General features: G+C 52.0%; 3 protein-coding genes across 7 annotated transcripts; 2 read left to right on the forward strand and 1 right to left on the reverse strand.

The window, feature by feature from the left end:
- Window positions 1–25,174: 25,174 nt before the first annotated feature.
- Window positions 25,175–94,168, forward strand: TRIM9 (tripartite motif containing 9). 5 transcript variants are annotated; one of them, XM_059474958.1, is made up of 13 exons: window positions 25,175–25,990; window positions 61,467–61,562; window positions 62,447–62,569; window positions 71,766–71,876; window positions 73,227–73,380; window positions 76,577–76,734; window positions 79,508–79,646; window positions 84,641–84,829; window positions 87,500–87,541; window positions 88,579–88,602; window positions 89,641–89,944; window positions 91,007–91,169; window positions 93,312–94,168. In XM_059474958.1, the coding sequence occupies exons 1-13, from the start codon at window positions 25,175–25,177 to the stop codon at window positions 93,372–93,374; spliced, it is 2,382 nt and encodes a 793-aa protein (XP_059330941.1). In that variant the 3' UTR covers window positions 93,375–94,168. The 5 variants fall into 5 exon arrangements, with proteins under 5 accessions (XP_059330941.1, XP_059330942.1, XP_059330943.1 ...); XM_059474959.1 differs by having other exon boundaries at window positions 76,589–76,734; XM_059474960.1 differs by lacking the exon at window positions 84,641–84,829.
- Window positions 94,169–96,337: 2,169 nt separating this feature from the next.
- PYGL (glycogen phosphorylase L) lies at window positions 96,338–111,001 on the forward strand. Its single transcript, XM_059474826.1, has 21 exons — window positions 96,338–96,446; window positions 97,369–97,621; window positions 99,027–99,128; window positions 100,405–100,483; window positions 100,723–100,826; window positions 101,372–101,503; window positions 102,680–102,791; window positions 102,868–102,950; window positions 104,209–104,352; window positions 104,477–104,569; window positions 104,788–104,934; window positions 105,508–105,671; window positions 105,773–105,887; window positions 106,547–106,648; window positions 106,727–106,874; window positions 106,969–107,027; window positions 107,678–107,819; window positions 107,946–108,153; window positions 108,231–108,365; window positions 109,579–109,645; window positions 110,201–111,001. Exons 2-21 carry the CDS (start codon window positions 97,379–97,381, stop codon window positions 110,387–110,389), a joined length of 2,568 nt encoding a protein of 855 aa, XP_059330809.1. The 5' UTR covers window positions 96,338–96,446; window positions 97,369–97,378; the 3' UTR covers window positions 110,390–111,001.
- ABHD12B (abhydrolase domain containing 12B) lies at window positions 110,818–117,185 on the reverse strand. The gene is made up of 13 exons (XM_059474827.1): window positions 117,060–117,185; window positions 114,241–114,368; window positions 113,709–113,811; window positions 113,500–113,619; window positions 113,184–113,214; window positions 112,982–113,027; window positions 112,764–112,893; window positions 112,517–112,557; window positions 112,254–112,333; window positions 112,050–112,132; window positions 111,515–111,593; window positions 111,261–111,385; window positions 110,818–110,962 (listed from the first exon to the last, which is right to left on the reverse strand). Exons 1-13 carry the CDS (start codon window positions 117,152–117,154, stop codon window positions 110,941–110,943), a joined length of 1,083 nt encoding a protein of 360 aa, XP_059330810.1. The 5' UTR covers window positions 117,155–117,185; the 3' UTR covers window positions 110,818–110,940.
- Between the last annotated feature and the right edge of the window lie 12,878 nt (window positions 117,186–130,063).

Raw genomic sequence — 130,063 nt, forward strand, 5'->3', positions numbered from 1 at the left:
GAAGTGCCCAAGGCCAGGTTGGACAGGGCTTGGAGCATCCTGGGATGGTGGAAGGTGTCCCTGCCATGGCAGGGGTGGCACTGGATGAGTTTTAAGATCCCTTCCAACCCAAACCACTCTGGAATTCTGTGGTTCTCTGGAATCTTAAGCAGGCATCTGCAGACATGAATCGCCAGTGTGGCCTTTCCCTGATCTTATCCAAATGTGGCTTTGAGATCTGCCTGAAAATTCAGGGGAAAAGAGAAGTTTAATATCCCCATTATCCAACAATGCAGAGGCAATGCAGCCCTGCTGTGCCGTTCCCAGGGGGGAGAGGTGAGTGCTGGAGCCTTTTTGATCTAATGAAAACAGTGCATAATGATCCCAACGGCAAGGAGCTCCAGCCAGAGAAAAATTCCAGCTGGAAATTGTTGGTTTTCTCAGCTTTTACAGAGATGGGGCAACTCAGAGGCGTTTTAAAAGATTTTATTTCATTATCAGTCTTGATGAATAGTGAGACACAAGAGATGTAAAACTCAGTGTCATTCTATCAGAAGCCAACCCATTTCCTGGTCACAATGCTTTATAAATGTTTTTCAGCCTATTAGCTTTTGCCACACAGTGCTGCTATTACTTCTAACACCAATCACCTGTATTTTTTCCCCCACATGGTCCTACTACAATGCATCTTTTACAGCTCTAATTCTCTAAAATATCTGGTCTTTTTGCAAAACCACCTTTGAAACTTGTTGGAATTTGTTTCTAGTTCAGTCTCTGTCTCAGCAATGTCATCTCTACTCCACGGCCTTCCTAAGGCTTATCAGAGCCTTATCTCAGAGTTTGCATACAGATGGACAAGGCTGTGTGAGCTTTCTGTCAGGTTCTGAGAATAATCCTCTACAAACACATTTCCCACAGAAATGAGATGCACATTTTTAAGGGAAGGGGATGAATCCCTGGAGCAGCCTGCCCTGGGATGAGATGAAGGCTCTGGCACATGGAGCCTTGCAGCCGCAGCTGGATCTGGGAGGGAGAGTCTGTGTGGAGCCACCAGCTGTGGTCATACACATCAAAACTGCTGCCCTGAGACCTGGGATGTGTGTTTGCCATGGGAAAGAATCCTACATAGGATCACACGTTTGGGATGGAAGGGATCTTAAAGCTCATCCCAGTGGAAGGGACACCTTCCACTATCCCAGGCTCCCAGTGCCCAGCCTGGCCTTGGGCACTGCCAGGGATCCAGGGGCAGCCACAGCTGCTCTGGCAATTCCAGCCCAGCCAGGAATTCCCAGTTCCCAATCTCCCACCCATCCCTGCCCTCTGGCACTGGCAGCCATTCCCTGGCTCCTGTCCCTCCATGCCTTGTCCCCAGTCCCTCTGCAGCTCTCCTGGAGCCCCTTCAGGCCCTGCCAGGGGCTCTGAGCTCTCCCTGGAGCCTTCTCCTCTCCAGGGGAGCACCCCCAGCTCTCCCAGCCTGGCTCCAGCCCTTGGAACATCTAAGGAACAAATCTACACAACCATTTATTTTCCCATACTCTATTTCCATACTCCATTTCCCTAACACTTCTCCTGGCCCCCCACAGCAGACACCAGGATGTCACCCCACACTTTGACCCATGGGTTTCTAAGAAGGGGCTGTGTCCCCCCAGCTGGGGTTCCATTGATCACTGAGCCACATCTCTGTTTGCCCAGTGACCCAAAATACCAAATGATCACATCTTAATCCAGCAGCACAGGGGCCCAGGGAATACATTTGTAACACTTTCACTTAATTTATTCACACAATCAGATTAGTACATGAATGTGTGCTGAGCCCTGTCTCTGTTGCTGTCCAGGGATATTTCTCCCTGCATCTGGATGTCTGACAGTTTGTTTACATTATCACAGACATGAATAACTTAAATTATTTGGCTTAGCATCCTGAACAGCCTCTATTTCAGTCGCCTGCAGTGGCAGCTCCCAGTGAATTTTAATAAGCCATTAACAATGTGTGCAGGATTTGTTGTTGTCAGCAGAAGGATGGGGGCACAGATATTTCCTGAGGGCTACAAAAGGATTAATAATTTTTTTTTCTGTAGAGCTGAGCTGCCTGGCAAGGTGGGGCATCCCCAGAGCACAGACCTTTCCCTGACTCCTGAGGGAATGGCTGGGCCAGGGAAAGTTTGGGTTGGATTTCAGGAAAGGATTTCAGAAAATTTCCACTATTCCAGAGGCTGCTGGCACTGCCCAGGGTCCCCAGGGAATGGTGACATTCCCAAGGCTTCCAGAGCTCCAGGAGCGTTTGGACACCACTCCCAGGGATGCCCAGGATGCGATTTCAGGTGTCTATGCAGGGCCAGGAGCTGATCAATGATCCCTGTGTGTCCCTCAGGATTTTCCCTCAGAATATCTCAGGGTGTTCAGTGGTTCCATGACCACCCCGGCAGGAGCTGTGCTGTCACGTCTCAGCTTATTCTCTTCAAGGAAACTCTTTAAAAAGAAAAGGGATCATGGTTGTGAGGAATGAAATCCTGGAGATGAGAGCTCTTTTTCAGGGTAGTAACTGGTAGTTGATGTTAATGACGTTTGATAGGGTCTTAATTTGAAGTGTTGGTCTGTTGTTAAACATTGAATGTTAGAGTTCTAGGACTTGCCTTTAGTTGCCGCTGCTAGATGTTACTATTTTACTCTGTATTTGTATCTCTCCCTGTCATACTCTGTATTTGTTCCCCTTTCCGTCTCACCCCGGATTTGTATCCATTCCCCTCAGGAACCACTTCCCTGCTCCCCTGCTCCCAGGAGGCCTTGCACCCGGACTGAATTCAAATGAGAGGCTGTCAGAACTACATGAACCCTCCCAAAACAACAAACCAGCGCATAAACTTTGACTTTAACCCAGCAGAACCACACTAAACAACAACATTGCCTTCCTAAGGACTCTCGTGAGGGAGGGAAGCCCCAGCTCTGCCGAGAGACAAAGCCGCACTCTTCCTCCTCCTCAGCGTGGTCCTGTGGGAGCAGCGGCGGTGAGCGCAACCCCTCAGGTTCCCCACCCAGAACTGTCTTTAATAAAGGCCTTTTAAGGAAGCTGCTCTCCTGGCCCTGTTTATTACAATGGTCACTGCCCAGTTCTTTCCCATCCTCCTGGCAGGTTCCTCCCCAGCCCTGCTCTTGTTGCCCACAGTCAGCTGTCTGGAATTCCCTGCTTTGGAGCTGAAGCATCCAAGCCATCGGATGAGTGCCACTGGGGCTCTGCCATGACTGCGTTTCCAGCAGCGCTGGGGCTCCTCAGGGCCCTGCTGCAGCCTTGGGAGCAGCTGTGCCCCAAACCCCTCAGTGCAGGAGGCTTTGTGGCCATGGGGAGCCCACCCGTGCTGGTGGCTGAGTGCCCTGAGGAGTTACCTGCTCAAAAAGAGAGAAAAGCAACTCCAGGTGTGTCACAGACATCTTTTCATTAAAAATCCTTTCCTTGGGATTTTTCCTCCTGAGAAGCTGAGAGGCTTCGGGAACAAAATGTAAACATTGATTATCTGCTGCTGTGAAATGCAGCAGGTGCATCTGTGATTGGCCTCATGTGGTTGTTTGGAATTAATGGCCAGTCACAGTCAGCTCGCTCTCTCTGTCGGAGCCACAAACCTTTGTTGATTCATTCTATTCTATTCTTATCTTAGCTAACCTTCTGATGAGAACTTTTTCTTCTATTCTTTTTAGTATAGTTTTAATGTAATATATATCATAAAATAATAAATCAGCCTTCTGAAACATGGAGTCAGATCTACATCTCTTCCCTCATCCTAAAACCTCTGTGACCACCATCACACACGTGCTCAGGGCTGGCTTGGGACCAGGTTTGTGCTGGTCCCAAATGAGGGAGAGGCATCAGGAGCACATCCCTGTGCTCAGGATGGAGAACTCCCCCTTCCCAGGCAGCTGCCTCTCCCCCAAAAGCAAAAATCTCCTCCCAAAAGCAGAAATCATGGGGGGCTCCCACATCCTGCAGATCCTGGGACATCCAGCAGCCCCCAAATCTAAACAGGAGCCCAGCACCAGTGACAGGACAGCCAAAATCCCTCCTGCTCCCTTCTCTGCTCTGCTCTGTGTAATCAGGATGGAAATGGTTCCAGGGTGCTCCCAGGGGGACACTGCCTTCACACAGCCCTGGGAGCTGCAGGGAATACTGGCAGAGCAGGTTAATGAGGAGTGACAGAGCATGTGGGGGTGGTGGGGAGGTGTTTGGGAGTTTGGGTTCTTCATCCCATCTGATGGGCTCCAGGAGAGGCCACAAAAATCATCAGAGGGCCAGAGATGCTCTGCTCTGGAGCCAGGCTGGGAATGTTCATCTGGAGAGAAGGATCCAGGGAGAGCTCAGAGTCTCTTGCAGCATTCCATGTTCCTGGGAAACTGGGAAAGCCTCAGGCACTGGGAATATTGCTGGAAAGAGGGGAAAATCCCCACTGTGGATGAGGAGGGTGAGGAGGTGGCACCAGCCTTCACCAGGGGCAGCTGCCCTGGCAGAGCACAGGAGTCCTGGCAGCTCCAGGGAGGGATGCTGCAGCTCTTTCCTCACATACAGAGACAAAAATTGGAGACTTTGTGATTTTTTCAGTTTTATTTGTTGGGGATTTTTGGTCTGAGGATGATGAGCCAAGCAGCTGGTGTTGGGGTAAGCCCTGGGGAGCTCCAGGCTCTCCAGAGCACCACGGGGCTGGAGAGAGCCCTGAATTCCTGCTCTGACAGCCCCAACCCTTCCTTTCTTCAAGGCAGCATCTTCCTAATCACTGGTGCCATAAAACAACCTGCTCCAAGTGTGTGCTGAGGGTCTGTGGAAATCTGGGGTGTGGGATGTGCTGCCACATCCAATGGGAGGATTTGGGGTGTAAATGGGAGAATTTTGGGGTGTAAATGGGAGGATTTTGGGGTGTAAATGGATTTAAACTGCCAGAGGGCAGGGATGGATGGGATATTGGGAAGGAATTCCTGGCTGTGAGGGTGGGCAGGCCCTGGCACAGGGTGCCCATAGAAGCTGTGGCTGCCCCTGGATCCCTGGAAGCATCCAAGACCAGGTTGGACAGGGCTTGGAGCCACCTGGGACAGTGGAAGGTGCCCTGCCCATGGCAGGGGTGGCACTGGATGAGTTTTGAGGTCTCTTCCAACCCAAACCATTCCATGATTCCACAGGCTGGGATGGCAGAATTTGTCTCATGGCTAGATCAGAGAGCAGCAGACCTGGAAGATGGCATTTCAAACAGAAAGGCATTTTTTAAAAAGGGATTTTATTAGAACATTTCACAAGGAAAGTTTTCACCAGAGCCAGAGGACTGTGACCAGCACGTGCAGAAATGACCCATCCAGCTCTCCCCAAGCCCAGCAGCTCCTAAAAAACCTTTTACAATCAAATCCTGAACTCAAGCAAGGCCACATCTTAACCTCACTCCTCCCACCACCCCGCTGAGCCCAGAGCAGCATCCCAGCAGGAGCAGCACCCACCTGGGCACAGGTGACACCCAAGGGACACATCCCCCATGCCAGGGGTGTGAGACACAGCCCCCCGAGGCTGTGCCAGGCTGGAGGAGAGGCAGGAGGCTCGGAGGGAGCAGCTAAAACGGGATTTGCGCACTCTCTCCTATTTTTGCAGAGCTTTAGTCACAGCACCACGTCCTCCCTGGATATTTTTATCTGTTGCAGTTGGGGAGAGCATCCTCGGGAATGCGGCTCCTTACGCAACAGCCCCTGCACGCTGCTGGCCCCAGCCCCTGCTGCTCTCACTCCCCAGGTGCAGCTTTTCTGCTTTTCAGGTGCTGTGCTGCTTCAGTGCGTGGGGCTGGGGGGACATCAGGGGATGGTGAGCTCTGTGCACAGAGCAGGGAGACAAAACAATTCCTGCTCTAGTTGGGACCGAGGACAAATTGTTGGGTTGTGATTTCAGGGTTTACCTCAGAACCTTGAGTTTTCCCCTGATAATTCCCTCCCAGGTGTGTCAGTCACCTCTCCTTTCCCCTCCCAGCACTGCCTGTCAGTCCTGCAATTCCAGAAGGGCATGGAGTGATTGCCAAATTCAAAGGATGGGGGCATTGGGCCATCCAGGTGTCCTTTGTCCCTTGTACCTGCTTGGTGGCTCCCTACCCCTTCCCTGCCCCTCTCCCCAGGTTCAAAGGAGCAGCAACCACGGGCTCAGGGAGTTCTGTTGGAGCTGGTGCTGCATTCAGAGGCCTGTGGGCCAGAATAAAGCTCTGCATCCAAACCCTCCATCAGAACCAACTCCTTTCCTTCACCATCGCCTTAAAGCTTCTCTGCCAGAGGGAAACCTGAGCTCCTGCAAGCCTGGAATTGTCTCCAAGCTTCCACCTGCAGCATCCAGCTAGCCAAAGGTGTCTCTGGGGTGAAAACACCACAGTCACTGCTATTTGGTTCAGCTCCAAGGGCCAGACAAACTCAGGCACGTCCTGTCCAGCTATATTGGTAATATTCCAGTAATACTGGTAATATTTGTTATGAATATATACCAATATATTGGTAATAGTCATTACAAATGATCCAGGCCCAAGAGCACAAACACCTTTGGCTGGAGAGAGAAAAACAAGCAGGGTGGGACTGCCTGGGCTAAAGCTGGAATGGGAAAACTGTGGTTATTAATTGTTGTGGGGGTCCCCAGGATGAGGTGAGAGATGAGAGTTGACTCCGAGGTCTCAGAAGGCTGATATATTATATTATATTATATTATATTATATTATATTATATTATATTATATTATATTATATTATATTATATTATATTATATTATATTACATTTCATCATGTCATATTATACTATATTATACTATATCATATCATATTATAATGATTTACTAAAACTACACTAAAGAAAGAGAAAAGAGACATCAGAAGGCTAAACAAGAATGATAACAAAAACCCTATGACTGGCCAGAGTCCTGACACAGCTGGACTGGGATTGGGCATTAACTAAAAACAATTCACATGGATTCAATCAAAGATGCACCTGTTGGTGAGCAACCTCCAAACCATATTCCAAGCAATCAGATAATTATTGTTTGCATTTCTTTTCTGAGGTCTCTTATTACAGCGACCTGAGTGGGCCGCTGCTGGTGAGAGAGAGACGGTGAATCTTGTATCTTGATCAGAAGGCTTGATTTATTAATATATGATATTATACATTATAGTTATACTAAATAGAATATAGAGAGAGGTTTGCAGAGCTGCTAGCTAAGCTAAGAATAGATAGAAAAGACCCCACAACAAAGTTGTGTCCAGGGACTCAGTCCCCTAGCTGGCACTGATGATTGGCCCTTAATTATAAACATAGAAAATGAGCCAATCAAGGTGAATCCTATTGCATTCCACAGCAGCTGATAACAATTGTTTACCTTCTCTTCTGAGGCCTCTGCCTTCCAGAAGACACAGAAATCTGAAAGGAAGGATTTCTGTGGAGAAATGTCTGTGACAGTCTCTCAGGAGAAAAATCCTGACAAAAGAATTTTTCATAAAACACGTCAGTGACAGACAATGAACTGCAAGGTGCAAATGGAGCAGAACTGATCCCAGGGACAGAGCCCGTGCCCGGCCGTGCATTTTGGGGCCATTTTGGTTCGTCTTGGGTGCAGCCCTGGCTGGGCTCTGGTGCTGCCCAAGGTGGATCCATGGAGGAGATGCTTTGAATGAATCCCTGCTTTATTCTGGAGCTCCATCCAGCCTCTGCTCTGGGGCAGCCTTCCCTCCGTGTCCTGGGAGGGGATGTGGGAGCTCAGGCAGAGCCTGGGGAGATCCAGGAGCATTTTGTGGCCTCGCTGCTCTGGGTCAGAGGAAGGAAACACCTTCCTGGTGTTTGTGACCTTTGGAATTTGAGCTCTGCAGGGGCAGAGTTGATTTTGGAAGGGAGCTTGGCAGGAATCGTCTCTCACATGGATGGAGAAGGAGCCGCTGCTCCCTGAGAGTTTCCCTTCATTTATAAAATTCCTGGGAATGCTTGCAGAGCCATCTGTGACTTCAGCCTAACTTTGCCTTCCCCTCCTGCCCTTCCAGAGCATCCCTGGAGGTGGCACCTCCTGCTGGGTCCCTTCCCTTTCCCTGTCACCACATTTAAAAGCTTTGCTGGGAAGGGATCAGCTGAGCTGCCTCCAAGGCAGGCTCAGGTTGGCAGCCCCTGGAAGTGCAAAATGTGATTTTTTAAGAATTAAAACTATCACCAGTGGGGCCTCTGACTTATTCCTCTGCCTGGAGATTAAAGCTTCCTGGGGCTTCTTGAAATTTTGCCATGAAAAGTAATTTCTCCTATAAATACAATGAGTCAGTGATGCCTGGGAATTGTTGTGTGCAAGAGCTTTCTTCCAGAGTCATCCTCTTTTAAAAAGGCAAATGTCTTGTTTATTCCTTACTTGGATAAAGGTTTTTCTTCACCATTTATTATTTCCTGTGAGTCAGGGCACCTTGTAAGGTTGTCTCATTCTCCAACTGGTTATTTATATATACAAGGGGTAGATAATGACAACCATTAATTGGGAATTAAGGAATTGTATTCAGTCCGTTCTTGCTGCACAAAGGAAGAAGCACAGCTGTAATGAGCACCAGGAGAGGAGTTCCTCACCAGGGCTATTCAGGGCTAAATAAACATCCTTAAAAATTGAATTAATGGCTTGTTTTGAAAGCCAGTGTAAAGGTGATTGAAGCCATTTCAGGCAGAGCTCGCTGCCACAGAGACCCTTTCAGACCTTGGAAAATATTTTCAAAATACAGATTAAAGAGAGTAAATTATAAAGTATTTTCAAAACCAGTAATCCTTTGCATGAAGCATGAGATGTAACAAACATTGTCCAGAGAAGCTGTGGCTGCTCCTGGATCCCTGGAAGTGTCCAGGGCCAGGCTGGATGGGGATGGAGCCACCTGGGACAGTGGAAGGTGTCCCTGCCATGACAGGGGATGGGACTGTGTGGGTTTTAAGGTCCCTTCCAAACCACTTTGAAAGCTTTTCCATTTTTGTTCTGTTTAGATAAACAGTGAGGCTCCCCTTAGCTTGTGGGAATTTTTTCCACAGCTAGGCAGCATTTGCAGTGTGGGGACATCTGTCAAAAATGATTCATTCCTTCCCCTCCTCTCTCAGCTGGTATTTTCCTCCCAGCCATAATAATAATCATAATTTTTCTCTCTTGTTCTTCCTCACACTTCAGTGTTTGGGGTGTTCCTTGCCCCAGGGGGGGATTGGTGAGGAGAGAGAGGGGTGGGACAGAGACCGGGAGCATGGCATGGGGACATGCCTGACAGCCACCTCCTCTGCAGGGCACAGAGCCATGGAAGCAGGGAATGGTTTGGGCTGGAAGGGACTTAAATCCCATCCCACACCACCAGTGGGAGGGCCACCTTCCACCATCCCTGCCTGCTCCCAGCCCTGTCCAGCCTGGCCTTGGGCACTGCCAGGGATCCAGGGGCAGCCACAGCTGCTCTGGGCACCTGTGCCAGTGAGCTGACACAGCCAGCCTGGCACTGCCTCCAGCTCCCTGTGACCAGGCTGGATGTCCCCAAACCAGCACAGGACCAGCACAGAGCTCCTCTGTTATTATCACTTGGACATTTACACAAAAATGCTCTGAAAGCTGGATTTCCTCTGCTCTGGAGCCAGGCTGGGAGAGCTGGGGGTGCTCACCTGGAGAGGAGAAGGCTCCAGGGAGAGCTCAGAGCCCTGGCAGGGCCTGAAGGGGCTCCAGGAGAGCTGCAGAGGGACTGGGGACAAGGGATGGAGGGACAGGAGCCAGGGAATGGCTCCCAGTGCCAGAGGGCAGGGATGGATGGGAGATTGGGAATTGGGAATTCCTGGCTGGGATGGACTTCCCAGAGCAGCTGTGGCTGCCCCTGGATCCCTGGCAGTGCCCAAGGCCAGGCTGGACAGGGCTTGGAGCAGCCTGGGATAGTGGGAGGTGTCCCTACCATGGCAGGAGGTGGAATGGGATGGACTTTAAGGTCCTTTTCCAATCCCAACCACTCCAGGACTCTCTGATATTTAACTCCTCTCAGTCCAGCTGTGGAATGCCCATCCCCAGAGCCCCCCAGCCCATGGAGGGCTCAGGCAGCAGCTGCTGAGCAGATATAAATAGGGAGCTTTTGGCTCCTGTTTCCAAGTGCAGCCGGCAGAGCCGGCTCTGCTCCGCTCGGGCGGTGCTAAATATTCCCGAGCTCAGTGACAGAGAAGACAATGGGGAAGATCTCAGGCGTTGGGATCCTGTTCTCTGCTCATTCCCTGTGCCCACCTCCTGCTCCTCCCACCCCTAGGCACAGATGGAGCTGCAGCATCCTCCAAGGGTTGGGAGGGAAAGGCAGCTGGGGATCCACTTCTCCTGCCTGCACGGCCCTCTCGGACAGGGCATGCTCCTGTGAGAAATAGCAACTCACTTTTGTGAAAAATGCGTATTTTATGATTGGCTTTTCACAAATACTCAAATGAATATTATATGTGTTGTGTTAGAAAGTGATGATGTGTTAATTCTCTTAAGTAGTGTGCTAAATATAGTTTAGATTATAACATAATGTTGAAATAGAAACGATGCTATGTAAGATACTTTTTATAAAGAAAGGACTCGCACTGAGATAGCAACCACAGGACACCTGAATCTTTCAGAGAAAGAGAATTTATTGCTCCATTATCAGGAGAAATGAACTTCTTCCTGCCTCACTCGGGCAGGATGACACCAACAGGATTCAGAGGAAGAAGCTGACACTGCCCAGCCAGAATCCTGTGTTTGAATGGAATTTATGCATCATGGATATGTGAATATGTAACTGGCTGTTGCTTTTAAGGGTTAATTCTCTGTTAATGTGGGGCCTTTTTCGGGCTTATTTTGCCCAGAAAAGGTATCCAGATTTCTGTAACTCTTTGTTTCTATTGTCTCATATTGTCCTAATTGAAATTGTCCAAATTATTATTACTGTAATTATATTACTATTTTTATAACCATTTTATCACTATTAAACTTCTGAAATTTTAAAAACAAGAGACTGGCGTTTTTTCACAGGATCCATTGGGGCCATCGCTGCTGAGCAGCCCCAGCACCAGCACTGCTCCATCCTCATTGGGAACGCTCCTGTGTCACAGACTTATTTTATGGAAAATCCTTTCACTAGGATCTTTTCTCCTGAGAAGCTGGGAAGCTTCAGCTTCTCCATGTTTTGGTGCTTTGGAATGTGATTTGGAGAATTGTTTACCCAGCATGTGAAATTGTTTTCACTTGATGACCAATGACAGCCACCTGTGTCAAGGCTGTGAGAAGTCACAAGGTTTTATTGTCACTCCTTTCTTTTCTATTCCTTGCTAGCCTTCTGATGAAATCCTTTCTTCTATTCTTTTAGTATAGTTTTAATATATCCTTTTGTTTTAATATAATATATATAATACAATAATAAATCAGCCTTCTGAAACATGGAGTCAAGATTCTCATCTCTTCCCTTGTTGGGGTTGCTTGCAAACTCAACACTCCTGCTTGCCCCAGGCTGCCTTGCTTTAAGCCTTTATTTTTTTATAATAAATACTGAAATCAGTATTTATTATAAAATAATATCACTTTAGTACCAGGAGCCAGCTCTCATTTGTAACAAATCCAATCCCTGAGCCACCAGAGGTCACTGACTTGGAAAAGGGTCCATGTCACTGTAGGACACAAAATAACATGAGGGCACTGCTGTTCTCAAGGTGGAAAAAGGAAGTTTATTTTCTGACTCTAACATTTATAGATTTCCAAAAGTGACAGTGGATTGGAGGGTGAAAGTGCCACCTCTCCAGTGACGCTGGACAAACCAACAGTCCATCAAATTTCTCCTTCTCTATAAAAGAATGCAAAACAAGAAGTTATTTACAGAAAGTGTGTGAGAAAGTTCATTACAAGAATGTAAACATCAGAAGGCTTAGAAAAATCTTAAAAAATCAGAGCGACAGGTCCCTCATTCCCTTTGTGTTTACTGCTGGAGACACTCCTGGGCCATGGTCCACTGTCAGAACCTTACAGAGAATTACATTCCTCTGGCTGCCCTGGAGGACTCAAACCCCTGCCTGGGGGCCTCAGAGACCCTGGCAAGGAGCCCAAGGCTCCTGTGCCTTTGATTTAGCCCTTGGAAAAAACAATTACCAACCTTTATATGAAGAATTACAAGTCAAGAGAGTTTGAGTAGAATGATAGTTTGTTTATCACAGGGTGAAAAATAGATTTTTGGGGTTTTAAGAATGGGGGTTCAGGAGGCAAGATGGAGGAATCTGGGCGTGTCCAGCCTTTCCCCTTCTTCCTTTTCTTCTTGGTCTCCATCTTCTGCTGTGATGGTGGGGGTTTTGGATTGATTTAAGGTAGAAGCTCACTGTCTAACATAGGTGACAGGTATTGGGAAGTTATGGTAAATAATGTACAGGTAGTTTTTAGTATAAAAAGAGAACACCACCCCAAGGGTGCTCAGTGTGCCTCAACCCAACCTGCTGGACAGATCTCAGCAGGCTGGAGAAAGAATGATCGAGATGAGAAATAATAAACAACCTTGAGAATGATAACAGAAGAATCCTGACTCCCTCTTCAACTGCTGGGCTGGGAAAAGAGACTTTTACACATCTGAGAGTCACTGTGAGCAGCAGAGATTCTGAGTCCACCACCCCTCCATTCTTAAATGGACACTGCTGCCATTCCAGAGCATCCTTCCCCAAATCCCTTCCCTTCTCCAGCCTCCCATCAGCAGCTGCTGCTCGCTTTGGTGCCCACTGCAGATGGGATCATTTGATCTCCAGATTTCTCAGCGCAGCCAAGTCGGAGCTTGCAATTTCCTTTCAGCTGCATTAAGTTCCTGCATGATTTTCAATTCACTCCTCCTTTGTGGGGGATGAATAGAGAAGGGTGTTCTCTGTCAAAGAAGGTTTATTAAAATGCAAATAAACTTCAAGATGAAGGTCCATTTCCACTGAAAATCACTTACATCAACAGGGAATATTAAATTTGGTCACAAGAACTGGGAAGCAGAATAAGGAGGGAACAAAGCATCTCTGCCACAAAGAGATGCTTTGGGTTAAGGTATCACCCCAAGCTCCAGGCAGGCAGAGCTGCCATTTCCCATGCCAGGTGTCCCGCCTGCCTTCCTGGAAAAGTTCAGGCCAGGTCAGCCCCTTTTGAGGAAGAAATAAAAGCTGCAGGGGAGGGTGGATGAGTCCATGGTGAGGACTCCGGGGAGAATTGCTAAATTCAAGCAGTGGCACCTTCTCCATCCATGGCTGAAGCTGCCCAGAACTGGCAGGGTGGGAATGGCCATGGATTGCCCTCCAGGGAGACTGGAGGGAGTTGCTGGGGAGGAGGAGGAGGGAATGAGGGAGGAAGTCACCTGTGAGCTCAGAGGGGAGCAGTCTGCAGATTTCCAGCTTTTCTCCTCCATCCAAGTGCAGCAGCACCTCTGGCTGAGGTCACATCTCAGCAGGGACCACCAGGGATGCTCCTGGAGCAGCTCCCACCAAAGTGCCTGAAAAGGGGCTGGGGACAAGGGATGGAGGGACAGGAGCCAGGGAATGGCTCCCAGTGCCAGAGGGCAGGGATGGGTGGGAGATTGGGAATTGGGAATTCCTGGCTGGGATGGAATTGCCAGAGCAGCTGTGGCTGCCCCTGGATCCCTGGTTGGACATGGTTTGGAGCACCCTGGGACAGTGGGAGGTGTCCCTGCCATGGCAGGGGTGGCACTGGATGAGCTTTAAGGTCTCTTCCAACCCAAACCACTCCATGACTTTATGCTTCTATGAACCATGGCACACAGACCCAATTCCTGCCATCCCAGTGGGCACTGCCCAAAATAACCCCCTCAAATCTCCCCAGCACCCAGTCCTGGAGGATCCACAGGGAGGAGAGAGAAGGGAGCCCATCCTGGGGGGATGAGGGAGGATCCAGCACAATCCCTGCCTGCAGGGCATTCCCAGCCCTGCCAGACCCCAGGGAGCTCTGGCACTCGGTGATTGATGTCCCTGTGGCCATCTGCAGCCAGGGAGGCCAAAGCCGTGACCAGAATCCATCCAGGTTGCCATGGCAGCAGGAAGAAAAAATTTAAGGAAAAAATGAAAACAGGAAAGGAGAAAAAAAAAAAACACGTCGTAGGTAAGGGAGAAGGAATCTCCAGCAAAATAAAAAGCCAAGATGATCTCAGTGCCAGCACAGACCTGGTGGAAGCTCCTGTGGGAAGAATGAGGTGTGGTGGCACAGGGATGGATGATGGATGGATGCAGAGCAGTCGTGGGAGGAGGAGGAGGAGGAGGAGGAGGAGGAAGAAGGAGGGTGCAGCATTACCAGTTTGTCACTCTCCTTCAGGGAGGAAAAAAAAAAAAGCCCTTTAGAGCTTTATGGGATGTCTGGATCAGGTTCCACAGCCCAGACACTCCAAAAAATTCCCTTTTTTACAGACAGAAATGCTGCAGTGTTTCCCTTGTTCTTTCCCAATTGCTCGTGCCTCACCCTGGCTCTGGGCATCCAGTGATTGAAACATCCCATCAAAGCAGATTTGTTCCTTACCTGGGCTTCTCCAAGGTCTAAAAGGACTGGACTGACTCATTTTCATTCCCTCCATTTTCTTTTTTTGGTTCATTTTTCCAGTCCTGTTCCCCACACCCTCTCTGCTCCCAGCAGTTCTGCACTGAGACACAAAATCATGGAATTACAGGGAATGGTTTGGGTTGGAAGGGACCTTAAAGTCCATCCCATTCCAACCCCCTGCCATGGCAGAGACACCTCCCACTGTCCCAGGCTGCTCCAAGCCCTGTCCAACCTGGCCTGGGACATTTCCAGGGATCCAGGGGCAGCCACAGCTGCTCTGGGCAAAGAAGTGCACAGACCTTTCATTTTCCTGGCATTTTAGCAGCCTTTTCACATGGACTGGTTGGGGGTGAAGTCTCCACACAAATTATGTCCTTTCTGCTTTGCTAGAAAGAGCCTTTGGAGCTTCTTTCCAAAACACACAAAGCCAAAAGCAGGGAGGAAGAATAAAAATCTTCAAAAAATTGTCCAGCAAATCCCACGGAGCACTGATTTCCTGATGTCCACATTTTCCTTTTGCCATGGTCCAGACCTTGCTTTTCCCTCATCTCCTTTGTGCTGGAGAGCTGCCTCAGCTCCAGCACAGCAAAGGCAGCCAGGAGAAAAAGGGAAAGGTTTTTCTTGGAGTGGGTTTTGTCCCTGCATCCGGTGCCATTCCCTTGGCAGGATCCCAAGGCCTGGAGTCACACAGGCAAGGAGCTCTTCTGTCCCCAAATCCTGCTGGATCCACCCTGCCAGAGAGGTGCAGTGAGGACACTCCAGGTGCAGGCAGGTGATCACACAAAATGACCCAGAGGATGGATCCTTCATCCTTCCCACATCCCTTCCTCTTCACCTGCTCCAACATTGTGACCGTGTTCACAGGGGTCTCAGGTTGAGGGAAGAGACGAGGATCTGACTCCATGTTTCAGAGGGCCTGATTTATTATTTTATTATATATATCACAATAAAACTATACTAAAAGAATAGAAGAAAAGGTTTCATCTCAGAAGGCTAGGTAAGAGTAGAATAGGAAGAAATGAATAACAAAGATTTGTGGCTTGGACAGAGTCTGAGCCAGCTGACTGTGATTGGCCATTAATTAGAAACAACCACATGAGACCAATCCCAGATGCACCTGTTGCATTCCACAGCAGCAGATAACCATTGTTTACATTTTGTTCCTGAGGCCTCCAGCTTCTCAGGAGGAGAAATCCTAAGGAAAGTATTTTCCATAAAAGATGTCTGCAACACAACATGTCCTTTCCCCATGTCTGACGCAGATGGGATGCACCTCTTCCATCCCTGAGCCCAGGCTGGATGCTTCAGGGCTAGACCCCCTGAATTTGCAAGGAACGTGCCTGTGCATGGCAGGAACACCCCCAAAGAAGGATTTCCCACTTTTTTGGAATTAACCTTGGCATTGGAACAGCAGGAGGTAGCAGTGGTGTGTGGGAGGAGTAACCTTGGCTATCCATGGTTGGACAATGGATTCATCCCAGGATGTTTCCACTGCCACCTGGGATGAGATCAAATCACAAAACCCTGAAATATCTCAATGTGCCAGTTTCTGTCTGTTTTGCCCTTTTATTGAGATTTAAAACTCTGGTGTGCCAGCCAGAGGTGAGTGTGCATGAGGAGTGGGCAGCGAGGAATGGGAACAAGCCTGGTTTGCTTCTCTCACATCTCCTCAGCTCTTCCACCACCACCCCCTGGATTCATCAGAGCATGTCACTGCAGGCAGCTGGGAACACCCACGCCAGGGATCCGTGCTGGGAACGGGGGGGGGACACCTTGGGAAGCAGAGATTCCTCTGGGAAGGGCCAGGGACAGCCAGGCCTGGAGCATGGGATCCACCACCCCACCCTGAGGGGCAGCTGAAGGATTTGGGAAGGGTGTCCCTGCTGCTGGGCTTCCCACAGCCTTCAGGGTAGGAGCTTTTACCCAAATCTCAAGCTGCACCAAGGGAAATACAGGTTAGATAGCAGGAAAAAGATTTTACAGAAAGGGTGATAAAGGACATCCAGCAGGAAACGCAGGCCAGGCCTAGAGCAACCTGGGCCAGTGGAAGGGCAGTGGGTTGGGACTGGATGGTCTTGAAGGTTCTTTCCAACCCAAAGCATTCCAGGATTCCATGAAGCTCACCGTGAGGAATGGTGGCACCTTCTGCTGACCTTGGCAGGACATTGCCAGCCTCTGGTGAAGGCTCTGCAGCAGAGGAGTGTCCTGGAGCCTGGGCATCTCCTGAAGGCCACTTGGAGCAACTTGAGAAAAACTCATCCCATGGGAATCATCCCATCCATCTCATCCCAGGCCATCATGAAGACACCCACACCTGGGCAAGTCTCCCAGGCTCCCTTCCCAAGGCCCTATCACAGAATCACAGAATCAAAGAATCAATCACAGAATCCCAGAATTCACAGAATCCCAGAATCTCAGAATCCCAGAATCCCAGAATCTCAGAATCACAGAATCACAGAACCACAGAATCACAGAGTCACAGAATCCCAGAATGATGAGGTTGGAAGAGACCTCTGAGACCATCGAGTCCAACCTGTGCCCTCACACCTCACCCAGACTACAGCACCAAGTGCCATGTCCAGTCTTTTTTTAAACACATCCAGAGATGGTGATTGCACCAGCTCCCTGGGAAGAACATTCCAGTACTTTATTATTCTTCTGGTGAAAAATTTCTTTCTGATATCCAACTTGTACCTTCCCGGTCACAGCTGGATTCTGTGTCCTCTGGTTCTGTCAGAGAACGACCCCAGCTGTCTGCACCTCCCTGCAGGAAGGTGTAGAGATCAATAAGGGCACCCCTGAGCCTCCTTCTCTCCAGGCTGAGCACCCCCAGCTCCTTCAAATGTTCCTCACAGGGTTTGTGTTCTCAGCCCCTCTCCAGCCTTGTTGCCTCCTCTGGATCATCTCAACGTCCTTCCCAACCTGAGGGGTCAGAGCTGGGCACAGCACTCAGGGCTTGGCCTCACCAATGCCCAGTACAGGGGCAGAATGACCTCCCTGTCCTGCTGGCCACACCATTCCTGATCCAGGCCAGGAGCCATCGGCCTTCTTGGCCACCAGGGCACTCTGCTGGCTCATGGTCACGTTGCTGGCTCATGTCCAGCCTGCTGTCGACCCCCAGGTCCCTTTGTGCCTGGGCACTGTCCAGCCACACTGTCCCCAGCTTGTAACCTTGTAGGGGATTTTTGTGCCCAAAACATAGAACTCAGCACTTAGACTTATTAAATTTCATCCTGTTCGACCCTGCACCTCCATCCCTGCCTGATTTCAGCTCTCTGATTTAGGAAGAGATGCTGGAGCCCTTGGGCAGAGGCACCACTCTGGGAGGGAGCCCCAAAAACACTCCTGGGGTGTCCTCCCTGCAGGCTGGCTCTCCAAGCTCCCCCAGAGCTGCCACCTGCATGGGCAGCTTTTCCAGAAGCCCAGATTTCATGGATTTAGTGGTTTATTTTGTGGTTATTTCGAGCAGATGGACACTGGCACCGGTTTCATGAGTGTCCCCTCACACGTAACCACAGCAGGTGCTGAGCAGCTGCTCTGAGCACCTCCAGCCCATCCCCAACACAAACCCCAAAGAACACAGGGGAGGCAGGTTGGCTCCCAAAGTTATGCAAAGCATCTAACCTGGAGATAATTTTCCCCTGTAATTAGAGGAATGTTAAACACCGTTACATAATGGCTGCAGATTCCAGGTCAGATCCTCCATACGTCACGGAAGCATGGAGTGTTTTGACATTTATGGGAATGCTTCTTATTTTTAGTTAGTTTGGTTGCCATGGCAGCGAGGAGAAATCTGCACCAGACTCAGCCATACATTAGATTTGAGCCTCCCACTTGATACATCCAAAAAAGTTTTCAGCTGCTCTCCTCCAAAGTTCTCAGCCACAAGCTGGGAGGAGTGGAAGGAGGCTTGGAAAGAAAATATCCCATTCCATCCACTAATGGGAAAGCTGCTCCTGAAGGCCTCTCTAACACCTGGGTGACTCATCAGCAGATCCACTTTAATTGTTCTATTTAGATATAATTTAGGGTTTAGAATTTAAAACTTTGTAATTTAGATTTTATTTTAAGAGATGTCTGTACTGCAGAGGTTAGGAGATCATTTTGAATGAGCAGCTTTCTGCTCAAAAGAAGCAGAAATTGTCTGAAAATGGGAATATCAGAGAATCCCGGAATGGTTTGGGTTGGAAGGACCTTCAAGTTCATCTCATTCCACCCCTGCCATGGCAGGGACACCTTCCACTATCCCACGTTTCTCCAAACCCTGTCTAACCTGGCCTTGGACACTTCCAGGGCAGATCAAACAAGCCTTGAGTTGTTTGTGAAGCCAATAAATTTTGGACAAAGCTTCTTTTTCAGTGCTGAAGGCACAGGGAATGTCCCACCTGCAGCACATCTGAAGCACCAAGTGTTCCAGCTGAGCCTTTGGGCAGCAGGGAGAGGAGGATGGAGACAAACTGGCTGTGGGAGGAAGGACAGATTTTTCTGGTGGGATGAATTTAATGTTGCTGTTCTCCAAAATGAGTCACAAGCTGGAGAAGTGGGGCATTAATCCCAGAGGGGATGAGTAAGTGGGCAGGCTGGTCAAAGGAGCATCACAATTTAGACTTGAAGCTCTGCTCTTCCCCTGTATTAGCAATGGGTTCTGCTCGATTTTGATAAAAATCAGAAATTTTCCACCAGCTCCTGGGAGTAAGAAAAAATAATGACTTAAAAATAAATGATGTCACCCTTGAAAGTAAGCAGCACATTGAGATGTACAGATTTTTTTTCAGAACATCTCACTCTGAGGCATCATTTGAGCTTGAACTTCTCCAGTCAGACATGCCCAGATCCTGGCACCTCGCCAGGCTGGCTCATATTGATGGAGCAATTTTGCCACCTTATTTTCAGAAGTGATTTCCAGAGATGTTTTTGGGCAGCATTATCCCTGCCAATGCCCACGGTCATAGCTGGAATTCCTCAGGGAAAAACAATCTCCTCTGGCACTGGGGGTTTATCCCTACCCTGTGCTACCAATTAAATGCTGGGTTTAATCAGCAGAGTTTGTGCTTGATGCCTTGTGCAGGCTGCCCCAGAGCAGAGGCTGGATGGAGCTCCAGAATAAAGCAGGGATTCATTCAAAGCATCTCCTCCATGGATCCACCTTGGGCAGCACCAGAACCCAGCCAGGGCTGCACCCAAGATCAACCAAAATGGCCCCAAAATGCACGGCCGGGCACGGGCTCTGTCCCTGGGATCAGTTCTGCTCCATTTGCACCTTGCAGTTCATTGTCCCATTCCAGCTTTAGCCCTGCAGTCCCACCCTGCTTGTTTTTCTCTCTCCAGCCCACGGGGTTTGTGCTCCTGGGCTGAGATTTGGGTCATTTGTCCTTGGTGCCCATCTGGAGCAGGAATTGTTTTGTCTCCCTGCTCTGAGTTCAGAGCTCACCATCCCTGAATATGAAGCCCAGACCCTCACACTAAAGCAGCACAGAATGTGAAAAAATAGAAAAGCTAAACCTGAGGCATCATGATCAGCAATTGTAATTAAAGTCTGACAGAGGATAAAACCATTAAATCAGTTCCACAGTTAATGTTGCCATTAGAGCTTCTCAGGACCCTGTGCCAGAGCAAGGAGCAGCCTTGGACACCTCCACAGCTCCTTGGGAAGGGTTGGAGCAGTCATGAACCAGGGGTTGTTTCACACCCACTCCGTGTGGGTGGTGATGAACAACTCTGCTGGTGTTGCTCATCAGCCAAACCAGCCCTGAGTGTTTGGGGAGAGAGAGGGGGAAGCAGAGAAATCCCTGAATCATGGAATGGTTTGGGTTGGAAGGGACCTTCAGGATCATCCAGTGCCACCCCTGCCATGGCAGGGACACCTTCCACCATCCCAGGCTGCTCCAAGCCCTGTCCAACCTGGCCTTGGGCACTGCCAGGGATCCAGGGGCAGCCACAGCTGCTCTGGCAATCCCAGCCCAGCCAGGAATTCCCAGTTCCCAATCTCCCACCCATCCCTGCCCTCTGGCACTGGGAGCCATTCTCTGGCTCCTGTCCCTCCATCCCTTGTCCCCAGTCCCTCTGCAGCTCTCCTGGAGCCCCTTCAGGCCCTGCCAGAGGCTCTGAGCTCTCCCTGGAGCCTTCTCCTCTCCAGGTGAGCACCTCCAGCTCTCCCAGCCTGGCTCCAGCCCTGGAGCAGCTCTGTGGCTCCTCTGAACTCTCTCCAGCAGCTCCACATCCTCCTTGTGCTGAGCCTCTTTGTCTGCCTCCTACACAACAGGAAAAATTCTGAGTGTTTTGCCATTGGGAAGCTTTCCTTTAACTTCCACAATCCATCCAACCCCAGGAAACCTCAGCAGCTCCTTGCCAGCAGTGAGGCAGCAGAGCTGGCATTGCCCTCAGCCTGCAGCAGCCCAGAATGGTGGGAAGGAACCTGTCCTGGGTGAAGGGAAGGTGATTCTGGAGAAATGGGCATCAAAATGGTCAAAATGCCCAAAACCTGCAAGGTCTGGCTACAGGCACAAAGCCTTTCCTGGATCCTTCATGTTTGTGATATTGGACAAAGATGCCACCTGTATTCAATGGATTCAATCATCCACAAAAATCTGGCATCTAAGGAGACTTTAGAAACAAATGGGAAAGGTTTCCAGCTTTCTGAGCTCCTGAAATGGTGCTCAGAGCAAATGATGTCACCAGCAGAAGCTCTGGAGGTTGTTCTGGGAGGCAGCTCCTGCCAGAACTCTGGGAGCCCTGGAACCTTTCCAGGCACGGTGCCAGCATTCCTGACCATGCTCCTGGCACCAGAGAGCAGAGTGACCTCAGCTGCTGTCCTGCTGCCAGGAGCTGTCCCCAGGACAGGGAAATCAGGATGTGGGTTAGCTGAGGGAGCAGGATGAGCTCAGGGATGCTGATTTCAAGGTCGTGCACACAGGGACTCACAAACGAGGATTGCTCCTGTCAGCCAAGAGCTCATCCTCTCAAAAGGATGGAGGAGGAGGAGGGCGTATTGGTTGGTGACAGGATGAATTATGAGCTGCCAATGTCTTGGAGTCATGAAAAGGCAGCTCCAAGCTCTGGCTGCATCTGCTGAGGGCACAGGGAGAGGTTTCCAGCACAAGGGGTTCTACAGGAGCAGCAGAGATCCTGTGTGGGGACCAGGCTGTCACAGACATCTTTTATGGAAAATCCTTTCCTTAGGATTTCTCCTCCTGAGAAGCTGGAGGCCTCAGGAACAAAATATAAACATTGATTATCTGCTGCTGTGGAATGCAACAGGTGCATCTGTGATTGGTCTCATGTGGTTGTTTCTAATTAATGGCCAATCACAGTCAGCTGACTCAGACTCTGTCCAAGAGAGAAGCCTTTGTTATCATTCTTTCCTTTCTATTCTTAGCCAGCCTTCTGATGAAATCCTTTCTTCTATTATATTAGTATAGTTTTAATGTAACATATATGATAAAATAATAAATCAGCCCTCTGAAACATGGAGTCAGATCCTCATCTCTTCCCTCATCCTCAGACCCCTGTGAACACCGTCACACCACACACCGCGTGTGGGACCTCCAGGGACAAGAGGAGACACATTCCCAGAGCCTGGAGCAGGTTTCCCTCATGGCAGTGGAAGATCTGCTTGCATCAGACACCTGAGGCCTCTCTGGAAAGGTTCTGGCACTCCCAGTTCTCTCCTCTGAGGAGCTCTGAGCCTTTGTCTATTCTCTGATTTATCTGCTCAAGGTGTTCTGGGCATGGGATGAATAAAGAGACTGCAGAGTTGTTGTCTTGGTTCATTCCTCTTTTATTTATGAGCTCTAGCCCGGCTCAGATATTTATTACCATTCACCAAGAGGATCCAACAGCACTTATAGAGTCTAAATGACTTTAATTTATCTCAGCCCAGAGGTGGCTTCCACACTCTCCAGGCCAGAGCCTGGTTACAACAGGAGATGCACCAACAGCAGGAGATGGAGGAGCTTCTACAGCAGGAAAATCCAATAATTTTCATCATGGAAAGGGGGGTCAAGCATTAGAAGGGACCCCTGGGGTGGTTTGGAGTCCCCGTCCCTGGAGGTGTCCAGGGAATCACTGGGGGTGGCACATTGTTATTGTGGGGACCCAGATGAAGGAAGGAATGATGAATCTGACTCCATGTTCTCAAAAGGATAATTATTATTTTATAATACTATATTATATAAAATAATACTATATTAAACTGTACTAAAGAATACAGAAAGGATACTTACAGAAGGCTAAAAAGATAATAATGAAAACTCATGACTCTTTTTAGAGTCTTGACCCCAATTGGTCAATAAGTCAAAACAATTCCCAGAAAACCAATGGAACAATCACCTCTTGGGAAACAATCTCCAAACACATTCCACATGTGAGCACAACACAGGAGAAGCAAATGAGATAAAAATTTGTTTTCCTTTTTCTCTGAGGCTTCTTATATTCCCAGGAGAAATCCTGGGCAAGGGGATTTTTCCAGAAAATGAGATTGCCACGGTGGCACTGAGTGCTCTGGGCTGGGGACAAGGTGGGGATCAAGGCTGGACTCGATGATCCCAGAGATCTTTTCCAACCTCACAGATTCCATGGCTCTGTGTGAAGGTGAGAGCCACAGGAGAACAGCAGGAGCCAGATGAGAACAAGACAATTTCTCCACCCTCTAACTGACCCCAGCCACGTCAGACAAACCAATACTGAAGCTGGGTCAAGTAATTATTGAGAGCTGTGCAGCTCTCAGGGCAGGGACAAGTGTGACAGGGGCTGTGTGACAGCTGTAAATAAAGCTCAGCCAGAGTGCGAGCAGACTCAAGCTGCAGTGCCAAGCAGAAATCAGCTCCATGTTCATGACCAAGGGCTGCTTCCAAAGGCACTGGCTGTGCTCCTCTCTCTGCCCATTTCCATGAGCAGCAGCATCACTCCAGCAGGAACGGCAATCCCAGACCTGCCAGGGTGAAAAATGGCCACAGGAAACAAGAGGCAAACGAGGAATGATGGTTTTATTTCAGCAAAAGGGCAGCTCGAGGAGGGAGAGCAGGGGAAAAAAATGAGCAGCTCTGAGCAGAGACACCATCAGGGAGCAAATGAGGAATGTTCAGCAGAGTCCAGGGGAAGCCACGGCCAATACAGAGCCTGAGGAAACAGAAAGGGAAGAACAAAGCACACTGGAATGGAAAAAGGAAGCTCTCAGGAAATCCTTTTCTCCTTATCACTTGTCCTTCCTTGTCAGGCTGAGAAATGGTGGTGCCTTCCTTGGGCATCTGGGCTTTTGGGCTTCCCCCCTGCCTGAATATCAGTGCTGGGAATTGCAGCTGCTCCCTGAATGCCAGGACCTGCCTGGCCCCACGGCAGAGGGGAAGGAGCCTCTCAGTGGGTCCTGGCAAGCAGGGGACTCACAGCCCTGGGTGCCAACCTGGCCTTGGGCACTGCCAGGGATCCAGGGGCAGCCACAGCTGCTCTGGCAATTCCAGCCCAGCCAGTAATTCCCAATTCCCAATCTCCCATCCATTCCTGCCCTCTGGCACTGGGAGCCATTCCCTGTGTCCTGTCCCTCCATCCCTTGTCCCCAGTCCCTCTGCAGCTCTCCTGGAGCCCCTTCAGGCCCTGCCAGGGGCTCTGAGCTCTCCCTGGAGCCTTCTCCTCTCCAGGGAACATTCCCAGCTCTCCCAACCTGGCTCCAGCCCTTGGAGCATCTCCATGGGCTCCTCTGGACTCACTTCAGCAGCTCCAGCTCCTTCTGATGTTGGGTCCCAGAGCTGGACAAAACCCAAAGCCATCACAGGGGGCACAGAGCATCTGCACCAACGGGCAGCCCCAGATTTGTGCACAGAGAGAGGGAAATAGGAGATAACACAGCGGCATCCCGAGCAATCCCATTTTTCCATTGGCTGAGCAGGACCCGCTGTGCCGCTCTGTTGGCAGGAGGGTTTAAGACCTCAGCCGACCTTGGCAGCGAGCAGGGCTGAGAGGCAAAGCCGCGGGAGCCCCTCGGCGCCGCTGTCCCCGCTCTCCAGTGGCGGAGCGCGTCCCCACGGGGGCGTCCCAGCCTCAGCGACCGCGTCCCGCTGCCCACGCCGGGATCACCGCAGGGCACCGGGCACCGCTCCGCTGCCATCCCCGGAGAGCCGCGGCACCGCCAGCACCACACGCGTGCGGTCACGCCAGTCGCTACAATTACTCCCTCACGACCGCATCCGTCAGCGGGTCCCTTGCACTGCCTAAGTCACCTCGTGAGGGCAGAGGGGAAAGCGCAGGAGCGCTCCTGGATCCCGGGGAGGGGATGCTGCGGGCACCGCGGGGCTGTGGTGTCGGTTCCCGGGAGCCGGGGAAGGGAAAATGAGCGAGAAGATGAGAGGGAAGAGCAGCGGGAAGAGCGGCGGCATGCCCGGGACCGCCGCTCGCCCTCGCGGACCCCGCAGCGGCGCCGCAGCCCCGAGCGCAGCCCCCGCAGCTGCGCCGCGGGGCGGGCCCGCGAGTTGACGGACGGGCGTATCAGCCAATCGCACCGCGCAGCGCACCCCCGCGCCGGCGGGCGGGCCAATGGCGGGGCGGGGGGGCGGGGCCCGGCGGCGCGCGCGGCGGCGGGCGGCGAGCGGGCGGCAGTCGGCGCCGAGGCGCGGTGCGGTGCGGGTCGCTCCTCGGGCTCCTGCCGCGGCCGCCGGAGCCGCGCCGCCGCCCTCCTCCTTCCCTCCCCTATGGAAGAGATGGAAGAGGAGCTGAAATGCCCGGTGTGCGGCTCCTTTTACCGGGAGCCCATCATCCTGCCCTGCTCGCACAACCTGTGCCAGGCGTGCGCCCGCAACATCCTGGTGCAGACGCCCGACTCGGAGTCTCCGCAGAGCCGCCGCGCCTCGGGCTCGGCCGTCTCCGACTATGACTACCTGGACCTGGACAAGATGAGCCTGTACAGCGAGGCGGACAGCGGCTACGGCTCGTACGGGGGCTTCGCCAGCGCTCCCACCACACCGTGCCAGAAGTCCCCGAACGGGGTCCGCGTGTTCCCGCCGGCCGCGCCGCCTCCTCCCGCCGCGCTGGCGCCGCCGCCGCCGCCGCGCAACGCGTGCCTGACGTGCCCGCAGTGCCACCGCAGCCTGGTGCTGGACGAGCGCGGGCTGCGGGGCTTCCCCCGCAACCGCCTGCTCGAGGGCGTCATCGACCGCTACCAGCAGGGCAGGGCGGCGGCCCTGCGCTGCCAGCTCTGCGAGAAGGCGCCCAAGGAGGCGGCCGTGATGTGCGAGCAGTGCGACGTGTTCTACTGCGACCCGTGCCGCCTGCGGTGCCACCCGCCGCGGGGACCGCTGGCCAAGCACCGCCTGGTGCCGCCGGCCCAGGGCCGCGTCAGCCGCCGGCTCAGCCCCCGCAAGATCTCCACCTGCACCGACCACGAGCTGGAGAACCACAGCATGTACTGCGTGCAGTGCAAGAGCCCCGTGTGCTACCAGTGCCTGGAGGAGGGCAAGCACTCCAGCCACGAGGTCAAGGCGCTGGGAGCCATGTGGAAGCTGCACAAGGTGAGCCCCGGCTTGTGCCAGCAGCCCCAGCAGAGCCGCCTTGCGCCCACAGGTTCCATCTTCTCCGGCTGGCAGTGTGGGAGCATCTCCAGCCTCGGTCATCCTCATCCCTGGCCATCCCATCCTTGGTCATCGCATCCTCTCCTGTCCCATACTCGGCCATCCCATCCTCAGCCCATCCCATCCTCGGCCATCCCCATCCCCGGCCATCCTCATCCTCGGCCATTCCCATCCCCAGCTGTCCCATCCTCTCCCGTCCCATCCTCGGCCATCCTCATCCTCAGCCATTCCCATCCCCGGCCATTCCTCATCCTCAGCCATCCTCATCCTCTCCCGTCCCGTGTTGTCCCCTCGGCGTGGAGACCTTGGCATCGTGCAGATGATGCTCCCTGATGTGGGTCCCCAAAGGAGCTGGCAGGGTCCACGGGGGTTGCTCGGGGACATCCGCGCCGCAGGGCTGGGAAAGCAACAGGAGCGATGGTTTGGGGAGGAGGAGGAGGAGGGAGGCGTGAATGCACCGTGGGAGCCGCGGGGAGCCACCTCCTGCCGCACTCGGAGTCACCGGGAGGAGGAGGAGGAGGAGGCAGCGGGCAGCCGGGAGCTGTCCGTGAATACTGATCAGCTGCACTCGCTCCCCACGCGTCCGTGCTGGAGCTTGAGGCAGGGATGTGGCCATCATCATCATCTTCAACTCCTCCATCCTCTGCCTCCTCGCAGCAGGGGCCGAGGGAACTGGGGCAGAAGTGAGCGGGACACGGGCGGACAGGGATGGGCGTCATTCCCTGCATGAACATCGCCCTAATTGGCCCCGCTCCAGCAGATGGGAGCAGGTGGGGGAGACCTGTGACAAGGGGTTGGGGAGGGTGTGACCTCCCGGTGGGAGGGACCGGGCTGGGATTGCTTTCCAGGAATAATTCGGGATGCTCTGGCTGGATGCAGATCTCTGGGATGGAGCTCTGCACCCCAGTTGGGTCAGTGGGTGCATGCAGGGACAGGCTGTCACTGTCACAGTGCCCCAAAAAGGGGGTAAGCACGTTATGCTGTGGGGAGAAGGTTTGGTGGCGCTTTGGAAGGGTTTGATGGTGCTTTCCCGACCACCTTGTGCTGCGAGGAGAAGGTTTGGTGGTGCTTTGGAAGGGTTTGATGGTGCTTTCCCAACCACCCTGTGCTGCAAGGAGAAGGTTTGGTGGTGCTTTGGAAGGGGCTTTTCCTGACCCCTTTGCTGGGAGCAAACAGGAGCAGCTCCTCTCTAGGTTTTCAGAGCTCTTGTGGAGGTGTGCCAGACCAGAGCAGTTTGGTGCCCTTGTCCCCATCCATGGGGTGCAATCCCTGATCCCAGAGTGCTGGCACTGGTGTGGGATGACCCTGGGTGTTTCCTGACCCAGGGTCAGGGTGGCACAGGTGACAGGGGAGCTGCTGGCAGGAGGCAGAGGATGGAGCCAGGATCCTGTGGAGTGGTGCAGAGGGATGAGAAGCAACAGCTAGAGTTTGGAACACAGGAAATTCCACCTGGAGAGCTTTACTCTCATTGGAAAGGGCTTGGAGCAGCCTGGTCTGCCCTGGTGGGAGGTGTCTGCCCATGGCAGAGAGGTTGGAATGAAATGAGCTTTAGCTTTTCCTTCCAAATCCCTTTTCCCAGGGGAGAGCTTTAGCCAAGTGCTGTTTCATTGATGTAGCTGACAGATGAGGATAATGTAACATTATTTCAAATGATGATCTTGGACAGTGGAGCCTCATCTGTCTTGAGAGAGCTGTGGTTCTGCAGGGGTTCACTGGTATTACCTGGTGCTAGTTTGCTTTTTTGGGGAGGGGAGGAGTCTATGGAATTAAATGGGTGTTAAGGAGCAATTGAAGGAGTGATTTCAGGGCTAGAACTCAGATTGTTACTTGAGATGCCATCTAACAAAATCAGGGGGCAAGCTTATTTACCTTAATTTTTGTTGCGCACACACACACAAAAAAAAAGAAAAAAAAAAAAAAAAGCCACCAAAAAACCAAAACAACCAACCAACCAAGGGAAAAAACAAAACAAACAAACAAAAACCCCAGAACCAATACCCACGATTTCCAAGTTTGATCCTGGTTGGGACTGGGCATTAGGAACCAAAGCACCTGTGGGCTGGAGTGGTGATCCTCTTGCAGAAGTGTCTGGTGGTGTCATTTTTTGAGAGCACAGTCCCTTGGCAGTGGGACAGATTTGCTGAAGGGGTGACTGTCTCTTTTTGCCTGATCTTTTCTCTGTGATGAGCAGTGTAATGATACCTGCAGCTCACAGGAGGGAATTATGGAATGGTTTGGGTTGGAAGGGACCTTTAATCCCATCCTGTTCCATCCCCTGCCATTCACAGGGACACTTGCACTATGCCAGTTTGCTCCAAGCCCTGTCCAGCCTGGCCTTGGACACTTCCAGGGATCCAGGGGCAGCCACAGCTTCTCTGGGCACCCTGTGCCAACCTCTCACCACCCTTCCAAACAATAATTCTTTCCCAATATCCCACCTAAACCAACTCTCTTTTAATTAACACCCATCAGGCAGCTCCTGAATTCTCTTGCGCCATTCCAGCACCTCTTGGTGTGAATGTTCTTTGGGATGCTCTTCCCTTGTGGCCCAGGGGGGCTGGGATTGTCCCCGGAGCCTGGCTAAGCTGTGGTTCCTGAAGGCAGCTCTGTTCATGCCCCAGTAGGTGATTGCCAGAGCCAGGGCGATCAATCCCTGCTAATTGCACCGTGCTCCCCTTGGAACCAAATCCAAAGGGTTTTTCACAGCCCTCTCTGGGAGCTGCCCCAATTTCCCCTCTCCTCCCTGAAGGTTCTCTGGGATGATCATTGGAAATAATCTCTGCTGAGACACAATCAGTTGTCATTCAGGGAGCTGGGCTTTCTAAGCTGGACACAGATTGTGGCAAATCCTCTCTGCCCCCGTCTTCCTCTCACTTGTTGGGAGCAGGGTGAATATTCAGAGAAGCACAGAGGGAAATGGGTTTTTAATCTGAATTGTCCCAGTTTTGCACAGATATTGCAGCTGTCTGGGTTTTTATCCTGACGAGCTGGAATGCTGCTTGGCATGCCAGGAGCAGGAGCACAAGATGGAGCTGAATCATTTATTCCTCACACATCTGAGTCCCTCTTCTGCTGGAAATGTGTGCAGAGTGCAGGCTCAGCAGCTGGATGGTGTTTTCATGGATGGATGGATGGGTGCATGGATGGATGCTTGTGTACAAATACAAACAGGCTGGGAGGGATCTCACTGATGCCTTGTGCAGGCTGCCCCAGAGCAGAGGCTGGATGGAGCTCCAGAATAAAGCAGGGATTTATTCAAAGCATCTCCTCCATGCATCCACCTTGGGCAGCACCAGAGCCCAGCCAGGGCTGCACCCAAGATGAACCAAAATGGCCCCAAAATGCACGGCCGGGCACGGGCTCTGTCCCTGGGATCAGTTCTGCTCCATTTGCACCTTGCAGTTCATTGTCCCATTCCAGCTTTAGCCCAGGCAGTCCCTCATTGTCACAGGTGTCACCTCACTGTCACAGGTGACACCTCATTGGCACAGGTGTCACCTCACTGTCACAGGTGACACCTCATTGGCACAGGTGTCATCTGGGCTCAGCCCCAGCACAGGTGCAATGAGGGATGTAGGTGATTCCTATTAAGAGCCAAAAATCCCACACTGGGACTTAATCCTGGCTGGCTTGGACGTCTGGGGAGAATCAGGGATGGGAAGCACTGCATGGGTCCCTCAGTTTGTGCCCAGGGGTCACCAGAGCCAGGACAGGGATGAGCAGAGAGGATTTTTCCTGTTTTCACTTGCCAGGGCTCTGTGTTGGCTGCCAGAGGAGCTTTGGAGGGGAGATTTGGACACTGAGAATGTGCTGCTCTGGTGTCCATGGCAATTCCTGCTCCCACAGCACTTGGGGAAGTATCCAGGGAGTTGCTGTATGACCAAGATCTGTTTGCACTTGCAAAGTAAAATATTTGCTGTTTAAAGAGAAGCAAGGAGAATCCTTAATGCTTCCCAAGCCTTTGTGTGATGGCCTGAATCCCACTACCCTTTTTCCATCTGCAGCAGCAGGATCCATCCTCCAAATGCCCTCCCCACCTCCTCCATCCCTCTCTGGCCAAATCCAGAGGGTGCCAAACGGCCTGAGAGGCTTTGAAGTCACAAAAAGCCAAGAAATGTCAGGATCTGGAGCAGAAATGTGATGAGTAGAGGCTGAGAGAGCTGGGCAGGGGCTGCAGAATCCCTGAGGGAGCTGGGCAGGGGCTGCAGAATCCCTGAGGAGCTGGGCAGGGGCTCAGCCTGGAGCAAAGGAGGCTCAGGGGACCCTTGTGGCTCTGCACAAGGAGGGGACAGCCGGGGGGGGTTGGGCTCTGCTCCAGGGAACGGGGACAGGACAACAGAAACTGTCACAGACACATTTTCTGAAAAATCCTTTCATTAGGATCTTTTCTCCTGAGAAGCTTGGAAGCTTCAGCTTCTCCATGTTTTGCTGCTTTGAAATGTGATTTGAAGAATTGTTTACCCAGTATGTGAATTGTTTTTACTTGATGACCAATGACAGCCACCTGTGTCAAGGCTGTGAGCAGCCACAAGATTTTATTATTCTTTTTTTTTTTTGCTAGCCTTCTGATGAAATCCTTTCTCTATTCTTTAATATAGTTTTAATAAATAATTTTATCATTTTCTTTTGATATATATCATAAAATAACAAATCAGCCTTCTGAAACATGGAGTCAAGATTCTCATCTCTTCCTATGTTGAAGTTGCCTGCAAATTCCACAGGAAACCATCTCAGGCTGCTCCAGGGTAGGTTCAGGTTGGATATTTGGGAACATTTCCTCATGGAAAGGGTGGTTAGGCACTGGATAAAGCATCCCAAGGCAGTGCTGGAGTCCCCATCCCTGGAGGGATTTAAAAGCTGTGTGGGTGTGACACTTGGGGACATGGGGATTTAAATGACTTAAAAGCCTTTTCCAGCCTGAATGATGCTGTGATTTCCACCAGCCTGTGCCTGCCCAGCATCCAGAGGTGGTGCTGCTGATCCTGTTCATTTATTTGGATAAAAGTTTTCTGTCAGGTGGCTCTTTGCTTTGCACTCCCTGCAGTTGATGGAGTAAGGAGCAGCCCCAAACCCCCTGTAAATCAAAGGTGGTGTGGTACAGCAAGTTCTCCAGGGGTTTGTGGAGCCCAGGGGGCAGGGGGTGACCTCTGGGTTATCTGCAGATGGAAATGGGCCCAGGGTCATCTCAGAGTGAGTGGAAATCACTGCAGATTTTATTCCATTCCAGTGGGAAGGTTAGATTAGAGATGAGGAACAAATTCGTCCCCTGGCACAGGGTGCCCAGAGCAGCTGTGGCTGCCCCTGGATTCCTGGAGGTGCCCAAGGCCAGGCTGGAGCTCCCTGGGACAGTGGGAGGTGTCCCTGCCATGGCAGGGGTGGAATGAGTTGAGCTTTGAGTTTCCTTCCGACCCAAACCTCTCCATGGTTCTGTGTCCAAAAATACACAGATCTGACAGAGCAGAGCTCTGTTCCACCATCTGCCTCAGGCTCTCCACAGGCTCCACAAGCAGATTGAGCTCTGGTGGGGTCCTTCTTCATCTGTAAATATCAAACCCTTTCCTTTCTCTCCCCTATCTTCTCTTCTCTTGGCCAATTTCAAGGAAATTTCTGCAGTATCCATACCCAGAAATTCCCCTGTTAAGGTTTTTATTGACTCAGAGGTGGTGTTTTAAAAACGTTTATTCTATTTTCAGTCTCATGTGAAGGGTGAGGCAATCCAGATGTTATAATTGACACCATTATAATTAGAAGCTATTTTCTAATTACAATGCATTAAAAGTGGTTTTTAGCTTACATTACTTGAGAATTAAAATATATGAGAAAACTTTTACCAGAAAGTAGCTAAACAAGAACAAGTTTGTATACACTTACTATGTGAGCCTCCTATCAAGCTTTAAGAATTCTCTACAGATTCATTTCCCACAACCATATCCCTAGCCTGGAAAAACAGGAGAATGAGGAAGAGCAAACACTGTGCCTGGTGTTAAATAAATTACTTGAGAGTGTGGAAAGGCTTTGCTGTTCATTAGGCAGGTTTCACAGGATGCTTTCCAGGAGCTGACATTGCTACAGGGTGGATCTTTGTTGGGAAAATGTTCTCAGGAGGCTTTGGGGCTGCTCTGCATTGCTGATTCCTGTTCCTCTAAGTAATCCAGCACCCAGAAGTTTTGGCTTTTAAGGGGAAAACTTTACTTGGTGTCACAGAACCCCAAAATGGGTTGGGTTGGAAGGGACTTTCAGGATCATCTCATCTCAAACTCTGCCATGGCAGGGACGCCTTCCACTGTCCCAGGCTGCTCCAAGCCCTGTCCAGCCTGGCCTTGGACAGAATTCCTTCCCAATATCCCATCTAAATTTTTCCTGTTTTTTCTTCTTGCCAGCACCCTTTCCCCTATGACCACAAATTCCTTTTTGGAGTCCTGCTGTGCACTTTCTAGCAATCCAGCACATAGCACTGGGAGATATTTCCCTTCCCTGGACTTGGAAGGAACTTCCAGCAGCCTTTGATTAACTCGTGTAACTCACACAAATTCATTTAGTTCAGAGTGCCTTCAAATTGCATTGCTCTTCCCAGCTGTATGAAAGAGTAATTAAAGAAAAATGTGCCTGAAACATAACAACTCTCAAAGCTGCTCTTTTGTCAGCCTTGGTCTTTGTTTTGTTTGTTCTTGGGACGAGGCATTTTACACTGGTAAATTGGCTTATAAATAAGCCAGCTCCTTCCCTGTTCATTCAGCTCATCCTGCAGGGATGAATTGGATAAATTTCTATTTAGAGCAGGCCCATGAGGCACAGAGAGCTGGGGGGATAAATCTCTGGTGACCCTGGCTCAGGTAAAGTCCTGGAAGAGATGGAATTACTGTGAGGAGTAAAATCTCAGGGTGAGTTTCTCAAATCCAGTTGTAGCTGGGAAGAGCAGGGATGGTTTGGGGTCTGGGATCATAAATGGGAAATGTATAAAACTCTTCAACAGGGAGACAAATAAATAGAAATGAAGCCCAGCTCTCACCCATTCCAGTGGCAGCTCCCTGATTAATGCAGGAAGGAGAGCAGAGCTGAGAGCAGCAGGGCAGAGAATTCACCTTGCCTCTGTTGGAAGGAAAATTTTGTTTGCAGCCTGAACCAGCTCATATTTTGCCTTCAGAATTGGATTCAGCTTTGGGGGCAGCCTGACCTGGAGCTGGCTGGAAAAGCTCAGCAGAGGCTCTGATCAGGGCAGAATTTCTGGGTGGAAAGAACAAGACAGAAGTTGAGTTTGCAATTTTCTTGAGCAGCAGAGGGGTGACTGTGAGGGTGATGCCAGCCTCAAACATCATATGCACAGCATGGATTGAGGTTAGGGCCACGTTTTTGTATTTAATTAGCCATTAAATTCCCCGTGTCACAGAAATAGAGGGCTGTTAATAGGAGCCTGCTCAGTTCTGTAGCAGCAGAAATTGCCCTGGGAGGGATCTGGCAGTTGAGGGATTTCCCATCAGTGTTAATTACCCTTTGCCCTTTACTACCCTTATAGGAATTGATGGGTTTAGGATAAAAAAAGCTGCAATTGGATGTGAATAAGGCATGCATGGATGCTGCCTGGAGGCTGAGAGTGGAGCCACAGTTGCCATTCCCAAGGGGAGTGGGCTGGATCTGCAGCTGGGGTGGATGAAGGGAGCTCAGATCCATGGAAGCAGCTGCAGCAGCCACTGGCGTGGAAGATCACATTTGTGACTTCCAATGCCTCCTGAAAATCCCAGGAGATCTGTGGAGATGCCAGCCTGGCTGCCCACACTGGGGCTGCTGCTTCCTGCTTGGTGTAAAGCCAAAATACGTGGGAAATATCAGTTAAATTATTTGCACCACCCCCAAAAATGTGAAATATCTTTCAACCAGTGATCCTTTTTATTTCTTTTTGGTCTCCAAATGTACAAATTTAATTTGTATTAAATTCTGTCATTTTTCCCTTGCTCCTGGCCTCTCTGGATTTGCATGGTCAGTTCAGTTCCCTTCTTGTTGCAGTTCCCTGTGGCAGGATTGGGGTTTTTGTGTGTGAATTAATGATGGGTTATGGCCTTGCCTTCAGCTCAGTGCTGCATCCATGGCATCACTCCTGACAGCCTGTGCTGTGGAGCTGCTTTCCACCTGCAGCTCTTGGGGTTTTCTCTGGTGAAATCCCTCTGTTTTCCCAGATAATCAGTGTCAAGATGTATTAATTCACTGCTTCTGTTAACTCCACCATTTTCCTTCTCCCTCCTTCCTTTCCATGAGAGTATTTCAGGCCAGGCTGGACAGGGCTTGGAGCAGCCTGGGACAGTGGAAGGTGTCCTTGCCCATGGCGGGAGGTGGAACAAGATGGGATTTAAGGTCCCTTCCAACACAAACAATCCTGGATTCTGTGATTCCCAGGGTCTCTGCTGTGCCTGTGGGATTCCTGCTTGGGCAGGACCTTTCTGCCTGCAGTGGCAAACTCAGAGGTCTGAATGTGATCCTCCTTTCAAAACAGATTTCTGTGACTCTGTGCCTTGGTCTCTCTGGCAGACTCAGAGGTCTGAATGGGATCCCCCTTTCAGAGCAGAATTCTGTGATTCTGTGCTTTGCTTTCTCTGTCAGGGGATGTAAAGCTGGCAGAAGGGGGGGTTGTGTCAAGCTTTGAAATGGATTTTTCCTAACAAGGCACATTTATTGATTTCCAGACACAGACTGCTTTGGGGGCAGAGTTCCCTCCCTTCCCTCTGTTCTCTCCCTGTTTCACCCACATCACCCAGGGATCCAGGCTGGAGCAGGGGTGGACTGGCAGGGAATTGGGGCAGCATTTCCCTGAGGATGCTGGAAAAAGGGAAGGGCTGGGCTGGAGATCTCCCTGGCAAGGATTTGCTTCATCCTGCTGGGCAAATAATTGCACAAAGCCCCTGTGTGTCCTCTCCCAGGAAATGTGTGTTTAGCACCAGTGCCCTTCCTCCAATTATGGTGGGAATTCATAACAGAACACGTGGAGATGAAGTGGGAATTTCCAAACTTGTGAGAGCTGGGTGAAATCCCATCAAGGACACAACGGGAGCATCAGCCTCCCTCCCTCCCTGGGAAAGCAGTTCCAGCCTTGCTCAGACAAGGATTGAAGTCACAGAGATTTGAGGGCATGACTGAAATGCTTTCTCACGTTGGAACATCGGAGATGATAAATTGGGAGAGCCCTGGATGTGCAAGCAATGCTGGATTAACGAGGTGCTGGGTGAGGCTGGTGCTGTCCCTTGGCTCGGTGACAAGTGCCACCATTCCCTGGGTGGCACAGCACTCATTCTTTGGCAGGGTACAATGTTATCATAGGGATTTGTACTGAGTAAAAGAATTTACTCCTTTTCTAGAAAAGGAGGGACGGAGACATGGGGTTAGGAATTAACTTGGGGTAGAAATCAATTTGGGATTTACATGAGGTGTGCTGGTTTGACTTGTTTAGTCTCTGGCTTGCTCACATTGATGCCTTGTGCAGGCTGCCCCAGAGCAGAGGCTGGATGGAGCTCCAGAATAAAGCAGGGATTTATTCAAAGCATCTCCTCCATGGATCCACCTTGGGCAGCACCAGAGCCCAGCCAGGGCTGCACCCAAGATCAACCAAAATGGCCCCAAAATGCACGGCCGGGCACGGGCTCTGTCCCTGGGATCAGTTCTGCTCCATTTGCACCTTGCAGTTCATTGTCCCATTCCAGCTTTAGCCCCTGCAGTCCCACCCTGCTTGTTTTTCTCTCTCCAGCCCACGGGGTTTGTGCTCCTGGGCTGAGATTTGGGTCATTTGTCCTTGGTGCCCAGCTGGAGCAGGAATTGTTTTGTCTCCCTGCTCTGTGCACAGAGCTCAGAACTGCACCTCATCAGAACCATCCCCTGATATGGAGCCCAGACCCTCCCACTAAAGCAGCACAGAATGTGAAAAATAGAAAAGCTGAACCCGAGACATCAGCACAGATGAAGTGTGCTGTGTGTTTAACTTTAGTCTGTGAGCTTGCTGTGCAGAAGGCAGAGGTGTAGAACAAGCTTCAACCTCCTCAGCAAACGCTCTGCAGCTCAGCCCTGCTGTGTGAGGGAGCAGTGACAGCACCTCTGATTGTCCCCACGTCCCTTCCCTGCTGCTCCTTTGTAGCTCAGCCAGCTCTCTGTTTCTTGTGCCATTTCTGTTCTTTGTGGGGCTGTTCCCTCAGAGGAGCAGCAGTGCTGTGTTACTGTCATTTTTTGAAAAACTTCTTCACTAGGATTTTTTCTCTTGGGAAGCTGAGAAGCTTTAGAGAAAAATGAAAACAAGATTTGGAGTTTTTTGTGTTTTGTTTTTTTGGGAATGTAATTTGGACATTGTTTACCAACTGGTCATTGTTCCATGTAAATTGTTTTAACTTAATGACCAATCACAGTTCAGCTGTGTCAGGAGTCACGAGTTTCATTATCTTTGTAGCCTTCTGTCTGTATCCTTTCTCTATTCTTTAGTACAGATATAAATAATATAACATAACATAACATAATCCTTTTAAGAACATGAAGTCAGATTCATCTTTCCTTCCAATGACAGAAACCCCAGAAAACACCCCAATGGAGGCTCCTGTCACGCTGTCACACCAAACCCACACAGCCCAGGCGTGGCTTAGCCTGTGCTGCCTCCATCCTGCACCAACACCTCTCCCATCCTGACGTTCTGTTCCCAGGAAATGAGGACCTCAGAGGGCATTTGCTGAGGTCTGTGCTGCCAGCAGCCCACACCTTGGTGAATCAGAGAGCTTAGACACCGTTTCTCACCTCTGAGATGATTTCTCACCTCCCACAGAGCACAGCAGTTAAAATTCGTGAATATATGAATTTTTATTTTTTTCATTTATCTTGATTTGGAAAGCCAGGTCTTTGCTAAGCAAGGCAGGAGCCTCCCCTGTAATGGAGAATGTAAACCCCTTCCCTCTGAATTGCTATAAATGTTAAATTAAGGGGCTCTCAGGCAAAAAATATGGGAGCAGGAATAACAGTTCTTTATTAGAGAAGAAAATAAAGGATAAAATAAACAATGCAGTACACTAAACCAACCCTGACAGAGTCAGAACCCAACCTGACACCCTGTGGGTCAGGCTGTTGGCAGCAGTCCCATTGGAATTGTGGCTCAGCCCTCCTGCAGGGTCAGGGCTGGTTCTGCTGGAGCAGGGATCCTGGAGAAGGGTGCAGTCTTCCTCTGGAGATCCAGGGGAAGAGGGAAATCCTCTGGGAAATCCAGTGGAGAAGCCGTGCTGGTGTTCCAGAATCTCCAGATTATATCCAGGCAGGAATGCTTGGTTGGTGTTCCAGAATCTCCAGATCATATCCAGGCAGGAATGCTTGGCTGGTGTTCCAGAATCTCCAGATCATATCCAGGCAGGAATGCTTGGCTGGTGTTCCAGAATCTCCAGATTATATCCAGGTAGGAATGCTTGGCTGGTGTTCCAGAATCTCCAGATTATATCTGGGCAGGAATGCCTGGCTGGTGTTCCAGAATCTCCAGATTATATCCAGGCAGGAATGCTTGGCTGGTGTTCCAGAATCTCCAGATTATATCCAGGTAGGAATGCTTGGCTGGTGTTCCAGAATCTCCAGATTATATCCAGGTAGGAATGCTTGGCTCCTCCCTCTGGGCTCACATCTCCCAATGGGATGCTGTAGTTCTTATCAGCCATGCAGTGACATTCAATAGCTGTTATCAGCAGGTGTCTCCCTAAGGGAGGAATGGGTTTAAAAGAGATAAGGAAAACTGCCCGCTGAACAGAAGACAACTGCCATAAAGATGGCAAATAGAATAAAATTCGCTTGACAATCCAGGACATATTTTTAAATAAAAATTAAATAATTTTTTTTAAATAAATAATTTTTTAAATAAAAAATAAATAATTTTTGCCCCCTGGCAGTGGATGCTGCACCTTCCCTCTGCCCTAAGGACAGATGGAGGGATGGAAGGTCAGGGAGGATGGACAGCCCTGATGGAGGGGCACGGAGGTCACATCTGCTGGGCTTGGTGCTGGGAGCCTTGCTGTGCCCCTGGAGCTGCGGCCAGATGATCCATCTGTGGCTTGGGCTCTGCACTGACCTCCTGCCATGGTGCCAGGCTGTCAGATGGACAAGGACAGGCCACAGGCAGCTTCAGGAGGATCTTGGCTCCATTCCTGCCTGGCAGGTGCTTTGCCCATGTCTCTGCCAAGCTGCCAGCTGAGCACTGCCTGTTGCAGGTTTCTGGCTCCTCTTGCCATGCTGTGCTGTTTGATGGTGGCTGGGTGGCCTGGGATGGGATTCCTGCATGAGCTGGAAGGGGTAGGAAGGGGCCAGAGGAGCAAAGGAGGCTCAGGGTGGACCTTGTGGCTCTGCACAGCTACTGACAGGAGGGGACAGGGACAGGAGGAGAGGGAACGGCCTCAGGCTGGGCCAGGGGAGGTTTAACTTGGATATTTGGGGAAATTTCTTCATGGAAAGGGTGGTCAGGTGTGAGAAACACTCACATCAGATATTGAAAGGAGCTGCCTGGAGAGGTTTGGAGTGCCCACCCCTGGAGGTGTCCCAGGAATTCCTGGAGGTGGCACTCAGAGCTCTAGGCTGGGGACAAGGTGGAGATCTGCTTGGACTCCATGGGCTAGGAAGTCTTCTCCAACCTCAGGGATTCTCTGGGATGTCTCATGATGGTGGGAAGCCTGAAGGAACTGCAAGGTGGAAAGGTGGAAGAAGGAAAGGGGAAAGGAAATGGGATCCCACCCCATTCTCCATCCCCACCCCGCAGGGCTCCAGCACCTGCAGAGGCTTCAGGGGCAGAGATTCTGCTCAGTTTGTTCCAAACTGGGCTGAACTGGGCTTGGGGCAACCTGCTCTGGTGGATGGTGGCCTCAGACATGAGCTCTGAGCTGGGGAACACCTCCTGCCATTGTGGGATGGTTCTGCAGCTAAGGGGGAAAACTGGGATTGCTTTTATGGTGTGGTGGTGTTTGCAGGAGTCCCAGGATGAGGCAAGAGATGAGAATCTTGACTCCATGTTTTAGAAGGCTGATTTATTATTTTATGATATATATTACATTAAAACTACACTAAAGAATAGAAGAAAGGATTTCATCAGAAGGTTAGAAGTGAAAGGAATGGAATGATAAAATAAAAAATCATTAAAAAATGATAAAATCTTGGGACTGACCAGAGTCTCAACACAACTGGACTGTGATTGGTCACCAAGTAGAAACAACTCACATGGACTAATCAAAGATGCACCTGTTGCATTCTACAGCAGCAGATAATCATTGTTTTTCTTTTCCTCTGAGGCTTCTCAGGAGAAAAAATCTTGTCCAAAAGATTTTTCATAAAATATGTCTGTAACATTATTGTTTTTCTTTTCCTCTGAGGCTTCTCAGCTTCTCAGGAGAAAAAAATCTTGTCCAAAAAAGTTTTAATAGAATATATCTGTAACTTTATGGAGCTGCTGCAGTTCCTGGGATGGTCTGGGGTCTGACAGAGGCAGCCACAGGAGGGTGGTGCTGCACAAGGTCATTAGTGGCAATTAGCACAGATTGTCTCCCAGAGACCTTGTGCCCTCAGCATTTGGCACCTGGGTTCATCTCCTGCTGCATCCAAAGGAGAGGCAAGGAGGAATAATTGATGGCAGGGCTGTGTGTGGTGGGATAAAACCCTTCCTGCCATATGCCAGGTTTGGCTTCAGCCAGGCTGGAACTGGGGAATTCTCATGGATCACAGCAGGTTCCAGAGCTTTGGGTTTCACCAGCCTGACAGTGAGCCTGGCAGGGAGGGACAGACTTTGTGACAGGGCCTGTTGTGATGGTTTTAAACTAAAAAAGGATGGATCCAACTTAATTTAAGGACAAAATTATTTATTGTGAGGGTGGTGAGGCACTGGAGCAGAGCAGCTGTGGCTGCCCCTGGATCCCTGGCAGTGCCCAAGGCCAGGTTGGATGGGCTTGGAGCAATCTGGGATGGTGGGAAGTGTCCCTGCCATAGCAGGGTGGGATGGGATGAGCTTCAAAGCCCCTTCCAGCCCAAACCAGTCTGGGATTTATTCAGAGTTAACATCAGGTAGGTCATGGCTCAGTTCCCTCCCAGCGAATGTGTTACAAACAAGAAAATAAGTCTAAGTTAAACCAGCCAGTGGGGTTTGTGTTTATGCAGCCCTTCCTGAAGGGGCCACATCCCAGCAGGGCTACTGATCCCAGGAAAAATACACTTTCTTTGTACATGCCCCAGAATACAGCTATTTTAAATAAAATATATTATTCTATTAAATTATTGTAATTAATTATATCTATTATTATTATATAAGCAATATTATATAATATATAATAATATAAATATATAATTATATTTAAATATATTATATGTTATATATTATATAATACATATATTATATAATATTCATTATATGTTATGTGATAATTATAGAATAATAAATATTTCATAATATAGAATGTAACATAATTTAAATATATAATAATATTTAATATCATTAATATTTATAATATATTACACATTATATGTTGTATAATTATAAAATATTTTTATATTGTATTAAAATTATTCTATAATAATTGTGTAATTATTATATTGTTTATATTATATTTTTAATTTTATATTTTTAATTTTTTAATTATTATATTTTTTAAATTATAAATTAAATATAACAAAGCTTATGGAGCCAACACCATCACATGCTGCATGTGGAGTTTAGGGGGGCTGTGCTGGTTTAGCCTGATTCAAACTCCACTATAAATCATGACCTGTTCCTAAATGTGCTTCACAGGGATCCAGAGCAGGGTTTTGTGCCTAATCTCCATCTCTGGGAAAAGCTTTTAACCTTGGTAAAACATTGATGAAATCAGTAATTATTATTTTATTGCAGCCATTTGATTTAAGCAGATTGCGTGGTTTGGGGTCTCCAGGTTGATTTGCAGTTACAATTTGAAGGAGCCAGGAGATCTCTGAGTACAAATAATGTCACAAATGTCACAAATGGGTGTCCAGGGTGGGATTTAAGGCCTGATTCTGCCTCCTGCATTTCTCCTGGCTGTCAGGAATATCTGTGGTAACTTGCAGTGATTGATTCCTTCAGCATGAGGTTGGTGGAGTTGGACTCTGAGCATTTCTGTGGGGTTGGGAGGTAATTTATGTAACATTTTATGTAACAGCTTGCTGCCTTCACCGCTTTGCATGTGCACAAATCCATCAGCCGAGCTCTTCCTGGAGCAGAATATTTTAAAATCAGGTGGTCTTGGTGGCTGCACAGCCCTGCAGCAAAAAATAGGTGTTTATTCTGAGGCTGGGGTGATGTAGAGATGCTGATTTTGGATGCCTGTTCCCAGATATTATGATCTGCAGTTAAATAAATGAGACATTGCTGGCCCTTGAGGGGATATGGAGATAATCCAAGGCTGGGACAGCTGGGAATGTTCTCCTGCAGAGGAGAAGGCTCCAGGGAGACCTCAGAGAGCCTAAAGGGGCTCCAGGAGAGCTGGAAAGGTATGGTATTTTCAGGGTCACCAGGGTGAAGGAGGAATTGAGAATCTGACTCCAATGTTCTCAGAAGGCTAATTTATTTTATTATAATATTACATAACATTTTATTACATATTATATTACATTTATATTATAGAATGCTATACTAAAGCTATACTAAAGAATAGAGAAAGGCTACATCAGAAGGCTTAATAACATACTAATATTACATTATTATATTATATTATATTATATTATATTATATTATATTATATTATATTATATTATATTATATTCTCATTTCATTATATTGTATTTTTGTTACATTATATTGTATTATATTTTTATTCCCTTGTATTATATTTTTTATTATATTATGCTATATTAAGCTATAGTAAAGAATAGAGAAAGGATACATCATAAGGCTTAATAAGATACTACTTAAAAACTCAGAGTCCCGACACAGCTGGACTGTGATTGGTCATTAGCTTAAAACAATTTACATGAAACCAATGAAACAATCACCTGTTGGATAAACAGTCTCCAGACCACATTCCAAAGCAGCAAAACACAGGAGAGAAAAATGAGATCTTGTTTTCCTTTTTCTCTGAGGCTTCTCAGCTTCCCAGGAGGAGAAATCCTGGTGAAGGGGTTTTTCCAGAAAATGTGACAGTGACAGAGAGGGACTGGGGACAAGGGACGGAGGGACAGGACACAGGGAATGGCTCCCAGTGCCAGAGGGAGGGATGGATGGGAGATTGGGAATTGGGAATTCCTGGCTGGGAGGGTGGGCAGGTCCTGGCAGAGGTGCCCAGAGAATCTGTGACTGTCCCTGGATATCCCTGGCAGTGCCCAATGTCTCTCTAGGGCACACAGGTCCCTCCTTGGTGGCTCTCCATGTTGGAATTGCCAGTGAGAGCTCAGAATTCATGGAGCTCTTGGCTCCTGGTGCTGCTCCCTGTGCAGGGAATGGTTTTGGTGCTGTGCACGGAGCCCCCGCCCTGGGCTTGAGAGAAGCATGGGCCTGGACAAGCTTTGCTTAATGAGCTGCTCCTCCTTTGTGTGTTCAAACTGGTTCTAAGTTTAAATGGAAACATCCTTAAATAAAGCAAAGCCTCCAAGGGAAAGGAACAGGCCTTAGCACTTCTGTGACTCAGCCCTCACCTTGGAAAAGCCAAGGAAAAATGGAAAAAAGCCACTGGAAAAAGGCCAAATTTCACATTTTGGGGTTAAATTGAAACCCCTGGTTCTCTGTGACATTTGTGTGCAGACCCTTTGTCCCTGCGAGGGGCCAGCAGAGCCTCCTGGCAGTGCCAGCGCTCCCAGGCTGGAGGTGAAGGCACAAGGGCTGGGTGGGACAGACAGGACAAAGGGCACCCATGGGACAAATCCAGGCTTGTCCTGTGCCTCTGGAGTGTCACTCCAGCGGGTCATGGCAGGGACACTCAGGCTGACCACCTGGGAGCTAATTAAAATCAGGGCTAATGAGATCAGGCTCACTGGGCTAATCCTCCTGTGCAGTGGACATCCCACACAGGGGACAAGAGGAAACAGCTTCCAAATGCACCAGGAGAGGTTTGTGCTGGATAATAGGACAAGTTTTTACCCAAAAAGGGCTGTTCAGTCACAGCACAGCTGCCTGGGGCAGTGCTGGAGTCCCCATCCTTGGAGGGACCAAAATCCATGTGGATGTGGCACTTGGGGACATGGAGCAGTGGTGACTTAGGCATCCTCAGCACTGTGAAAAATGCCACTTTAAAAAAAAAAAAAAGTTGTTTTTTTTTTCCACTTGTTTTTAAAATTTTAAAAGTTTAATAGTAATAAAATTGTTATAAAAATAGCAATATAATTAGAGTAATAATTTAGACAATTTGGATTAGGACAATATGAGACAACAGAAACAAAGAGTTACAGACAGTCCGGGTACCCTTTCTGGGCAAAATAAGCCTGAAAAAGGCCCCACATTAACAGAGGATTAACCCTTAAAAACAACAGCCTGTTGCATATTCATACAGCTCATCCATGATGCATAAATTCCATTCAAACACAGGGTTCTGTCTGGGCAGTGTCAGCTTCTTCCTCTGATTCCTGACAGCGCCTTTGAGGACGGAAGAAGTTCGTTTCTTCTGATAATGGAGCAGTAAATTCTCTTTCTCTGAAAGATTCAGGTGTCCTGTGGCTGCTATCTCACTGCCAGTCCTTTCTTTAGAAAAAAACCTATCTTACATAGCACAGTTTCTATTTTAACATTGTGTTATAACCTGAAACTGTATTTAACACACTACGTAAGAGAATTAACATAGCATCACTTTCTAAAACAACACATACAATATTCGTTTGAATATTTGCAAAAAGCCAATCATAAAATACACGTTTTTCACAAGCACCATGTTGTGTTACACCTGTATCTGTGACTCCTTTCCTCCTTAGCCTGGTTTTTGGTTTTTTTTCTTGAAAGGGTTTTCCCCTAGAAAAACCCACCTCTATTACTGAGGTAAATGTGAATTTTCCCTCCACTCCCGTCCCCTGATATTTCCTGGGTTCTTCTCCATAAATGCTCATGAATGATTCAGTGAGCCCAGCACTGGCTTCCCTGGTGACACCAGGATGGATTTCTCTGCTCCAGTGGTTCAGATTGTGGGGATGGAACCCCCTCACTCCTCCTTCTCTGTAGAAACACTGACGAGTTATTCATTACTTCCTAATTAGCCAGACATCCCTTCTTATTAAAGATTAATTTTTTTAAAAGGCAGTCATTATCTCAGCTCTTCCAAGGGTTATTGATTTATTCTTCTTCCTTTTTTATTAATGGATCTACAACCTCCTCATAATCCATCCAGTGCAGTGGTTGCCCTGCCTCTCATCCTCCTTTCCCTACACCATTAATGTAGGAAACAGATTTGTAGAGAATTTTAAAAGTTTGATAGAAGGTTTATATATGTAAATTTTGAGATAAGAAATGGTAACTTAGAAATTATATGGAATAGGATAGTCATTGTTGAGAGAGAAATGGAATTAGAAATGTTTGAAAAGGTGGTTTTATAAATAAGATTAGATATTTTGGAGAAATAGAATTATGAAAGATGTATTGTAGTAGGACTTAGGAAAAGTAATTTTAGATAATTAAAACATTTACAACATAGTGTAGCTAATGCTGATAGGCCAATAAATGCTTATAGTGTATTATAAATAGGAAATAGATGGCTTCTGATAGTAATAGCATAAATTATAACATCTGTATTCTCTCACCCTTCGCATGAGACTGAAAAAAAGTTTTTAAACACCTCTCAGTTACCCCATCTGTGGGTCAGAACGGGGAATAATCCAACACATTCCCAGTCTCCTGCTGCCTTCAGTGCTTTTCTCACTCAGTGCCTCTCTCTGGGCTTTATTTTCCTTGGGAATCTCAGTGTGGGTTCCCAAGGGGCCACTTCCAAACATCTGCTGAGCTTGAGGGAGTGGGATTTCCAAAGAGAGCTTGGGTTTGTTTTCCTGCGGCCATTCCAGCCCCCCGCCAGAGGAGGAAAAGGTGAAATTCCTCCTGTGCTCCCTGTCTCAGGTGGGATTTCTGTTTATTCTCAGTCTGGGAATGAGTTGCTTTCCCATCTCTGTAAATCCATCTCTCTCCATGAGAGCCCCTGTAATCCAGGCTGCCTTTTTGGGTATCTGCAGCACCAAATCTGCAATCTGGTTGCTGTCACATTTTGGGATAAATTCCAAATTCAGCCCTTTCCAACCTGGGATGCTGGCATCCAGCTGCAGGGGCTCAGACCCAGTGCCAGGAGGAAGGAGTTAACAGAGAAGAAAAGCTGAATTACTGTGTTTTTCCTGTGATTTCCTGCATTTGAGGGGAGATCTGAGCTCCCTAGGTGTGTTTTCCTGGCAGCATCCACCCAGCCCAGCTGTGGTGAGTGGTGCATTCCCAGTGCTCCAGTATCCATGGTGATGGGAAGGATTTCTGAAGGGCTGCTCTGAAGGAAATGTGAAATCTGCTCCTTGGACCTTCCCTTCGGTGTCTTGCAGAGCAGGACTGTGTGGGGCCCAAGGGGACTGGGTGGGCCTGCTCAGCTTTGTCCCCTCTGAAACCACAGTGGGGACAAGGTGGGAGCAGCTCTGCTCAGGCAAAAATGTTCCTGGCAGGAAAAATCTTTTTTTTCCAGTCACAAAGCTTTGGTCATAAAAAACTTAACATTAGGAGGGACCTCAGAGCTCAACCTTCTGCCCAAAAGCAGCAGCAGTAACTGAAGGAGTTTTCCAGAGTGATGTGGGTTGGAAGGGACCTCAAATCCCATCCAGTGCCACCCCAGCCATGGCAGGGACACTTCCCACCATCCCAGGCTGCTCAAAAACCCCAATTTCCAACCTGGCCTTGGACACTTCCAGGGATCCAGGGGCAGCCACAGCTGCTCTGGGCACCCTGTGCCAGGGCTTCTCCATCCTCACAGGGCAGAATTCCTTCCCAATCTCCCATCCATCCCTGCCCTCTGGCAGTGGGAGCCATTCCCTGTGTCCTGCCAGCTCTGCTGCTGAGAGCTCCACATCTTTCAGGCTGCCTGGAATGTTCTAGAGGCTCCTGGCCGAAAGCTCTCTACTGCTGAGATCTCCACATCTTTCAGGCTGCCTGGAATCTTCCGGGTTGTATTTGTCCTGCTGAAAGCACAGATCCAAGGTGATGCTCTCCAGGGAGCATTTCCCATCCTGTTAGAAAGGGGAAGAAATGCAGCAGCAAGAGCAGGTGATTCATATTTTCCTCCTCCTCCCTGCTGCTGTGTGAATCCAGCAATGTGATTAAAAGTAGCATCAAATTAGTGATAATTAGCTGATGAGCAGAGCAGAGATGCTGCAGTGGCTGTGAGTCAGGTGGGCAGAGCTGCTGGTTCCTGGAGATGTGAGGGGGAGCACAGGGATGCTGCTGGGGATGCTCAGGTCCCTGAAATGTGTTTTGCTGCTGGCTCTGGGCATCCTGGTTACAGCAAGGGTTTGAATGAGAGATGTGGGATTTTAGGCAGCTCTTCAAAATGCAGTTTATTGCATCTAAGACATTACAGCAGCCCAGGGCTGTGGGTGACAGAGCTGTGCCCACAGCTGTCAGCTCCAGCTGCAGGCAGGCCTGGAGTCACCCATTCCTTATTCAGGCCCTTACTAATGGTGCCCCACGTTGGGCGCCACTGTAAGAGCCTAAATGAGGGATGTGGGACTCCAGGGGCTCTCCAAATGCAGTTTATTGTACCCAAGGTGTCACAGCAGCCCAGGGCCGTGGGTGACAGAGCTGTGCCCACAGCTGTCAGCTCCAGCTGCAGGAGCCCTGGACACCCTTAGTTTAGGTTACAATGCATTATAGACTTTTCTGTGCTGAGCATCTTCATACAGCAGAACCAATCTATACCTTAACTTTTACCTATAGCCCATCATAACTACTGTAATTACCATAACTACTGTAATCACCATATTCATGTCACTGTTCTCCAGTCACTAAAAGTTAGCACATTACAGTTTAAGCTAGAAGATATTTTTCAGGTTTTTTGCAGTAGAAAATTCTGAGACCTTTTTTCTACTAGCAACATCAGCAAGCTTGTTTGCTTGTGTTATTTTTCTGCCTAGTAAAAACATCTTCTTGTTTGGGGTGCATTTATCCTTTGCTCTAAGCCATAAAAACCCCTTCTAACTAACACACCCTTTGCCTCCTTGGTCATCCAGTAAGACTGGCTCAGCAATTCTTTTCTTCTGGATCAAAACTTGCTTCCATCTCTAGCCCTTCTTCAGACTCTACATCCAAAAATCTTTCTGCTAAGCACACATATCTGTGAGACTTTCTTGTCAAACTTTCATCCTTCCCAACATCCTTCCTCCTTGGAGGCTGCAGCACTGAGGATTCTTTAGGAAATGCCAGGAGATGAGTGCAAAACCCCTTGTGGGGATGCTGGAGGATATTTGTGCTCCTTCCTGTCACCCAGAACATCTCAGGAGGTTTAAGGTGTCATTTTTGTGCTCCTCGGGCACTCACCATGGAGCACCAGAGCTTTGAAGCACTGGCCTGGCCAGGAGCAATGTTGAGTGAAACACCAAAAATGATGTTTTTAAGAGAACCCACATGGTCCTAAAAATGTGCCAGGCAAGCAGAGGGAGGGGCTTGCTGTGTGCTTGGAGGTCAGGGACACCTTCTGCTATCCCAGACTGCTCCAAGCCCTGTCCAACCTGGTCCTGGACACTTCCAGGGATCTGGGCACCCTCTGCCAGGGCTTCCCCACCCTCCCAGGGAAAAATTTCTTCCATATAGCAAACCTAAATCCCTCCTCTTTCAGCTGAAATCCATTCTACCTTATCCTGTCCCTCCATCCCTTGCCCAAATCCCTCTCCAGCTCTTTTGGAGCCCCTTCAAGCCCTGAAGAGGGCTCTGAGGTTTCCCTGGAGCCTTCTCCAACCTGTACACCCCCAGCTCACCCAGCCACTCACAGCCATGGGATGTGTTCCTTCCCTTCTTGCCTCAGTGATTGCTCACAACTGGAGAATCCAATACAATTTGCATTTCTAAGCAATTAAATGTCAAAGCAAAGTCAAGATGCTGGCGAGCTGTCAAGGCTGTTTATGGCTGAGGCTGGCTCCAGAGCCCAGATGGTAATTAAAGCTGTAGGACAAGACAAAAGGATGGTCAGGACACTCCCTGCAGGAAGAGGAATTGCCCCACAGGGCTCTCAGCCCTGGGTTAGGGCCAGGACTGGGGAAAAAATCATTGTTTATGCACTTAATCAGGTTTAAATTTAATGTAATCAGATTTCAAGACTTAATGCAATAATGGGATGGGAGAGCTGAAGTGTGAGTAACCACTGGAGAGGGATTGGAGCAGATGGAGCAGAATTTTAAGGCAGGAAGCAGCAGATCTGCAGGGTGCACATTCCTGGGTGTGCCTGGACCACAAACACTGCCTGGATGGAGTTGGAGGAGAAGCTGCTTGGTGCTCACAGGCAGTGGTGACCACATCTGTGTGTTCCTGTGCTAATTCTACCCCAAAATCTGGGTGTGCCCATCCCCTGACAGCTTCATGGCCTTGTTTTTTCCACAGCACCTTTATCCTGTACAGGACACAGATCTTTACTCATGAGATCATGACCCAAGTGTTTGCTTCCACTTGGTTTTCTTCATCCAGCATGGAGAAGAGCTGTGTCTGAAGAGACAGTGTTTGCCTGCTGAGACTTCCCTCACCACTCACAGCAATGTCCTCCAGATTTTTTTTTTTTTTTTTTTTTTGAGTAGAAAGATGCAACAGTGATTTGTGTCCTTCAAACTCAGCAGGAACCAACCCTTTCCCTAGCACTGACCTGGTTGGGAGTGGTTTGGGTTGGGAATGGTTTAGGTTGGAAAAAATGGTTTGGTTGGAAGTCATTTGGGTTGGGAATAGTTTAGGTTGGAAATGGTTTAGATTGGAAGAAGTGGTTTGGGTTGGGAGTGGTTTGGGTTGGAAATGGTTTGGGTTGGAAGAGATTTAGATGGGAAGTGGTTTAGGTTGCAAGAAGTGGTTTGGGTTGGAAGTGGTTTGATTTGGGAATAATTTAGGTTGGAAGAAGTGGTTTGGGTTTGAATTGGTTTTGGTGGAAGTGGTTTGGGTTGAAAGAAGTAGTTTAGGTTGGAAGTGGTTTATTTCAGAAGTGATTTAGGCTGGAAGTGGTTTGGGTTGGGAGTGGTTTAGGTTGGATGTGGTTTGAGTTAGAATTGGTTTAGTTTGGAAGTGGTTTTGTTTGGGAATGGTTTGGGTTGGGAGTGGTTTAGGTTGGAAGAAGTGTTTTGGGATGGAGTGGTTTAGGTTGAAAGTGGTTTAGATTGGAATTGGTTTAGGTTGGAAGAAGTGGTTTGGGTTGGAATTGGTTTAGGTTAGAAGAAGTGGTTTGGGTTGGAAGTGGTTTGGGTTGGAAGTGGCTTATTTCAGAAGTGATTTAGGCTGGAAGTGGTTTGGGTTGGGAGTAGTTTCGTTTGGATGTGGTTTAGGTTAAACGTGGTTTGGGTTAGAACTGGTTTAGTTTGGAAGTAGTTTGGGTGTCACAGATATATTTTATGAAGAATCCTTTCGTTAGGATCTTTTTTCCTGAGAAGCTGAGATGCCTCAGAATCAAAATGTAAACAATGATTATCAGCTGCTGTGGGATGCAACAGGTGCATCTGTGATTGGTCTCATGTGGTTGTTTTTAATTAATGGCCAATCACAGTCCAGCTGTCTCGGACTCTCTGGTCAGTCACAAGATTTTATCATCATTTCATTCTTTTCTATTCCTTGTTAGCCTTCTGATGAAATCCTTTCTTCTATTTTTTTAGTATAATTTTAATATAATATATATCATAAAATAATAAATCAGCCTTCTGAAACATGGAGTCAACATTCTCATCTCATCCCTTGTCCTGGGACCCCTGTGAACATCACCACAGTTTGGGTTGGGAGTGGTTTAGTTTGGAAGTGGTTTGGGTTAGAATTGGTTTAGGTTAGGAGAGGTTTAGCCTGGACATGGTTTAGGTTGGAAGTGGTTTAGGTTGAAATTGGTTTAATTTGGAAGTGGTTGAAAGCTCCTTGACCTTCTCTGGCAGTCATTCCCCCAGCACTCATTTGTCCTGCATAAATAGGAGCATTTCACAGCAATCCCTGAGGAGCTCATTTCCTTCTGGATGAGCTCAAACCCTCAGGCCTGAAGCAGAAGGGAGGTCAAGTAGAGCAGTGCTTTTTTAGGGAGATGACAGCAGGTTGCTGAGGAAGAGAGAGGAGTTTGCTGCCTCCAGGATATAATTAAGGATGGCCATGACACTATCAGTGCTTCACATCCTACTTTTCGTGTTGTGGGAATCCTTGGGAAGAGCTGAGAACCATGGCTGCTCTGTCCCTAAATCTTTTTTTTCTTTTTTTTTTTTTTTTTTTTTTCTTTTTTTGTTTTTCTCTTAATTCTAAAACTGGTGGGAGTTCATAGCTGGAAACACAGAATGGTTTGGGTTGGAAGGGATCTTCAAGCCTGTCCCATTCCAACCCTCTGCTCATGGCAGGGACATCTCCCACTGTCCCAGGGTGCTCCAAGACTGGCCTTGGGCACTGCCAGGGATCCAGGGGCAGCCACAGCTGCTCTGGCAATTCCAGCCCAGCCAGGAATTCCCAATTCCCAATCTCCCACCCATCCCTGCCCTCTGGCACTGGCAGCCATTCCCTGGCTCCTGTCCCTCCGTCCCTTGTCCCCAGTCCCTCTGCAGCTCTCCTGGAGCCCCTTCAGGCCCTGCCAGGGGCTCTGAGCTCTCCCTGGAGCCTTCTCCTCTCCAGGGGAACATTCCCAACTCTCCCAGCCTGGCTTCAGCCCTGGAGCAGCTCCGTGGCTCCTTTGGACTCTCTTCAGCACATCCACATCCTTCTGATCCACTTCCCTTTTGTTCAGCCTCCTCCACTGCCCCTTATTTAATCCCAAACCTCCTGCAGAGGCAAATCCCTCTCTGCTGTGCCCTGGGATGTCCCTGGAGATGACACACTGGAATTTTTTGTGTGGCCACTGGTCCCTGTGAGGGTGACCCAGAGGGAGTTGTGAGCTCTGCACCTCAGAGGGCAGCACTGGAGGAACCAATGGAACCCCTGGAGCTGACCCTGGAGCTGAGGCCAGCACAGCTGAGTCTTTAATACCCATTCCCTTCTGTCCGCTGCCCCGTGGTGAGGGGAATCCAGGGCTCTGAGGCTTAGGAGTGAAGGGAAAATGCCACAAGGAGCAGGGATCAGCCATGGGGGGATTAGCTGCTAAGCAGCCTGCTCAGGAAATGCAGCTCTGGCTCCATTAAGGGCCTTTCTCTCTAATTAAGGCTCTGCAATGAATTTTTTGCTTATTAAGAACATCAGGAATGCTCTTTCTGTGGCTGCCTGAGATGGGAGAGATCTTCCTTGAGGATCAGGGATATTGGGAACTGGGATTCCTGGCTGGGAGGGTGGAGAGGGGCTGGGGTGGAACTCCCAGAGAAGCTGTGGCTGCCCCTGGATCCCTGAAGTGTCTAAGGCCAGGCCCCTGCAGGATCCCAGGACACAAGGAACAGCCCTTAGCAAAGTTGGGGCTCTTCTTGCCAGGGCTCAGCTCCCCAAAAATGCCAGACTCAACTCCAATGGATTTGGAATTCTCTTGTCCTGATTCTCCACCCTGATGTCTGTGCAGGGCTGCAGCACCTCCTCTCAGGGACACAACCTAAAGCATGGAGAGTGAACTTCATCACCAACTCTCTCAACAAGGAGATATTTGGAGTTTTTACTTTCTGTCCTTACCTCGTTTCCCCTCTCTGTACCTGTGGGAGAGCAGCAGCTCCTGGCTGAGTTTTTCTCAGCATCCTTGTAACAGATCCTGCAGTTCTGCCAGTGCTTTCAAAGGGTCCTGTGTCAGGTGCTGGCAGGGAAATCTAAGATCATTTTCTGTTGATCATTAGTGAAGCAAGCCAGGAATTAATTGGACAAAATCAAAGGGCTGTTGCGAGGTGCTTACATTTCTTCTCCCCAGAAATCAAAGCAAAGACTGGATCCTGTATCAAAGCAAGGACAGAGAATCTTTAATACATCCTCACAGCCAGGAGCAGCCAAGGACATCCCAGAACTCTGGTATTTGTTCGGCCTAAACACCAAGGACAGCCAAAAAAGTCAAATTAGTGATCCACACTGAGTGTCCCTGAGGGCAAAACTGGCCTTGCTTGGCTTCAGCCAACCTGGAAGTTGGACTTGATGATCTTGGAGGTGTCTTCCAACCTTTTAATGATTCTTGGATTCATCAAGGAGTCCTCCTAGAGCATTTTCCAGGGGGATGAGATAAAATGAGGCTGATCCCACTGCAGTGCTTGAGGTGGAGAGGGTCACTGCAGCTCTGATGCAATCTGGTAACTTCACCTGGTGCCTCCATGGGTTTGGAGGGCTGGTGTCTCACAGGCCACTTGGGTTTGTGTCTTCTGCTGGGGAACTCACAGAATTCACAGAATAATCACTGGGTTGGGAGAGACCGTCAAGATCATGGAGTCCAACCCAGCTCCAACAGCTCAGCTCACCCCTGGCACCCAGTGCCACATCCAGGCTTTGTTAAACACACCCAGGCATGGGGACTGCACCACCTCCCCAGGCAGCCATTCCAGAACTTTATCACCCTTTCTAGAAAAACTTCTTCCTAATATCCAACCTATTATCTCAGCCTGTCATATCAACCAAAATCTCAACCACAGCTTGAGCCTGTGTCCTCTGGTTCTGTCACCAGAGAACCTCTGGTTCAACCCCATCTGAGAGTTTTGCATTCCTGGTTATTGTATTTTCAGGGTCCCCCGAGGCAGAGAGGAAGGAATGATGAATCTGACTCCATGTTCTTAAAAGGCTAATTTAATATTTTAAGATACTATATTATATTAAAGAATACTAAACTAAACTATACTAAAGAATAGAGAAAGGATACTTACAGAAGGCTAAAAAGATAATAATGAAAACTCCTGACTCTTTCCAGAGCCCTGACACAGCTTGGCCCTGATTGGCCAAAGAGTGAAAACAACTCACAGCAGAATCCAATGGAACAATCACCTGTGGGTAAACAATCTCCAAATTCCAGTTGAGCAAAACAAAGGAGAAGCAAATCAGATGGTTCGTTTCCTTTTTCTCTAAGGCTTTTCAGCTTCCCAGGAGAAAAACTGTGGGTGAAGGGATTTTTCCAGAGATTGTGAATGCCACAGCTGGTTTGCCCCTCAAAGAAATGGGATCTGAGAGCAGGGATGCTGGAGTTTGGGGGTTCTTTCTCCCAAATCCTGCTGAGGAATCACTGCAGGCTGCAGGGCAGCAGCTGGCCTGGCCTGGGAGCCAGGGAATAGCAGGTCCAAGTGAGCACAAGGATTCCCAGCAGGAACAAAACACTTTAAACACTTTTGCTGTTTTATTTCTGCAGAGTGTGACCTGTCCCTGAGCATCCCAGGCATTCCAGCCAGGCCCTCACCCATATGGCTCCTGGCAGGAGGGCTGCAGCCCAGATTTGTTCTTTCACAGCTCTGACATAATTGTTTTGTGCCTCAGAATCCATGGCAAGAGAAGAAATGCTGGGTTTTACCCTCCTGCTTCCAGGAGATTGCAGTGCAGGGCTTGGCGACCAAATAATTTTTAAAATATTAAAAATCTCCTTTCAGGGATGACCCCAAAGCTGGGGGCTGGTCAGGGTGTGGGGTGAGGGGCTCTGGGCAGGCAGCTGGCCTGGGCAAGCACAGATGGATGGCAGACACTGCCACTGCTGCGGGATTGTCACTGTCACCAGGCTGGATAAACCCTAAACCCAGCATGGCCTGGGAGAGCACCGAGCCTGCCCAGGGCCAGGGGACCCCACATGGGAGGCAGTGAAAGGCTTTCAGTAAGGTCATGCTTGAAAAGAATCTATCCTTGCTTTATTTGCAGGCTGGAGCTTTGAATCAGCTGTGCCTGCTGAGGGAACACAGTGCCCCTGTGTGTGCCTGAACAAAGCCAGGCCAGGGCCATCTGTGCAGCCCAGGCACAGCACACGGGGCTGGGGCTCCAGCTCTGCCTGGGCTCTGCCAGCACCACCCCACAGCGAGCTCAGGCCACCCTCAGGCGGGGGGAATTTTGGAAAGAATTCCATTTATTTTTAATAAATTTTTACAATTTATTTATCTTTCTGTATGAGCAGGAAGGGTGAGTTGGGCTCACATCTTCACTGTTCAGAAGGTCCCAAGACCCCTTTTAAGGATTTATTGACCAATAAAACACAAGGCTATTTATGTTTTTGACCCAATCCTTAAATATTTCTGCTTATTTCTTCTACATTGTAAGCTTTCTTAGCCAATCCTGTTATGGCACAGAAACCCACAGTGTTGCACTCTAAACTCCTTGTTTATCTCTGGAACTACTTTTATTTCTATATCTTGAACTCTAAAACTCTGTACTTTCTTCTTCTTAACTTTAAACTACAAATTCACATTCTCACTTCTAGCACCTCAGTTTGGAGCCTTTTCCAAGGCTTTATGGAGCTGCTCTCCCAGGGGCTGTCCCACCTGAGGATTTACATTTCACCTCCCTCCTGCACACCTCAGATTCCCTGGGGGAGCTGCAGTGAAGGAGGAGAACCAAGGCCCCTGTGGAAGGCAGCAGGGGAGTGGGATCCATGCCTAAAAATTCCTTTTTCTCCTACAGTTTGCACCCAGGTTTGTGCTCACAAACCTGCCTCTGTCTGTGTGTCCTTCTGGTGACAAGTGTAGGCACTTCCTTGATTTGTTGTTTGATTTGCAGCTTTTTGGCAGGCTGGGATATTGTATTTGGGGGGTGCCCCATGGCAGGAAGGAATGATGCATCTGACTCCATGTTCTCAGAAGGCTAATTTATTATTTTAAGATACTATATTATATTGAAGAATACTAAACTAAACTATACTAAAAAATACAGGAAGGATTACTTGCAGAAGGCTAAAAAGATAATAATGAAAACTGGTGACTCTTTCCAGAGCCCTGGACACAGCCTGGCCCTGATTGGCCGAAGAGTGAAAACAACTCACAGCAGAATCCAATGGAACAATCACCTGTGGGTAAACAATCTCCAAACACATTCCACATAAGTACAACACAGGAGAAGCAAATGAGATAAGAATTGTTTTCCTTTTTCTCTGAGGCTTCTCAGCTTCCCAGGAGAAGGATCCTGGGTGAAGGGATTTTTCAGAAAATGTGACTGCCACACTGGGATCACATCTTCTTGTGGAAAACCAGGGAAAGCTGAGCTGGAGCCATGTGAAATGCTCAGCAGCAGTGGTGGAGCTTTGGCAGAGGGACAATTCAGCCCCTGTTCCTGTCATCTGCTTTGGCTCCGTTACACACATTTGCAGCTGAGATTGCAGAATCACAGCATCAAGGAGTGGTTTGGGTTGGATAGGATGTTCAGGACCATCTCATTCCATCCCACTTCTGTGGCATTCACATTCTCTGGAAAAATCCTTTTGCCCAGGATTTTTCTCCTGGGAAGCTGAGAAGCCTCAGAGAAAAGGAAAACAATAATTATCTGATTTGCTTCTCCTGTGTTGTGCTCATGTGGAATGTGTTTGGAGATTGTTTACCCACAGGTGATTGTTCCATTGGATTCTGCTGTGAGTTGTTTTCACTCTTTGGCCAATCAGGGCCAAGCTGTGTCGGGGGTCTGGAAAGAGTCACGAGTTTTCATTATTATCTTTTTAGCCTTCTGTAAGTATCCTTTCTCTATTCTTTAGTATAGTTTAGTTTAGTATTCTTTAATATAATGTGTAATGGAATCATAAAAAAGTAAATTAGCCTTCTGAGAGCATGGAGTCAGATTCATCATTCCTTCCTTCATCGGGGCACCCCACAAATCCAATACACTTCCACCTAGTCCAGGTTGCTGCAAGTCCCATCCAACCTTGAGCTGGAGAGGGACTGGGGACAAGGGATGGAGGGACAGGACACAGGAAATGGCTTCCAATGCCAGAGGACAGGGATGGATGGGATTTTGGGAACTGGGAATTCCTGGTTGGGAGGGTGATGTGTCATTATAGGACACAAAATAAAATGACACAGACACGCAACGCTCTAAGGTAAAAAAGAGGGAAGTTTAATTTCTGACTCTAACATTTATAGATTTCTAAAAGTGATAGTGGATTGGAGGGTGACAGTGCCACCTCTCCAGTGACACTGGACAAACCAACCATCCATCAAATTTCTCTTCTTCTAGATAAGAATGCAAAACAATCAGTTATTTACATAAAGTGTGTAAAAACATTTGTTATAAAAATGTAAACATCAGAAGGCTTTAAAAAAAAACAAGGCAACAGTGGTGAAAGGCTGGGATGGAATTCCAGAGCAGCTGTGGCTGCCCCTGGATCCTGGCAGTGTCCCAGACCAGGCCCCTGCAGGGTCCCAGGACGTGGCACTGTCTGACCCCTCAATCTCAAAGGGCAGGATCAGCCCAGGCTGCAGCTCCTGGTTCCTTTCCAAGGGCAGCCTTGAATCCAGAGGTCAGGCACTGGAGCCAAAAGCCAATTAGCAGCAGTTTAGCTTCATCAACTTCCTGACTGAATGCGAGTGTTAATTAAACGTCCCATTTTAATTAGGCAGCCACCCCGTACAGGGGGCTGGCCTCAAGACTCAGAGGCTGCAGGTCCTGTGCCTTAATTAAAAGGAAGATTCACATGAGTTCAACTCCAGAATCTGTGACAGCTCCTGATCCTTTGGAGGGCAGGAGAACAGCTGGGAATAGCTCCTGCTCTGCCATGGGGTTCTGTGGTGCTGTTCAGTGAAGGAAGAGATGAGAATCTTGACTCCATGCTTCAGAAGGCTGATTTATTACTTTATAATAATTATATTAAAGAATATTATAATACATGTCAAATATTATTAAATTATTATATTATGGAATACTATACTATACTAAAGAATACAGAAAGGATACTTACTGAATACAAAAAAAAAAAAAAAATGAAAACTCATGACTCTTTCCAGAGTCTTGACACAGCTTGACACTTATTGGCCAAAGAGTGAAAACAACTCCCAGCAGAATCCAATGGAACAATCACCTGTGGGTGAACAATCTCCAAACACATTCCACATGTGAGCACAACACAGGAGAAGCAAATGAGATAAGAATTGTTTTCCTTTTCTCTGAGGATCCTCAGCTTCCCAGGAGAACAATCCTGGGCAAAGGGATTTTTCCAGGAATGTAAATGCCACATTCTGCACTGGCTGCTGCCATCCCTGTGTGGGGACAAGGCAGAATCAGAGAGTGACAGAAATGCCTTTGTCAGCCTGCCTGGGAAGGAGGAGGGTTATGGAGCTATTAGTGAGCACAAAGAGAGGACAGATTCTCTCCTAAGTGCTCTGGGGACAGAAAGATTTAAATGCTTAGCTGCCATTAATGCTGATGTGAATCACAGAGGTCTCTTCTTACTGCCTTGGACTGGGAGCATTGAGAAAAGAGGGCAGCTTTCCACAAAGAATTAATTCCCTTGATTTTACGGCACCAGGAAATGGGATTTTTCTTCATTTCAGACTCATTAATTCCCCTGCCTACGCTGGTTGAGTGCTGGGCTCAGCTCCACTCCAGCCCCCCATGATGGTGTCCCCAGACCAGGGTTCCCGACCCCAAAAAGCCACAATGATTTTGTTGTCGTGTGGAGATGCAAAGTGCAGCACTCCAGGTGGCTGCAGCGTGCCAGAAATACTCACAGTTATTTGAATACATCACACAATATTCCTTTTGTGGAGGAATAAAATGCCTAAAGGAGCTCTAGGAGAGCTGGAGAGGTGTTGAGTTTGTGAGGGTCCCCAGGATGAGGTGAGAGATGAGTATTTGACTCCATAGTCTTAGAAGGCTGATTTATTATTTTATTATATTTATGTTTATATTTATATTTATATTTATATTTATAAATATATAATTATATAAAAATATGTTATATTAATTATATATTATATTAATTTTATAATTATATTATTTTTAGATTTTATATAAATATTATATTACTATACTAAAACTATACTAAAGAAAGATAAGAATACAGACAGAAGGCTTAACAAGAATGAATAATAAAAAGCTGTGACTGACTCCTCAGAGTCCTACACAGCTGGCTGTGATTAGTCATTAAATAAAAACAATTCACATGAAACCAATCAAACAATGACCACAGTTTCCAGACCACATTCCAAAGCAGCAAACACAGGAGAAGCAATCAGATAATTCTTGTTTTCATTTATTTCTGAGGCTTCTCAGCTTCCCAGGAGAAGAAATACTGGTGAAGGGATTTTTCAGACAATGTGACAGTGACAGAGAGGGACTGGGGACAAGGGATGAAGTGACAGGACAAGGGGGAATGGATTCCTGAGGGAAACCCATCTGGAGATGGGAATGAAGCTCTGCTGGGGAAAAGCCAAACCTTGGAGCTCCTGTGCCCACCCATGTTTAGGAACGGTCTTGAAAATTCTGGAAATCCTTAAAATTCTGGGGAAATTACACTTTTCACACTAGATAATGCTCTTCCCTCACTTGCCGTGGAGGCATCAGGAGTACCTGGAGCAGGGGGAAGGGCTGAGCTGAGACAGGGGTGCAGGGAGCCCACAGGCAGGGATGCTCTGAGCTCCTGGACCATCTTTTTGTGAGGGCTCCAAGCTTGCTGCACCAGGGGAGCTGCTGTGCTGTGAGTCTGGGGGTGCCTGGGGTGGAGGAACCTGCGTGGACAGCACACACAGGCACCACAGAGCTCTTATTAAATTTTAAGCCCACTTTTAAAAAGCTTTCCCATCAGGAAAGCCTCAAAGAATTATGCTGATCTAAAGATATCCTTTATGAAATTCATGTTAATGGGAAAAAAAAAAGCCTTTTAAAGACATTAAAGTAAAAAAAAAAAAAAAAACAACCCCAACATGCTGCAATTTTAATGAGGAGCTTGTAAACACAACCAACCCCTGCTGATTTTTTCCATTAATTGCCTGTGTTATCAGGGACTTGGGCCCTGCAGCAGCACAGCTCTCAGCAAAACACCTTGCAGGGCTTGGGGCATCTCTCCAGACCCAGCAGGGCTGAGGAAGGTGATGGAGGCTCTGCAAGAGGCAGGGCTGGTTGTCCCTGCAGGGCCCTGACCTTGCCTGGGGAGGGAACAGGGATGGGGGAACTGCTGAGCTGAGTTAGCAATCCCATTTCCATTAGAGATGCATTCCCTGATTAGCTCCACATCCCAAGGATAAATTACAAAGGGAATGCAGGAAGCACTCGGGTGAGATTAAAGTCTCCCCGGGAAGCAGCAGCGAGGTCATTTTCTGGGCCATTATTTCTGGGCCATTAAAGGGCTGCCACGGCTCTCCTCAGTAGCAGAGCTGGGTTTTACTCTTGATTTCAGCCCAGAAGGAGCAGAGCCCTTCTCTGTTGTATTTGTGGGGTTCCCAGACAAAGGAAGGAATGATGAATCTGACTCCATGTTCTCAGAAGGCAAATTTATTATTTTAAGGTATCATATATATTAAAATATTTGTGTTATTATATATAAGTATATAAAATAATAAATTTATATACATATATTATATGTATATAAAGTTATTAAATTTTATTTATTATATATAATATGTAGATATTATATGTTATATAATATATAATATTATGTAATATTATGTCATATGTATATATATTATATTATATTATATTATATTATATTATATTATATTATATTATATTATATTATATTATATTATATTATATTATATTATATATACTAAACTATACTAAAGAATACAGAAAGAACACTTACAGAAGGCTAAAAAGATAATAATGAAAACTCATGACTCTTTCTAGAACCTCCACACAGCTTGACCTTGATTGGTCATTAAGTCAAAACAATTCACATGAGACCAATGAAACAATCACCTTTTGGATAAACAATCTCGAAGCACATTCCACATGAGCACAACACAGGAGAAGCAAATGAGATAAGAATTGTTTTCCTTTTCTCTGAGGCTTCTCAGCTTCCCAGGAGCAAAATCCTGGGCAAAGGGATTTTTCCAGAAAATGTGAATGTGACATTTCTCCCCTTTCCCATCTCATTTCCCCTCTCCCACACTGGCATCCAGGGGGGCACAGCCCAGTGCCCACACCTTGATCCCTGGAAGGATGGGCACAGCAGAATTTTGGAGATTTGGGCACATCAGCCACCATCCCAGCACCTTTCTGTGTCTGCCTCAAAGAAGGATCACCCCCCAAATCCACGGGGTGTCTGCAGCCAATTTGCAGCCCACAAAAGAGGCAAAATCTCTCCCAGAGGAAAATTGCTGAGGGTGGTTTGGGCAGCTCTTGAGATAATCCACACACTGCTGTGATGGCAGAAGGGGGAGATGGGGAAGATTCCTGAGTGAGTGTTCAGAAAGAGCCATGGAAATGAAAAAGAAAAGGCATTTGATGAACATAATGATTGTTATTACCACGTTCTGCCGCTCAGGGCCAGGGCTGTGGGAGTGTTCCCACTCCAAAGGGAGAAGGAACAGTCAGTGTTTTGCAGGAAAACCTTTACCTTCTCTTGGATAATGTTTTTTCCTGACCTAGAGATGGGGTATCTGAGACGTATTTCAAAACTTTTATTCCATTTTCAGTCTCATGAGAAGGGTGAGACAACACAGATGTTATAATTCACACCATCACAATCAAAAGACAACTATTTCTTAATTACAATTCATTATAAGTGCTTCTTGGCCTATCAGCTTTTGTCACACCATGCTGTAAATGCCTTAAAGCCAATCATCTAAAATTACCCCTTGTGAGTCTTACTACAATACATCTTCCACAGTTCTATTTCTCCAAAGTATCTAGTCTTTTTAGCAAAGCCATGCTTTAAAATTTGTTTCTAGCTCCATTTCTCTCTCAACAATCTCCATCCTATTCCATAACATTTCTAAATCAGCATTTCTCATCTCAAAGTTTCATACAGATACATACTATATAATCTTTCTGTCAAGCTTTAATTTTCTATAAATCCATTTCTGCCGGGGCGTGATGGCTCACCCTCCTTTTCCTCTCCTTGCACTCAGGCACACCTTGGTGGGATGCTGGAGGCAGGGCTGGGCTGCAGCCCATCCCCAGCCCAAATCCCACACAATCCTATCTCTTGGGCCCATTTCAGATCAAATTAAATCTCCTTCTAGTCTCTTACATCTTGTGGGTGTCCAGTCCATCAGCAGCATTGCAGGAGCTCTGATCTGGGTGTGGTGGGAGAATCTGCCCACATTTCCATAGCTTGCCTGTTAGCAGGGCAGGGTCTGTGAGGATAACTAAATTGTGCATGTTGCTTTTGGTTTTCCCTTGTTTTTCCCTTGTTTCCATGGATTTTCCTGATTGTTACAAGCTCTGTTTCTGCCTGTTAGTTCCACTACTTAGAGGGCTTGAGAGGGAGCTCTGTGGAGTGAATTGTGTTTGTATTGGGGGATGGATGAGTCCTGGACATGGAAATGATCTTGCTCTTTGTTTCCCCTGCAGAGCCAGCTCTCCCAGGCCCTCAATGGATTGTCAGACAGAGCCAAGGAGGCAAAGGAATTCCTGGTCCAGCTCCGCAACATGGTGCAGCAAATCCAGGTACAGAGTCTGAACTGAGGCACTGCCCCTTCCCACCAGGATGAGCCATCCCTGTCCCCCTTCCCAAGCTGGGTTGGGTGGGTGCTCTCCCAAAATAACCTCCTTTTCCATATTGCCCCCCAAACCCTCCCCAAAACTGCTGATTGTGGAGGGAACAGCAGAGTCCTGAGCCCTTCCCATCTCTGCCAAGGGTGGATCCAAACCTGATCCTCACCTGCCAGTGATGCCTCAGGTTCAGCTTTTCTATTTTTCACATTCTGTGCTGCTTTAGTGGGAGGGTCTGGGCTCCATATCAGGGGATGGTTCTGATGAGGTGCAGTTCTGAGCTCTGTGCACAGAGCAGGGAGACAAAACAATTCCTGCTCCAGCTGGGCACCAAGGACAAATGACCCAAATCTCAGCCCCAGAGCACAAACCTCGTGGGCTGGAGAGGGAAAAACAAGCAGGGTGGGACTGCAGGGGCTAAAGCTGGAATGGGACAATGAACTGCAAGGTGCAAATGGAGCAGAACTGATCCCAGGGACAGAGCCCGTGCCCGGCCGTGCATTTTGGGGCCATTTTGGTTCATCTTGGGTGCAGCCCTGGCTGGGCTCTGGTGCTGCCCAAGGTGGATCCACGGAGGAGATACTTTGAATAAATCCCTGCTTTATTCTGGAGCTCCATCCAGCCTCTGTCCTAGCTCAGCCTTCTCAAGGCATCCCCACCTCCACATTTACCACCATCCCAGGCCGTGCAGATCCCACATCCAACACTGTGGATTCATGGGGGGCACTGATGCAGCTGCACGTGATAAAATGACCCCTGTGGCACCATTAAAAGGGCAAACCCAGTTTTGCAGCTGGCCTGGGTTTGTTCCCCAGGCTGTGACCCCTCTGTGCCCACAGGAGAACAGCGTGGAGTTTGAGGCCTGCCTGGTGGCGCAGTGCGACGCCCTCATCGATGCCCTCAACAGGAGGAAAGCCCAGCTGCTCTCCCGGGTCAACAAGGAGCACGAGCACAAGCTGAAGGTGAGCCTGGGGTCCTGCAGGGGATGAGGACTGGGACGCTGTTTTTTGGGGAGCTCACTCCTTTTCCACGTGAATTCCATCTTGCTGCAGGTGCCCAGCCCACTCACAGCACGTTCCTGACCAAGTGCTGCTTCCTCCAGGTGGTTCCCACCGAGTTGTTGGGTTCATTTCTAGTCCTTAGGTCAGCAGAACCACATGGAAAATTACTTTGTTCATGTCACATGTTGCTCCCAAGCTTCTGGAATGATCCTGCAGGATCTGCTTGTAGCTTCTGCTGAAGCCCTGAGCCACTTGGTGTCCTGAGTTGTCACCAGGAGCAGGCTTTGCTCTGATTTCTGTGCTGTCATGGCCTCAGGGTGGAGGTGGCACTGAGGTTTCTGGTGCTGGGGAGCAGCTCAGTGGGAGCTGTGGGAAGGGGCTCCTGGTTTGTGCCATTCCCACCACACCACGTCTTCCCAGCTGCTGTGGGGCTGGGAAGGGAAGCAAAGGAGCAGATCTCACCTGGGAGCAGTGGAACAGGGGCAGCCATGCCCAGAATTGTTGGACAGAGGAGTTGCACCCTGGCCATCAGTGATGGAGTCCAGCTGAGGGGTGTCACACCTACATTTGAGATTCCTCTTCCGAGGTCATTTCAGTGTTCTGCCTTCTGTGTCTCTTGGCCTTGCTTTGGGCCACCCAGGAGCTGCCAGAGGGATTCCTGGAGCTGCCTAAAACGAGGGTGAAAGCCACCAGTCCTGTCTGCATGCAGACCATGGGCAGCATGAGGACATTTCCACGGGACAGGGACAATGGCAGCTTTGTGGGACCATCAGTGCTCATTGCCACGACAAAGCACAGCCCCAAACAGCCCCAGCACAGAGGGACCCCCAGTGCCTGGTGGGCTCCCTGTCCCTCATCCCCTTCAGGGCATGCTTAGTTAAACTCTCACAAAGGCAGGCAGCACAAAGCAATTTCCCTGCTCAGCACAACCCACAGAGGCCTTTGGCTGAGGGAATGGATCTGCATCCCCCTGTTTGCTCCCATCCATGGACCTGCATCCCCCTGTTTGCTCCCATCCATGGATCTGCATCCCCCTGTTTGCTCCCATCCATGGATCTGCATCCCACTGCTTGTTTCTGTCCATGGATCTGCATCCCACTGCTTGTTTCTGTCCCATCCATGGATCTGTATCCCCCTGTTTGCTCCTGTCCATGGATCTGCATCCCAGTGTTTGCTCCCATCCATGGATCTGCATCCCACTGCTTGTTTCTGTCCCATCCATGGATCTGTATCCCCCTGTTTGCTCCCATCCATGGATCTGCATCCCCCTGTTTGCTCCCATCCATGGATCTGCATCCCACTGCTTGTTTCTGTCCATGGATCTGCATCCCACTGCTTGTTCTGTCCCATCCATGGATCTGTATCCCCCTGTTTGCTCCTGTCCATGGATCTGCATCCCAGTGTTTGCTCCCATCCATGGATCTGCATCCAACTGCTTGTTCCTGTCCTGTCCATGGATCTGCATCCCACTGCTTGTTTCCATCCATGGATCTGCATCCCCCTGTTTGCTCCCATCCATGGATCTGCATCCCACTGCTTGTTCTGTCCATGGATCTGCATCCCCCTGTTTGCTCCCATCCATGGATCTGCATCCCACTGCTTGTTCTGTCCCATCCATGGATCTGTATCCCCCTGTTTGCTCCTGTCCATGGATCTGCATCCCAGTGTTTACTCCCATCCATGGATCTGCATCCCACTGCTTGTTCCCATCCATGGATCTGCATCCCACTGCTTGCTCCTGTTCCATGTCCTCCATCCCACCCCACCCACCCTCATTATCAGCGGGGCTTTGTCACTGCCCAGGCCTGGTCCTTAAAGCAAGAAGCAGCCCCTGGGTTTGTGACTGGGCTCCTAAATTAGCCCTGGAGCTCCCCAGCTGCACGTGCTGTGGGGAGGGCAGGAAGGGCTCTGTGCTGCCCTGGCAGATGTGGAACCTGGGCCTCATCCAGGCAGAATCAGAATCATGGAATGGTTTGGGTTGGAAGGGACCTTAAATCCCATCCAGTGCCACCCCTGCCATGGCAGGGACACCTCCCACTGTCCCAGGCTGCTCCAAGCTCTGTCCAGGGACATTCCAGGGATCCAGGGGCAGCCACAGCTGCTCTGGGAATTCCATTCCAGGATCTCCCCTCCCTCCCAGCCAGGAACTCCTTCCTCATGCTCATCCTAACTTGCCCCTGCAGTGGGTGAAGCTGCAGTGATCTCCACTCACTCTGAGGTGACCCAGGGCCCATTTCCACCTGCAGAGAAGCAGGAGGTCACCTCCTGGGCTGTGCTTTGGTGGAGCTGTGGGCAGGGAGAGCCCTGCAGGGCTGTGGGATCTGTCCTGGCCAGTATTCCCATCAGCACAGGACACATGGGCCACTTGTGCTGGGAGGCCTGTCCTGGATGTCCTTTTTTCACTGTCCTGTCCTGGAGCATCTTCCCCTGCGAGATGAGTGCCCAGAGAGCCTTGGCATGCCCAGAGAGCCTTGGCAGTGCCAGGGAGCCCTTCCAGGTCCCAGCTGGGACGGGGCCGCCGTGTCCTGGCTCTGTCCTGGAGTCTCCCCGGGCTGCTGCTCCTGCCCAGTGGGATTTTGGCCATCCTGGCACCGTGGGATGGAGGGAGCAGGAGAAGCACAGGGCACAGAGCCCTGGCACAGGGCCACAGGCACCTCTCAGGACACGTTCCCAGCCCCAGTTCCCATCCTTGTGTGGCTGGCACCGGGATTTGGGGTGGCTTTGGGTTTAGGATTGCCCTGCTTTGCCCTGACACACATTCCATGGGGGAATCCAGCCTGGAACTGGGGTGGCTTTGGCTTTGGGGCTGCCCTGCCTTGCCCTGACACACATTCCATGGAGGCAGGCACAGATCCAGGCCTGACTCTGGGCCAGCACTAATTAATTGCTGCAGAGCAGGGAGAGGTGTGTGAGGACACCAGCTGGGAAGGGACATCTCCCTGCCCTTCTGCAGCCTCCAGCTACTCAAGAATGAGAATCTGGGCTTTAAAACCCAACATCTGGAGGAGCCCTGGGGCCGGGGCAGCTCCTCCTTGTGTGTCCTTCCCAGTGCTGGGCCTGGTTTCCAGAGGAGCAGTGGGTGATGTCCTCCCTTGGGCAGGTTTGTGCAGGGACACAGAGGCTTCCCTGGAGTGCTGTCCCTGGAAGAAATCTCTCCTCAGCTCACCACACACACAGACTGAGCTCTGGGTGCTCCTCTTGAAGCCCTCAGCAGCATTGTGAACCATTCCAGTCTTTTTCAGGCCATGGGATGCCTTTGCTCCGTGATTTCTCCAGGTTGCTGTTTGCCACATTTCCCAGGAGAGCAGATGGCACAAAACACTCCCCAAGGCTTTCTGTCCATGGCACTGCCTCTCCATGGGTGAAATGCTGCTCCTTCTTCAGGGTTTCAGTGAGGATTTCCCAGTGGAACCAGGCTGGAACCTGTTGGATCAGGTTCCTGGTGGTGCCAGCACTGCAGCTCTGCTTTCCCAGCCCCTCTCCTGAGTCACCACGGGAGCACCCACCTGGAAAAAGCTCTGGCTGTGGGGTTCTGCACACTCAGAACCTCGCCAGGGTCTGCCCTGGGGGTTTTCCAGCTGGGATTTTTCCATCTGGGTGTGCAGGTGAGCCAGGGTGAGGAGGGTGACATCCCATCTGTGTCCTCCGTGTGACATTCCCAGCAGGACTCACCCCAGCACCGGGAAGGTTGAGTGCCTTGAAGTCTGTTATCCACCCAAGCACTTGAAAAAGGAGGAGGACACTTAAGTGGAGATGTTATTGCCTTCTAGGAGCTGTATTAAAATTAAAATGTAAATTATAGTTAATGCCATCTCAGGGAAGAAAAGCTCTTGAAGGAACTGTCCTATTTTAAGGTTGTTGTGAACTGCTGTGAGTGCACAAAAACCCATTTTATAGGCTGGAATTAGCAGCCAGATTCTGGCTGTCGCTTTATTTAGCACTTAAAGGGGGGGAAATTGGTATTTGGTAAAAAATGACCACAGAAAAAAAGTGGAGCTTCCCAAATCCCCTCAAAATCTGAGCCAGGCTGGGCTCAGTCTCTTCTCTGAGCAAACAAAGGGAAACACCTCAAGGTGCTTCAGGAGAGATTTAGATTGGAAAATTTCTTCATGGAGATGGATTTCCAGGCCAGCAGTGGGATCACCATCCTGGATGTGTTCAAACCCCTGTGGATGTGCCAGGTTTTCCTGAGAGTCCCTCCTGGCCCCAAAGCCTGCCCCTCAGCCCAGCACAGGCTCTTGCACAAATCCAAGGCAGAGGAACCCCCAGATTTCCCTTCCAGCTCCCTCCACCAACAAACTCTGCATTTCTGGGGTCCCAGGGAGTACAAATCCCTCCTGCATGAGGAGAATCCCAGGGTTCTGTGGCTTAGGAATCACAGGATTCAAGTGGCTTCATGCCACATGGAAAATATTTTGGCTTTGGTGACCCCACTGGGTTTAGACCAGGCCCAAATGTGTGAGAGATGTTGATGTCTTATTTCTAAGACCTTTAATTTTACTGATCAAAGTGACTGATGGGATCTTCCTGCCCTGTGTGCATCCCATTTCTCCTTTAAAGCCCCACTAGATCCCAACCAAGAATCCTTTTTATTTGCCTTAAAAGCACTTTGGCGCTGGTGAAGGCAACTTGGATTTCTGCTTTTGGCTTTTGTGCTGTAGAGATGGTGAAATTAAAATGCTGTTTTATGCTCTGGTTCTCCAGATGGGTGATGCTGGATCCCTGAGGGAATCAGAGTTAGAGAAGGGCTGGGACAGGGCTGCAGCTTTGGATTCACCTGGAAAAGGCTGCCCTGGGAGTTTGGAGTGTCTCTGCTGCTGGAGCCTCTTTTTTTCTGGTCTTGACCACCTTAATAGGAAAAAAAGCTTTTATTATGTCTTCACCCAGCAAATGCTGTTTCCTGGAGGCAGCAGATGGCAATTCTGCTGGAAATCCTTGGAAAGCAGCAGCTCCAGCAGGGAGAGGTTCACAAATTCATTATCCTGGGCAAAGCAGACAGAGACTTAAGCTGCAAAGAAGATAAGAAGATTGGTGTAGCAGTCCCATCTTTGCTGCCTTCCCAGTGGCACGTGCGTTTCCCCACAGAGGGGTCGGGGTGGCTTTTCCAGGCATTCCACGTGGGATCCCCTTCCCAGCAGGCAGGGAGTGCAAATCCTGCCTCTGGCATGGCTGGTGCAGCCAGGATGAGCCCTGACAGCAGGGCTGGACCCCACAGATTGGTTTTATCTCATGGTCTGCAGCTGGGAGACCCAAAATCCACACAGGCAAAAACCCTTCCAGGGGCAGAGGAGTCCTGAGCAGGAGGGGTCACACAAAGCCAAAAAGCTGCTTTGCACCTTCTGGATCCTGTCCTGGGGGACTGAGAAGGGAAATCCAGGGGCTTGCCCTCTTCCAGGGAGGTCAGGGTGGGAGTGGGATCTCCAGGAGCTGCTGTTGGCTCTGCTTTACCCTTGCAGGGCCTGAAGGGCTCCAGGAGAGCTGCAGAGGGACTGGGGACAAGGGATGGAGGGACAGGAGCCAGGGAATGGCTCCCAGTGCCAGAGGGCAGGGATGGGTGGGAGATTGGGAACTGGGAATTCCTGGCTGGGCTGGGATTGCCAGAGCAGCTGTGGCTGCCCCTGGATCCCTGGCAGTGCCCAAGGCCAGGCTGGACAGGGCTTGGAGCAACCAGGGACAGTGAAGGTGTCCCTGCCACGGCAGGGGTGGCTCTGGGTGGCTTTTATAGATCCTTTCCCATCCAAACCATCCTGGAATTGTGTGTTTCCACCCTAGAATTGTGTAATTCCACCCTGGAATTGTGTGATTCCACCCTGGAATTGTGTGATTCCATCCTGGAATTGTGTGATTCCCTCCTGGAATTGTGTGATTCACGCCAGCAGAGCTGTTCCAGTGCACTCAAGCGTCACAAACTGGAATTGAATGAACTCCCCGCTCTAACAAGAGCAGTGTTTGAGCCAAACCCAGCCTGTGCAGGTCCAGCTCCAGCTCAGAGCATCTCCACCAGCCTCTGGACAGTGTCCAGGGCCAGAGGAGCAATAGGGGAGCTCCCTCTGCTGCCCTGTCCACCCTGCATCCCTTCCTCCCTCTGCCACAGCCTGGCATTGCTGAAAGCAGCGAGGAATGGATGCTCCCTCAAAATCTGCAGCTCTTCTGGAGAGTGGCCTTTAATGGCAATTCTCACAAGCTGTGTGTTGTCCCAGATCTCCCAGGGAACAGGATGAAAGGGAACAGCCTCAACATGCACCAGGGGAAGGTTTGGATTGGGTATTAGGGAAAATTTATTCATGGAAAGGTTTGTCCAGCCCTGACACAGGTGCTCAAGATCTCCATGTCTGGAGGGATTTAAAATTCGTGTGGACCTGAGGACTTGAGTCAATGTGGATTCTTTGTTTCCTTTTTTTGTTGTTGTTGGTTTTGGTTTTTGGGGGTTTTTTTGGGGGGTTTTGTTTTGTTTTTTTGGGTTTTTGGTGGGGTTTTTTGTGGGTTTTTTTTTTTTTTTCTTTTTCGTGGTTTTGGTTTGGGTTTTTTTTTCTTTTGTTTTTTTTTTTCTTTTTTTTTGTTAAGGTTGTGGTTAATAGTGTGAGATGTGTTTGAACTCAGATGTTTATAGGTTCTTATCTATGTCAAAGTCTCACAAGCCCTGAGTTCTACAGCACTTTACCATATTAAAAATGGAGTCATATCTCTCTCTCTACAAGGTCTTTTAAAGATAAACTGTTTAATTAAGCAATTATTAAATTATTTTAACTTAATGGCTAACTACTCATGTCCCACAATATGGACATTTTTATCCAATTACACAATATTACCTAAACTTATGAAGGATTAGCTTCTGCTTTAAAACTTCTGTCTTGTGTTATAAATATATATATATATATTACTACATATATATTTTATATATATTATTACATTATATATATATCACTACATTATATATTTTTTTTTACTACATTTTAAAACTCTAATCTCTACATTTTTTACTCTGTGATGCTACACACTTCTATTCGAACTCCACACCCATAATCTCAGTTCTATCATTTAATTTTGGAAGCTTTTTCTACAGTCTCAGGTCCGTGCAGTGTTCTCTTGGGGGTCAGAGCCTGTCAGCACAGAAATCTGAAATTCTCTGCAATTCCCAGGGTTCCACCAGGGCAGTGCTGGGGGCACAGTTGGCCTGGGTGGTCTTTGAGGGCTTTTCCAACCTGAAGGAATCTGCAAGGCTGGTAATTCTTTTCTTCCTGCTAGGTGATTAAGTAGAGGTGATTAAATCTTAATTAACCAACACGTGATGGCCCTGCAGGACTCACAGGTTCCCTCACTGTAATTCCTTTCCCCTGCCCATCCCTCAGACAGCAGTGCTGGCAGAAGGGGCAGCAGGCACTGAGCTCCCAGGAATGTCCATCTGTGGCACTCACTCATATTTTTTGGAAAAATCATTTTGCCCAGGATTTTTCTCCTGGGAAGCTGGAAGCCTCAGAGAAAAATGAAAACAATATTATTTCATTTGCTTCTCTTGTGTTTTGCTGCTTTGGAATGTGGTTGGAGATTGTTTATCCAACAGGTGATTGTTTCATTGGTTTCATGTGAATTGTTTTGACTTTATGACCAATCAAGGTCAAGCTGTGTGGAGGCTCTAGAAAGAGTCATAAGTTTTCATTAGTAACTTTCTAGCCTTCTGTAGGTATCCTTTCTGTATAATGTAATATAATATAATATAATATAATATAATATAATATAATATAATATAATATAATATAATATCTATTATATTATATATTACATATACATAATAATAAAATATGTGTATTATTTTATATACAAAAACTTATATATTTACATAGATTTTATGTATTTTTAATTTATATAAAAATATATATATTATTTTATTATATATATTATATCATAAAACAAGAAATTTGCCTTCTAAGAACATGGAGTCAAATTCCTCATTCCTTCCTTCATCCTGGAACCCCACATATACAACATTCATCCCTGTTTATTGCAGCTTTTCCCATCTGGCTGCAGCTGCCAAGCTCATCCTCACAGCTCATCCTCTCTGTAACACTCCACAGAGCTGCACAGCTTTGTTCAGTGCCAGTGGAGGGCTGTACACAGCTTTTTAAAGCTCTTCCACAAGTGGAAAATAAAAAATCTTCTGTGAGCACTTGAGCACATTCATCCAAGAATAAAATCTTCTTCCTGAGCTGCTCTGCCGGTGAAATCCTGGACCTGCAGGATTCAGCGTGAAGGAGCAGCCAGCTTCAAATAAATAAATAAAAATAATCCTTGTGCCATCCAAATAAATCCTTGTGGCATGCAGCCTGGGCCCTCTGCTCCTTGCTGTGCTTCAGGGAAGGTCAGCAGAGCCCTGAGGCACCAGCAAACCTCACCCTTGGGATGCTGGAATGTGATTCCTTGCGGAAGGAACTGTGAGTGCAAGAGGTGCCTTAATGTGGAGCTTGGGCAGCCCCAATCCAGGCTGAGCTTGGATTTATTTTATTTATTTGTCTCCTTTCCCTCAGAGCTCATCCCCAGTCTGTGGAGGAAAAAAAAGGGAATTCTGCAGCATGGTCCCTGCAGCTGCTGAGCATCTCAAACACATCCTCAGGGATGGAGCTGTGGGAGGTGATGTGTTCATCCCGCTGGCAAAGAGCAGCTGCCAGAGTCACTCCTCATCCTCATGAGTGCACTGCCCCAGAGCCAGCCCCACAACCTGGCTGCATGCCCAGGGATGGATAGGGCAGCTCTGGATCCATGGAAGTTGGCATTTCCTTGGCATGGAGCTCACCAGCTGCCATTTGGAAGCTGGCTTAATTAAAGGCAGGGCATGGAGCTGCCCTTCTGCTTTGAATAATTATGTGTGTTAATGATGATTTTGGGCTGAACAAAGCTTGTTAGAACAGGTTGCCCGGAGAAATTGTGGATTCCCCATCCCTGGAAGTGTCCAAGGCCAGGTTGGGCAGGGCTTGGAGCAACCTGGGATGGTGCAAGGTGTCCCTGCCATGGAAGGGGATGGAACACGATTCCTTTGGGTTGGAAGGGACCTTAAAAACTTCCTGTGATTCTGCACTGTTGTTCCCCAGGTTCTGAAGGGTCTGGAGCCCGGTGTGTGAGTGTTGACCAGCCCTGGTGACCCTGGTGTCCTTGTCCCCTGCAGGTGGTGAGGGACCAGATCTCGCACTGCACGGTGAAGCTGCGCCAGACCACGGGGCTGATGGAATATTGCCTGGAGGTCATCAAGGAGAACGACCCCAGTGGCTTCCTGCAGGTCAGGCTGGGGCCTGGGGGTGCTGCAGGGCTGGGGCTGCTCCAGGGGGGATGGCACCATAAAACCAGGGATCTGCCTCTGGTCAGCTCCACGTTCACAGCAGGGCAGGGACATCTCTGGAGGAGAGTGTCAGAAAAATTAATCCACAAACACCAGAGGTTTATGTCCAAAAAGGAGACAGAGCAGTCCTTCGGCTCTATTCAAATAAAGGGAGAGGCCATGGGGCATTCCCCTAGGATCCCTCACATTTTTGGAGGATACAGACTCCTTTTTATCCCAGTTTCCTGGCTGCATTTCCCTTCTCTCTTCCCGATTTCTGAGGTACAGACTTCCCAAAACACCTGATACTAGAGATTTCCCTCTAATGTATAACCCTCCCTTTTAATTTTTAATTCTTACATAATTTAGGGGGTTTTCTTCCCCATTGTTTCTTTCATCTTTCAATGTCTAATTTCATTTATTAGCAAACTTAAAGTTTATTTCTAAAGGCAAATATATTTTTCCATTCAGCAATCAGTGGAATCCTTCCCATTGTTTATCTCCCAGTGCTAATTTTATCAATCAGCAGACCCACAGTAAAGACAAATCCACCATTCCTGTCAAGAGGGATGCATCAGGGGGTGGATGGTGCATCTCTGGAGCAGGGATCACACCGTGCTCCTGGCTCTCCACTGAGACACCAATACACCAGGCATTCCTGCGCTCCCTTTGCTGTGAGAAATGGATTTGTAAAGGATTCTCAAAGCCTGGCAGAAAGCTCACACAGCCTTGTACACCTGTGTGCAAATCTGAGATGAGGTGTGCTGGCTTAGGAAGGCCATGGAGTAGAGATGACATTGCTGAGACTGAACTAGAGACAAGTTTCAAACTATGGCCTTGCAAAAAGACCGGACATTTTAGAGAATTAGAACTGTGAGAGACGCATTGTGGGGAAAAATAATTAGGTGATTGGGGTGAAGTATTAGCAGCATTGTGTGGCAAAAGCTGATAGGCTGAAAAACATTTTTAAGGTAATAGGTTGGCTTCTGATGGAATGGCATTGAGTTTTACATCTCTTGTGTCTCACCCTTCTATGAGACTGATAAGGGGATAAAATCTTGTAAAACACCTCCCAGTTGCCCCATCTCTGTAAAACTGGGGTTTTCCAAAACTTTAGCACAAAACCCTGCCATTAAATAGCAGCCAGCACTCCAGGGTGCCTCCTCCAGCCCAGCCTGCAGGGAAGAGTGATGCTGGAAACCTCGTGTGACATCCCAGCCTTCAGCTTGGGAGGCAGAGGGACAGGGACAGCAGGGTGGGGACAAGGCATGGGACACACCCACGGCAGCTGAGGCTGCTCCTGCCCTGCAGATCTCAGATGCTCTCATCAGGAGGGTGCACATGACCGAGGATCAGTGGGGCAAGGGGACGCTCACCCCCCGCATGACCACGGACTTCGACCTGAACCTGGACAATGCCCCTCTGCTCCAGTCCATCCACCAGCTGGACTTCGTGCAGATGAAAGGTAAGGATCCTTCCAGTGCCTTCCTGCCCGGGTTTGGAAAGCCAGGGGTCTGCTAAGGAGGGCAGGAGCCTCGCCTGAAATGGAAAATGTAAACCCCCTCCCTCCAAATTGTTATAAGTTTGAAATTAAGGAGTTCTCAGGCAAAAATATGGGAGCAGGAATAACAGTTCTTTATTAGGGAAGAAAATAAAGGATAAAATAAACAACGCAGTAAACCAAGCCAACACTGCCAGAGTCAGAACCCAACCTGACACCCTGTGGGTCAGGCTGTTGGCAGCAGTCCCATTGCAATTGTGGCTCAGCCCTCCTGCAGGGTCAGGGCTGGTTCTGCTGGAGCAGGGATCCTGGAGAAGGGTGCAGTCTTCCTCTGGAGATCCAGGGGAAGAGGGAAATCCTCTGGGAAATCCAGTGGAGAAGCCATGCTGGTGTTCCAGAATCTCCAGATTATATCCGGGTAGGAATGCTTGGCTGGTGTTCCAGAATCTCCAGATTATATCCGGGTAGGAATGCTTGGCTGGTGTTCCAGAATCTCCAGATTATATCCAGGCAGGAATGCTTGGCTGGTGTTCCAGAATCTCCAGATTATATCCAGGCAGGAATGCTTGGCTCCTCCCTCTGGGCTCACATCTCCCAATGGGATGCTGTAGTTCTTATCAGCCATGCAGGGACATTCAATAGCTGTTATCAGCAGGTGTCTCCCCTGAGGGAGGAGTGATTGTGGAAGAGATAAGGAAAACTGCCCAATGAACAGAAGACAAGTGCAATACAGATGGCAGACAGAAAACAATTTGTTTGGCAATCCAGGACACATCCCAAAGCTCAGCTTTGCTCCTGCTGGGAGCTGCCATGCCAGGGGAAGGGCAGAAAAGGAGAGTTTCTCCCCTCCTGTAAGATATTAATTCATAGAGAATTCTCCAAGCTTAACAGAAAGCTGTCATAGAATGCATCTGTATGGAAACTATGAGATGAGAAATGCTGACTTAGAAATGCTGTAGAGTAGGACAAAGATTGTTAAGAGAAAAATAGAACTAAAAACAAGTTTCAAAGGCTGGCTTTGCAAATTAAACTAATTAAACTAAATACTTTGGAGAACTATAAAAGGTGTATTATAGTAGGACCCACAAGGGGTAATTTTAGATGATTGGCTTTAAGGCATTTACACCATGGTGTAGCAAAGGCTGATAGGCCAAGAAACACTTAAGAGTGTATTGTAATTAGGAAATAGTTGTCTTCTGATTGTGATGGTGTGAATTACAACATCTCTATTGTCTCACCCTTCTCATGAGACTGAAAATGGAATAAAAGTTTTAAAACACCTCTCAGTTGCCCCATCTCTGGGTCAGAAAAGGGCCTAATCCAACAAACTCCCAGCAGGGCTGGGCACCCCAGACCCAGAGTTGTGCCCATTCCTGGGGGTTTTGCATCCCTGGGCACCTGTGTGCCAGAGCAGGGTGCCAGGGGTTTGGCTTTGCCTGGAAAAGCACTCCTACTGCATTAAACATTTACTAGTGCATTAAAAAGTGCTATGACAAAGTTATTAGTGCACTGAAAAGTGCTCTGCAGGTCGGGACCTCTCTTTTGAGAGCAGCACAAGGCTTTTCCCAAACCTCTCCTCACATCCCCGTGCTCAGCAGCATCTGTCACAGAGCAGATGTCCCTGCAAACAAAGCCAGGTCACCCAGCCTGGGCTCTGCCCTCCCTCCCTCACCTCCCTGTTGGTTTAGATCATCATTTTGGCATTCTATTCTATTCTATTCTATTCTATTCTATTCTATTCTATTCTATTCTATTCTGTTCTATTCTATTCAATTCTATTCCAGTTCTATTTTTCTCTATTTCCTTGCTGTTCCCCCTTCCCTCTGTGCTCCTTCTCCTGTCCCACCAAGGGCTGCTGCAGCCCATGAGGAATTTGGGGTTTGGGAAGCCCAGGGAAGCTGACAGATCTGCAGAGGGGCTGTGACACAGGGAGGCTCAGGGGGACGCTGAGCCTGGCCTGGACCTTCAGCCACCAGCCAGCTGCAGCTCTGGCACTGCTCTTCCCCCCACCACAGCTGGAACTGCTGGCCCAGGAGCTGTCTGCACAGCCCAGGGTGTCTCAGGGGCCAGGGACAGGCAGGATTTTGGCCACACTCTGTCACCACAAGGAGCATCCTCAACTGATGGTGCTGGTGGCAGTGAGGAGCTGCCCGTGCTGGCTCTTCCTTAGCCAGGCTGTTCATCTGAAATGTCAGGAATATTTTTGGATAGCAAACCCAGGGAGGGCTGGATTGCTGTTTCACATCCCTGTGTTCCTGCCCTCCCTTCCTGCAATTTAGCCCAGAGGGTTATTTTTAATTAATAAGAGCAAATCTGCTGCTGGTTCAGCCGCCCACCCTCCTCTTATCAAATCCCTCCTCCTCATCCTCCCAGCTCAGCCTGGCTGTGCAAATCAGCTGTTGGTTTTGCAGACTTGCAGAAGGTTGGGTTTGCATCCCAAATCTGTGTCACAGCACCAGGGGAGAGAGGGCAGCACCTGAGGCCTCCATAAAGAGCAATGCCAAAGCATCCCACACCCTCTGCCAGCCTGGAGGATGCAGCCCAGGAGGTGGAGGAGTCACAGAGGGGGAATGCTGGGCAAATCCAGCTTTTTCCCAGGCATCCTTGGCTCCTCTGTGTCTGCTTCCAGTGGCTCTTGTCACTTTGGGCAGTGAGGATGAGGATGGTGGACAAGCAGCTCTTTGAGAGCTGTGTCAGGGCACACACATCTCCCTGTCACTCTTCCCTTGCTTTTCAGAGCAGGAGTGGGCTGTGGGACATGTGGAGATGCCCAAACACAGCAGGAAAATCCCTGGCAGTCCTTTCTGTCCCCAGTGCAGCTGATGGCAGCCAAAGGGGGTGCTCAGCCCCCCCAGTTTTGTTGCAGTGGATTTATTGAAGGGAAAAGCAGGGCTGTAGATAAGCCCAGAACCTGTGGGAGATTTGTCCCAGGTTTGGGACTGGCTGCATGAAAGGTCCAGGCAGCTCAAAACAGACACATTGTGCTGCCATAATTCCCCAAAATCAATTAGAAAACGGGAATAAAGCAGAAAAGCTTCACCAGGCTGGCAGGGGCGATGAATTCAGGGGGAGAAAAATCCTTTCTGCTGCCGTCCCACCCAGGCAGGAACTGCACCCTGCATCCCCCGGGGTCGCACTAATCGCACTAATTGGTGATTAGTGTCGTCCCCAGTGCCGGCGCCGCCGATCCTGCAGCTGGAGGAGTGCTGCACCCACAACAACAGCGCCACGCTGTCCTGGAAGCAGCCGCCGCTGTCCACCGTGCAGGTGGAGGGATACATCCTGGAGCTGGACGATGGCAACGGCGGCCAGTTCAGGGTACGTGTCTGGGACGGGGCTCTGCCCCCAGGGATTGCCTGCCATGGGATTGGGGGGATGTTCTGCCCCCAGGGATTGCCTGCCATGGGATTGGGGGGATGTTCTGCCCCCAGGGATTGCCTGCCATGGGATTGGGGGGATGTTCTGCCCCCAGGGATTGCCTGCCATGGGACTGGGGGGATGTTCCAGCTCCAGGGATTGCCTGCCATGGGATTGGGGGGATGTTCTGCCCCCAGGGATTGCCTGCCACGGGATTGGGGGGATGTTCTGCCTCCAGGGATTCCCTGCCATGGGATTTGGGGGCTGTTCTGCCCCCAGGGATTCCCTGCCATGGGATTTATGGGGGTGTTCCAGCTCCAGGGATTGCTGCCATGGGATTGGGGGGCTGTTCTGCCCCCAGGGATTGCCTGCCATGGGATTTGGGGGGATGTTCTGCCTCCAGGGATTGCCTGCAACAGCACAGGGGGGATGTTCTGCCCCCAGGGATTCCCTGCCATGGGATTTCTGGGGGTGTTCCAGCTCCAGGGATTCCCTGCCATGGGATTTGGGGGCTGTTCTGCCTCCAGGGATTCCCTGCAACAGCATTGGGGGATGTTCTGCCCCCAGGGATTCCCTGCCATGGGATTTGGGGGATGTTCTGCCTCCAGGGATTGCCTGCCATGGGATTGGGGGGATGTTCTGCCTCCAGGGATTCCCTGCCATGGGATTGGGGGGCTGTTCTGCTTCCAGGGATTGCCTGCCATGGGATTGGGGGGCTGTTCTGCTTCCAGGGATTGCCTGCCATGGGATTGGGGGGCTGTTCTGCCTCCAGGGATTCCTGAGACAGTATTTGGGGATGTTCTGCCTCCAGGGATTCCTTGCCATGGGATTTGGGGGATGTTCTGCCTCCAGGGACTCCTTGCCATGGGATTTGGGGGATGTTCTGCCTCCAGGGATTGCCTTTCACAGGATTTGGGGATGTTCTACCTCCAGAGATTCCCTGCCAGATTATCTGGGGGGATGTTTTGTCTCCAGGGATTGCCTGCCACAGGATTTATGGGGATGTTCTGCCTCTGGGGAACATATGGGGATGTTCCCTGCCCCAGCATTTATCCTCATATTATTTTTTTAGGTCCTGTCTTCCCTGCTGGGTTGCCCAGGGAAGCAGATGGTGCAGACACACTGTGGGGTTTGGGGTGCAGGCTGATTTGAGGGGGTGTCAATGCCTTTCCCGTGGCCACCTTGACTTGGAAACTCAAAGTTTGAAGCTCTTGTTACCCAGAGCAGCTGTGGCTGCCCCTGGATCCCTGGAAGTGTCCAAGGCCAGCCTGGACAGGGCTCAGAGCAGCCTGGGATAGTGGAAGGTGTCCCTGCCCATGGCAATAGTGGAACAAGATGGTTTTTAAGGTCAATTCCAATCCAAACCATTCCCTAAAATCCATATTTTTAGGCTGCTGAATATTTCATGCAAGGCATGCTAATTGCCATGAAAGCCTCATGGTTTGCCAGCTGCCAGCAAGCAGAGGTGTTTAAGGCCTGAGGGCTTTTAAATTGCTGTAATTACACAATTAAAATATGATTTTTCTCTGATCCAACACGCCAATAATTATCCTGGTGTGTTCACATCCACGGAGGGCAGGCACAGGAGCAGCCCAGTGCACTCTGAATTCACCCACAGTGAGCTGAGGGGTGGCACCTGCAGGGAAGGGAGCAGCAGGATGGGTGTGGGGAGGACAAGGTCAGTGCTTGCTGCTGGTAATATTCATCCCCAAAATCCACCCATCCCCACCCTCTGGCACTGGGAACCATTCCCTGGCTCCTGTCCCTCCATGCCTTGTCCCCAGTCCCTCTGCAGCTCTCCTGGAGCCCCTTCAGGCCCTGCCAGGGGCTCTGAGCTCTCCCTGGAGCCTTTTCTTCTCCCAGCCTGGCTCCAGCCCCTGGAGCAGCTCCATGGATTCCTCTGGGCTCTCTCCAGCAGCTCCACGTCCTCCTGATGTTGCACCCCAGATCTGGGGACGGAGTTCCATGTGGGATCCCAACTGAGCAGTGCAGAGGGGCAGAACCCCCCCAGCTCCTGCTGGAGCTGCAGCCCAGGGAACAAAGCCCACCTTGCTCAGCCTCAGCCCTCCCCAGCCCCCAGGGATGCCCAGGGGGCATCCTGTGCCCCCCAAGGCGTGCCAGGCTGTTCCCTGGGCTGGGGCTCACAGGGGTCCCAGGGGGGAAGAGATGAGGGTCTGACTCCGTGTTTCAGAAGGCTTGATATATTATATTATATTATATTATATTATATTATATTATATTATATTATATTATATCACATCATATCACATTATAACGTTACATTACATAATATTACACTATATTATTATAGTATATTATTGTATATTATATTATTATTGTATATTATAGTATATTATATATATTATATATTAACATATTAATTATTTTATATTTATTACTATATTATATTAGAAGTATATAATATATTAAAACTATACTAAAAGAATAGAATAAAGGATTTCATCAGAAGGCTTCAAAGGAAGGAAAGGAATGATAATAAAATCTTTTGATTCTCAGAGAGTCCAAGGCAGCTGGGCTGTGATTGGCCATTAATTACAAACAGCCACATGAGACCAACCACAGATGCCCCTGTTGCATCCCACAGCACAGATAATCAATGTTTACCTGTCGTTTCTGAGGCCTCTCAGCAGAACAGATCCCAGCGAAGGGATTTTTCATGCCGTGTGTCAGCGGCATTGCCATCCCTGGCACTGACAGGAGCCGTTTCTTGCAGGAGGTGTACGTGGGCAAGGAGACCATGTGCACAGTGGATGGGCTGCACTTCAACAGCACCTACAGTGCCCGTGTCAAGGCCTTCAACAAGTCAGGAGTCAGCCCCTACAGCAAGACCCTGGTGCTGCAGACTTCCGAGGGTAAGGGAGGGCCTGGGCACGGCCCGGGAGAGCCCAGCCCAGCTCCTGCTGCCCGCCCTGGGCCAGCCCTGCAGCAGCACCTGCGCTGACCCGGGCACAGCTGGGCACAGCTGGGGCAGCAGCCTCCAGCAGAGCCAGCAGCTCCATCCCAGCCTTTCCCTGTGCTCTCTGGGGAGGCATGGGGGGAATGTGGAGTGCAGGGACACCCCAAGGTCTGGGAGTGATTGGGGTCGACTCCATGATTCAGGATGCTGAACAATTAAGCTATTCTATATTGCTAATACTAATAAATATACAATTATTCTGTATTATAGAATAGTATTAGTAATATAGAGTATAGAATATGTATTCTATATTACTAATACTAATATATATAATTATTCTGTATTATAGAATAGTATTAGTAATATAGAATATAGAATATATATTCTATATTACTAATACGAATATATATAATTATTCTATATTATAGAATAGTATTAGTAATACAGAAAATATTATATATATTCTATATTACTAATACGAATATATATAATTATTCCATATTATAGAATAGTATTAGTAATACAGAAAATATTATATATATTCTATATTACTAATACAAATATATATAATTATTCCATATTATAGAACAGTATTGGTAATACAGAAAATATTATATATATTCTATATTACTAATACTAATATATCTATAATTATTCCATATTATAGAACAGTATTAGTAATACAGAATATATTATATATATTCTATATTACTAATACTAATGTATTATTAATACTATACTAAACAAATACTATACTAAAGAAAACTGTACTTATGTTTTATATTATACTAAAGAAAAACCCGTGGCTGTCTGAGCCAGCCAGGACACAGCTTGGAGTGATTGGTTAATTAACACAACCAACCATCACCAGAGCCCAATTACCAAATCCCTTCAGGTAAACAATCTTCCTGACACATTCCACATGTGCAAAAACAGCAGGAGCAGTGAATAGAGATAAGAATTGTTTTCTCTCCTTCCCTGAGGTTTCTCACTGTGTTTCCCAGGACAGGTCCTTGGGAAGTTGTGCCTGCTGCTCTCTGGGAAGGGAGTTGTTTAAAGCTGGGGTGATGTGACACAGAAGGGAAGCTCAGATGCTTCCATTGGGCCCATTTAAAGCAAAGCACTGCCAGCACTGCTCCTGCACAATGCCATGAGCACAGGATCCAGGCCTGGCAGGGCAGACAGGGAGCAGAGGGGCCATGGAGCAGTGTTTTGGTGTCCTGGTGTCCTTCCAGAGCCATGGAGCAGTGTTTTGGTGTCCTGGTGTCCTTCCAGAGCCATGGAGCAGTGTTTTGGTGTCCTTCCAGAGCCATGGAGCAGTGTTTTGGTGTCCCGGTGTCCTTCCAGAGCCAGGGAAGCCCTGCAGCATCGTCTGCATCGCCCCCACACCCACTCAGAATGTTAAACCCTCCCTTGCAGGCTGCAGGGGGATCTCCCTGCCTGCCTTTAAGTCCATTTGTCACAGCAGGCACTTAATCCATGGTGGAAAATTGGTTTATTCCTGCCGTGCAGGTGGAGAGTGGCGGGGCTGGCTCCGGGGTGGGAGTGGGGAGCTGCAGCTGGGCAGGCAGGGATCAGCCCCCTCCAGGCACAAATCCCTTCTGTGGGAGCTCTCCATGCTTGCTGCAATCCCTTTTCCTTGCTCCCAGGTGAAAATCTCTCCTTTCCAAGCCGTGTGAGGGTTTTTGACAGCAGCATCCAGCTGGCTGGCAGCTGGGATCAGAAGGGAACACACACAGATCATGGGGCTGTTGGGGGGTGGAAGGAAGGGGAGAGCCACAGAGCAGCCCTGGGGGCTTTCAGCAAGGAGAAAAATGGGATTTTTGCTGAAGAAATAGAAGACAAAAGTAGAGCAAGCTTGTTTCTCTTAGAGAAACTAAGCTACTTTCCCCTACTGCCTGCAGATCACCATTCCAGTTTGGAAAGGGCAGGTCAGCCAGGAACAGGATTCACTCAGAGCTAGAGCAGACAGCAAAACTGTGACAAACTTCTCACAGGAGAGGCAGGGAGGGCACAGCACAGAGGCCTTGGCACATCGGTCAGAGACACCTCAGTGCCTCTTTGCAAACTGAGCACCAGCAGCACAGGAGCTGCAGGAGTTCCTCTGGAGATCCAGGGAGGGGATGAGCTCCATCCAGCCCCGTGCCAGGCTGGCCAGGACTGCTCCCAAAGCCTGAAGGTCAACAGCTCCCACGCCAGCCTTAGCAGGAGACAGCAGAGCTGTGACTTCTCATCTCCTCTGTGCCTCACACCACACATTTGAGGCACAATTTCCTCATCAAAACCAGCTGGGCTTTAAGTTGTCCCGGCCAGGAGTTGACAGGGTCCCCTCTATGATCTTCCCAGCTTTGATTGCCTCTCAGAGGTGTTCTCACATTGAGCCAAGCTCCAAAATTCAAAGGAATCTGGGAGAAAATAGCTGCTTGTGGTCCCAGCAGGGCTGTGCCACCACGGAGAAGTTCCATCTCCTTGCCTGCATTCATTCAGCCTTTTCACTTGAATGAGCTCTTGCATTTGTTATTCCAGCACAAAAAAAAAGAGCAGGGAGAAAAAGTCAAACGGGCCTGGAGCATTTTGTGCTCTTAGAGGCTGCCTGAGCTCTTTGGGATTGAAAGAGAAATAAATCACATCTGTGTGTGCAGCTTCCGGATATCGCAGTGCCTGTGAAAGGAGCACATCACAGCCCTGGCTTGGGCTTTTATTCCTGGCTTTTAGAGCACCATCAGCCCTTCTTAAGAGCTATTTTGTCTGAAGTAGGCTGAGCTTTTCCCTTCAGCCAAGCTCTGCAGCTTCCTGCAAAGTGGTTGTGTGGGAAGAGGGGACAAAAAAGGGACAGGCTGGATGTGAAGAGAGAATCTCTCTGAACTGCTCTGAATCTCTGGCTGTCCTGCTCTAAGTGGCTCTGAGGAATTCTGGCATTGAAGAGCTGGTTTGTAGCTCTGGCCCATGAGATCTTTATCTGCAGCCTGTGGACGGGAACTGACGCCTTTCCTCTGTTTCCTGTGAGCAGAGGGTAGTGGGGAGCAAAAGGCCTTGCAGGGTTCAGCATCTGAGGAGAACCAGGACGAGAAGAAGGGGATGGGTCTGGGGCTCTGCCACAGCAATCCGTCTGTGGCAAACAGCCACAGCAATTGCCAGGTGGAAAATCCCATGGGAAGGCAGCACAGGCAGGAATTTGCAGCAGGAACATCTTCCCAGCCCATGGGAGAGGCACCTTCTGCTCATCCCCAGGGAAACTATGGCAGGTCACTCTTCAGAGCTGGTTCTTGGTGCCACCAGCAGGACAAGGCTGGGAGAAGGTCTGAGCTCCTGAGCCCTTCCGTGTGCTGGGGCTTCCCAGGGATGGAGATCCCTGTCCCCAGCACAGCCAAGGGACAGCAGGGGTGGAAGGTGACGTCCTTGCCTTGGACTGTGTCCCCTCCTGAGCTATTTGGGGCTCTTCCACACAATCCCTGGGATTGCTCTGTCACATCTTAGCCCAAGGCTCTGCCTTAACCTCTGTTTCTCCAGCACCTGAATGAAGCTCAGCTGTGGGCTGGGAAGTGAGTCTGGAAGTTCCCAAGGTGACCCAGGGCACAGACATGTCCCACAGCTTGGCTGGTGGCAGCTCTGCTTGGCTGCCCTGGGCTCTCTCCTGGCCTCCTCCTCCTCCCTGAGCTGGGCAGCCCCTGCTCTCCTGCTTTTCCCTCATCCAGCAGATTTCCTGGCCTCTGGCCAGACTCCTGCTGACCTCTTTCCATGCTCTGGGTGTCAGGATGAAGGACCAGGTGGAGAGGGAGAAATGGAGCTCAGCAGTGCCTCCCAGGCCTCTCTCCAGGCCCAGAGCTCCCTCCTCCCTTCCCCAGCCAAGCCAAGCACCAGAACCTTTTCTTTCAAGCCCAGCTCCTCATCTGGAGCCCAGCTTTAAATTCCTGACCATCCATGGAGTGACCCTGAGCAGCAACCAGGGTTTTTAAAGGTTGAGCAGCCCCAGGGGGACCAGCCTGCAGGGAGCCTCAGGGATGTGAGGGGTTAATCAGGGAGAGCCATGAGCACAGCCACTCGTGGTAGCAGTTACTCTCACTCCTGGTAGGGTTAGAAGCTAAACTAATAAACAAACTTTGAGCTCTGTTTATTGGCTGTTGTGCAATAATTTCTCTCCTCTGACCCCACTGACACCTTTGCTTCCACAGCCTGGGCCACAGCAGCAGCAGCGAATTGCAGAAGTTACAACCACCATGCAAGGAAATGTTCCCTTTTTTATCTGTTTTAACACAATTCCCAGCTCAATCCATTCTCACAGCAGAGCTGGGAAGGCTGGGGGATGCAGTGTGAGTGTGTGGATGGTGGATTCTACATTTTCATGTTAACACAATCCCGGAAGAGGTCAGGGAAGAAACTGTGGGAGGTGACTGTGGTAGCAGGGAACAGGAACCAATGACCCCAGAGGTTTCCTCTGCTCTGACATCATTTTTGCTGTGAATGCCACAGGTTGAATTCTTGCTGTAAGGCTCAGATGTGTTTTGACAGGTACAAAGGGATACCAAGAACACAACCTCCCGAACAACCCTTGAGTAAGGTGGGTGCTTGGTGGTTCTTAGGGTGCTGGAGCTTAGCACAGCCCTGCAAAATGTCACCAGCTGGGTTTCCCACCCCTGGGAAAAGGTTTGGGATGTGTTAAAGCACGGTGGGACTGTGTGCATGGTAATCTGTGGATTCTTTTAGGTGCATTACTGTGAAGAGATGCAGAACCCTCCCCCTTTACAGAAAACCAGTTGAATTTTTGAATTTGTCACGGGGACACTTTGGAAGATGAACTTGTTTTCCTTGCTGCCAGGCTGCCCTGAAGGGTCTCTGTGGGCTGCCCAGCACCAGCCATTCCTCAGGGACCTCTCAGAGCTGTTTGCTGCTCTGTGCCCAGCAGCAGAGAGCCCATGTCTGATGTGCAGTTTGCCTTGATCTTACGTTTAGACACGCAGTCAGAAGAGCAGACCCTCCCTTTCCCAGTGCCTTTGGAAAGATCGCAGCTTCGTAGAATGAGTCCTTTCTCCTCCACCCTTAACCTGCAACCCAGCTTCTCGGGGAGATCCTACTTTGAGCTAAGATCTTCGGCCCACCAGCTGAGCTTGCATTCCTCCTTACAGTCCCTGAATTCAGCCGGTGAGCTGAGCGCCTCTGGCCTTGCCTCTTGGTCTGTGCTTCTGGGCATCTCCAAACTCTCTGTTTGTTCTGTTCTGTTGTGTTTGTTTTTGCCATGACATGCAGAATGGCGGTGGGAATTCTTTCTGTTTGTCAGTGGCCTGCTCCTGCCGCCCAGGGGGGTCAGTGGTTGCTTCTCCTGGGGTGTTTCAGGTGTGGGCTGATGGAGCAGCACAGTCATTCCTTACCTGGGTGCTGCTCTTGGCAAGGCTGAGCCCTTTGGTGATCAGAAATCCCTGAATGGTTTGGGTTAGAAGGGACCTTAAAGCTTCCAACCTCCTGGTATGGGCAGGGACACTTTCCTCTAGAAGATTCCTCATTTCTGGTTTGTGTTGAGCTTGTGTCAAGGGTTAATCAGAAAAGGCATTCCCTGGGTGAAACCTGAGGGAATATCCCCAAGCTTTCCTTTCTGAGCACAACCAGGAAACACAGCCTCTGCTGGGAGATTTGGTCTGTGAAATGAGTTTGGTTGGTTAAATCTAGACCCCTCTTAGGGAAGAAGCGAGTCTGGACACAGGCTCTGGCTTGTTGCTCAGAGAGACTGAGGACTCCCCATCCCTGGAGTGTCTGTCCCAGGCCTGGTTGGAGCAGCCAGGGATAGTGGAAGGTGTCCCTGCCCACAGCAGGGGTGTGGAATGAGGTCATTTGTGGAATGAGGTCATGTGTGGAAATTAGGTGATTGATTTGTGTCCCCTCCAACCCAAACCAGTTTGGGATTCTGTGATTCCAGCTCACAGCCCGACTTAGGGCCTGGAGACGTGGGCTCTCTTCTGCTCAGCTTTGAGCACTGGGCTCAGCTTTTCCAACCCCAGATGTGCCCATCCCAAGGCCCTGTTTCCTGCAGAGCAGAGGACACCACCCCTGTCCTGTGCTCCCTCTGTGGCCTGGCAGCCCCACACGAGCTCGGATCCGTGTGCCCAGAACTGCGGGCTGCGCTGGGATGGAGGCAGCTCAGGCACAGTGAGGGATGGATGTGGGCAGCCAGAAGGGAGCCACAGGGATCTCTCAGAGCTGTTTTCTAACCAATCTTTGCACATCTTCTGTTGCTAAAGATCCTGGGCCCTGATTCTTCCACCACTCTGGATTTACACCGCTCCAAAGGCGATCATTCCCAGCTTTCTCTGGTGGAAGCCCTGGAAGAATGGGGGCCCCCGATTGTTTGACTTCCATCCCATAACACGGAATGAGGAATGCTGCAGCATGACCCTTGCCAGAATAACCAGGGTGGGGTGGGGAGGACCCTGCAAACTTTCTTTTCTTTGTGCTTTTTGTGTTTGATTTCTCATCGTGCTGCTGTGAGCTGATGGCTTCCAACGCTGTTTTGTTACGGACGTTCCTTCCTTTGTGTCCGGGGTCCCGGGACCCTCCCGTGCTGCCCGTGAGCCAAACCCGTGTGTGCACCTTGCACCTTCTGCAGCCCCACTCTGGGGTGGGGGGACAGGGAAAATCGGGGTCCTGACAGCCACAACAGGGGCTGTGTGTCCCTCATGAGAGGTTGGAGCGCAGCGATGCGCGGAGCCCTGGAGGAGCGGTGCCGGAGTCGGGACACGGGGCAGGATTCATTAAAGCAGCCTCAGGAGGAGCCTCTTGGCACAGCACGGAGCACAGCCACAGCCAGGTGCCTTCCCACCAACACCCAGGGCAGGAGGGGGAGACCAGGCACAGAGCTGGGCAGGGCTGGCACTAAAATCCAGCGCCCTTCGTGAGTGCTGTCCCACACAGCGCCAACACGGGGCTTGTGTTGGTGTCTCCTGGTGAGGATGAGCTCCTGGACCAGGACAAGCTCCTGGATCAGGACAAGCCCCTAGGTCAGGGCAAGCTTCTGGATTAGGGCAAGCTTCTAGGTAAGAAAAAACTGGATCAGGACAACTCCTAGGTCCTGATCCAGGAGGATCAGTACAAGCCCCTAGGTCAGGAAAAACTCCTGGAACAGGACAAGCCCCTAGGTCAGAACAAGCTCCTGGATCAGGGCAAGCTTCTGGATTAGGACAAGCTTCTAGGTAAGAAAAAGCTGGGTCAGGACAAGCCCCTAGGTCAGGACAAGCTCCTGGATCAGAACAAGCCCCTAGGTCAGGACAAGCTCCTGGATCAGAACAAGCCCCTAGGTCAGGACAAGCTCCAGGGTCAGTCCCTGGCTCCCATGAGGTGCATGCAATGAGGCACAGGAGCATGAAGGGCTTCCCAACACATCCTGCCCTTGGAGCTGATGAAGCTACAGCCCTTTGGGGTCTGAGGCAGGTGTCAGCCCCCAGGGATCTCCATTCCAGCTCCATCCCACCCCAGACCCATCAGGAGCTGCCTTTTCCTCCATCCCTGTCCTTCCAGGAGTGGTTTTTCAGTCCGTTTAGACAATCTTTACCAAGCAGCCAAGATACTCCACCAAGGCTAAAATTTCCTGCCTTTTTCTGGAGAAAAGCAGAATAATTTGGCATCCTGAGCAGTCAGACTTTATCCAGTCCACACTCAAACTCCCAGGCTGTGTTTGCCACCCCTCTCCGTGACCTCTGGCTTTTAATGAATCAGGCCTCCCGTGGCTGCTGGATGCTTAATTAGCAATGAAATGCTCAGAGTGTTTGTCGGGAGGTTGTTGTTCCTTAGCTGTGATGTGTGAAATGTAGTATCTCTTTATAGGATGCAATTTTGACTCACAAGGATCGCCTTACTCCCAATTAGGCAAGTATCTTAATTACAATTAACTGGCACCTCCTGCCTGTTGCTTCATTCTTTTTATTCTTTTTGCTTTTTTATCTTTTCTTTGGCGACTGAGCAGCGTTTCTCGCTCATACCCTGCTTGCAGAGCACTCCTGGATGTGACAGAATCATGGAATTGTTGAGGTTGGAAAAGCCCTCTGAGTCCAACTATTCCCCGGCACTGCCAAGGCCCACTGACCCCTGTCCCCAAGTGCCACATCCACACAGCTTTTAAATCCCTCCAAGAATGGGAATTCCACCACTGCCCTAGGCAGGAGGCAAATTTGGAGAAGTTATGGTGGCTGGATGTTGTAAAGGCATTTTGGTTTTCCCAATAATGGTTTTAAAGAGAAGCCTGAGGTCGGTGCTTTGGAAATGGCCCTGTAATTGAGAACTGATTCTTCTGCTCTCCTTCTCTTTTGAACTGAAAGAGGGCAGGGTTAGGTTGGATATTAGGAAGGAATTCTGGCTGTGAGGGTGGGCAGGCCCTGGCACAGAGTGTCCAGAGAAGCTGTGGCTGCCCCATCCCTGGAAGTGTCCAAGGCCAGGTTGGAGCAACCTGGGATAGTGGAAGGTGTCCCTGCCCATGGCAGTGGGTGGAACAGGATGAATTTTAAGGTTCCTTCCAACCCAAACCATTCCATGATTCTCAGTGCACATCCCTGCTCATTAAGGCACTTGAACATGGGCCAAATGCCCTGGATGCAATTAGCCCCTTTGCAGCTAATTAAAGCAAGGTGGCTGCTGCTTGCCTGTCCTCTTCAGACTGTCTGCAGGGCCAGTCCTGCCCATTCCCCTGGAGAAGGAGCCTGCAGCCCTGTGGGGTTCCCTGCTCACCCTGCACCCTCTCACAGCCCCAGCCCATCCTCGCGCCTCTCGCCCCACCGTGATGCAAACTGCCAACGGTTCCATGCTCTGGCTGGAGTCCCAGACAAGCAGGAATGGTTTCTCCTTCTCTCCCCACCCAACCTGACGTGCTGTTTTCTCTCTGGCATGCCTTTCCCTGGGGATGACCACAGTTGACATTAAAAAAATGGTGGCAGGTACGGCACCCCCGTGCGCGGGGAGCGCGGGCAGCGCGGGGCGGCCGCGTGCATGGCAGCTGTCCCGTGCAACCTTCCAATAAACCAGAGTCAACCAGTCTCACACGAGTGGTTCTGTTTTTCAAGCCGCCAGAGTGTTCTGTTGGATGTGTCAGTTCACGTTTTCAGCTGGAGGAAACCACCTGGGGAACCGGGCTGGTGGCTGTGAATGACTCCCTGTCCGTCTGTCTTGTCGAGGACGTGACACTGTGTCTGTCAGATTTGCAGTAACCAAGTCCTGTGCATTCAAACCAGCCGCCCTACGGAATCCTGGAGGTTTTGGGGCATTTTCCAGCCTTCCCATGAGTTCTTGTCTTAGGTGTGGCTCGTTGCTTGGCAGGGAGGTTTCTTTGTGTGACTCCGTAAATGAAGATCTATGTGTGTGCTTTTGGTTCCCAAAAACAGCCCTTAAATACACACACAGAGTTTATCTGCTGATCCTCGTCCCCTTCCCACACTGACCTGACTCTGCAAACTGATAACACTTGGTCCTGAGAGTAAGTTACATTCCAGGCCAGGCTGGACAGGGCTTGGAGCAACCTGGGATAGTGGAAGGTGTCCCTGCCATGGCAGGTGTTGGAACAAGATGGGCTTTAAGATCCCTTCCAACCCAAACCCTTCCACGATTCCATAATTCTGTTAGAGCCTGGAGACCTGGTGAGGATCACGTCTCCTGCAAGGGCCAAATTTTAGGAGGCCTTGAGGATCCTGCAGGCTCACGAGCTGAGACATTGGGAACCACGGAGCAGCAAGAGCGAAACTCCTCCAAGTCCTGGCCATAAAACCTCAGGCACACTGGCAGCTGCGGCCACAGGAGCTCAGAGCATCCCTGCGTGGTGGAAGTTGTCTCTCTGTGGTGGAAGTTGTCCCTCCCTGGTGGAAGTTGTCCCTCCCTGGTGGAAGCTCCGTGTCCTGCATGCAGCATGCCCCGTCCGTGTCGCTGCCCGCGGCCCCGGCGCGTCCCCACCGCGCTAACCCCGCCTTGTTTGTGTGTTCCAGTTGCTTGGTTCTCTTTCGACCCCTCCTCTGCCCACGCTGACATCATCTTTTCCAATGACAACCTGACTGTCACCTGCAACAGCTACGACGACAGGGTGGTGCTGGGCAAAACGGGCTTTTCCAAAGGGCTGCACTACTGGGAGCTGTCCATCGACCGCTACGACAACCACCCCGACCCGGCCTTCGGCGTGGCGCGCATCGACGTGCTCAAGGATGCCATGCTGGGCAAGGACGACAAGGCCTGGGCCATGTACGTGGACAACAACCGCAGCTGGTTCATGCACAACAACTCCCACACCAACAGGTACGTGGGCAGCTGGGGTGGTGCAGTTTAGTTCAGTGGTATGCTCTGTCTCACCCCTTGAAAATGTAGGGGTTATTCCAAGCCTGTGATCCTCTCCCCTGAAGTGTTGTGGATCTGTAATCCCATTGGCCCAAGGCTTATTCTGTGCCCCCTTTGAATCTCCCTGTTAAGCTTTGGGGGGAGACCAGACTCTCTCTTGGCCCTTTTGTCCCCAGGCTCTCCCTCTCTCCCCCTCCTTCCCTTTTCCCCCTTCTCCCTCACAAACCATGCTGCTTCTGGGGATGGGACCCCCTAAAAACCCTCATCTAATGAGCACCCTCAGAAGCCGTGTGGAGTCTCCTTGCCTGCCTGCTGCTACAAGCAAACACACAGCTTAGGGGGCCCCCAGGGATCCCCCCAAAGGAACTGCATCAGGCAGGGACAGGCGCTTTCCCCAGACACCACAGCCCAAAGAGCCTGTGCCTTTGAGAGTGGCACCTGCAAGTGTCCACAGGGAGGGTGGCATCAATCCTGGTCATCTCTGTTGGAGGATGTGCCCTTCCCCGAGTGGGGATCAGGCCCTGCCTGCTTGGTGCTGCCTTGTTCAGTGTTCCTTCCCTGCCTGCCACCACTTTTTCCATGCTGGCTCTTCCTGTTGGCATCCCCTTCCCAGTAACAGCCAAATCCTTGCAACTCCTGCAGCAACATTTGCCTTGATCCCTGTGCCACTGCTCGTGTTCCACGTGGGACTGGGGACTTTGGGGAGAGCCTGGGGTCACCTTCCTGCAGGCCTTTCCCTGGTGGATCAGCAGGTTCTGGTGTGGCTTTGCTCCATAGTTCCACCTGCTTTCCCCCGTGGTTGTGTGGCTGTAGCTGCTCTCAGGGTGGCTTTTCATGGCAAGAGGAGAGCAGCTCCATGGGAGGGTAAGAGGAGGGGGTTCCCAGGGAATGGTGAGCATGGCTGGGATGGGAGCAGGTCATGGCCTGGCTCCTGGGTGAGTTGTGGTGTTCACCATCATCAGTCCCAGATCTCCATGGCCTGAGCCAGGAGCCCAGGGGCCACTGAGCCTTTTCCCCCCACAGAACGGAGGGCGGGATCACGAAAGGGGCCACGGTGGGAGTGCTGCTGGATCTGACCAGGAGGACTCTGACCTTCTCCATCAACGAGGACCAGCAAGGGCCCGTGGCCTTTGAGAACCTGGAGGGCCTCTTCTTCCCCGCCGTCAGCCTCAACAGGAACGTGCAGGTACGGCTTGGTCGGGCTCTCTGGAGCAGGTGTGACATTGCCAGCAGTGGGAATGGTGACCTTGCTGTCACACTCCCCCTCATACTGCTGTCACTGCAGGAGCAGGAGGGTTCTTGTGCAGCAAGGGTGGCTTGGAAGGAGCAGAACTTGCACCTAAACCACCTGTAAGTCTCCAGAATCAGGACAGGTTCCCCTGTAGCCTCATCTCTCACTCCAGGTTCCTCCCTCAGGGCTGCTGAAGCACCAGGGTTCTCCAGCCCTCCTTGATAACTGTGTGATGCTCCCTCAGAAGAGCCTCAACAGTTCCTACAGCTCTCCCAGGTCCTGGATGGACCATCACCAGGGAGAGGGGCATCTTGCAAAGCCTGTTTGCCTCTGGGACATTTCAAACCCTTCTTATCTCCCTCTCTCCCAAGCTCTCAGCTCTCCTGAACATCCCCAAGCAGTGCCACCATTCCGGTATTTCCATCTTTCATTTCTCTTCTCACTGACCACATCCCTGCTCTCCTCTGTCCCAGGGAATCCTGCACACCCTGGCCTTGGCACATACCCCTGGCACTGCCTGCACCCCGACCCTGCACAATGCCCAGGCACATCCAAGGACACAGGATGGATCATCTCAGGGTGCCCAGTGGGTGTCAGATCTGGAGAGGGGCTTTGGAACAGAGCCTGGAGTGACAGGAGAAGGGAGAATGGCTTCCCAAAGGGCAGGAGGAGATGGGATATTGGGAAGAAACTCTTCCCTGTGAGGGTGGGGAGGCCCTGGAATAGAATTTCCAGAGCAACTTTGGCTGTCCCTGGATCCCTGGAAGTGCCCAAGGCCAGGTTGGACATTGGGGCTTGGAGCACCCTGGGACAATGGAAGGTGTCCCTGCCCATGGAGGGGGTGGAATGGGATGGGACTTGAGGTCAATTCCAACCCAAACCATTCTAGGATTTTATCATCACCTCTGTGCAAGGGCAGAGGCACCAAGTGGCCTCTGTAACCAGGGATCCATGGATTTGGACATGCTCTGCTCTGTCCATCAGGATCCAGGGCTTGCTGCACTGTCACCAAGGCAGTGACAATTTTCCAGCAGCACTGGGACAAAGGTGTGATGGGACCATCCCAAACTTTGGGAGCATCCTTGCCAAATTTTCCCACCCCAAGGGTCTCACTGGCAGGGGGCTCTGCCTGGCTTGGAGTAATGTTTAATTAGGAAACACTAACGAATCCCTTGTTGTCTATGCTGGGTTTAGAGGTGCTGTATTAATTTGGTGTGGTGAAAGCATCCTGCTGAGTGCTGGGTTTAACTCCTACCTCAGTCCTCTACCCTGCCATAAGGGACAAGGCATCTCTGGAGCCCCTTGGCTGTGAGAGTTCCCTGGGCAAGGCAGTGCCTAAATCCCCTGACAGCACAGGAATCCCTTGGGATGCTGATCAAAGGCTGCTAATTGAGCCAAGCCATTTATTATGCTTTTTCAGAGGTATATGCCTAATTGAAAACAACTCTAATTAGGAGGGAAATCTCTGTATTTTAGACAGTTTTCTTCAAATGTGTATCTGAAGGGGGAAATACTGCTGCTGCAATAAGAGGAGGAATTGTGCTCTCCTCCCAAATGAAGGGAGGTAGGAGAGGGAGGGAGCTGAATTTCACCAGTGCCTGTGTGAGCATGGCCCTGCCCCAACATCCTGATGCTGCTCAGCTTCCCCACCACAAAGCTCCCTCCTCCCTCCAGCAAAGAGCCACATCCCTTCCACTGTCCCTGTCCCCTCTCTGTCCCCATCCCCACTCAGCTCAGGGGCTTCTCCAGGATCTCCTCTGATGTCTTCACTGTCCTTCAGGTGCCCCTTTGTCCATCTCACCTGCACAAAGCCCCAGCTCCTGCCATGTCCCACCTCTCTGGCAGCCAGCTGTGGGATTTGTACATAGCCAGCTGGGAATATTTGGGGCTTGCTACCAGCAGTCCCAGCTCACTCCAGCAGCACAGAAAAGTGAGGAACAAGCCAGATGGAGCCACTGCCACACTTGTGGGGACACCTGCATCCCCAGTCACGCCCTGCCTGTCCCCAGCACTGCTCCTGCCCTCTCTGGGGACCATGTGCCAGCTGCCACAGCAGGCACGCTGGGACACAGCTGAGGCCCGTGTCTGTCCCTGCAGGTGACGCTGCACACCGGGCTGCCCGTGCCCGAGTTCTACACTTCGCGCTCGGCCATGCCCTGAGGATGCTCCCAGAGCCGGCTGCCTCTTCTTGGGCTGAGAGGAGCCAGCCCGTTCCCTCCTGCAGGACAAGGCCAGGTCCCTGCCCAGCTGCCGGGTCCCTCTGGCCGGAGATGGGGAAGGAATCAGGAAGGAAGATCCCGGCTTTGGGCCGCCTCCGCTCTCCGGCCTCCGCGCTGTCCCGTGTGTGTGCGCTTTGCTCTTTAGCTCTCCTTGGCTGATGAAGTACCTAGGTAGCCTGAGCTGTTCTCCTGTGTCTGCTTTTAGGTTTGATTTTCCTGATTTGAGTTGGGGTTTTGGGGAGGGGGGCAGTTCTGTCTCGCTTTCCCCGCCCGTGGGGGCAGCCCGAGGGACCCCACACGGGAACGCTTCCGCCCACGCCAGCCTGGTTACTTTGCAGGATTATTTCTTTCCCCTGTGGCCTTTCTTGCAGAGCACCCTCGGTCATGTGTAGAGGTGGGCCCTGGATTACCAGTCAGTCTCCATGTCCTTACCAGAACACCCCACTCTGTCCTGTGTCCCCTGGAGCACCTGTGTGGGACAGGGGGTGGCCATCCTGTCCCCAGGTGCTCCGGGTGCTGGCAGGCCCTTGGTCGGGTGCTGAACGCCCACGGGGGGCTCTCCAGGGGCCCCCCACACCTCGGTGCACAGCCATAGACCGGAGAGCCCTCGCCCGGCTCTTTGGAGATTAGTGTTTATTTTTTTATAGTTGCCATATAAAGCCTAGCCTTAAATTGAACTGATAGTGTCCTTCCAATCACCGGAGAATTCATCCTGCAGCGAGGGTCTGACCGAGAGCCCGGGGGTGGGGATGGGATGGGATGGGATGGGATGGGATGGGATGGGATGGGATGGGATGGGATGGGATGGGGAGGGGATGAAGGAGAGCTGGCCACAGCCCCGCACTCAGGAACGCGCGCCTGCTGCTGGCAGCAGTTCCCATCGGCCGCCATCCCCTGCTCGACTTTCTGGTAATCCAGAGGCAGGAGAGGAACGGTGCCAGCCCCGTGTGGAGCCGAGAGCGCCTGCATGCGCTGTCCCCTCGCTTCCTTCGCTGTCCCCGCGGAGCCGGGACGGGCACCGGGAGCGCTCCCAGCCCGGCTCCGGGCGGGATGCGACGGGAGCGCCGGCCCAGCAGAAAGACAAATGTAAATAGCCCATTCCCTGCCAGCCTGCCCTCCTCTAGGACAGCCCCTTGTTGCTCTAGCATTAGGTTTTCCTAATTTATTGGATGGGTGCTATCTCGTTGACTCCCAGCGAGGGGTTCCTCCCAGCTGCCCGAGCCGTGTTGCGGGACAACGCCGGGCAGAGCTGCTGGGTGGATTCCTGAGGAGCCCCCGTGGCCGGCTCACCCGGGGCTCCTCCCTCAGCCTAAGTCATCCCCCGTTCTTTAGGGTGTCCATGGTGCTTCTTAGAGTCCCAGTGATTGTAAGAGTCGTCCCCCCGTTGCGCGATGGTAGCCGCACACAGCCGCTGTACTGACGACAATGTCATGTTTGCCGTTCTAATAAAGGACTTTTACCAGAGAAGGGCAGAGCTTCCCGAGCATCTCTGTGCCTCACTTCCCATCTCATCCCCCCCCCCCCCCGGTGCACATCCTTGGCCAGAGGCAGCAGCAGAGAATGGACAGAACTCGCTCAGTGGGAGGGAATGGGCCGTGGGAGCTGATGGAGAAGGAATTCTTGGCTGTGAGGGTGGGAGGGCCTGGCACTGCTTGCCCAGAGAAGCCCCTGGATCCCTGGAAGGAGGGAGGAATGGATACAGAGCACCATCTCCCCAGGGAGATGAAACAGAGGCAAAATTCAAAGGGATCAGTGGAGGGGGAGCCATTTCCAAGGGAACAGCATGGAGAGTTCTCCCAGGGCCATGAGAAGGACTCGCTGCTGGGATATCAGTGCCTGCTCTGTTTTCCCAGAGTGGCTCAGGAGAGGTTTTCAATGTGCAGCCTCTGAGCTCATCACGGGCTCCAGTCCAGGGCTAAAGAAGAAAATGCTAATGCATGAAGTGCATCTCAGAAGGATGCTTGTTCCTTCCAGAGTGGGAATGTGCCAGGAACACCGGAGATACAGGAAACTGCATCTTCCCTGCAGCATGTAAAACCAGCCTGAAAGTCGTGTACAGCACAGGGAACAGCCCAGGGCCAGAGCATCTGTGGCACTGGGACAAGGGGGAATGGTTTTATACTGACAGAGGAGAGATTTAGATGGGTTATTGGGAAGAAATTCTTCCTTGAGGGTGGTGAGGCCCTGGCACAGCTTGCCCTGTGGCTGCCCCATTCCTGGAAGTGTCAAAGGCCAGGCTGGACAGGGCCTGGAGCAACCTGGGCTAGTGGAAAGTGTCCCTGCCCACGGCAGGGGGTGGAACTGGATGATCTTTAAGCTCTTTTCCAACCCAAACCATTCCATGATTCTGTGAGTCTGTTACTCTCTGGGTGGAAGCCTGTGCATGGATCTAATCTAATCTAATCTAATCTAATCTAATCTAATCTAATCTAATCCTGCCCTCTGGCACTGCAAAGCCATTTCCTTATCCTGCCACTCCAGGACTTCCTCCAAAGTCCCTCTCCAGCTCTCCTGAAGCCCCTTTAGACCCTGGAAGGGGCTCTGAGCTCTCTCTGGAGCCTTCTCCTCTCCAGGTGAGCACCTCCAGCTCTCCCAACCTGGCTCCAGCCCTTGGAGCAGCTCTGTGGCTCCTCTGGCCTCACCCCAGCAGCTGCACATCCTCCTGATGCCTTCCCAGGGCTCGGTGCAGCACTGCAGGCGGGGTCTCACCTGAGTGGGGCACAGCAGCACAATCCCATTTCCCTGCCTTGCTGCCCACCCTGCTGGGGATGAGGCCAGGACAGGGAAAACAGCCTGGGAAGCCTGGCTGGAGGAGGAGGATAAGGAGGAGGGGGAGGAGAAAGTGCTGCGTTGGAAGCTCATATCGGATATTTTTGCCCTTGGGAGGAACCGGAGGCAGGGCAGGGCAGGGTCCTGCGGGCAGCCACGGTGCGGGAGGCAGCCGGGAAGCGCCCGGAGCGGGGGAAAGCGACCCCACGCCATTTCCAGAGGGATTGCGGGCAGGCAGAGAACAGTGAGGAGACCGGGGGGAAAGGGAGGGGGGCGGGAAATGCTGCGGGGCACGGCGGGGGACACTCGGGCAGGAAGGGGCCGTGACACGGGGGTGGGACCGTGACGCGGGGGGAAGCCGTGACTCGAGGATGGATCACGACACGGGGGGACACAGCACGACCCTTTCCGGGTTTTCCCGTCACCTTCCTCGTACGTGCTCCGGCGGAGCTGCCGGCGGGCGGGGCCACGCGTGGGGCGGTCCCGGCCGGGGGCGGTCGCTCCGTGGGAAGCGCTGGGGGGCGGCGGCCGCGCCCGGAGCGCTCCGCTCCGCTCCGCCCGGGGGCTCCGGCTCTGCCCCGGCCCCTCCTCTGCACCGGCCCGGGGCACCCCTTTTGCACATCCCCGCACGGGCCCCGTTGCGCATCCCTCTGAGACCCCCGGCATCCCCCCCCTTTGCAGACCCCTCTGTGCCCCTGCGAGTTCTTCCTGTCTTTGGCACATCGCTCTGTCCGTACCCGGGGTCCCCCTCCCTTGGCACACCCCTCTGTGACCCTCGGGGTCCCCCCTTTGCGCAGCCCTCTGTGACCCAGCCAAGGGGCGGTCCCCGGGACACCCCCCGGCCACATTCCTGGAGTCCTCCCTTTGCACCCCACTCCGTCCAATCCTTGGGATTTCCCTCTTTGCACCCCTTCTGTAAATCCTCGGGATTCCCCCCTTTGCATCCCCCTCTGTCCCTCCTCGGGGTCCCCCCTTTGCCCCGCCGGTGGCGGCCGCCGCTCCCGCCCCACTGGTGGGCGGCCCTTGGCGGGGCCCGTCCCCATCGCCGTCCCCGTCCCGTTCCCGTCCCGTCCCCCGCCGGGGCGGTGCCAGCTCGGGGCGGAGGCGGAACGCGGCGCCGGAGCCCAGCCCGTGTGTCCGTGTGCCCCCTCCCCGTGTCCCCGCAGCCCCGCCGCGATGTCGCGGCCGCTGTCGGACCAGGAGCGGCGGAAGCAGATCAGCATCCGCGGCATCGTGGGCGCCGAGAGCGTGGCCGAGCTCAAGCGGGGCTTCAACCGGCACCTGCACTTCACGCTGGTCAAGGACCGCAATGTGGCCACCCCACGCGATTACTACTTCGCCCTGGCCCACACCGTGCGGGACCACCTGGTGGGGCGCTGGATCCGCACGCAGCAGTACTACTACGAGAAGGACCCCAAGGTGCGAGCGGTGGGGTGTTGGGGGAGCCCCCGTGCAGGGCGGGGTGCTGGGATCCCCCCACGGTGGTTGTGGCTGGGGTGGGAACCATGGGAACCCCGTGGATGGGAACCCTCCCTCGGCGCTGGAATAGAGGGATTGGCGGGGCTCGGTTTTCCGTGGGTTTGGGGCTGTTCCGGTAACTTTTCCGAGAGGAGGGACTGGACTTTACCAAGCGAGGCCACTGTCCTTTGCTCTGCAAAACAAACAGAGCCCGGCTTGGCCGGCAGCGGGGTGCAGGGCATGGGAACGCCGCTTGTTGTCCCGCGGCGCCGGCGTGGGTGCTGTCTACCAAAAGCAACTCCAAAGCCTTCCCGGGGGAATTATTGGAAAGGCTTAAAGGCACCCGAAAGCGACGGCAAACAGGTCTTGTTTAACACAAGTGATGCCAAGCGTGAGAGATCCGGTTTGTGCAGGAGTTGTTGTGCTGCTGCTCGTCCCGCTGCCTTGCTCCGGGCTCTGCCGGGGGGGATTAAGCCCTAATCCCCCTCCTGACACCTGGATGTCCCTGTCGGCATCAATTTCCTCCCTGCCAGCGCCTCGCTGGGAGCGTGCCAGCCGCGATAGCAGCTCAGCGCTCCCCGGTGCTGTGTAGGGCTGAGGAAAAGGAGCCTCTTGCGGGGTTTGGGGTTGGGATTCTCCCGTGCAGCCCAGGCGAGCCGGGCGCTGCCTGCCTCGAGTCGCTGCTCCCGGTTCTGCTGGAGTGAAACCAGTAAATCCCAGTGGATCCTGCCCAGCACATCCTGCCCGTGACAGGAGCGTTGGGACGAGGCGATTTGTGCAACCTCAAAACCCGAACCATTTCAGGACTCCAGGATTCTATCGCACCTCCATTCCCCGCCCGACCCCGCGCAGGTCCTGGGGAGGGAAAGCTGTGGAGTCAGCGACTTCCCCAGCCTAAATCCTTCCTTAAAACCTGCCGGTGCTGACGCCGGGGCTCGGCTTACACAGGGCCGGAGCGGCCGCGTCCTGAGCCCGCCGTGTCAGCGGCAGTGTCCCCACGGCCCCGTGTCCCCACGGCCACCGCCTGGCCCCGGCTTTGCAGCCCCGAGTGGCATTAGGGAACGGCTCCTCTTTGAAGTTTAACTTAGTGCTGCCACCGGTGACCGTCGTGGAGCTGTCCCCACCCTGAGACAGGGCAGTGGAGCTTTGTCCAAGTGAAACAGCCTAAGCAGGAGAAGGGCAGGGGCTGCAGGGCCACCCGGGAGCCACAAACCTGGAATTCCTGGTGCAAACCACCCTGCTGTGTTGAAGATGGGATTTTTCCCTGTTTGTTTTTGAGATATCACACAACAGCAGCTTCTGGAGTCCAGGAGAGCCTCTCCAGCCCTGGGCAAGGTGGTGACCACAGAGTGCTTTTCTCTTCCAGAGGATTTATTACCTCTCCCTGGAATTCTACATGGGGCGGACGCTGCAGAACACGATGATTAACCTGGGGCTGCAGAACGCCTGTGATGAGGCTGTCTACCAGGTGAGCATCCCATGAGGGCTGAGGACCTGCCCTGGGAGAGATCCATGTTTCCCAGCTCCTGGGAATGTCCATGTTTTGGTACATTGGCTGCAGACTGCTCCCTGAGCCCCTGGGGATGGCTTAGGGGATAAAGGCTGCTCCAGAACCTGCCCTTGAAAGGGCTGGAGCTGCCCAGCCTGGCTGCGTGTTCTGGGAATGCAGCAGGATCCTGGCAGGACACTGGTGGTTCTGTGGATTAGGCTGTTCATGTCCATGATCAATGGCAGGGGGAATAAAACCTTGAATTAAACCCAGCACCAAGTGACACTGTGGTGATCAGAGGGTTTTGGGTGGCTTCTTTTGTCCCCACCCCTGTCACCTCTTGTGTTCAACATCATCAGATGTGGCCAGGGTGGTTGCACAAGAGCAGGAACAGCTTTTGTGCAAACACTACAAAGGAGAGGAAGTTATTTTTAGGGGGGTTAAATTTTTATCCCCACTCGCTGCGACCAGGGGACATCAGGACAGGGCAATGACCAAAGGTCTCCACCTGAGCTGCCCAAGGAGTTTTGCATAGGCAAAACCACTTCCTCCTACAGCAGCCTGGGCTGGAAAAATTAAATTTCCATGGAAAAGGGGTGTAGATGCTTCTCACCCTAAAGGGAGATGCCTGCAGTGGGAGGAAGGGCACCAGGTGCCTGTTCCAGAGGATGGAGGTGCTGAGGGAAAGGAGCACAGCACTTGGATCCTGTTCCCAAGGGATTGGGGTGCTGGGACAGCAGGAGGGTGGCACCCAGATGCCTTCCTGCAGGGAATAGGGGTGCTGGGAGTGCAGGAATATTCCATCTGGGTGGCTGCCTCAAGGGGTAGGGGGTTCTGGACCAGGTAGGGAACAGGAACCTGGTGCCATGGAGAGAGGGAGCAGGCCTGGGAATAACCTCTCAGAGCCCTTGGAAGAGTCTGGAACCCCAAGGACAGCACTCTGGTTATAGTTTGGTGCCACCCACCTCCAGATCTTGCCCATGGTGAGGTCAAGGGTGTAAATATCCCTTGTCAAGCCTGGTAGAGTGACCTTAAACATGGTCCCTGCCATGGCACAGAGACAGAGCTGAGGGGAGAGCAGCTGCTTTGGGTGCAAATCACAGTGCCCCACCTGCAGAGATGGGTTTTGTGGAACTGGGTGCCTTTCCAGCCCTCCTGGAGCCCACCTGCAAGTGACTGTGTGCCAACAATGCCTCCCCTCTGTGGAGCTGGGCACCCTGACAATCTCCAGCCCTTCTCCTTTTCCCATCTGCAGCTCGGGCTGGACATGGAAGAGCTGGAGGAAATCGAGGAGGATGCTGGGCTGGGCAACGGGGGTCTGGGCAGGCTGGCAGGTGAGTGACCCCCCAGGTGGTGGGGACATCCCTGAGGGCTTTACATCCACTGTGGGAACTTCCTAATCCTGGGGGTTACTGCTCCAGCCTTTCCAGCACGGAGCAAGGTGCTGCTGGGTGGCTGCTGGCCCTGGCTCCTGTGGGACTGGCTGCTGTCCCTGTGGGGCCTGTGGGTGTCCCAAGGAGAGGGATCCATCTCCAAGGAAGGCCCAGCTCACTGCTCTCCCCTCTCCTGGCAGCCTGCTTCCTGGACTCCATGGCCACGCTGGGGCTGGCAGCCTACGGCTACGGCATCCGCTACGAGTACGGCATCTTCAACCAGAAGATCCGGGACGGGTGGCAGGTATGGATGGAGATGGGTGGCCCTCACTGTCCCCTGGCACAGCTGGAACCCCACATTCACCTCCTCCCTCTTTAACTGGGGAGTGCAGACACTTCCCCTCAGCTCAGAGGCTGCTGCTGTTGTGATATTTAAAATTTAGCAGATATTTTCATGGACAAATGTAACTTCTTAACCCAGTGCAAGTTCACAGCTTCATTCCTTGTCCCCATCCTCAACATGGGCCACCCCAAGAGCTCAGGGCCACCCCAAGAGTTGCTCCATGGCTGCCTGGAGCAGGTGAGGATGGAGCAATTGTGTTCCTCTTATGGAAAAGACTGGTTTGGAAATGCAACATTAGCAGTACACCTTGGGTTTATCCCCATGCCCATGGAAGGCAGAGCTCAGGGTGGTGCCTCCAGGTGACCCTGCTTTGCCAAAATCCAGGTTTAGGGTGGGCACACTCAGAGCATCCTCCCCTTTGCCATGAGCAGAGCCTTTCCCAGCCATCCTGCACGTGGGGTGTCCCCAGGCTGGGTGGCCCTGTCACTGCTGTGTCCCCCTGGCAGGTGGAAGAGGCTGATGACTGGCTCAGGCATGGCAATCCCTGGGAGAAGGCCCGCCCTGAGTACATGCTGCCCGTGCACTTCTACGGCCGCGTGGAGCACTCTGCCTCTGGTGCCAAGTGGATTGACACCCAGGTAAGGCTTGGGGACAGGAGTGTCCCTTGCATGGCTTGTCCTGTCATTTGGGGGCCTCTCCCTGGCCAGCTGCACCCCAGGGATGAGTCCTGCAGAATCTCTGCCAGGAAGGTTGGGCTGGGATGGAAAACGCAGTGGTGAGGCAAACTGGGGAGCGGATGGACATGGGGATGGAAAAGGCAAACTGGGGAGCGGATGGACATGGGGATGGAAAAGGCAGACTGGGAGGAGATGGACATGGGGATGGAAAAGGCAAACTGGGAGGAGATGGACATGGGGATGGAAAAGGCAAATTGGGGAGGGGGTGGACATGGGGATGGAAAAGGCAAACTGGGGAGGGGGTGGACATGGGGATGGAAAAGGCAAATTGGGGAGGGAGTGGACATGGGGATGGAAAAGGCATCCTGGGAGGAGATGGACATGGGGATGGAAAAGGCAAACTGGGGAGGAGGTGGACATGGGGATGGAAAAGGCAAATTGGGGAGGAGGTGGACATGGGGATGGAAAAGGCAAATTGGGGAGGGGGTGGACATGGGGATGGAAAAGGCATCCTGGGAGGAGATGGACATGGGGATGGAAAAGGCAAACTGGGGAGGAGGTGGACATGGGGATGGAAAAGGCAAATTGGGGAGGAGGTGGACATGGGGATGGAAAAGGCAAACTGGGGAGGGGGTGGACATGGGGATGGAAAAGGCAAACTGGGGAGGAGATGGACATGGGGATGAGGACAGATTTGGCTGCTCCACATCTGCAGTCAAGCTCTGCATCCCTGGAAGTGTCCAAGGCCAGGTTAGATGGAGCTTGGAGGAATCTGGTCTAGTGGGAAGTGTCCCTGCCCATGGCAGGGGGGTGGAACATGATGGACTTTAAGGTCCCTTCCAACCCAAACCGTTCTGGGATTCTCTGAAATACCAAAAGCAGCTCCAGCAGGAATAAATTAAACCTAAATTAAGCTGCTCCTGACCTTTACAAGCCCCTCTCCATGCCCTAAGCACTTCTGGCAGACACCAGCCAGCAGGCAGAGCCAGAGGGGTGTCCCCATGCAGGGGTACCAAGGACGTGCAGGGACACCAGGCTGAGCTCAGCCCTGAGCAGGAGCCCTGTGGGATGGCAGGGCTCCAGGGGGGGCATGGGGGGGATCCCAGCCCAATTCCAGCTGCCCTGGGGATGTCCCAGGTGGTGCTGGCACTGCCCTATGACACGCCCGTGCCCGGCTACATGAACAACACGGTCAACACCATGCGCCTGTGGTCAGCCCGCGCTCCCAACGACTTCAACCTGCGTGACTGTGAGTGGAGATGGGCAGGGTGGGGCGGGCACAGCTGGGGGGTCCCACGCCCACCTCACCCTCTGCTCCTCCCCAGTCAACGTTGGGGACTACATCCAGGCCGTGCTGGACAGGAACCTGGCCGAGAACATCTCCCGGGTGCTCTACCCCAACGACAACGTGAGTGGGGGTGTTTTAGGGGGTCCTTTAGGGACGGAGGGGGAAAGGGAGCGGCTCCTTACTCCAGGATGCTGCAGAGATGCTTTGAGTTGTGCTTCAAGCTGCCTGCAGTGCTTGTGTGAGGGTTGCTGCCTCTCAGCAGGATGAGTCTGTTCCCCTGAGCTTTGCCCAGAGTGAGTGGGGATGAGCAGGCCCTGCTGCAGAAACGTTCCTTGAGTCTCAGAATGTAACATGAATCAAACTGCTGAACGCTGCTGGTGTTACCCTGGTGGCTCTTTGCAACCCTGGGACCAGAGGTTGTGCCTCACAATTGCTGTTTGCACCCAGCCCTCTTGCTGTGGGAGTTCCCGCCAGGCTGGCACTGAGGTGTGGTGGGACTCCCAACCCTTCCCTAGCCACAAACCAAGCTGTGGAGCAGGAAGGAAAAAAAAAGGGTGCCTCCCTTTGCTCTGCAGTCTGTTTGAGCCAGGCCCTGATGGTGTTTTTCCCATTAATCCTCCTTCAGCCTTCCCAGCTGGTGAGGAGAGCTGGGGGCTCTGCAGCTCCAGTGGGGAGATTGTCTCCTGCAGCTTTTCCTTTGCATTTGATTTTTTTTGCTGCATGAATGGTGGTGAAATCCTCATCTTGGAAACATCTCCTATAGCTTCCCTTCCCATTGCCCTGGTACCTTTCCTTGCAGCCAAAAAAGTTGAAACCACTGAGAACAGGTTTTGACAATGCTCAGCTGGGATTTAACCTGTTTGTACCAGCATATCCCAAACCCTTGTGCTGGAATCTGGGAAGCAGGAAGAGCTTGGGATTACACCTGAAGCTCTCCTTGCCCTGCATCCTGTTTGAGGCAGGTCCTGATGGTGTTTTTCCCATTAATCCTCCTTCAGCCTTCCCAGCTGGTGAGGAGAGCTGGGGGCACTGCAGCTCCAGTGGTGAGGTTGTCTCCTGCAGCTTTTCCAGCAGATTGATGGGTTTTTTTGCTGCATGAATGGTGGTGAAATCCTCATCTTGGAAACATCTCCTATAGCTTCCCTTCCCATTGCCCTGGTACCTTTCCTTGCAGCCAAAAAGTTCAAACCACTGAGAACAGGTTTTGACAATGGGATTTAACCTGTTTGTACCAGCACATCCCAAAACCTTGTGCTGGAATTTGGGAAGCAGGAAGAGCTTGGGATTCCAAGTGATTGTGGGGGAAGCACACCCTGGGAAAACCTTCCCCCAGGAAGTGCAGTGAGAATCCTGCAGCTCCCTGCTCCTCTGCCCACAGTTCTTCGAAGGGAAGGAGCTGAGGCTGAAGCAGGAGTACTTTGTGGTGGCTGCCACCCTGCAGGACATCATCCGCCGCTTCAAAGCGTCCAAATTCGGGAGCACGGACAGCGTCCGCACCGTGTTCGATTCCTTCCCGGACCAGGTACGAGCCAGGGCTGCTCCCACCTCTGCCTTGGAGCTTGTTCCCACACCTTCCAGATGATGCAGATGTTTGTTGGCCCTCAGTGGGGTGCCCAGTGTCCCCACGTGCCACCCTGCTCTCCCAGGTTGCCATCCAGCTAAACGACACGCACCCTGCCATGGCCATCCCTGAGCTGATGAGGATTTTTGTGGACATTGAGAAGCTGCCATGGGATAAGGTAGGGACACCCCACCTGGTCTCCTGCACTGGCACCCAGCTGTCTGTGGTGGAGGAGCCAGTTCTGTGGCTGCTGGGAATGATGTGGAGCAGTCAGGCTGGGTTGAAGTGGTGTGGACTGGGAGGAGCTGGCTGTGCTGTGCTGTTGGGAGTGGTGGGAGGACCAAGGGTGGGTTCTGGCACTTGAGGTGTGACTGAGCACTGGCTCTTCCCTGCCAGGCCTGGGACATCACCAAGAGGACCTTTGCCTACACCAACCACACGGTGCTTCCCGAGGCCCTGGAGCGCTGGCCCGTGGACCTGGTGGAGAAGCTGCTCCCCAGGCACCTGCAGATCATCTACGAGATCAACCAGAGACACCTGGATGTGAGTGCCTGGGAGCTCCTCTGGAGAGGGGCACGGGGATGTACTGTCAGGATGAGGGGCACACACAAACTGGTGATGTTGTGTGTGGGGCTGGGGGAGTCCAGCTGCTGTTTTGGGAAGTTCATGTGTAGGAGAGCCCATTCCCACTAGCACATTGCCATCCTGCAGTTAGTGACTGTTGAGAGGCTTCACCTGCTGCTTCATGGACTTGAGAGCTGGCATGTCTTTACTCCCTAAATTCATCCTGGGCAAGATGATGTTGGGGGTGGTTTGACCTCCTGGTCTGACAGCACAAAGCTTTTGCCAAAATGGCCTCACTGGCCAAGTGTGTGTCCCCAAACCCCTCTGTGTGGCAGCTTAGGAGGGTCCTCCTATCCAGAGACATCCATGCTGAGAAAGGGATGTCTGTCCTTCCTTTGGAGGGAGTTTGCACCACCACAACAGAGTAAAAGCCACCGCTCTGGCTGGTGTGAGATGCACTGGGGACATTGCGGTGGCCCCTCCTCGTAAGCCATTGGGTGGGACACCCCTCAGTGCCACCCCCTCTCAGCACCTGCCTGGCTCCCCCGGCAGCACATCGCGTCCCTGTTCCCCAACGACGTGGACCGGCTGCGGAGGATGTCCCTGATCGAGGAGGGGGACACCAAGAGGATCAACATGGCCCATCTCTGCATTGTGGGCTCCCACGCCGTCAACGGCGTGGCCAAGATCCACTCCGAGATCGTCAAGACTCAAGTGTGAGTGAGGGGAGGGAGGTGCTGATGGGTCCCCCTGAGCTGGGGAGGGCTGCTGGTGCCAGGTGGGCAAGGCTGGAGCTGTGCCATCCTCGCCCTCGCAGGTTCGAGGACTTTGCGGAGCTGGAGCCGGAGAAGTTCCAGAACAAGACCAACGGGATCACCCCGCGGCGCTGGCTCCTGCTCTGCAACCCGGGGCTGGCGGAGCTCATCGCAGAGGTACCGGCACGGGGGGAACACCCTGAGGCCACCAACCCAGGGGTCCCTGCGGAGCCCAGGGTGCCAGGGAACCTCAGCCATTCATTTCTGGATGGCTGAGGAGTTCAGGGTCGAGGGAGGGGATTCTGCCCCTCTGCCCCGCTCAGGTGAGACCTCACCTGCAGAGCTGCCTTCAGCCCTGGGGTCTCCAACAGCAGAACAATGTGGGGCTGCTGGAGTAAGTCCAAAGGAGGCCACGGAGATGCTCCTGACTGTGCCTGGCTGGGAGTGTTCAGCCTGGAGAAGGCTCCAGGGAGACCTTAGAGCCCCTTCAAGTGTCTAAAGGGGCACCAGGAGAGCTGGAGAGGGACTGGGGACCAGGGATGGAGGGACAGGGGAAGGAGGAATGGATGTAAACTGACAGAGGACAGGGTTAGATGGAATATTGGGAAGACTTTCTTCCCTGTGAGGGTGGGCAGGCCCTGGCACAGGGTGCCCACAGAAGCTGTGGCTGCCCCATCCCTGGAAGTGTCCAAGACCAGGTTAGACAAGGCTTGGAGCACCCTGGGATAGTGGAAGGTGTCCCAGCCCACGGCAGGGGGCTGGAACTGGATGATGTTCAGGATCTCTTCCACCCCAAACCATCCCACCATCAGTATGTGCCCTTGCTCCTGTTGCAGAAAATCGGGGAGGACTACGTGCGGGACCTGAGCCAGCTGACCAAGCTGCACAAGTTCGTGGATGACGACCTCTTCATCCGGGAGGTGGCCAAAGTGAAGCAGGTGAGGGGCGTGGGCAAGGGGAGCACAGAGCAGGGCTGGTGTTCCCTGGGGGCTGACGTGGTCCCTGCCCTGGCCCAGGAGAACAAGGTGAAGTTCGCGCTGTACCTGGAGAAGGAGTACAAGGTGAAGATCAACCCCTCATCCATGTTCGACGTGCACGTGAAGAGGATCCACGAGTACAAGCGGCAGCTGATGAACTGCCTGCACATCATCACCATGTACAACCGTAAGCCACCACGCCCTGAGGGGACAGGGTGCCCCGGGGCTGCAGCAGCACCCCTGTGCCCCACATCCCACAGTGACCCTGCTGTTTCCTCCAGGAATCAGGAGGGATCCTGCAAAGCTCTTTGTGCCCAGGACAGTCATCATTGGAGGCAAGGTAAGTTAGGTCAGGGGTTTTAGAGATTTTGGAGGAAGTGTCTTGGGGTGGGATGTGGGTGCAGATGTCTCATGGGGCCACATCTCTACAACTCCCTGACAGGAAGGTGCAGCTGGCAGGGGTCGGTCTCTTCTTCCAGGGAAAAAGGGACATGACAGAGGAAATGGCCTCAAGCTGTGCCAAGGGAGGGTTAGATGGGATATTAAGAAAAATTTCTTCATCAAAAGGATGGTCAGGCATTGCCCAGGGAGGTGGTGGAGTCCTCATCCCTGAAGGAACTTAAAAGACATGTGGATATGGCACTTGGGGACATGGGTCAGTGGTGACCTTGACAGTGCAGGGGGAATGGCTGGATTTGAGGCCTTTTCCAACTTAAACAATTCCATGATTCCATGGTGTTAAGTCCACAAAGTTGTCCCAAAAAGCACAGGAGTAGCACTGGTGCTTCAACTCAAGCAAGTTTGTGTGAGGTTTGGACAACCGTCTGCTGTCTGTGCTCATGGAAGCCCCCAGAAATGTTGTGGTGTAACATGTTGGATTAGGTGATGGGAACAGGGATGAACAGGTTGTCCCTTGGACACTGGGAGCTGGCTGTGCCTCACCTGCCCCTGGCACCAGCCCTCCTGGCTCACCTGTGGCTTTTCTCCCAGGCTGCCCCAGGATACCACATGGCTAAAATGATCATCAAGCTCATTAACGCTGTGGCTCAGGTGGTGAACAATGACCCCGTGGTGGGCAGCAAGCTGAAGGTCATCTTCCTGGAGAACTACAGGGTGTCCCTGGCAGAGAAAGGTACCTTGGATGGGACATGCCCTGGGGAGGGGATGTCTCTCCATCCTGTGGCTCCCACCATGGGCCTTCAGCAGGAAGCAAACCCAAAGCTGGTCACCACGAGCCCCTGGTGTGTTTTGTTGGCAGTGATCCCCGCGACCGACCTGTCGGAGCAGATCTCCACAGCGGGCACTGAGGCCTCGGGGACGGGCAACATGAAGTTCATGCTGAACGGGGCTCTGACCATCGGCACCATGGATGGAGCCAACGTGGAGATGGCCGAGGAGGCTGGAGAGGAAAACCTCTTCATCTTTGGCATGAGGGTGGAGGATGTCACAGAGCTGGACAGGAAAGGGTGAGGGCTGGGGATGCCACAGTGCTGCCACCTCAGGTCCCTGGGGCAGCACCATTTTATAGCCTCCTTCCCTCCAGGTACAACGCCCAGCTCTACTATGACCGGCTGCCCGAGCTGAAACAGGCTGTGGACCAGATTAAAAGTGGCTTCTTCTCCCCAAATGACCCCAACCTCTTCAATGATGTGGTCAACATGCTCTTCCACCATGACAGGTGAGGTGCTGGGGTACCATCCATCCATCCATCCATCCATCCATCCATCCATCCATCCATCCATCCATCCATCCATCCATCCATCCATCCCCTGGGCTGGGACCATGTTGTGCATGGATGATGCTCCTCAGGCACAGATTCTGGCCATTGTCACATGAATGCCTTTGGGTGCACAGCCCTTCCAGATGATTTGAGGCATCTCAAGGGCTTTCCTGGCCAGAGCACTGGTCAGCCATTGGGATTGGAGAAATGCTTTTACTGAATTTCCCCCCTGGGCATCCCAGGGTTCTTTACCAACAAGGTTTGAGGTGAGGTAATTTGGCTAGAGGCTTTGTGTTGGTGGACACCTGTCAGAGACAGGATTAGATCGATGTCTGGAGCCGGTTTTGGGGTTTTTGGGACACCTCTGTGTGTGTGGGGCTGGGGTCTGGCCCGGCTCTCTGCTGAGGCAGTGCCCAGACCCCTCAGCTTGGCAGAGCTGTCAATCATGGCACTTCGTGTGTGGGGCTGTGCTAACCGAGCCTCTGATTGGCCGAGCTGCCAATCAATCATAGTAAGCAGCCTCTGATTGGTTCTGCAACAAGAAGTCCCGCCTAGGGGCGGGCCTACAAAGGGCTACGGATATAAAAGGGGCTGAGGGCGTTATGGCCGATCTTCCCCTGACGTCTTCCTTGGAGTTTCTGCCTCACCCACGCTGGAGCCCAGGAGTTGGTAGCTGTTTGTTTTTTCTGCACCTTTTCCATCTTTCTGTCTCTTTCTCCTTAATCCTTTTAGGCAGCTTTATGAGTAACATAACATCTTAAGGTTTTAAAGGTTTCCCAGTTAAATGGGCTAAGCAAATGCTAAATAAATCCTAAGTAAATGCTGAATACTAAATTAATGCTAACTAATGCTATGATAAATGGTTTTACATTTAATTCAACATTGTATTTACTTTGAATACAGTGTTGTAATTTTTGCCAGTTTCCTTAATTTGCTCTGTTTTTGCAAGTAAAATTTTGTGTGATTTTTTTACCTCGAGAGTATCTGGTGGGGATTTCTCCTTTGTACTCAAAAAAAAAAAAAAAAAAAAAAAAAAAAAAAAAAAAAAAGGAAAGAATAAAGGAACCTTAAGTTTAACCCCTGGATTTAAGGGTCTGGGGTGTGACAATGCCTCAAATCAGGGCATTTCTATTTCTCCTGCTCTTGACTCCTCCTTTCTTTCCTGCTCCAGGTTTAAAGTCTTTGCAGACTACGAGGCTTATGTCAAGTGCCAGGAGAAGGTCAGCGAGCTGTACCTGGTGAGTGCCAGCCTGGGGACCGGGCAGGGAGCTGTGCTGGGTGACAGAACCCTGGGGACAGGGCAAGGAGCTGTGCTGGGACACAACTTCCCATCCTGCAGAAGGGACATGCTGGAGATGAGGCTGATCTCATCCTAGGGCATCATCCCTGGCTGAGAACCCGCCTTGGGGTCAACCTCACCCCTCTCTTTTAGAGAAAAGGAGACTCAGGGGTGACCTTATCACTCTCTACAGCTCCTGAAAGGTGGCTGTGCTCAGGTGGGGTTGGGCTCTTTCTCCAGGCAGCACTGACAGAACCAGAGCACACAGCCTTAACCTGCGTTAAGGGAAATACAGGCTGGATATGAGGAAAAATTTTTTCCCTGAAAGAGTGATACAATTTTTTTCACTGAAAGAGTGATAAAGGCCTGCCTGGGGAGGTGGTGCAGTCCCCATCCCTGGGTGTGTTTAACAAAGCCTGGATGTGGCACTGGGTGCCAGGGGTGACTTGAGCTGTTGGGGCTGGGTTGGACCCCATGATTTGAAGGTCTCTCCCAACCTGTGACCTCCTTGCAGAACTCCAAGGCCTGGACCAAGATGGTCATCAGGAACATTGCAGCAGCTGGGAAGTTCTCCAGCGACCGCACCATCAAGGAGTACGCGCGGGACATCTGGCACGTGGAGCCCTCGGACCTGAAGATCCCCCCGCCCAACGAGCCCCGGGACGCGGGGCAGGACAAGACCCCCAACGGCACTGCAGCCTAGGGGGGCTGAGCACACACCTGTACAATTCCCTGCTGTCTGAGTCTCTGTGTTCCTGCTGCTGCTGCTGGCTTTCCCTGGGGGTGGGCAGGAGGGGAGGGGTTTTTATAACTCAGGTGTCGTGTGGGAAGCGAAAGCACGTCGCCCCGTTGCTTGCATTAGGTGCTGGAAATAAAAAAGTGCCCTTGGAGTCCAGAAGGGGCTGTTTGCTGGAGGCTGAAATTAGGGCTGGGCTTGCTTCCACCACCTGGACACAGCTGGACACAGCTGGACACAGCTGTCTGGGCCCTCACAGGCACTGCTGAAACAGGACAGGGAGGTGCCAGGCCCACCAGTGTCCCGTGGGATGCTCCCAGTCGTGGCTCTGGTGGCCCAGCCCACACGAGTGTCTCCATCCCTCCAGTAACCTGCAGCATCCTGAAGGCAGAGGGTGACTTTAAAAGTTTCTTAGTAGTTTTTATTACTTACAGCAGTAAGTTCAGTGCCATGGAGGGAGGAGGGGGTCCTGGAGTGGATTTGAGGGAGCATGGGATCAGTGCAGGCAGCAATTGGCATCACTTCATGTTTAAGAAGTCTCTGCAAGAAGATGTAATAAATCTTACACTGTGTCACTGACCCTCCTGTGCTGTGTCAGAGCCTGATTTGTGAGGGCTGAGCTGGGCTTGGAGCATCTCTGCACCCAGGGCAAAGAGGAGCTGGTGTCCCCAGAGCCAACTCAGCTGAGGACAGGCTCAGGGCAGGGGGCAGTGACTGAGGTTTGGAAAGTGATGCCAGCAGACACCGTGGGGAGGGAAAGGAGCAGGGGGCAGCAGTGAAAGGGAGGCCAAGGCTCATCCTGTGTGTGCCCCCCCCATTTCTGTGGATCAGCACTTACTTCACCAGGGCAGGCAGCTCCGGGTGGAAGGAGATGTAGTCGTGGCCCAAGCCCAGCTTTTGGGGGAAGGTGATTAACTTCACCTTGGATTTGTCCCTGTAGGCCTGCAGTGCTGTCTCGTAGAGCTGCCACGGGGCAGGAGGGTGGTCACTGCACCAGCAGGGACCCCACACCCCTCCTGCTGCGTGGCCACCCCCTCTCTGGCCACTTCAGCCTCCAAAGCCAGGCTCAAAGCCCGGGTGGCCGGTGCCCACCTGGTGTCCCAGCTTTGGAGGCACGACTCCATCATCGTCTGCGTGCAGGATGAGGAGGGGGCAGCTCAGCACCTTCACACTGTGGGCAGCAAGCACAGCCCTGAGGATGCTCCCCAGAGCCAACAGAGCCCCAGGAGTCTCCCCAGTCCCTGTGAAAATTCCCACAGCACCCTGACCCCCCAGCACTGCCCCTCAGAGCCATCCTCATGCCCGTGCTGCTTGCCCTGGCATGGCAGCACCCAGCACCCCAATCACCTTAACCCTCCATTTCAAAAGCACCCATAAATCAAACCGATTTTGGGCAGGCCCTGTGTGCTACCAGGAACAGGGGTACCAAAAAAAGGGTGGTGGCTTGTGGACTTTGCTCAATAATCAAACTGACATTATGCAAACAAAAAGTCACTTTTGAAGTATGAGTAAGCTGGGTAAACACAGGAGGGCAGGAATTTCAATGGGGTGACTGACACCTCTCCTCAGCCAGGTGCTCCTGGCATCATTCCCACAGCCCCTGTGCCCCTTCCCACCAGGAACTCACTTCTCATCACTGGGGAAGAACATTCCTGCCCGAGCCATGGAGTCCAGGATGAGGTACCCAAAACCTGGGAACTGCCGGAAGATCTGGCAGGGAGAGAGAGAGTTTGGGGTGCTAAACCATGGCTGGATCTGGCTGTGAGGGGGGAGAGCCAGGAATCTGGGGCTGACACTGCTGGGGGACCCCAGAGGCAGCCCCCAGACTCACCTTGGTGATGGGGATGTTGGCAGCTGCGTCTCGGATGTTGGTGTAGGGAGACTCCAGGACAACAGCACCAATCTGGACCCCTGAGGGCACAGGGAGGTGGGGGTGGGCATGGCTTTGAGGGGCTGTCCCCCCTGCCAGGCTGCAGTGGGGCCAAGATGTCCCCATCCCAATGGGGAGGGCTCCTCATCCCACAATCAGGCCAGGGCAGTGCAGAGCCTCAGGGTGACACTGCACGGGGACAGCCCATCCATGCTGGCCCTCACCTCGCTCCTCCTGCAGTTTCCTCGCTGCGTTGGTGGCAATCCTGTGACAGGAGAGGTGACAGTGAGGGGGAGCAGCACAGGGGGACACACAGCTCCCTCAGGTTCCCCCTTGTTGGCTGTGTTTGGCTGTGCAGGGGCCTCCACCAAGGAGCTGCTTGGTCCACCCCCAGGTGGCACCAGCCTGGCAGCAGCGTCACAGGGCAGAGGGTGGGCTCTGGTGTGTCCCCATCCTGCCCCCTGCACCTACCCTGTCCCCAGGGAATGTCCCCAGAAGAGGATGCTGCTGTTCCCACTCCGTGCTTTCACCCAGTCATAGAGTGCCAGGACATCTGTGTTGAAGCCATTCTCTGAGGGGTATCCAGTGGAGTCCCCATAGCCTGTGGGGACACAGCTCGGTGTCACAACCCTGTGGGGACAGGCCCCACGAGGGGGATCACCCAGCAAGAGGCAAGGGGACAACTGTACCTCTGTAGTCGAGAGCCAGGATGTGGAAGTCAGCAGCCCCCATGGTCTGTCAGAGCAGCACTGAGTTATGTCCTGCCAGGGGCTGCCCCCCAGGCCCCCCAGCACGGCCCGTTCACTCTGCACAGGGTCTCTGTGGGGTCCCCAGGGCCAGCAGGAGCCTCACTCCCAGCAGGTCCCAGTGTCCCCACAGGCCACCACTTACCTTCAAGAACTGGACACGGTGTCTCGCAGCCCTGATGGGGAAAATGGGGTTAGAGCTTGGGGGGACCCCTCCCCTCCAGCACCAGGGCAGATGAGGAACCTGATCCCAGAAGGGAAGAGCTGGATGCTGTGGGGTGGGTGGATTTTGACTTTTCCCATTATTTTATAGGGATTCTCCTTCACTGCTGGGGTCAGAGACCTCTGCAGCAGCCCCAGCCCTGCAGCACTGCTGCTGCTGTCTCGAGTTTGCTGCTTCTCAGCCCAGAGCAGCCACCCTGCCCTGCTCCTGGCCCTGCAGCAGCAGCTCAGGACCTCACCTGGTGCCCCCATTGCCGTGCAGGTAGATGATCACAGGGTGGGCATCAGCCAGAGCCTCCTCGTACCAGCGCTGGTCCTTGCCCTGTGCCTCGGCCCCTCTGCTGCTTGGCACCGTGTGCCTGGGGGGACAGGGGTCACCCTGGGGGCTCCACCAGGACACTGCTGTGCCCCGAGGATGCTGGGGATGTCCTGAGGCCATCTTGCTCACCAGATGCCAACTGTGACGCCCGGCTCGGTGGTGAGGTACAGGTTGATGGTGTTGTTCACCAGCAGCTCCGGCCGCCGAAAGTCCACGAAGAGAGGGAAGGACACTGATGGAGAAACCACAGCCATCATCCAGAATCCTCTTACCCAGCTGTTTCACACAACTCTTTCTAAATCAATGTGTTATTTGTTCCAGATTATCAAGGGCCACGCTGAGCCAGACGAGCCGAGCCCTCTGCCACCTCCTCCTCCTCCCACCCGAGTTCCCAGCCCCGCTGATGCTGAGCTTGCCTGGGCGTGCCGTGGCTGCAGGCAGCAATCAGGGTGGGCAGCAGCACCTAATTAGAGCTTGCAAAACACGGGCAAAGATCCTTCCGTGCCTCCTCTGCTAGCCCAGGGCACAGCAGGATTAACGCTGTCCTGATGCCACCCTGGCACAGAGCCACCCATGCTTTGGGGGGTCTGCAGCAGCCAGCTGAATCCCTGTGAGGGTTCTGAGGGTGTTCTCCTGGTGGGGACAGCCCTGGGATACTCACGGAAGTTCAGGTAGACAAATTTGTTGAGCAGGCTGGGGAAGAGGCGGATGAGGAAGGGAAAGGAGACGTAGGTGAGGAGCGGGGCCAGGAGGAGCGTGCGCAGCCATGGCAGCCACCAGCGCCCAGTCCTGTGAGGGAGAGAGACACCTTCAGCACATCCCTGCCCATCCCGAGGGATTTGGGGTGCAGCTCCCCAGCCCCAGTCCCAGCCATGATGTTGTATTGCACTAAATTATTTAGTTGTTGTGAGGAAGGGAAAGGTGTAGTTGAGGAGCTCCAGGAGGAGCGTGCGCAGCCATGGCAGCCACCAGCGCCCAGCCCTGTGAGGGAAGAAATGTCAGCACATCCCAGCTCATCCCCGACCATCCCAAGGGATTTGGGGTGCAGCTCCCCAGCCCCAGTCCCAGCCATGATGATGTATTGCACCGAATAGTTTATTTAGTTGTGAGGAAGGGCAGGGAGGTGTAGGTGAGGAGCGGGGCCAGGAGGAGCCACGGCAGCCATGGCAGCCACCAGCGCCCGGCCCCGTGAGGGAGAGAGACACCTTCAGCACATCCCTGCCCATCCCAAGGGATTTGGGGTGCAGCTCCCCAGCCCCAATCCCAGCCATGATGTTGTATTGCACTAAATTATTTAGTTGTTGTGAGGAAGGGAAAGGTGTAGGTGAGGAGCTCCAGGAGGAGCGTGCGCAGCCATGGCAGCCATGGCAGCCACCAGCGCCCAGCCCTGTGAGGGAGGAATTGTTAGCTCATCCCCGCCCATCCTGAGGGATTTGGGGTGCAGCTCCCAATCCCCAGTCCCAGCCATGATGTTGTGTTGCACTGAATAGTTTGTTTAGTTGTTGTGAGGAAGGGAAAGGTGTAGGTGAGGAATGGGGCCAGGAAGAGCCATGGCAGCCATGGCAGCCACCAGCGCCCAGCCCTGTGAAGGAGGCACCCTCAGCTCATCCCTGCCCATCCTGAGGGATTTGGGGTGCAGCTCCCCAGCCCCAATCCCAGCCATGAGGAAGGGAAAGGTGTAGGTGAGGAATGGGGCCAGGAGGAGCGTGCACAGCCATGGCAGCCACCAGCGCCCAGCCCTGTGAGGGAGGAATTGTCAGCTCATCCCCGCCCATCCCCAGGGATTTGGGGTGCAGCTCCCCATTTCCCATGAGGGTTGGATACAGCTACAAGGGCCTGAGGGTGATCCTGACCCCTCTGGGGAATTGGATCCCCACATCCCCACACCAGTGCTGTGCTTGGCTTTTGGGGACGGAGCCGAGCAGCCCCACAGTGACATTGGGTGACACCGGCTCTGATTTGGTCCCACGCCCTCCCACGGGTGCCTGGAGGCAGGAAGGGCAGGGAACGTGCCAGGGCTGGGAGCTGCAAGTCAAACCTGCAATAAGGAGCAAGAGACACCCTGTGACAACACCCTGAGCCCTGGCTGGCCAGGCACAGCCAGACGTGCCCCAAGCCTGGCATTAAGAGCTCCTGCAACACTCCGGGGACAAGGAGGAAGAAAGAAAAAGGGCTCGGGGGTGATGTCCCCCAGGGCCACCAGCATCACCTCCCAACAGTGCCCTGCCATTCCAGGGCTGCCCCACAGTTCTGCTTAAACCAGGCCTCGCTGCTCCACAGGTGACCCCAAAACGCCACCAGTGACCCACAAGTGACCCCAACCCCCCTTAGCAACACATATGTGACCTAAAACCCCATTAGACACCGTCAAGTGCCACCCAAACCCCATAACTGACCCACAAGTGATCCCAGACCCATGGGTGACCCCAAACCCCATTAGCAACACGTAAGTGACCCATAAGTGACCCTAAAACCCCCTTAGTGACCCATAAGTGGCCACACAAGTGGCCCCAAACTGGCCCTTGCTGCTCCACAAGTAATCCCAGAATACCAAAACCTCTAAGTGACCTCACAAGCGACCCCAGGACCCCAAAAGTGACCCTAAAGCCCCATAAGTGACCCCAAACCAGCCCCAGGTGGGGAAGGAAAGCCAAGAGCTGCAGCTTTCCCAGCACCAACACCCCCGTGGGCGAACGGTGATGGGGAAATCAGTCTGGGCAAGGGGGATTTGGGGCAGAGGGCTGTGCTGGCAGCCAGGCACAGCTCACTCCCTGCCACACCAAGAAAGCACCTGGCCCATTCCCTGCCCCGAGGAAGGACTGCCAAGGGGTGCCAGGGCACGATGGCACCGTCCCCAGGGAATGGGGACATCCCAGGATGGTGTAGGGTGGCAGGGGCTGTGCTGGAGGCACGGGGAACCCTCAAATCCCGGTTATCCCACAGGACATGGGGCTGGGCAGCCATGGGACAGCCGGGAATGCCCTGCACAGGCTGCGGGGAACTGTCGGGTGGCCCCTGCACAACACCCGGGGCAGGTGGGACCGCGGGGACAGCCCCGAGTGGGACAACACCGGGTGACAAGGCACAGCACAGGAGCGTGGCCACGGCAGGGTGACACAGCCACACGGGGTCACGGTGCCGGCAGGGTGACACGGGGACACGGCCACACTGTGGAGTCGCAAGATGATCCGGGGACACGGCCACAAGGATGGGCTGGTGCCAGCCACAGGGTGACACTGCCACACACGGGGACACACACGGGGTCACGGCCCAGCAGGGTGAGCGGGTGACCAGGCCACGGCGTGGGGACACAGAGCACGGGGTGACAGCGCCAGCGGGACAGCACGGCCAGAGCACGGGGACAGAGCCACGCACGGGTGACAGCGCATGAGACAGCACAGGGACAGGGGACAGGGCTGGGGACAGGGACACACAGCTCGGTGTCCCCACGGTGATGTCCCCATGGTGGCCGGTACTCACCGCCCGTGCTGGGCCACACCGAGCTTTCCCTCCGCCCGGACAATGTCGCCACCGCTGCCGCCACCGCTGTCGCCGACCCCGCCGCGCCGCCGCATCGCTGCGCGCACGACACCAACGACAGGCCACGCCCACAGCGGGGACACGCCCACGTCACGGGGACTCCGTGTCACCAGGACACGCCCATGACACGCCTCGGGGACGGGGACAGGGACGGGGCCACCCGCGGTGTCACCGCCCGCGCCTGCCTGGGGACCGGGGGGACACGGCCGTGCTGCAGCCCCTTGTCCCCCAGGGTGGCATCCCCTTGTCCCTGGCAGGGTGACATCCCCTTGTCCCCCAGGGCTGACCGGGCGTCTCTGGCAGGGTGACATCCCCTTGTCCCCCAGGGTCCCAGGGGGTGTCTGGCAGGGTGACATCCCCTTGTCCCCCAGGGTGACATCCCCTTGTCCCCAGGGCTGGCTGGGTCCCAGGGGGTCTCTGGCAAGGTGACATCCCCTTGTCCCCCAGGGTGGCATCCCCTTGTCCCTGGCAGGGTGACATCCCCTTGTCCCCCAGGGTCCCAGGGGGTCTCTGGCAGGGTGACATCCCCTTGTCCCCCAGGGTGGCATCCCCTTGTCCCTGGCAGGGTGACATCCGCTTGTCCCCCAGGGTCCCAGGGGGTGTCTGGCAGGGTGGCATCCCCTTGTCCCCAGGGCTGGCTGGGTCCCAGGGGCTCTCTGGCAGGGTGACATCCCCTTGTCCCCCAGGGCTGGCTATGGGATGCCATCAGGGTGGCAGTCCCCTGTCCCCCAGGGACCCCAGGAGATCTGCAGCCCCCTGTCCCCCAAAAGAGGCCAGGGGGAGGATGTGGCCAGCAGTAAGGTGACACACCAGGGAAAACAGCCTTGCCACGGGCAAGGAGCACAGAGGGAAAGGTTCAAAAATAAAAAATAATTTTAGATTCCAGGCTCAAAAACAAAAATAATTTTTAAAATGGTTGAACACCAAACGTGGTGTCCCCAGGACTCAGCAGGAAGGATGGGAACCTGCTGCTGCCTGCCCTCCCAGCTGAGCCTCCCACCTGCAGCTCTGTCAGGGTGAGTCAGGATGAAACCTCCCAGCAGGAGATAAATACCCCTGTTTCAGCAGGAGATAAATGCCCCTGTTTCAGCAGAATCCCCTGTGCAAGCCTGCCAGGTGCAGCAGGATGTGCTGCTGGAAGGCACCCACAGCTGGGCCAGCCCTTCAGCACCTCCACAGCAGGGACCCCATAAATCATGGGAGGGCTGGGGACAAAGCTTTCCCCAGAGGAGCCACCACCCAGGCTGGCATTTGGAGCTGCTTTTATCCAAAGTAAGGCCTGTGCTGCTTTTCCTGATTTGAAATCATGGAATCCCAGAATGGTTTGGGTTCAAGGGGCCTTGAAGAGCATCCCATCCCACCCCTGCCATGGGCAGGGACACCTTCCACCATCCCAGAGCGCTCCAAGCCCCGTCCAAAAGGGCCTTGGACACTTTTAGGGATCCACAGCTGCTCTGGGCACCCTGTGCCAGGGCCTCCCCACCCTCCCAGGGAACAATTCTTTCCCAATATCTGATCTAAGCCTGCCTCAGCAGCAAAATGCAAACGCAGAGACAAACAGGTCCAGCGAAACCGGGGCTGTGGGCAGGCACAGCGCGTTCCCCACCAGCAGCTGCTGCAAGGAGGCGGCACAAGGCAGCCCTGAGCTGCTCTTCCCATGCCTCAGGGGCAGGAGAATGGGGGAAATGACCAACAGACCCAGCTGGTTTCACAGGCCAGAGTTTTTCCTTCTACCTCCAATTTCCCCCCATTCCCAGCTGCTTTCACAAACCAGAGCTTTTCCTTCCACCCCCAATTTTTCCCCATTCCCAGCTGCTTTCACAAACCAGAGCTTTTCATTGTACCCCAAATTTTTCCCCACTCCCAGCTGCTTTCACATTCCAGAGCTTTTCCTTCCACCTCTGGTTTTCCCTATTACCAGCTGGTTTCACAAGCCAGAGCTTTTCCTTCCACCAATTTTCCCCATTCCCAGCTGCTTTTACAAACCAGAACTTTCCCTTTCACCCACATTTTCCCCCATTCCCAGCTGGTTTCACAGGCCAAGCTTTTCCTTCTAGCCCAAATTTTTTCCCCATTCCCAACTGGTTTTACAATCCATACCTTTTCCTTCCACCCCAATTTTTCCCCATTCCCAGATGCTTTCACAAGTCAGAGTTTTTCCTTCCACCCCAATTTTTCCCCATTCCCAGATGCTTTCACAAGTCAGAGTTTTTCCTTCCACCCTCATTTTTTCCCCATTCCCAGCTGCTTTCACAGGCCAGACCTTTTCTTTCCACCCCAAGTTTTTCCCCATTCCCAAATGTTTTCACAAGCCAGATCTTTTGACTGAACCCCGAATTTTTCCCCATTCCCAGCTGCTTTCACAGACCAGAGCTTTTCCCTCTACCCCCAATTTTTCCCCATTCCAAATGAGTGCCGGGGCTGCAGTGAATTCTCATGAAGATGATGGGAGGGGTGATCCCCAAAATCTCCAGCGATGCCCACAAGGCTGGGCAAGATGCCAGAGGGGTCTGGAGCTCCTGAAGGGGCTGGCACAGAGCTCGGGAAGCTCAGAGCGCTCACCAGGACGCAGCACCCACCCAAATATTTCTCGCCATAAGGACCCAGCACAGCAAACGCGAGGTTTTCCCGGGCTGAAGGGGAAATCCTCGGCTGGAATGGGGCAGGACGAGGCCGGAGAGGCGGTGCTGGAAGGAGATTTGTGCGCCGGGAGCCGGACGGGGGATGGCAGCAGCGAGCCGAGGAGCGGCGGCGCCACTGCGGCTGAGCAGGACTCGCCTTTGTTTAGCGCAAAAAAAAATAGCAAAGTTTGGGCTTATGTCATTCCAAACTTCTCCCGGCACCAGCTGGGAGATGGGGAGGTTCCCTCCAGCTGTTTTTTGGTTTTTTGGTTGGTTTTTTTAATTTTTTTTTTTTTTCCTACAGTGTATTTTCCTTTTTCCCTTTATGTTTTGCTGATGGCTTCATGGCTTTTTTTTTTCTTTTTTTTTTTAATTATTCTTTTTTGTCTGAATTTTGGCTGTTTGACGACCCTCTTCCCCCTGTCCCGAGCGGGATGAGGGGCTCCTGTGCCCAGCAGGGCACAGCTGGGAACACCCCAGGAATGCAGGAGCAGCTCCCGGCGCAGGCGGCCGGACTTTCCTCGCCCTGGAACAAAGCACCCCATTGTTCGGGGAAAATGGGAAGGAAAGCGTGACGGAGCGGCCAGAGCCAAGGCGGGAGGGAGTTCCTGCAGGAGCCCGGCACCCACGGCCTCGCACAGGGGTCACCCAGCGCCCGCCCCTGCTTTTGGGTGGCTCCGTGCCAGCCGCGGCTCCGTCGGTGGCAATGATGCCCCGCGATCCCTGTGTTTCCCACGTGTCCCGGTTTTTGTGACGCTGCCTGAGCCGAGGTTTCCTTCCTTCCTTCCTTCCTTCCTTCCTTCCTTCCTTCCTTCCTTCCTTCCTTCCTTCCTTCCTTCCTTCCTTCCTTCCTTCCTTCCGACACTTCCTTCCTTCCTTCCGACACTTCCTTCCGACACTTCCTTCCGACACTTCCTTCCGACACTTCCTTCCGACACTTCCTTCCTTCCTTCCTTCCTTCCTTCCTTCCTTCCTTCCTTCCTTCCTTCCTTCCTTCCTTCCTTCCTTCCTTCCTTCCTTCCTTCCTTCCTTCCTTCCTTCCTTCCTTCCTTCCTTCCTTCCTTCTTTCCTTCCTTCCTTCCTTCCTTCCTTCTTTCCTTCCTTCCTTCCTTCCTTCCTTCCTGTAAATGCCATCCCGGAGCGCAGCTGCTCGCTGGGAAGGGGGCTCCAAAAATAGGAGATTCTGTTGCGGCTCCCCAGAAACGCAGAGAGCCCCTTTCCCCTTTTCTCCTGTGGGAAAAATGTGAAAAACGCCAATCACTTGTTTTCAAAATTTTAAAAGCTTAATAGTAATAAAATTATTATAAAAATAGTAATATAGTTAGAGTAATAATAATTTGGACAAATTGAATAGGACAATATGAGACAATAGAGACAAAGAGTTACAGACAGTCCGGGTACCTTTTCTGGGCAGCTCGAGCCTGAAAAAGGACACCCGAAAAAGGACCCCCTTTAACAAAGGATTAACCCTTAAAAGCAGCAGCCTGTTGCATATTCATACAGCTCATCCATGGTGCGTAAATTCCATTCAAACCCAGGGTTCTGTCTGGGCAGTGTCAGCTTCTTCCTCTGAATCCTGACAGCGTCTTCGAGGCAGGAAGAAGTTCATTTCTCCTGATAATGGAGCAATAAATTCTCTTTCTCTGAAAGATTCAGGTGTCCTGTGGCTGCTATCTCAGTGTGAGTCCTTTCTTTAAAAAAAAAATATCCTACATAGCATTGTTTCTATTTTAATATTTTGTTATAACCTAAAACTATATTTAACACACTACTTAAGAGAATTAATACATCATTGTTTTCTAACACAACACATATAATATTCATCTGTATATTTGCCAAAAGCCAATCATAAAATACGCATTTTTCACAAAAAAATAAAATCAGGATGCCTCTGCTAACAGCTGGTCCTAAAAAGGAGTCAGGAATTTGCGCTGGGATGATTTGCAGCGCTCCTGGGATGGGGACACGGGGACACCGGGCGTGCTGCTGTCCCCATCCCCTGCCCGAGCACGCGTGTGGCCCGTGGCTTTGATGGGGGACAGGGGGGACATTTCGGGGCTGTCGCTTGGATTAGAGAGGCAGGAGGAGGAGGAGGGGGATAAAGGTCCTGGCACTCGCTGGGCTCGCAACAAAACAAAGCACCAGATGGTTCCAACTTCAGCATAATACGCGGGGAAAAAGTGTTTGAAGCGGGGATGGAAAAGCAAATGTGGAAAGAGAGGGAGAAAGGGAAGAAAGAAAAACCCTCAGCAAGTGTCAGAGCAGGAGAAAGCGGCGGAGAAAAATGGCAAATGTTAAAAACCCAGACAAAAAGCCCTCGGCCGGCACAAAGCCACGGCTGCTGACATCTGTCCGGCAAAGGGCCCCTTCCCTCTGGTGTCACCTTGCCTTGCTGCTGTCACCGTGGGGACACGGCCACATCCCTGCACAGGGCTGTGCTGGGTGCTGGGCACACTGTGCCACGTCCCACAGCCACAGCGCTGTCCCCGGAGCAGGTGGCAGTGACACGCCAGGTGATGCGCAGCAGAGCTACCCCTAAATATTTTATTACAATATTTTATTACAATATTTTATTACAATATTTTATTACAGTACTTTTGGAGCTCTTTATGCTGTCACCTCTCGTGTCCCAGATGTCCTCGTGTGGTGGCAAACCCACCCGTGGCTCTGCTGCGGGGTTTTAAGCCTGGTTTATGATCTGAGCGAGGTTTACCCAACCCCCTGTGCGAGGCTTTTGTGTTCCCCTCGCTCCTCCTTACGAAATTTCTTGAACCCGCAGCCCAGAGCCGCCTCGAAAAAGAGAAGAAGGCTAAAAAGTCACGTCGCCCCTGGCACTTTCACCAAAAAAAACCCCAACAAAATAATCTCATGCAACTGCTAGAGCGGATTGCAGCGTGGGTGGAACCCTTATTAGCCATCAGAGAGCCCACAGGCCTCGGGGACCGCCGGCTCCCTGCGGCTCGGCTGGCGCGGAGCAGGAGCGGGAGCGGGAGCGTGGGCGGGCGGCGGCTGCAGCCGGGACTGCCGGGCTGGAAATGAGGGATGGAGCTCGGCTGGAAATGAGGGATGGAGCTCGGCTGGAAATGAGGGATGGAGCTCGGCTGGAAATGAGGGATGCAGCTCGGCTGGAAATGAGGGATGCAGCTCGGCTGGGGCTCGGCTGGAGCTGGGACTGCTGTGTCACCGCCCCAGGGCTCCCCGGATCCCGCGGTGGCTCCTGGGGACAAAAGGGGGTCCTTGGTTTGGTGATCCCCCCAAAGAGAGTGAGGGCACGGGTGGGACCGTGCGGAGCCACCATCGGAGCTGGGGCGGTGCAAGGGGGGATGTCACGGCACAGCAGCTGTCCTGTGGCACGGTGACACAAGGAGAGTTGTCCCCCAGGCCCAGGGATGGCAGGGAGCCAGGGTGCCACGTCCCCAGGGTGGGGACAGCGATGTGCTGCTGTCACCTTCAGGCGAGGGACAGCCCAGGTGACGTGCCATTGTTTTTTTGGGACAATGAGGAGCTGCAGGGCCGTGTCCCCTGGGGTGCAGGACAGCGTGGAGCCGGGGTGATGCCACCCTGAGGGACAGGACAGTGGGGAGCTGGGGTGATGCCACCCTGGGGTGCAGGACAGTTGGGTGATGCCATCTGGGGGACAGGATGGAGCTGGGGTGACGCTGCTCTGGAGTGCAGGGCAGCAGGAGCCAGGGTGATGTCCCCGTGGGGTGCAGAATGATGGGAACTCAGGTGATGTCACCCTGGGGGAGGGACAGCAGGGAGCTGGGTGATGCCACCTTGGGGAGTGCGATGACAGGAACTGTGATGATGCCATTTGGGAGGATGGGACATTGCAGAGCCACTCTGAGGCGTGGCACAGTGGGGACCATGACGGTGCCACCCTAGGGGACAGGACAGGGGAGAGCTGGGCTGATATCACCTAGAGGTGCAGGACAGCAGGGAGATGGGATGATGCCACCCTGGGGGGGCAGGATGATGGGAACCGAGGTGATGCCACCCGGGGGGGGATCAGGACATCGGGGACCGAGGGTGCAGGACAACGGGAAGTTGGGGTGATGCCACCCTGGGGGACATGCCAGCAGGAAGCTGGGGTGCTGCCACACGGGTACACAACACCAGGGACACATTGGTTCCCCAGGAGTGCGGACACCCCAGCAGACCCCGCAGCCCCCCTGCACCGCGGGGCGTTCCCGGGCGGTGCCGCACAAAGGCCGCCGGTGCCCCCGCCCCGGGGCCGTCCCGCAGCCCCGGGGCCGCCCCCGGTTCCCGGCCCAATAAACGCGGCCGCATTTGAACGCGGCGCCTCCCCCGGGCCCGCAACGCTCCGAGCGCTGCGCTGCGCCCCGCCAGCCCCGCGGCACCGGCAGCGGTGAGGCCCGGACGGGAACGGAACGGGGGCGGCTGCGGGCACGGGGGAGGAACGGGAAGGGAAAGGGGAATTACCGAGCCTGGGCGCGGGGGGAGCGCTGACCGGCCCGGTCCCTCCTCCGCGGGCGGTGCCGGGCCCTGCCCGCCCCTTCCCGTCCCGTCCGTTCGCGGCGGGCCCGGCCGCGTGTGCGGGCAGCGGCACCGGGAGCGGCGGCGAGGTGGGTGCCGGGGAACGAGGGGCTCTGCAGGGCGGGGGGTGCTGCAGGGAAAGGGGGATGCCGGAGGGATGGAAGGGGGTAATGGGGACAGGGTTAGGGGTAGGTTTGCTTCCTCATAGCTGCAGCGCGGTTTTGGGGTGGCTGTGGGTGGGTGACACCCCAAAGGTCCCCTCGGTGCTGGTGGCAGGTACCGAGAGTCACTCGCCCTCCTGCCAAGGGCACCGTCCCTGCTCCCGGAGGGATGATCCGGGCGCTGGGAGCGGGGTCTGCACCGCTCCGGCCGGGCTGAGCCCTGGCAGCAGCCGGCTGCGGCCGGAGGAATTGATGACGGCGGTTGTTTTGTCATCGGCAGAGCTGTCGTTGTCGCCAGGGTGGCAGACAGCATCTGCTGTCTGGTCCCCAAGCGTGGGCCCGTCTCGCTTGGAGCATCCCTGTAGGGATGGAGCCAAAATCCACAGCCCCGGAGCACCCCGTGCTGGGATTTTAGTGGGTGACACTCTGGGTGTACCGTGCTCCTCTTCCTCATGTGCTCCCCGATACGGAGCCGAGGAAGGCTCTGGGCTCGTTTCGCCGTGATGCAGCAGAGCGGGGCAGCTCTTTCCGAGCTCCGCGGGGATTCCCGCATCCCGCGTTTCCCCGGGATGGATGGGTTCCCGCATCCCGCGTTTCCCCGGGATGGATGGGTTCCCGCATCCCGCGTTTCCCCGGGATGGATGGGTTCCCGCATCCCGCGTTTCCCCGGGATGGATGGATTCCCACATCCCGCCTTTCCCGGGATGGATTCCCGGGAATCGCTTTGTTTACTCCTGCAATAATCAGCTTTGTGCCTCCTCCACCTTGGGCTTTATCGCACCCGGGGCTCCCCGAGTCACCGCCGAGCCACTCCAGCCCCGTTTGCAAAATCAAACCAGATGGGCGCTTTGTTTTTCCTTTCGGAGGGAAGGCTGGCAGTGAAAAGCCCCATTACAATGCAAATACCGGCCTGGCGTGAATATTCAAACGCTGCGCTGCTTTTGAAGCTCTTTACATAAATTTATAGCGCTTTTATAGCCAGCGCTGCCCTGCTAATCTGGGCTGGGACTTGGTTAACAGAGTCGCTGCCAACTTTGGAGGGTCTGGGGGTGGTTTTGGGGTGTTTTGAGGGGAAATTATGAACGTGGTCAATGGGGAGGAGGAGCTGCCAGCTGTAAGGGTGACTCTGGTGCTGACCCTTGAAGAGCTGGGCGTGCTGTCAAGTGATTTAGTGACATTAAGGTGCTTCATTGTCCTTTTGGGTTCTGTTTTTCCCTTTGGGGTCTCGGTGTGACCCTTTGTGGGGCTGCTGCTCCTAGAAGGGATGGGGTGTTGGAAATTGTCCTGACAGGGTGTGGGGATTTTGGGGTGGACACAGGGACAGGACACTGAGCTTTTCTCTCTGGTGACCAGTGACAGGACCCAGGCAATGTCTGGAGCTGTGTCAGGTTTAGGTTGGGTTTCAGGAGAGGTTCCTCCCCCAGGCAATGGTGACATTCCCAGGGCTGCCAGAGCTCCAGGAGTTTGGATAACACTCCAGGGATGCCCAGGGTGGGGATTTTGGGGTGTCTGTGCACGGCCTGGAGCTGGATTCCACGATCCCTGTGGGTCCCTTCCAGCTCAGGGAATTCTGTGGTTCAGCAGAGCTGCTGATGGCTGAGATGGTTCATTAGGGAGGGAGATAATGAGGGTGAGACAACCTCAGCTCTGCCTTTCCAGCAAGGGCTCCACAGTCTGCTTTTGGTGGCTGCTGGGCCTCTCATACAGCCCCCAGCAGTAAAACCTGGGCTCCTGGTGGGTTTTGCCAGCTGTGTTCACATCAGCCAGGCTGTCACAGGTGCACTGGGAAGGGAAAGTTGCTTTAAATTGCTCAGGTGTGGCCAAGAGTGCGTCCCCTCTCCAGCACAGGGGGACACTCAGAGCAGTGACATCCCATGGAATAGGTGCTCATGTTTTGGAGGTGGCCACGGGATGCTGCCCTGCTGGGTAATTACTGCTAATTACCAGGCCCTCATTTGAGTCGAGGCAATCAAGAGGAGCAGTAAAAACATTTTCCTCACTGTCCCTTGGAGGTGATGACTTCAGTGGAGGGCCGGTGGGGATAAGGGCAAGGTACCCACAGCCCTGGTTAGTGATGCAGAACATCCTCAAGATCCCCAAATCTCCCTCCTGTGCAGCAAATGTAATTTTGTATTGTCCTAGTGGAAGCTCGTGGCTGGGGGTTGGCCTGAAGTGGCCTTTAAGGTCCCTTCCAACTTAAATAATTCTGGAATTCTGTGATTCATCCTGCTTACAAACACCCCCCCACACCCCTCAAAAAAAAGCAATTGTGCTAATTGTGGTGTTTCTCCTTGCTGATGCCATTGATTGACCAATCTGTGTCTTCATTAGCTCCAGGCTAAAGTTGCTATCGATTCCAGGCACTTAAATATGCGAGGCAGTAATTACTGTTTGAGCCTATATTGTTAGAGTTAAATTTAGCTGAGAATTTAGTCCTCTCAGGCCCCTACATTGTGTGCAGTGAAGGTTATCTGGCTCTCAGGAGGGGGTGGATTTAAAAGCAGGAAAGAAATACCGGTGAAAACTTCCTCTTCTCATCATCATCATCATCATCATCCCGGAGCGCTTTGCTTCCCCGGGCTGCCAATAACGAGAACAGAAATAATCCAGAAATAAACCACACAGAATAATGTGGTGCTGGCTGTCCTAAACATGCACTTTTCAGCTCATGCTGGTCATTCTGGAGGGGTTGAAGCAGCACAGAAGGTCAGCAATAAATCAGAACAAAGTGATGCCCTGTGCAGGGACCATCCCCTCTCCTGCTGGCGGGGGACTGGGGAGCCCCCGCTCAGCTGCTGCCTGCCTGCCCCTATTATCCCTGCTGCATCTCAGCTGCTGGCCCATCTGGAGCAGGGATGAAAGGCTGCCCTTTCACGGGGCTTTGTGTGCTCTGCCGGGTCCCCCCTTCCCCAGCACGGCACATGGATGGAGGTGGCAGCGCCGCCGGGCTCTGATGCTGCTCTCATTATCTGGCTGCTGCCCATGCCAGCTCCTCAGGTAGGAAGGACGCTCTGGGTGGTTTATTTTCCCCTCGCTGTGGAAGAGCTGCTGAATAATTCAGGCAGGAGAGAGGAGAGGAGAGGAGGCATCTTGGGTCACCTTGCGCAGCCGGCTGCGTGCCGGAGCCGCCTGCCTAAGATGGAGGTTGAGCAGGATTGCAGGATGGCCGGGCTGCTGGCAGCTCCCGGGGCTGTCTGAGGCAGGTGGGCACCCAGCCCTGGCCTCCTTGGTCCTGGGAAACAGGGAACCCCTTCCCCAGGCTCTGTGGGGGTGGCTGGTCCCTATAAGCTCTGATTGTCCCTCGGCGCGGGGATGTGTGAGGCTGCCCTTGCCACAAAATCACCTGGGCTGTAGGGCAGGTGTGGCCATGCCCCTGATGCTCTTTTCCTTTAGGGATTGGTGTTTTCCTGTTTTTTGGGGGTTCCCAATGCTGGATTTGCCCAGGTGAGTTTTTGGGCTCTGTGCTGTTGTGGCATTGTGTCCCTCTAAGCTCTGGTTGTCCCCTGGCATGGGGATGTGTGAGGCTGCCCTTGCCACAAACTCACCTGGGCTGTAGGGCAGGTGTGGCCATGCACCTGATGCTCTTTTCCTTTAGGGACTGGGGTTTTCCTGCTGGTTTTCGGGGGTTTCCAATGCCCAGGGTGAGTTTTAGGGCTCTGTGTTTTTGTGGCGTTCTGTCCCTCTAAGCTCTGGCTGTCCCTCACCAAAAACTCACTGGGCAGGTGTGGTCCACGCACCTCATGCTCTTTTCCTTCAGGGATTGGGGCTTTTCTGCTGTCTTTTGGGGGTTCCCAATGCTGGATCTGCCCAGGGTGAGTTTCTGGGCTGTTGTGGCACTGAGAGGGGTGATCCCAGTGCTCCAGCAGCAGGGATGCTCGGGGATGTACTGGCAGGTGGCATTTATCTCTCTGCGCTAACTGGGGGAACTGGTTCTGCTCAGGGGCTGGAGACATCTCGGGGGGGCAGGAGGTGGCTGACCCTGTAGATAAGAGGTTCAGAGGTGCTTGGGAAGCTCTGTGGGGTGGAGTCATCCTGGCTGTGAGTTTTGGGGCGGCTGGAATGTGCAGGCAGGGCTCCCTGACACCAGCATCCAGCCACTGCCGGGCCCTGGGGGTGCAGGTGGGGAATGGGGTGGCTGCTGTGGGAATGGAAACAAGTTTGTTGCCTTCCTCCTGCTCACAGGCACCTGAGATTTTGGCTGCTGCCTCCTCCTCTGTGAATGTGTTGTTGAATGTGTCTGTGCCTCCCTGCTAGCCCCAGCGCTCGGGAAATCAGCTCAAGATGGATTTAGGGGGCGAAAATAGGGCAGGGAGGGTGTGAGGCTCATGTGGAGGAGTTGTGTCCATCCCTGGAGTGCCCACAGCTGAGGAAGGACAGGCTGGGCTGTGGGCTCTGTCAGGGCACCAGCCCTGCATCCCTCAGCAGATGTGGGATCCAGAGGATGCTCTGCCCTGGCATCTGCTCCTGCAGCCAGGGAAATCAAGGACACAGCTGCTGCCCTGCCTGCCCTGGGGATTCCTGGGCTGGGCTGGGCAGGGCTGTGGAGCTGGCTGCAATGGAAGCAGCTCTGGGCTGTCCAGGAGTGCTGCTGGGGGCCCAGGGAGCCACAGGAACCCTATGAGGAGCAGGGGGGGTTGGGGTAGGGCCCCCTGTTTTGGGAAATGTGGCTGGCACAACCCCCAGCAGCCACAGAAGCAGAATTCCCAGGGCTGGCTGGTGTTGGGGTCATGGATGAGGCTGGGATGCCCATTTGGGGACACCAACTGCAGTGCCCATTGTCACCCAAGCACGGTGACAGTGCCTGTTGTGCCCCAGGGTAGTGGCACATCCACACCCAGACTGTTTGGTGGCACTGCTGCCACCCAAAGCCAGCCTGGAGCCCTGAGCAAACAGCTCCAGCCAAATCCTTCATTTCAGACAGGGAGTTTCCCTCTACCCCCTGCCAGAACAGCCCCTGGGGCTGTGAGCAGGATGAAAGGGGTGAAAGCCTGACTTGGAGGGGAAGATGGAGACCTGGGGCAAACGGGGTCTGGGTTTTGTGTGCCTGCTGCAGGACACAGGAACATTTTGGCTGTCCCCACGCTGCTCTGGGCTTGCTGCCTGTCAGACTCTGCCCTCAGCCAGGGCTGGACCTGGAACACCTGAGGGAGAGCAGCACAGGGAGTGTGATGGTGTTCACAGGGTCTTGTGTTGAAGGAAGAGATGAGGATCTGACTCTGTGTTACAGAAGGCTTGATTTATTATTTTATGATATATATTACATTAAAACTATACTAAAATAATAGAAGAAAAGGTTTCATCTCAGAAGGCTGGCTAAGAATAGAATAGAAAGGAATGATAACAAAGGTTTGTGGCTCACACAGAGTCCGAGCCAGCTGACTGTGATTGGCCATTAATTAGAAACATCCACATGAGACCAATCCCAGATGCACCTGTTGCATCCCACAGCAGCAGATAATCAATGTTTACATTTTGTTCCTGAGGCCTCTAAGCTTCTCAGGAATCAAAAATCCTAAGGAAAGGATTTTCATGAAAAGATGTCTGCGGCACGGGGAGCTCTTGGCAGCTGGGCTTGATCTGGGGAGTTTTTCCCCAACCTAAAGCATTCCATGATCCCAGCTGTGTTTCAGGGGCTGTCTTGTGCTCCTGGAGGGGGTGGTTATGG

Source organism: Ammospiza nelsoni, chromosome 6, assembly GCF_027579445.1.
Source record: "Ammospiza nelsoni isolate bAmmNel1 chromosome 6, bAmmNel1.pri, whole genome shotgun sequence".
Taxonomy (NCBI): Eukaryota; Metazoa; Chordata; class Aves; order Passeriformes; family Passerellidae; genus Ammospiza; species Ammospiza nelsoni.

Excerpts from the sequence above, each read along its gene's own strand:
- ABHD12B (XM_059474827.1), bottom strand. The coding sequence starts at position 117,154 with ATGCGGCGGCGCGGCGGGGTCGGCGACAGCGGTGGCGGCAGCGGTGGC. Across the intron at positions 114,369-117,059 it reads GGTGTGGCCCAGCACGGGCG|GACTGGGCGCTGGTGGCTGC; the intron begins GTGAGTACCGGC and ends TCTCCCTCACAG. Across the intron at positions 113,215-113,499 it reads CACGGCAATGGGGGCACCAG|GGCTGCGAGACACCGTGTCC; the intron begins GTGAGGTCCTGA and ends TTTCCCCATCAG.
- PYGL (XM_059474826.1), top strand. The coding sequence starts at position 97,379 with ATGTCGCGGCCGCTGTCGGACCAGGAGCGGCGGAAGCAGATCAGCATC. Across the intron at positions 104,570-104,787 it reads AGAAGCTGCCATGGGATAAG|GCCTGGGACATCACCAAGAG; the intron begins GTAGGGACACCC and ends CTTCCCTGCCAG. Across the intron at positions 109,646-110,200 it reads AGGTCAGCGAGCTGTACCTG|AACTCCAAGGCCTGGACCAA; the intron begins GTGAGTGCCAGC and ends ACCTCCTTGCAG.
- TRIM9 (XM_059474958.1), top strand. The coding sequence starts at position 25,175 with ATGGAAGAGATGGAAGAGGAGCTGAAATGCCCGGTGTGCGGCTCCTTT. Across the intron at positions 76,735-79,507 it reads GCAACGGCGGCCAGTTCAGG|GAGGTGTACGTGGGCAAGGA; the intron begins GTACGTGTCTGG and ends CGTTTCTTGCAG. Across the intron at positions 88,603-89,640 it reads CATTAAAAAAATGGTGGCAG|TTGCTTGGTTCTCTTTCGAC; the intron begins GTACGGCACCCC and ends TGTGTGTTCCAG.